The 142,957-nt window shown below is 46.7% G+C and overlaps 5 protein-coding genes and 1 non-coding gene across 6 annotated transcripts in view; 3 read left to right on the top strand and 3 right to left on the bottom strand.

Annotated features, from left to right (window-relative positions):
• The first annotated feature begins 27,117 nt into the window (after positions 1-27,117).
• On the top strand, positions 27,118-44,908 carry beta-PheRS (phenylalanine--tRNA ligase beta subunit). Its single transcript, XM_077653386.1, has 15 exons — positions 27,118-27,336; positions 27,608-27,663; positions 27,916-28,013; positions 28,084-28,140; positions 28,274-28,462; positions 29,223-29,373; positions 30,326-30,434; positions 32,602-32,734; positions 35,478-35,529; positions 35,894-35,955; positions 38,237-38,522; positions 40,881-40,973; positions 41,672-41,789; positions 42,300-42,455; positions 44,449-44,908. Exons 1-15 carry the CDS (start codon positions 27,279-27,281, stop codon positions 44,598-44,600), a joined length of 1,770 nt encoding a protein of 589 aa, XP_077509512.1. The 5' UTR covers positions 27,118-27,278; the 3' UTR covers positions 44,601-44,908.
• Positions 44,909-45,857: 949 nt separating this feature from the next.
• LOC144120721 (metabotropic glutamate receptor 2-like) lies at positions 45,858-79,228 on the bottom strand. The gene is made up of 12 exons (XM_077653377.1): positions 79,053-79,228; positions 73,239-73,336; positions 61,377-61,699; positions 59,270-59,431; positions 58,277-58,507; positions 56,454-56,822; positions 54,810-55,044; positions 52,545-52,691; positions 51,550-51,725; positions 50,177-50,592; positions 48,099-48,522; positions 45,858-46,300 (listed from the first exon to the last, which is right to left on the bottom strand). The coding sequence occupies exons 2-12, from the start codon at positions 73,306-73,308 to the stop codon at positions 46,091-46,093; spliced, it is 2,763 nt and encodes a 920-aa protein (XP_077509503.1). The 5' UTR covers positions 73,309-73,336; positions 79,053-79,228; the 3' UTR covers positions 45,858-46,090.
• LOC144119566 (solute carrier family 22 member 7-like) lies at positions 79,103-84,334 on the bottom strand. The gene is made up of 2 exons (XM_077652146.1): positions 82,675-84,334; positions 79,103-79,311 (listed from the first exon to the last, which is right to left on the bottom strand). The coding sequence occupies exons 1-2, from the start codon at positions 84,332-84,334 to the stop codon at positions 79,103-79,105; spliced, it is 1,869 nt and encodes a 622-aa protein (XP_077508272.1).
• A 2,720-nt stretch (positions 84,335-87,054) lies between these two features.
• LOC144120727 (Na(+)/citrate cotransporter-like) lies at positions 87,055-116,050 on the bottom strand. The gene is made up of 14 exons (XM_077653388.1): positions 115,952-116,050; positions 104,720-104,900; positions 102,110-102,259; positions 100,987-101,102; positions 97,127-97,293; positions 95,835-95,904; positions 94,737-94,922; positions 93,933-94,055; positions 93,369-93,446; positions 91,807-91,911; positions 91,129-91,309; positions 90,310-90,471; positions 88,776-88,913; positions 87,055-87,842 (listed from the first exon to the last, which is right to left on the bottom strand). The coding sequence occupies exons 2-14, from the start codon at positions 104,828-104,830 to the stop codon at positions 87,681-87,683; spliced, it is 1,749 nt and encodes a 582-aa protein (XP_077509514.1). The 5' UTR covers positions 104,831-104,900; positions 115,952-116,050; the 3' UTR covers positions 87,055-87,680.
• A 1,485-nt stretch (positions 116,051-117,535) lies between these two features.
• TRNAT-GGU (transfer RNA threonine (anticodon GGU)) lies at positions 117,536-117,611 on the top strand. The gene has a single exon. It is a non-coding gene; the product is annotated as a tRNA-Thr (tRNA).
• An 8,960-nt stretch (positions 117,612-126,571) lies between these two features.
• The window catches only part of pelo (pelota mRNA surveillance and ribosome rescue factor), a 16,618-nt gene continuing 232 nt past the window's right edge, over positions 126,572-142,957 (top strand). The window contains exons 1-10 of the mRNA XM_077653376.1: positions 126,572-126,734; positions 128,427-128,519; positions 128,621-128,771; positions 129,327-129,417; positions 130,218-130,381; positions 131,933-131,993; positions 132,057-132,097; positions 132,285-132,405; positions 136,021-136,213; positions 140,422-140,528. Of these exons, the coding sequence (XP_077509502.1) occupies positions 126,694-126,734; positions 128,427-128,519; positions 128,621-128,771; positions 129,327-129,417; positions 130,218-130,381; positions 131,933-131,993; positions 132,057-132,097; positions 132,285-132,405; positions 136,021-136,213; positions 140,422-140,528 (1,063 nt within the window). The 5' untranslated portion in view covers positions 126,572-126,693. The remainder of the gene's footprint in view (positions 126,735-128,426; positions 128,520-128,620; positions 128,772-129,326; positions 129,418-130,217; positions 130,382-131,932; positions 131,994-132,056; positions 132,098-132,284; positions 132,406-136,020; positions 136,214-140,421; positions 140,529-142,957) is intronic.

Genomic DNA, 142,957 nt, shown 5'->3' with positions numbered 1-142,957 from the left:
GGACATCTCGGTGCTTTTATTCTTTAGCCCACGCTAAAGCTCGGTCGTTTTGGTGTTTTTTTTTCTTTGCAATAAGCTTGTTTTTTGTTGTCTTGTTCTCTCTATTCAGTCTAAAAAAAATGTAGGTCCCACCCGGCCTCCGTCATATAGTCGCACGTGTAAGCGGCGTGGTAGGCGAAACTCTTGGCCGCTGACTATGTGGTGCAGCAGGTAAGGCATGAGAGGGGGCTGCTTTCTCAACGCGAGAGGAAGGGCGGCAGAGAAACATGCGAAAACGCATGTGTGACATGTTAGAAGGGAAATAATGGCGTTATGGCCCACCAGGGCGAAGCCCTTTGTCAGATTCTTTGAAAAAAACAAAGAGGTCTGCATTTGTCAATGTGTTCTATTTGTGTGGCATGGGCACATTTTGGGGGATTTTTTGTTAATGCGTTGCAGTGTTAGTCTATCAAATGACTTCCTTTTTGTATAAGCTTGACCGTTTCCGTCGCCATGGCATCGCTGTCAGCAGCAGCAGCACCCGAACTGCTTTGTGTCTGTCAACAAATATAGTCAGTGCTGTCTCTAGTCCTCTGCGGTGTTAAGGTCAGGCGGCGCGTAAGCTTCTGTGACAGTTCCTTGAACAAGGCTCTGCATAGGGCTGGTAATACTTCAATCTCTGTTCAGTCTTACCTAGATTTATGTTTATTGCTACTCGCCCTACACTATATAGCGAGAGACATTACCTTCTACCCCCTGCCACTCAGCTCCTCCTGATTGCCAGTCAAGCCTAACACGTGCTGGAAGGATGACAGTCTGGGAACGTAAGAAATTCATCTGGCATTCTTATAAGTGGTCGGTTCGTTGGCGTTTTGGGCACTCTTACCAGCATGGAGCGCACAACTGTTTCAAACGTGACCGCGTGATGTCGGTGTGCTCATGTGATAACATTACGCTTTTCTGCACCAAAATAGTTGGCCTAATTAGTAGAGGTAACCCCGCTGTCATAACCTTGTGAAACAACACGTCATAAGGTACCAGTGAAGACAAATCATTGAGCCTTCATGTCACTGCAGGAAGCCGATACCCATATCCTCGTCGCGTAGTCAGATGACGTAATTACGACGTCACATCCCGGGCTAATCAACATCGCACCTCCTAGTCACGTCGTCTGCTGACGTAATTGTGGCGGCAAACATCCTCGACCAGTCAGCGATTTTTATGACACACGAGGCCGCTTTTTTTTCTCTGACGGAGTTTCTAATGCTACGGCATTCGCAAAAAAAAAGCTGTATTTCTATGGCAATCAGTTCTACGCAGCGGCATATATAGGGGCACGTGCTGCAAATACTCCAACTTTAGACCAGCCCTCCATTAAATCAACGACGCAGAGCATAAACAAAGTGCACCACTTTACCACCAGCTCCGCCCTGTCGGATCAAGCGTGCCGTTTTCTCTCCTCTGCCAGAGAGGGGAAAAAACGTAGGCGTCGGGGAACATCGGGAAGCATACTGCAGCCGCCTAGGGACAGAGCAGAAGTGTCCACTGCCCGTGCCTGCGTGGACGGAGGGAGGAGCAGACGAACGTTGGCGCCTCTTCTTCGCGGGGCCGATATGCTAATGGCCGCTGCCGCTCTTGCTGACCACCGACCGCCGCAGGCACCCGTTTCTGCGCCAGACCGGAGGGCGGCGCTATCGCAGCGTTCGCCGCGCCGCTGATGGATGCTGAGCGGCGACTAACGACGCGCATGCATCATCGAAGGCCCTCCATCAGCGCACTCTCGGGAAAGAGCCGAATGGCCGCCGCCGGAGGAATGCTGCTCTTTTCTTTTCTTTTTTTTTCTTTCTTGCGTCGGAGCTGTCGCGTGCACCACTCGCGCCGAGCGCTTGTGCGCTCTGCGTCACGTATGTCCAGAGGAGGCTCGGGGCCGTCTGTGCGAACGGCAGTTGCAGCCGGAGCAGAGAATGTTTACCTCTGGTGACGGCAGCGTCGGTGAGAGTACAGTTGGTGACACCAACAGCCGGGAACCGTGCGGGGAACGGAGGGTAGGTTCCTTGATCACCGCGCCCGCGCGTGGTCTCACAATGATGCTGCACGCGAGAATGTTTGGGCATACGCGGAGTATGCGACCGCGCGCGTTTTATTGATGCCACGGGGTACCCTATGAAAGCGCGCAGTGTGGAAAGTATACAAGAAGGTAGACACTGATATTTCTGCAGGCGGCGGATAGTTGCCACTTCTGGTTCCTTGACTAGTGCTTGCCGTGAATCTTCGTTTTGGTGGCAACCACGTTCCCCAGAGGTTTATGCAGGACTGGCATATGAGACATGTGGTTGCTCCAATGCGTTCACAGAATTTGGCACCAGCCAGAGGGGGACATAAGGCTTCTAGAAGAAAATGCAAGGTTTAAACAATTGATTTAGGACGTGTCACATAGGTGGCTCAGAGAACCACCATTAATGGAGATAAAATCTTGTCTGTGCATAAAGTACTCCATGTCCTTATCTTTCGATTATAAACGCAATAACATTAAAATCCTCATCAAAGAAAAAACCCGGCGAAGTCTGGAGTCGTCTGTCAAATTTCTCCGACTGGTCTACAAGGTGTGTGATATCATGAGAGCACGTGACATGGCAGAGCGCTGACTGGTCGATGGGTTGTGTGGCGTAATGAGACCACATGACATGGTCGAGTTGGCAGGTGAGCCGGGAGTTGGCAGGTGCGATGGTCATGTGACATGACCGAGCGAATCGGCGGGCCCCCAAGCAGCAATGACGCAGGAGGAGAAGCAGGCCGAGCGCACTTCAAACTGTAATGCTATCAAATTCTCAACATGTTGTGTAATTAAATGTCCCCTAATTGTTTCATCACGCGGATTGTCGCTCAAAGCGATGGTGCCCAACCAACGCTGCCGTTTTCGAGACCAGATGCCACCTGCCTTCTTTCCAGCTTTATGCGCAGACACCGGGATCAAGCAGGCGTTGGACATGGCCGCCACCAAAGACTCGATCCCAGTATGACATTTAATGTTCCGCGTGATTTTCGCCGCAATCCCAGAGCCCTTCTGCGTATACACTCGATCCCACTTATAAAGAACCTGACGATCGCGTCCATTGTGTTCGTTGTATCCGAAGGTCTTAGCAAGCGGACTCACCATGTTACAGCCAAATACGAAGTCGGACAGTGTGAGTCCTTTGTGCGTTTCTGCTTATTCAAACTAGGCCCTGTGACGGCGCTTTTCACGCTCTCCATCGCTGTCACGTGCTCTTCGTTGTTACCGTTGCTGTCAACAAGCAAGTTTATGGACCGATATAACTAATCTCGGCGGAAGCACTCAGGGTAGCAGGCGGTAGGCCAGCTGCCTCGTCATCGTCCTCATCAGACAACTGGCAGTGCGAGAGAGGCTTTCCGATGTCTATATCATCATGCGCACCTACGATATCATCAAAGGCGATATCAGCTCACGCCAACGACGCATTGACGACGCGTTGCCGCAAATCCACACGTGTTCGATAACGTGCTATTCGACAGCGTACGTCCTTCGCCGTCCTGGGTCCCTACAGGCTGCCCTACGGAAGCAATTCTTGATGGACTCCACAGTCCATTTCATCCAGGGGACCTTATCAGTCCACGGCGGGAAGCAGAGAAATTCGAAATGAGACGTCGCGACACCTCGTCCATTGATTGTTATCAGTATGGGCTGGAGACATGCCGCAGACAGGACACCTTGAGCACGTGAATTATGCACACGTCAATGGCTGGTCTTGCTTGTCGCGTTCGGTGACAGAACAGCGCGGTCACCGCAGTGAGGATAGGCAGCATGGGGTGTGCCGAAGGGTTGTCGAGCACGAGAAGGACGGACCTATTTTACTTTATTTTTCGCCATTTCATGGTCTAACGCCACGAGCCATTCGGCGAACAGGTCGGTCGGTCGGTCGGTCGGTCGGTCGGTCGGTCGGTCGGTCGGTCGGTCGGTCGGTCGGTCGGTCGGTCGGTCGGTCGGTCGGTCGGTCGGTCGGTCGGTCGGTCGGTCGGTCGGTCGGTCGGTCGGTCGGTCGGTCGGTCGGTCGGTCGGTCGGTCGGTCGGTCGGTCGGTCGGTCGGTCGGTCGGTCGGTCGGTCGGTCGGTCGGTCGGTCGGTCGGTCGGTCGGTCGGTCGGTCGGTCGGTCGGTCGGTCGGTCGGTCGGTCGGTCGGTCGGTCGGTCGGTCAGTCAGTCAGTCAGTCAGTCAGTCAGTCAGTCAGTAAGCGAATCAATCAATATGTTTGTTTTAAAGCTACAACTGGAGATTTTCTGGCTAAAAGCTGTCTGTGCAGCTTTACTGAGTCCAGGAAACGTGCACATCAATCAATCAATCAATCAAGCAAGCAAGCAAGCAATTATTCAATCAATCAATCGCATGGACAATATACACATAGAATAAAAATATCCCACATAACTTCCGGGGAATTGGAAACTGAACAAAAATATGGTATCCCATGCCCCCCTCTAAACTTATGCTTCATTCCCTGGGGAACTCTAACCGACCGAAATTGTACTCCGTGCATGGGCAGCTCTTGTATGCTCTATCAGCATACAACTATCAGTTGCCGGCATGTACGACTTTACAGCGGCAGCACAGTGGCTTCCCACCGCACTCGTGCTTCAACCACCGGCATAAAAAGAAATAAGCCCCCGATTTACTTCGTTAATGTAAATGCGACGTATACGTGCGCTATCACAAAATGTATGTACCCTCCGCAGAGGAAACATGACGGTTTTACAGACAATGTAAGTGGCAGCTGACGCGACGGGGTTTCTGCCTTTCCACTCGGCTGCAGCTGCCGCAAAACCGGCTTGCCTCTTTCTCAAGGATGATGATGATGATGATGATCATGATGACGACCTCAGGCTTAATGGCGCATACCCACGGCAGGGGATTGGCCAGGGTGCACTGCTGATACAAACGTACTCGGGGGCAAGGAGTGGAGTAATTGGATCGACAACAGGCTTCGCCAGGGCACATACTGGCTTTTTCGCTGGTGACAAATTAGTGTTAGCTCATGAAAAGTAATGGTGGAATTTCCTCTCCCCATTCTGCCATCCAAGACAGATGTAGAATGGTACTGTAGCTTGCACAGAAGCCCACACGTTCAAAATATTGAGGCTAATGGCACGAAGCCAGCGCCCTCTTAGAAATGAGTGGACAACTAAATATTGACGTCTTAATTTTTAAAAAATTAAAGCATCACGTGGTTTCTGGAAAGAAAATCAATCGTCAAACATCTCAACACATGAGAGCGCGACACATGAGACAAGGACGAAGAAAGAAGACACAAGTGCAGACTGCCGATGCTACTTTTAGATAGTGGGGGCTCGTTGTGTCTTTTTCATTCGTCTTCACTTCGTGTGTCGCGCTGAATTTCAACGTGCTAGTGTACCAATGGGCCCAACCATTCGTCTTATTGCCCGAGAGGTCCAGTTATAGGTCAGTTAAAGCTCATTGTTTGGGAGCTGGTTTGAGCTGGTCCTGAGAGCCCGAAGTTACGAGCAATCTGTTGTGACAGGATTGTGTCGGTCGAGTTAGCTGGCATTAAAAGAAACAGAAGTGCACATCTTTGATAAAAGTCGCAATTTATTAGTAGAAAGCCACAACTCACAAGATTTTTAATAGCGTAAGAACAATAGCTTACTGAACTAACCCAGGATACAAGTTTGAAATTTGCACAAGCTAATTGCCTGCTGTGTATATAAGGCATAGAAGTGCTGGAAACAGCGCTACGCTTTCCAAGTGAAATTAGGGCTGCCTTTTAGAACACATGGAAGACCGACATTTTCTTCATTACAACGAAAAGCTACGCAGATCAATTTAAACATCAAATCAAGCACTCAACAAAATGATAAAGCAAGGGAACATGCGGGACAACGAACAAGTACTGTCTATGAGACTGTAGTCACAGGAAACGGTCAAACAAGCACTTGATCCATGAGATCACAACTGATCTCATTAAAGGCTTCTCTGCACCTAACGCACAACTGGTAACAGCATCTGAGCATGCGAGATTTTGCAAAAGGAGCAGACGATGACATGAGACGTACGGTACTCTCTTCTCCGATCTGTTATAAGAACGAAGGGCGAAAGATGCCGTTTCCGGAAGTGACGTCCCTTCCGATCTTGTGACGTCACTTACTTAGGCCAATAATAATAATAATAATAATAATAATAATAATAATAATAATAATAATAATAATAATTGGTTTGGGGAAAGGAAGTGGCACAGTATCTGTCTCATATATCGTTGGACACCTGAACCGCGCCGTAAGGGAAGGGATAAAGGAGGGAGTGAAAGAAGAAAGGAAGAAGAGGTGCCGTAGTGGAGGGCTCCGGAATAATTTCGACCACCTGGGGATCTTTAACGTGCATTGACATCGCACAGCACACGGGCGCCTTAGCATTTTTCCTCCATAAAAACGCTAAGGCACCCGTGTGCTGTGCGATGTCAGTGCACGTTAAAGATCCCGAGCTGGTGGCGTCAGCGAATTTAGCTTCCGACGACAAATTTTTCTTCTCGATGAGGCTTATGATACTACCGCGCTAAATGTGGCGCGGAAAGGGTCAAGTTTGATTTTTTCAAGTGTGTCACGTGACCCTTCAAGCAAGCTACCACGTATCAGCGGAAGCTATAGCTGGTATCTGTGCGAATAAGGCGCAATCCACAGGCACACAATGGCCGGCCTTCACCATAGATGTTTGTAGTGGGCTGAGCGGGCTACGCAGGAAGGCTCAACTAAGTTTTTCTCGTGGAAATGCGTAACATTGACTTAATGCCGGCTCTATATTTTTATAACAGGCACCGGTGAGCATCTACTGTATAGTCCCAGCATACCGGCTTCATGCTCACGAGGCTTCTCGTAAGTTATCGCGTCAGAGACCATTTATGGTTCGCCGTATTGCCGAACATTTCCTCTTGCTGACTACCGAGGCCCTATACTACGGTAGCGCCTGTCACTCGCATAGCAGCCTTACCCACGAACACGTAAGAGCGCCGCCTTGTCAACACGGCTTCTGCAGAGCTTTTTGCAAGTTACAAGTATGGCACAACGTATGACATCTATCACTTCGCGTAGAAACAATATTTTATGACCCGTATACCAACCAGTTCTCTCAGCGCAGGCGCTATGCTGTACTGTGTGTGCATTCTTTGTTTGTTCGATGTTTTCTTAGCGCTACGACCAAACAGCTATGGATTACCGACGCACCCGAACATGTATACCTCCGTAAACAGAGCAATGCTCGAGCGCGACATGTGTAAGCGGGCGCTAACCGCAGACATCTTTGTGATCGGATCACAGCGCGTCCACTTTATCCCCCGTGCGTTCCCATATCACCCGCCCCGCAAATTGCCATCGGGAGAACCTTTTTCCCCATCGAGCCGCAGAAACAATATCTGGCTTCTTGCAGTAGGACGTTCGTCGGAATGTCGTTAACGTCACGGAAGACTAAAGACAGCTTGAGAGATTGCTACTTGCAAGGAACCAAACGCGCAAAACAAAAAAGTACAAGATTTTGGTGCATAAAAAGCGACGAGCATAAGCAGCAGCGGCTGTATAGTGCAAACATCTTTTCTATAACCCGCGCGCCATTGTCGTAAGCTTGTGAGTGGTCGTAGAAGCCGCGTCTACTTTACGATGGTTTCCGGGCCTCTGCGGATTCAAAGCTTGGACGGCAAGCCGGCCTAAGTGCTCGTATCTGGCGCCCCCTGACAGCGCGCGTCAGGAAAATTACAAGCCGCAGTGACGGACTGGCTATGCGAATTGATTGCGACGCATTTTCTCGGCGTCTTTCTATACTTTCGTCCTCCTGCGCATTCGCATCCGGCCGTCGCTCTGAGGGAAGAAGCACTACCGTTGCACCATCTTTTGACGGTCTGTCATTTCGCCTACGTCGGTAATCAATCACGCCCCGTTCTCTCCAGGCTCCCGTACGCACCACGGCACCGACTGGAAGAGAAGCCTGCGTTTTCCCCCTTGCCCCCGAGTTCTTTCGTTGGAACTTTCCGAAGGTCTTTTTCCTCCGCCTTCAGCGAACGGGATGCTTACTCAATGCGTAACCACAACGGAAGCAGGCGCGTGGTTGTAGCATCTCTTGAGCCAATAGATCGCTTGCGGTGAGTGGTTCGCGTTGCGCACGACAGGTGGCGCCACTAGGACCACCGCCATCTCCGGCCTTCTGGGCAGCCGTTTGCAGTGCTAGTAGGCAGGTTGTGTTGAATGGCAAGTGGGCTTTTAACTGCTGTTTTTGCGTGGGTATCAACGGTATTTTTAAACCAATGCGTATTGAGGTAGATGGAAACGTTTTTGGTGTCGATTGGCGGCAAATTTGAAGGGGGAAGCTTGCAACAAAGTGTTTCGTGGCTCAGAATACCGCTTTTCTAAGAACTGCCTTGCATGTGCAGGATTATGGGAGGACAAGACGTCTATAAGTTTTAAAACCGAATAATAATGACGGAAATGACGTGAGCCCCTCGCGCCTGCCATGTACAGAGTCTTCAAAAGCTAAAGGTACGAGCTGGGGATAATCTTAGAGTGACATTACAGTGCTATTTGCGCAACAGCACTGTCTCACAGTTCTCAGAAAACCTTGTGGCCAATAATGTGAGCAAATTTATGATGAAGACTTCATGTGGAGAAGGCGGATAAAAGGGCGTGTATTTTACTTTACTCACTTTTGAGGAGATTGAGCCAGTGCATTAAATAATCGAGTCTTTCAGAACTAAGGTGGTCATGAGCGGGGGTGAAATCCCGTATAAAATTATTTCGCATATTTAACCGGATTTAAGCTCACTAAAATTACGGCGCCAGTCCAACTTTCGCTAGAGCCTAGCCGAAGGTTGCAGAACACTTAAACCCGAATTGAACTAATCCGTATAACTCTTCTTTGGAAGCCTGAACGTCGACAGCAGGTAAAACGCTGTCTGGGCAGTAAGTGGATGATCACAGGAACTAACACGTTCAGCTGTAAGCGGTTACCTCGCCAGGACTACCCGAACGCAAAACTAGAAAAAATACAAAACAGCAGCCTGGCTTCTCTCCAATAAGTGTTGCCGCCAATACAGTCTATCTGAAATGAAAAAAAAAAATCCCGCCTCTAAAGAATCGCCGCTCAGTTTCGCTTCTATGCTGGCTGCACAAGTACAGGTGCAGAATGGTGCACGCTATTGATTTCTAATTGCAATCACGCCTTCCCTATTGGACATAAAGAAACATTATTTGTCCATGAGAAAGGGCACTAGCGTCCACTACCAGCCTCCGCATATCTTTGCTGCCAGTTCCGACCAGGCAACGCGTGAAAAACGTTAGATGGAAGTAGCGGGCTCTGTTTACTTTTGTCGCCACTTGTATGTTCATTAGGTTGGCCTTCTTCCCTGCTAACAAGCTCTCCCCTTTCCACGTCTCGACGCTTGCATAACTACGTTAGATTTTCAAACATCTTCGGGCATACAAGGGATTTTAATTCTGCCGTCCTACCACAACGCCAAGGCGCCCGTGTGCTGTGCGATGTCAGTGCACGTTAAAGATCCCCAGGTGGTCGAAATTATTCCGGAGCCCTCCACTACGGCACCTCTCTCTTCCTTTCTTCTTTCACTCCCTCCTTTACCCTCCCCTTACGGCGCGGTTCAGGTGTCCAACGATATATGAGACAGATACTGCGTCATTTCCTTTCCCCCCAAAAACCAATTATTATTATTATTACCACACGCCATATCACTCTACACTACTCTCTAAACACGAATACTTCTATATGGGAGTAAAAAGGGTAAAAGAGTAAAAGTTGTTCTCTAGCACTATTCCTTTTATAAATGTAAGTGCCCTAGAGGACAGCTCACTGCTTATTTACTTTTTTCTTTTTAGAATGTGGAATGATTCTCCTGATTTAATTGCGTCTAAAGCTAGCCCTGTTTCATTCCGTGACCACGTGTTTAGCTTGTAATGCTAGGATAACCTGCCTGTATTTCTTTGTTACCACGATAGTCTTCCTTCTGTATGTGTTCCTGTACATCTTTGTTTCTATGTGTACGTTTTAATTTCCCATTGCGGCCATGTTTATCTGTATAAACTGTTAGGAATACTTTTGTAGTTATCTTGAAATTGTGCGCTGCCTAGTGTTTTGCCCTTTGTTTATTGTCATCTATTTTTATATTGTAACTCCCCTCACACAATGCACCTTAGGGCCTGTAATCCTCAATAAATCAATTGTGGGCACTGCTAAGCAATGAGAGATCCTAAGCGTGCACACATTGCTGCTTAATCATAATCAATGGTTCGACGAAAGTTCGTCTGGTCAGGCATTGTATTAAAGAAAAAGGAATGCGGTCACTGACCATGTCATGAAAATCAATTTCATTTCATGACATGGTCAGTGACCGCATTCCTTTTTCTTTAACACTGCTGCTTGCGGCCTAAATATCGAGCGCTGAAAAGGAATTCTGCGCTCATGATTTATGCATTTTGACATCGAATTCCTCGGTCCGCGGCGAGCCTTAGATGGTGAATTCAGGGGGGAAAAAAGGCATCGCCGCCGGCTGACCAGCTTGTCGAGACGTTCGGGTCGATTCGGGCAGTTAAAAGGAGACGAGTAATTGAAGTGTTAAACTCAAACTTATTCCAGCACACTGCGCATTCGCCCAGCGCTTTTGCGCCGTCTGCCGGCTCGTTGTCCACTGCGGGACCCGGCACAGCCTCCCGCACGGCGGACGTCAACGCGCGCACAGCGGTCAAAAATTTTGAGCATGTCCGCAACAGCATTGTGATAACATTACCAAAGATAGCAGTGCCAGTGCTCTCGCACTGATAAGCATCCATCCTACTACTACTACTACTACTACTACTACTACTACTACTACTACTACTACTGCTACTACTACTACTACTACTGCTACTACTACTACTACTACTACTACTACTACTACTACTACTACTACTACTACTACTACTACTACTACTACTACTACTACTAGGACTTGTAGTAGTAGTAGTAGTAAAGCTTCATAATTTGATTTTTATAACCAATGACAACGTCCTCTGAGCGAAAGTGGCGTGGTTAACAATTACTATACTACGCAGTACAGCAGCATTCACTATTCGGTGAGAGCAGTAAATTTCTAGCTTATGTGTGTACTGAGTATTTATGAAGACAATGGAGTGGCATGACAAACTTTGTCGAGCGGAGCCGAGTTTTTGGGCTCTAGGGTTTGTGACATGATATAAACACTATCACTTTGATCTATATACTTTTTAAAGCAAGTTGCCGGTGTGAGAAATTTAGCATGTACTTTCTAGCGTGTCGATCAGTATTACCCGTAATTCAGCAAGTACCACAAGTTAAAATCGAACAAGGAAAATAAACAAAAATGTCCATAGACTTCTTAACCCCAATTTAGCGAACGAAATTCTAATTGTCCTGAATCCCTTACAGCTTACGATAAAAGCAAAATTAATTAGGTTTCGATCCCCGGGTTCGATCCCGCGGGTTCGGCGCGGGTTCGATCCCGGCCGTGGCGGTTGAATTTCGACGGAGGCGAAATAGTAGATGCCGGTGTACTGTGCGATGTCAGTGCACGTTAAAGAACCCCAGGTGGTCGAAATTTCCGGAGCCCTTCACTACGGCGTCTCTCATACCCTGAGTCGTTTTGGGACGTTAAACTTCCACAAACTAAACCAACTAAAAGTAATTAGAAACTGGTGCATCGGGCTGCACGTCCGACGTTTTTGAGCTATGAATAGCGGAATGGGCGTAACTTTCGAAAAAAACAATTACAGTTTGACAGTTTCTGGGCAATACTCATTCTGCGCTTGGCGAAATAATCTGCCTTCAGGAAAAAAAAGACAATAAACAAAGAGCGACGTTGTGCCTGAAGGGACAGTTTATAACGCAGCTACGACAGGTGACACGTAAGTGGCACATTCTTCAGCCATTCTTTAATATTTCTGCCTTAACTTCTAGCATTCCTTCCAAAGATTAATGAAAATATAAAAAATAACGTAAAAACATGCGTCTAAGCTAAGTCATCTTCTTCGGTATTAAAGCCCGCTCGTTCCCACATGTCAAGCCAAGTATTAAGGCAGACGTCACAGCCAATACTGCTACGGGCGGCATTTTTTCAGCCTCCGGAGCACTTGCACGTCTTTCAAAATCGTTTTTAATTTGTACCTGCCATCAATAATTTGGATTTTGTACCCTGCTTCAGGCGCTTCTTGGCCAAAGCCAGTCAAAAATGGGCGCTTAATTGTTCTCCTATTTTCGCGCGTATTTAAGGCTTGTTTCGTTCAACCAGCTCTTGTCATCGCCCGAAGGCGCTGTGCAATCAGAGTAGAGCTCGACCCCGTCAAATTTCACTCGGCTGAAGCTTTGGAAACACATAATACAAAAACAGCAGCACTAAATTTAAGAAACGGTAATGCGCGACCATTCGCCTTTCAAGAAATTGACATGGTGTCTGTCTGTCTGTCTAGGCAGCACTCTGTCACCTTGACTCACGTGTGTTCACATAGGCCATGGTTCTGCTTTAATTGCACTTTCTCCTTTTATCCTATCCTGTTATACGTCTCAACTTTTATTGGCAAAGAAAGGCATCAAAGCGCTACTTCAATATTTGAAAGCCTCAGACTTTAGTCCATCGTGCATACAGTAGTGTGCTTGGGTCCATGATGGGCAGTAAAAAAAAAAAGCGGCCTTGCCACTTCGAGTTGTTGACGGATTCGGCCTCGCACTTCCATCTGCTGGTCTTCCTAGTATAGTTGGAAGAGTGACTGCCCCGGACAGGTAGGGGCCCCGGTTCGAACCCCATGAGATATTTTTCTTCAACAGCTAAATTTCTGTCAAAGCTGCATAGCTTTCTTTTGTAGCCATATGGCTGCAGATGGGTGGATGTCAAGGAGTAGTCACCCCCTTGTTCCAAAATTTACTCCACCATGGAAGATTCCCCTAAACAAATTGGACTAACAGTTCATCTCGAGGCAGCTGACAAAGTCTGTGGTTCTTCTGGTTTTAAGCAGCCGATCAAGCAGTTTATTAATTTCTTGGCCACGACTAACCTATGATCCCGGCCACATCCCATGGACACGACGGACTAAACCTTTCTCCATTATCCTTCCTTATTCACTCCCTCTTTTCTCTTTCTCTCCCACCGTTGTCTCGTGCAGGGTAACCCACTGTATATATTGAGATTTGTTAACTATAATTCCTTCCCTTTTTTCGTCTCTTGATCAAGAGGCATGTGAAAAATAAATCCATGGTCACCTTCACATGTGCGGTTGCCAAAGGTAGTAAGTGGCGTCAAGATCGTCGTAATTATTACTGAAACTGGTTCTTTTTCAAGTTCTTGCGCCATATATTACATATACGTCACGTGCCAAAATCTAAAGAAAAATGTATATGTAAAACTGGCGAACTTTTCCTCAGCTGCCGAGCTCTACTGCCATCTTTTCATCGCAATCCTTGAATGACACTTCCGGATCTACAACTCTTCCTTTGTCTGCGGCTGCGCTTCTGATCTGTACGCTTGCTAATCAGTGCAGCCAAAGATTCGAAAGCCGTAGCTAAGTCAGGAACCTTTCTTGCGCACGAATAGCTTCTGGAGTCTAGCTGTCGATTAATTAGTCACGACAGGTCTGTATCCTCCACAACGACATGCGTTCTTAGTGGCCCAAATTGTCCTGTCCTGCTTTTATAGTTCTTCTCATGTGCGGGTACACCGAGTATTTGTCCTGACTTGCTGAAGACTGTTCGCGTCCTCATTCTTCAATATCTCTCTATTTTGCCTATTTTTCCAAAGCTGTTTCGGCTGCAGTCCAAGTAATGCGGTCTGTTCAGCATAGCGAACGCCTCGCCGGCGCAAGCTCCGACATAGAGGCGCACTACCAAAGCGCTGTGCGCGCGCGCGCGCCCGTGTGTGTGTGTGTGTGTGTGTGTGTGTGTGTGTGTGTGTGTGTGTGTGTGTGTGTGTGTGTGTGTGTGTGTGTGTGTGTGTGTGTGTGTGTGTGTGTGTGTGTGTGTGTGTGTGTGTGTGTGTGTGTGTGTGTGTGTGTGTGTGTGTGTGTGTGTGTGTGTGTGTGTGTGTGTGTGTGTGTGCGTGCGTGTGTGTGTGTGTGTGTGTGTGTGAGAGAGAGAGAGAGAGAGAGAGAGAGAGAGGGAAGCCAACAGTCACCGAAACCAGGGTGCATAGGGAAATGTTTATTTTTTTAATTTATATATATATATATATATATATATATATATATATATATATATATATATATATATATATATATATATATATATAGAGAGAGAGAGAGAGAGAGACAGTAATGTTTAATTTTTTTTAATGTGTTGTGCTGATCAGTGGTATAATAAGATTAATCTATCGTTTAAAGAAAATTACTTATATAGCAGCAGAAAAAACAACCATGCCACCGGTGGGATCCGAACCCACGATCTCCGAATATCGCGTCCGGTGCTCTACCAACTGAGCTACGGCGACGGCTGCCCAACCTGCTGCTCTCGTGGGTATTTATGTTCGGAGGTCGTGGGTTCGGATCCCACCGGCGGCGTGGTTGTTTTTTCTGCTGCTTTATAAGTAATTTTCTTTAAGCGATAGATTAATCTTATTATCTCACTGATCAGCACAACACATTAAGAAAAAAATTTACCATTCCTATATATATATATATATATATATATATATATATATATATATATATATATATATATATATATATTATTGAAGGCAGATAATTGGGGTTAAATGCCCCAGCGGCCAGTTCCACCGAAGGAGAGAAAGCAGACGGAAGCCGAAGCTGAGAAAGTTCAGTTTGCCGCTCACAAACGCTTGACTACTGAGCTGCGGTGTGCTAACAAAGATTGCGGCCGTCTACATTTATTCCTCGATTTGCGTCTCTACAATATGTAAGTATGTAAGTGTGTATATATATATATATATATATATATATATATATATATATATATATATATATACAAAAAAAAGAAGCAGCATGCGTCTCTTCTGACATCACGGCGGCGGTAGCACCGAGCTTGAGCTGCACCACTACCCGCCTGCTCATTTCACGCTCCGGAGCCCACTATACGCCAGGAGAGTATTCAAACGGCCGCAGTAAAACGGGCCTCGGCCCATAAACGACCGCCAAACCTGAAGCCCCGCGCGCGCGCCGAGCCGCCGGTTGGCGTCTTCGCGCCTTTTCCGCCACGGCGGTTTCGCGCCTTTTCTTCCCGCTTTTTCGTCTTGGCTCCACTACGGTTATTTCGAGCGGGCCGTGGCGCGTTTATGGCGCTAGCTACGTATACGAACGCACGTATACCACCTGCCTTGCGTGGAGGGCACTCGGCCCTAACATGTACGTCGCGTCTTGCGCGGCAATCGGCTGATGCGGCCGCGCGCCCGACGATGTACATGCCGTCGACGTACAGAATCGGGGAAAGCCCGAGGAGCGGCGAAGGCTACGGGCGGCTTTTCGCGCGCCGTTTAGCACGGAGCTATAGAAACTTCGCGCGTTCAGTGTGAGCGAGAAAATGCGAGAAATTCGGTCTCCTTTGTGTTTTGTTTGCTTCGTGTACGTTTGATGATGTGTACGTCGCGATGGAGTGTTCTGTTCTGTTCCTGATATTTTGACGGCAGCGCGACTTCGTCGTTAACGCTGGGTCTTCGCTTTCACGCGGTCCTTTTGACCGAGACGCCGGAAGAGGCGTCTTTGAAAGGTGGTCTTTGGTACCGCGTTCTTGTATGCAGACGGACGGCATTTTCGAAATGGCGCGGGAACTCTTGAAGTCGCTTGCCTTTAGGACGGGTTGCACAGCACATGCGGTGGTGACTCTCAAGACGAGCTCGTGAAGTCTCCCGCTGTCCGAAATTTATTTATCGTCTTTCGCAACAGGAATGTGGAAAGAGCACTGCGCTAAATTTATAGAGCTCTGTATGCTTCTTACCCTCGACGTCAGCAACACGGAAACCAGCCAACGTGGAAACAGACAGACTTTCGCAATGACTGCGACACTTGCAGTGTCACAACCGCTTTGCAGGCACGCGACGCATTATTTTGCGTTTGCACGCTGTTTACAAAGTATGCACGCAATGAATTAATTAATTTGAATTGCCCTAGGCGGCAAGCTAGATGTAAGCGTATATCTAAGCGCATTATTTTGTGTTTGCACGCTGATTACAAAGTATGCACGCAATGAATTAATTAATTTGAATTGCCCTAGGCGGAAAGCTAGACGTAAGCGTATATCTAAGCGCATTATTTTGCGTTTGCACGCGGTTTACAAAGTATGCACGCAATTATTTAATTAATTAGAATTTTCCTAAGAGGAAAGCTAGATGCAAGCGTATATCTGTAGGCCCCTATATCGCGAGACGCACAAGATGCATTTATTTAGAGCGAAGAAAGTTCACAACAGATTGAAACAAGGGGATATACTGAGTACAAAACACAGAAACAAGTTCTATCTTTTCAATCTTTTTTCTGGTGTTGATCAATGGAGAAAATAGGAGAATTTTAGAGCAACAAAACAAAGCTTCCACACATTAGGTTAACCGCCGCCGCCATTGACATGATGCGATTTGATGTCTACGGGGCGTTGAATTGAAACGTCTCTATTATTTACGTTTCATCGGCATAAAATAAAGGCAAGCAGACCAGAACAGTGGGTCTGAAAATTAGCGTGCAGAAAACCAAAGTAAGGTTCAACAGTCTCGCAAGGGAACAGCAGTTTACAATTGCTAGAAAGGTGCTGGAAATGGAAAGGGAATATGTCTACTTAGGGCAGGTATTGACCGCTAGTCAGAATCATGAGAGGGAAATAACTAGAGGAACAAGAATGGGCTGGAGTGCATATGGCAGGTTCTCTCAGATCATAAATGGCAGTTCAGCAATATCTCTCAAGAGATAAGTAGAGAAAAGTAAGTGAAGGCTAGCTTAGCCGGGGACGGCGCAAGATTATGCGGGCGGACGAGATAAAGAAGTTTGCGGGGATACGGTGGCCGCAGCTGGCAAAGGACAGGGCTATTTGCAGAGACATGGGGGACGCCTTTGCTCTGCAGTGGGCATTGTCATGATGATGATGATGATGATGATGATGATGATGATGATGATGATGATGATGATGATGAAATATTTCGGCGACTCTGGAGCACAATAATTCGATTTTATGAAATATATGTTATTTCTGAAAACGTCAGTAAGGCATGTTGCTGGGCAAGTTGGTTAAGCATTTTTGAAACTTGGAAAGAATCCACCTTGGCGCAAGTAAAACCGCACACACAAAGGAAAGACAAGGAGACAACGGACACGTGTTTGTGCAAAGAGCAATACTGGTGGCCGAATCTTCGGGGTTGTCGGGCGCACCTCCTTGAGTAGCGCATCTGAGTTTCGCAACGTCAAGATCATAGCCTCCACCAAAGAAGAAAATCAGGGTGGATTGAAATTTAATCCAGCAGTAAATGAGCCCCTGTTGGCCTCCAGTATTCTACAAAGGTGATGAAAAATATGGGGGACCGAATCTAATTCGCGAAAGGAGCATGTCTGAAACCGACTTTAACTCCTTTTTTCTCTTGCGTGTAAGATATATAGCATATATATTTACTGTTCGCTTTTTATTAGGCGCTTTCCATTTTGCCCTGACAACTCAAATGCTTTCGAACATGGCCACGTTTCTGGAAGATATACTGCGTCTCGTTTTGTGAAGGAAATTTTTGAGCGAAAAGCTTCACTGCGCTAGGTAAAGCAGTCGTCGCGTAGGCCGGACAATGACCTTGAATGACCTTCAGCCCTACCACATTAAACGTATATGACCAGGTGTGGTACAATTATGGCGTCGAACCCTTGAGCCCTGACCTTGGCCCATGACCTTTAGTTGACCTTTAGATTAACTTTGACATTTGGTGACCTTTGTATTCACCTTTGACCTTAAGAACATCCGATGGGCTGAAGTGAAGCCACGTGATGACATACGATGGGGGTGTCGTAAGACCATGTGATACCACATCATAGCCAATTGGTCGTGTGGGTATATACAGAACGTCTGTCGCGAGCGTGTAGCGGCGCTGCCATGGACGACCCTCAGACGCTTAGCAAGCGTGCTTGCTTATCGCTGAATTCCAGGGTTAGCCAAGTTAAGCCGCTGCCAATTTTTTAGTGTGGAGGTTAATAATAATAATATTAATAATAATAATAATAATAATAATAATAATAATAATAATTGGTTTTTTTGGGAAAGGAAATGGCACAGTATCTGTCTCATATATCGTTGGACACCCGAACCGCGCCGTAAGGGAAGGGATAAAGGAGGGAGTGAAAGAAGAAAGGAAGAAAGAGGTGCCGTAGTGGAGGGCTCCGGAATAATTTCGACCACCTGGGGATCTTTAACGTGCACTGACATCGCACAGCACACGGGCGCCTTAGCGTTTTTCCTCCATAAAAACGCAGTGGAGGTTAGCTGGTTTGAGAATTTCGGAACGCTGCATTCATGACAGCTCGACTGCATTTTTTTTTACTGCACAGGATCATGAAACAGAGGATACTTCTGTAAGAGGGCACTCGTATGCGTGTCATGCACATTGAGCCATTCGGCTTACGTGCTCCGGTCAGTAGTCAGTACGACACACATCCTCTTAGCGCCAAGCACCGGCACACTCGACTCGACAGAAGTTAACGCATAATAATATGTGTGCATTCTGAGCAGTTATATTATCATGATTTGATATTATGCAGATCGCATTAACTGATTCGCGTAAATTATTAATTTGGCTTTGAATAAAGAGCTAGCATGTAAAGTTCAGCCATTTTTTTTTTTCCTAAAAAGGGTATTACGCAGTGCGAGCTAGAAACTTGGTGATGAAACAAACGTTAATATGAGTTGAAATATAGTTTTAGGCCTTTCGTACGGTCACATGGACACCGTTCCGAGATTTGCATTCATTGTGGGTGTCGACTGTGAATTGCGTCTTTGAGGGGCTTCAAAAAGGTTCCTGCACAATGCGTATACTCATCTAAGGTAAACCCCGTTAAGTTAAACGGGCAAGCACTGTTGTCGTATAGGAACTACAGTTATGCTTAGACATTTGAAGACGTTTGAATGTTTTTAGGACGTCCTGAGCATGTCTAGTGTCGTTTGTGTAAAGTACGGATGTTTTGGGGATGTTCTCAGGATGTCAAGCGCAGTCTCTCAGAAAGCAGACTCTCGCGGCCAGGAACCTGTTAAAAGTCTCTAAACGCGCTGAAATCCTTTTGCAACTTTGGAACAGCACTTCAGCTTAAGACAAACGTGTTCTTGCATACTGCTAAAGCGGTTGCACTTGTTCTCTATCTCTCTATCTCATCATCTACTATAGTCAGTTAAAAGTTACAACTCAAGAATGCAGCAGCGAATGTTGCTCAAAAAAAGGCTGTCCAGCCAATGGCGTCAACCCATTTACATGCGGCAAAGACTAGACAAGCTGTTCGTTGGTCGGGTTAAGGGTAAAGACGGGTTAAGGCAGGAAGTTGAATCGATGGCGCAGGATTTATAGGGCTGAGGACTAAGGCCCCTTTCCCTTTCCTGCCTAGCCTCTGCTGCAGAGCCAGAACTGAACGACGTCACTGGCTGGACGGCCCTCCTTTGAGGGGCATTCGCCGCTGCGTTCTTGAGTTGTAACTGTGCACAGATGGTACGTACATGGCCTGGCAAGCCCCCAGCGTGAGATTATCTCTCTTATTTCTTTTCTACGTTTCAACTTTTTTAAGTTCAAAAATTCACCGTGCAGGTTAGAAACACAATTCCCGCCCCTTCCTCTTTGCTCCGTCCTTTTTCAAAGTTGCCCATAAATCTGTTTCTAGGAGCTTCCATCTTCTTAAGTGGAAATAGCACTGCACCGAACAATTAGAACAATGCATCAGTGTCATGTGATTCGAACTGCTCAGACTGAGTTTCGGAACTCAAAAAACGAAACACTCGTCCAATAAAGTGCCAAGAAATGTCCCTAAACAAAACAAAACAAAAACCGTATGTGCCTTCACGAGATGGCCTGTCAGAAAGCAAGAGCTCCCTAAATGAACGATATCGACAATGGCGTACTCCGAAATGGCCTACGGAGAAAAGAACGCTGACTAGCGGCAATTACCGCTTTTCACGCATGGGCTCTCTCTGCAGCGTGTGTGCGCGTGTGCGTGCGTGCGTGTCCCTAAATTCCGCCGCAGCTTTTAAATGGAATTCTGGAACAGCCGGATCTATTCTAGATAAAAGAATACCGCTTCGTATTCAGTAATAAAAGGAAAACGAATTGGCCTGAGGTCAACGCGGAAATGGTTGTGAACCGAGATAAAGGGCCCTCTGCAGAAAGAAGCCCGAGCCCCAGAGCACGACATCTGGTCGGGTTCTTTCAGCAAGAGAAGCGTTCCTTCTTCTCTTGCACAAATTGATTTTCTACAACAAAAATGATTGTTGAGTGTTCTAGCGAGCTCTTCCTTGTTGCTGACGAGTAACTTTCGGTCATTTGACATCATTTAATGAACGTAATTTAGGGGCATATGTTTAAAATTACTTTAGAAAGGAAACAAGATTTTAGTATGCTTCTTAACTGTCTTTTTTTTTAGTTACGAAATGCAACCACTCATTATGCACTCATATGCAACCACTTTGATCATATTCAGTCGCAGAAGAAGATACGTGTTAGGACATTATATGTTATTTTTTTAATTAGCATAACGTCCTTATGCAATATGTAACGTTACTGCGACTTACACAACGATTATGTAAAATTATTTTAATGTTCGGTGCTTGAGTCACCCTTCATTACACAAACGCCTGCATATTTATTACAGCCTTGTCCAGAGCGCCCGCCCTTGCATCAGGGAGCCACGCCTAATTCTAGTTACTATCTCTACCGAGACTCAGTTTCCCATTCTCTGACCCTTTCCGCACCAAGTCGCGAAAGGTCTTCTCACAAGTGCTCATATGGCTCATATTGTCCTCGGTAAACTTTTTCTGCAAGCTATAGGCACGCCATCCGTGGACTCAGCCCTTCTACCTATAATATATCATCTTCGTGTTCAGTCGAAAAAGCCCACATGGTTTCAGAGGTGTTTTGGACAATTCCCTTATTTATTCCCAAAAGTTTAAGCAAGGATGTTTGCAGTGAGCTCGATTTTGAGGCATACGCTTATTGCAGGTTTCAGTGAGAAAATTTTGGGAGCGTCACAACAAATCTTCGTGGACATCATTGTTATTTCTTTTTTTTTTTTGTAGCGCGGAATGGTTCGTCAAAGCAAGCTCACAGCCAGGACACAGGATGCGAGTTAAGCTACGCTCAAATAAAGAAGGAAATGAAGGCCAATTAAGTTCTTGTAAGAAGCACAGCGCTTGAAACTTGCTCTGTTTCTTCATGAGAGTGTGAGTGCCGGCGAGGTGCAACTTGGTTTTTCAAACACACTCACGGTCGACCGCCGGGACTCTGCCCTGACCATGTTTGGACATTCTAAATAAGCAAACGCAGTGCGAAGATCGAGCGTCGATTATAAACTCTGCAAAATACTGGAGCCATGCGCACCCCGAAAAGCATTAAAAAATTCAAATCAAAGCCCCTTCGCGCTTCCATTAGAAAAAGCCAACCTCCCCATCCTCTATGCAATCATCTGAGCGTTCGCTATGGCGTCTCAGCGAATGGCATTCCATTGGTCCATCATTCTGATTGACGGGTGAAGTGGGACCGTATAGCCATCGCGTTGACGTAGCCCTGGAATGGCATGCTTTTTACGATGTCGCGTTGTCTGCTCGTTGCGAGCGCGCTTTTGCGTCGCGCCTTTCATTTTCGCGCGCTCCCAAATGCACACATATACAAGATTTTTAGTTTCACGTGCAGTCCATGTATACTTCAGCGTGTTTTGCGCCATTCGTATAGCCTTTTTTTTTTCATCTTACAGCGTTCTCAGGTGAACCATCTTTGCAGAAAGCTAACGTATAACTCAATTTCGAGACCAACTCCATTTCATTCACTGCAGCATTGATAATCGTGTTTATGGACCTCCTTCACCCCGCGACGTCACGAAGATGCGGTGGCGCTGATGTTAGCAGCGACTTTCGCATGGTAGGCAAAACAGGTTCCGCTTGCCCGTGCCTACCGCAGCTGCCGCAGTTACCGGCGGCTGCTTCAAGCCTGTGCACTGCAGAAGCAGCATATATTGACCAGCTGCGTCACTGCTGGATCCGCGTAGTAGCATAAAAAATATTAAATTAGCCTCGATAGGTTTCTCGCGCATGAATGCCGCATTCGGAAACTGGCTAACAGGCATTGGGCCACGGTAGTAAAGCGCGAAGTCTGGGAGTCGATGGACACTGCCACTCAATGCACTTAATAGCATGCAAGTTACTGCGTTCATTCACCTGAACTTCAGGATAGTAGGCTGATAATTGCTCAAGGAAAAAAAAGACATGTAGCTGCACACGTACTTATCACCTTGAGCCGGAGTGCACGGGGCGCCGCCTGGTTCACTCGCCCCCAAGGAATGCGTTTTTTTGTTAATAGCACACCATGTTTAAATGGCGCGTTTTGTGACATTTAATATTTACTTGAAACTGTTTCTTGATATGGCGACGTAATTATTTCATTCGAGTAGAAAGAAGTCTGGTAAGTTGTGTCAATCTTGCGCGGTCGCGTTGGTGTGCTTAGAATAGCGTACCTTAAGTGTGCTAAACACCATATGCTTTTTCATTGCATCATGCATATGTCATGTTTCATGAGGCAATACATGATCGCGAAGCTTGTTTGGAAAGAAGCAGCCGCAGGCGTGCTACTAACAGACACGTGGCGAGATTGAGAGGGGACGCGGCATGAAAAGTGTTTTCGTTATTCGTGCATGCGATATGTAACTAAACTTGGTGCAAATATGAAATTCCTACGCTAATTTCAGTCATTCCTTTTATATATAGCTATACCTGGTGCAGTTCTGGGTAATTATAATTAACACCGTCGTCAAGTCCCCCCAAGCTAGGTCTCAAATATTTGAGTAGATAGTGCGCAGTTTTTTTATGCCAGCATGTGCATAAAGCCCTGTTCTGTATGATGACGCGATTAGTTCTTTTTCTGTATGATCAGTACTTATGCATGCATAGTTATATGAAAACGTTTCTTACAAAAAATAACTAACACAATACTGCATGTGTAGGGAAAAAAATCGAGAGATTTATTATGCTCCTCAACGTCTCAGGAATAGTTTGCGACAAATGGAATCATTTGATTTTCATGCGAATTACGAAGGTGAGTGATCCAGTCGCAGAAAATGTGAGAGGTCAGAAAACGAACCTTAAAGTTTATTCCCTCGTTTATGGCATCTTCGCTTTCGCTTTGGTCAAAGAAATGCGGCACTGAAATCAAAGAAATTATCTCACAATTTCTGACGACCACACTTCTAAAAAGCGTAATTTATAAATTTGTTCTCAATATTTTGCTATAATTTTTCGTCACGAAACTAGACTTCAGGGCTAGGAAAGAAAATAATTCTAGAAATCAAAAATTTTCATCAAATCGACCAGCTTAACAAGAGGACAAGTCGGCCTGGCTGGTGCGGGGTCATGCGGCTAAAAACAGCGCTAAGCGAGACAGGAGATCGGGGACACGACGCTGTCCCCACTTTTCGCGCAGCGCGACACGTACGTATGTCAGCAGACGATGAGCGCATGTCTGCTCCGACGAAACAACGCCAGCACTTCCCCTCACTACTGTCCCGAAGTAAAATCATTCCGGCTAGTGCAGAGTGTCAAAACTTGTTTTATTCAATGCCTAGCGCATAAATAAACGGCAGGAACGCTTTCTACATGTTTACTACTAACCATATATACAATACACAGTGTCAAACTATTTCTCTTTATAGGCCGCACGTGGACAACGCGAGCTCGTGTACTTCGACAAATTACTAAGTTGGAAGCATCGACCATTGCTATGATTCGCAGAAACTGGAAACGCGCCTACAAGCCTTGAAAACCCGCGCACAACACCTATCCGCGACGCCACTCCCCGACCTTTTGCCTACCACGAGCTCGCTAGCGACTGCAGCGCCACCTCGTTTGTTTACAAACGTGCAGGAGGTCCATAGTCTGATACAACCAAAGCCTGCAGTGACCGCCGCACAAAATTCCCCCGTGACAACAAGCAGTCCGCTGTCAAAGGTTTTCTTGTTACCTAAACAAAAAGCTGACCACCAGACGAAATTATAAACTCAAGAATTGTCATGCCTTTGGCTTGTTTGATATAGTCAAACATCAAAAAGCTGGTTTCGTTTGCTGTTGTTGTTGGTCACCGAAGTAATACCATGGACCATGGCCTGCTGTTACCAACTGCTGTTTTTAATTTTTTTTTTAAGTAGGAAAGCGCTATACCTATGGGTGAACTCCGAGCAAAATCTTGCGATGTATGTGGGTTTGTGACAAGAGCATAGCAACGGTGACATAGCGTTTGTCTCGCGAATCTCAACCCGAGGCGGCCCGCAGTGGTGGCTCAGTGGTTAGGGCGCTCGGCTACTGATCCAGAGTACCCGGTTCGAACCCGGCCGCGTTTCGATGGAGGCGAAACGCAAAGGCGCCCGAGTACTGTGCGATCTGAGTGCACGATAAAGATCCCCAGATGGTCGAAATTATTCCGGAGCCCTCCGCTACGGCATCTCTTTCTTCCTTTCTTCTTTCACTCCCTCCTTTATCCCTTCCCTTACGGCGTGGTTCAGGTGTCCGCCGAGGTGTGAGACAGATACAGCGCCATTTTCTTTCCCCAAAATATAATAATTGGCTTTTGGGGAAAGGAAAATGGCGCAGTATCTGTCTCATATATCTTTGGACACCTGAACCGCGCCGTAAGGGAAGGGATATAGGAGGGAGTGAAAGAAGAAAGGAAGAATAGGTGCCGTAGTGGAGGGCTCCGGAATAATTTCGACCACCTGGGGATCTTTTACGTGCACTGACATCGCACAGCACACGGGCGCCTTAGCGTTTTTCCTCCATAAAAACGCAGCCGCCGCGGTCGGGTTCGAACCCGGGAACTCCGGATCAGTAGTCGAGCGCCCTAACCACTGAGCCACCGCGGCGGGGTTTCCCCAAAAAACCAATTTTCAATTTTTTCGAGGGTTGATCCTCCGTGCGCGCATCGGCTGCGTGTGGCCCGGGGACCGACGGGTGCGTCACGGACTCGCGACGAGTGAAGTGTGTGATGGATGCGGTGCAGTGGAGACACTGGAGCACCTGCTCCTTCTCTGTACCGCGTTCGCTGATGCTCGTTGCGATATGCTCGCGGCCTACAGAGAGCTGGGCCTACTCCCGGACTCGCTCAAGACACTACTGTGGCCGCAGGGCAGTGCGCGCACCCGGGAGCGAGCGATGGTGAGCCTCTGTGCATTTCTCGAACAGACGGGCTTGACGTCCCGTCTGTTCTGCGCCAGGTAGTGATGCGCTGTGACGGAACGCTCCCCGTGCACTAACTCGGACGCTTAACAGCTGGGCGCCCCACCCCAGCTGTTGTGTGCAAAGTGTTGTGCGCGTGTTTTTTTTTATTTTTTCCTCTTTGACTGTACGCGCGCACGACCTGGACAATTTTATTTTGACTCTGTAAATAGTGTAAATATGACTACTCCCTATGTCATTTCTTGCTATCCCCTCACCTCTTTCGTTTCTCTTCTTCATACTGCCTGCTATCCTTTATTTCCGCTGCCCCAGCTCAGGTGCCGCCGATACAGTGATGGCAGATGCCGGGGTGAGCAAAAATCTTTTAACTTCCTTTTTATTATATTTTTGATTTTTGATTAAACACTTACTACTACTACTTTTCGAGGGCGGGGAGTTTTCGATGCGCCACTGGTGTGGCTGGCAAAATCTATGGGAGCCTCTTGTAATCGACTAGTCCTAACTTTTCGGTCACGCTGACGGCAACGCCAACACCGGATTTTCTGCGACACGGGGCATTTACGCTTTCACGTAATAGTGTAGATTTAATAGAACAGCCAAATAGCCAACGTGTGAAGTATATGGGAAGGATTGGAGGCAGCCCTGTCCGGCTCGAACCTCGAGGATCAGCGAGCCCTCTTCGAAAGTGCACTGACAGCGGCCTTTGTCAACAGAATCCTGGAGCGAAGGCCCGACTACCTTCCCCTAATTTACCCCTCCCCTTTTTTTTCCTCATTAAACGTCAGTCCGTCAGAAAAACTTTATTTACAAAAAAGGATGTTAGTTGAGAAGAGGCGGGGGTGGTTGCCTAGGCCGGCAGACCACTAGCTGCACCTGCAGCTCGATCCCGGTGGACCAGGCCACGTTGGGCCGTAAGGTCAGCTCAGTTGAGCAGGGCAGCTTTCCACGCCTCCTTTGTCATGTTGGTGGGTGGGGTAGAGTTGGGGCTGGAGGGACAAAAAACGTTGGGGACAAGTCCATACCATGTGATAGGTATCACATGACTAATGCTAGCTGGCGCCCGCTTTTATTGGTGAGCGCAATGAATTTTCCCGCGCCTTTTGAAACATTTCTTGTGTGACCGGGACACGTTTCACGTTGCGCAGTGTATGTTCTGCGTTCCAAACAATAAAGTAAAAGCGCGCAGTCAGACGCTGTCTATGCTATACCATAAAACTTGAAGCGCCAATTAAGAGCAATACGGTCACGAAAGCAGCAGTGGCTTCTTTCATATATGTTGCATGTATATTACTCTATATTTGTATGCGTTGTAAACCGTTGTCTTCTAATGTCGACCACTGAGCTGAAACTTCCGCCACTTAAACGGTACTTCACGCAATGGCAGCTTGATTACTTTGTATATTACGTTGTTTGCGTTGCATAATCCCAAAGTCGAAGTGGCAGAAGATCATTCTTCATAGGATCATTTCTATAGGATGATCGCCGAGTCGCTAGTCGCGATTTCGGAACACACTCAGATTTCTCTCGGAAGTGTCACGTTGTCGTGGGCCCAGGCGAATCAGAACACTGGTAAAAATAGTTTATTCTCTGCTGCGCTGGCTTGTGAACCAAAATATAATCTGCAGCACATAGCGAAACCAGTCGACCGCACTTCTGATATTTTCCGGAACCCTGGAAGCCAGCAACAGGAGCGCACGCTGCTAGCGTCACCCATCGGACAGACCTGCAACCGCTGCAAAGACGTGAAAATAGCGTAGCTTGCTATTTAACCCATAAAAACAAGGGACCTCGTTGGGTGCCTTCGCTGGCACGTTGGCAGCAGTTTAGTGAAAGTTGCATCTGCTGTGCTCGTGGTGCTGGCGGGCCGCGGCGTTTTTTGACGTACATTTGCTAAATATCGCCGAGAGACAATGCCGACGGTAGGAGTGAAAGCAGCCCTGCTGTTCGAAGCCTTGGGACGAACATACAGTGAGTGCGATGTGCGCTCACTCTTGGTTACTCACGATGCCGGAAATTGAAACTTGCGATTTGGCATCTTGCGTCATCCATTCTCATACACGCGCTCTGTGATTTGATGTTCTATAACTTAATTTGCTGCGATGGAATCGCCTAGACACAGCTGCTCACACCCAGTGAGCAGTTGAGTTCATTAACCGTGTGCCACTCATTCATTCAGCTGCTGAGTTGCTTTCCGATATATCTGTCCCTGAGCCTTACTTTTCTAATATGTTGTGTGCAGCCGAGGAGGAGTTTGCGGACCTCTGTTTTGAGTATGGATTGGAGCTGGACGAAGTGGTACGTGGCAATACGATTCATTTTTTTTTATAGCAGCTACAATATCCCGTTTAGAATTGTACAGTGAACTTCGCATTCCTTCTCAGTGAGCGCGCTCTTTCGATCTGCAGTTGAAATTTTCACCTTGAAAGAAAGTTAGCTGAACAAGGTTTTGTTTAATATGCCTGCAGGTATGGTGTCATGGTGCACATCCGAAAGCTAACATTTAATAGCACGGAAATTCTGCCGGCTTTTTGTCTTTTTGTTTCACAGACCAGTGAGAAGCAGATGCTTTCCAAAGAACAGGGTAGTTCGAAGGCGGAAGGCGCATCGGAAGAAATTATTTTTCGTGTTGACATTCCTGCAAATAGGTGAGACATACTACATTGTTTCTGCTGCATTTCCTTGGGAAGTTTCACTAAATACCCATTTCCCTTGTAGGCATGACCTGTTGTGCCTTGAAGGACTTGTTAGGGCACTCCTCATCTTCAAAGGAAAGTAAGTGCAGATTTTTTTTTTTTTTTTTGGCTGCTGTCTAGAAAAAAAGAAAACGGCATTTATATGCTTCCTTGTGAGCATTAGCCGGTTGGCTGGGGCTTTCCGTTACACCGAAATTGGGCAATTTTTGCAGGATTGAACCTCCCCGCTATCAAGCCCTGCAACCGGCTGCAGACGCACTGCACAAGATGTACGTTAAACCCAGCACAGCGAAAGTACGGCCCTACGTTGTGGCTGCCATCTTGCGTGATGTCACTTTCAATCAGGACCGGTACAACAGCTTCATCGACCTCCAAGACAAGCTGCATCAAAACATTGGAAGGTATAGTCACGTATCATACAATGCTTCTAAGGCTTGTGGCCGAAGCTGTCGCCGGCCTTGTCATGATCCTTAACTTATCTGGCAGCTGGTGGTGGTTGCCATCTCAACAGATTAAAGCATGCCTATTGTATTTTCTGGTAAAAGTTTATTTTAATATTTGAGATTCAACTGAAAGTTGCACACTGAATAGCATTTGGCTATGGCTATGTTTCCCCTACATTAATTGTAATTTAATTGTATTTTATTGACAGAATGTGGGGCATTCTGGTTAAAGGCATAGCAGTCCCACCTGACTAGTTCCATTAGCAAAAACCGAAGCTACCACAATTTTATATGTGGAGAGGGCATAAGGAGACCAGTGAGAAGTGTTTTATGTAAATGATGTTATATGCAGAAGAAACCATTCTTGAAATGCAGCGGGGCAGTGCTACTCTTCTGCATTTATTTAACTGGAAGAGTTAAGACAGTTGAACGGAGTAATTTTTTTCTTTCTACTGGCGTTATACTGTCTCTCACATGAGCATAATAGCAGGCATTGACCTCCCACCAGTGTGCAGACTCGTCACTTCTGTCTTACAGAAACACTGTTAAGTTGTTGGGAAGACTTCTTTAAATTACAGACACACTGGGGTGTCAGACACATGCTAGCCTTTCGATATTGAGCTAAAGGGCAAATGATGGATGCTTTTTTTTACTGCTCGGCAAAAAGTTTTCATCAGTGGCCATTGCTATTTTTTGCGCCCTCCTTTCCTGCTTACAGGAGACGTACGATTGTATCTATAGGAACTCATGACCTGGACACAGTACAGGGTCCTTTTGTGTATGATGCACGAGACCCAAAAGAGATTCGCTTTGTGCCTCTGAATGACACCGTGGAGCGGTCAGCTGAAGAGTTGATGGATCTCTATGAAGTACGTTTTCTTAACACTTCTTTTTTTTTGGCTCTATATTTTTGTTTTTGTTGCCTAGCTGTTTCATAAAGGACACTCTGGTCATAAAATTCACCTCCATACACGGTGGCTCTGTGCATGTTATACGAGACCTGATGCTAGAAGCATTTAAAATGAGGTACTAGATTTACCTACAAGGAATATTCACCGAGTTTCACCTCTTTGTCTAACATTTATTACTTAAAGATGGAGTTAAAAATTAAAGGTTTGGGATGTCCATTTTAGCAGAAGCGCATTAGTTTTTGGTGTAGTTTCCACTACCAGTCATACGCTGGTGTTGCCTGCTCAGTAATCAGTGTGTGCTATTACAGAAAAATGAAGATAGCTGTAAATTATGCCAACTATGTACTTATAGCCACGGTGCCGTGTCATTAGTTTTCTAAAAGTTTCCGAATGTAAGAAAACATCAGACCTTTAGTCACTGATAGATCATTCATAAACTGTAGTTTGCCACTGGTGGTACATTCTCCCATGACAGCATGCAGACACTAGAGCTTCTGTGGGAGAAGTGCACCGCTGCTCGTGTGGGCCTCATACCGGAAAGTAATATGCAGTCAAATATGTATCCAAATCGGATGTTTTTTAATTCCACGAAAAAGTTGCTGCCTAGGAGGAAAAACTTATTGTAAGCCCTTCATATATGCATTGTAGAAAAGATGTTTTCCAACGTCGAGAACCACACTAAGGCATTGCCGCGAGACGTTCCAACTTTGCATAATTTCCAGTACCTGAGTGCATACTTTCATACTTTCTTCTGTGGTTTTTCAGTATTGTATGCAAAAAGTTTTTGTAGCATGTGCTGTGGTGTGTTTTCCTTACCTCTGTGAACATCTGTGTTGTGGTCTGGTTGTCAGTTTGATTGAAAATTAATTTGCTTCCGTCTCATGACTGATTGCATCTTTGCCCTGTGTAGAAGGACAACCACCTGCGACATTACCTGCACATCATAAAGGACAAGCCAGTGTATCCAGTCATCGAAGATGCCAATGGCACTGTGCTATCGCTTCCTCCCATCATCAATGGTGAGACTTGCACCTTGCTCTTGCAGGCCATAGGTCATGTCTCAGGGGGCGGCTGATTTGAAATTGGGGTTCTCAAGGGTCGTTAAAACTTTTAATTAATCTGTCAACAAGAACTTCATTCAAGTGTTAGCTCCTTGCCAAAGTTGGAATGAACATGATTTGACCCTGTAAGCCTGTTCAGCTAATGAGAAATTCATCTTAACAGAAGTTGTGAGAGTATTAGGTTGCGTATTGCCCCTGGCATACAGGAAATTTAGTGCCACTTGACAGCACCACTTGACAGTAGTGACATCGGTGCAGGTGCACTTGGTTAAATTAAACTGATCTCAGTGAGCTCACTCCACTTGCCTTGAGCACACTTATCACTTCCCATTCGACAAAACTTAGTTGCTATGCCAGCATGGGAATATAGTTAGAAGCCATGCCAGTGTTGTCTAGCCTGAGCAGATGTGTGCTTGCCATCTGTGGCGCACCCGCAGCACTGTGTCCTGTCAGTGCTGCACTTATCCGCTTAATCCCTTAAGGCCATTGTAGAGCCAGTTTGTGTCTTCTTATTCTGTGTCTTCTTTCTTGAGGCAGGTCAGCATCAGGGACAGATTCAAGAAGGGGTGGGGGGAGTGGTCACCTCCCGCCCACCTTCCAAAGCGAGAAATTTTAATAAGATTGCTTAGTTAGACTGGTTGGTGCATGCTGATGGAACCAACTGAACAGCACTAACAGATGGGACGGAAGAAAAGAACGTAGAGACTTGTGCCATATTTGTGTTCTTCTCTTCCATCCCGTCTGTTAGGGCTGTTCATTCATTTTCGTCCAGAAATTTTAAATAGGAAAACTATGCTTAACCCCATTTTTTAGACCGCAAATGTCCAAGAAATACATGGTTCAAATGGGACCGCTCCCTCCGAGGGAACTTACAAATCCACCTCTTGTCAGCATGGGGACTATGTACACATCTGTGTAGTTTTAGAAGATTGTTTGCACTGCAGGCAATTGTACTGTTCCGCAATTCATCATTTTGTTGCCCAAAGAAACTCCTGTCTTGGATGAACAGGTGTGATGACTTTGCTTTGCGAAAGCAGTGGTGACCATCTACCTATCTCTTCTATGAGTCACTCCTTTGTCACATAGGATGACATCCTTCTAATGCTTGCTAAAGACGGCTCACAATCCTCATCTTACTAAAAGAAGCCATTCCTGCACTTAAAGTGTCCTTTACTCTCTTTTAGCGTCTCTGGTAAATGGATAGTTTAGATTTGGGTGCATAAGCCATCTTGGTAAAAAGTTGAGAGCCATGAGCATCTTGGGCAAAACTTAAAACAAAACCCAGCCTGCCTTCCTTTCAGCATAAATCAGTTCCCATGCCCAAGTCTCACTTTTTTTTATTTCTGCTGGGGAAAAAGTGAGTGCACTTGCTGCGTAAGAAATGGCATTGCATTTCATCGATTTGTTATGATTGACGAGTCACACGCTTTCTGTGGCATCCAGTGCCCTACCTGCCTACATACACTTTTTAGCTGTGCACTTGTTTTTAGTGTTCAACTTTATAAAGTAGTCGACTTAGCTTAACTTGCTTTAAAGCTAGTTCACTGTATGATATCATGGTCTTTACGTCTTTTTGATTTCTCTTAATTGTATGGTTGAAATGGAGATTAACTCTGCTGAAATAAAAGCTATGCGATCAGTTCAATTTGCCTACAGTAGGGTACAACTTGAAAAAAAAAATGAGGCTGGTAACGACAGCCCATAGTGTGCTTGGTGCTGTATTACTGCAGTAACCAATCATAGCAGTAAAGAAGTAAGCATTTTAATATTTAATTTTATTGAACTACTGAAAGGCATCGAAATTCTTGTGCTTATAATTTCATCCTGTGATTAACTCTTTGTTTAGGTGAGAAGGACAGCTTTAACAGTGGACCATTTCTTCATAACAGAGGAGTAATGTGTAGTGGTAATGAATTTAGGGGGACTACTACTGCAGAGTTCAAATGTGTTCAATTTATAGCATGAATCTGATATAATCTAATTTGAGAAAAGAGTGAGACAGACACTAGGCTTCTTTAAGTGATTGATTGTTAGGGTTGTCGGCGTAATCATGATATGGATTTGGGATGCCCATGTAGTGAAAGGTAGCTGGCCAAACGTTTGGTGACACAGCCTTTACTTCCAGGGAACCACTCAAAAATTACACTGTCGACGCGGAACGTGCTCATTGAAGTGACAGCTACTGACCTGCACAAGTCCAAGGTTGTTTTGGACACCCTGGTCACCATGTTCAGCGAGTACTGCAAGGAGCCTTTCATGTGAGCAGAGCCTTCTGATTCACTGATTGTGCTGTTGTAGGTTTTCACTGAAATGGTTGCCTCAACACAGCAGTGGTATGCTGTCTTGAGAAAAATTTCACTTTAAGGCCTTCATCTTGTTAATGTAATTCCTGGCCTAGAATGGGACTGTGCAAAGGTGTGTTATTGGCTGCCAGATTTTATATGTTCCGCAACTTTCAAGACTAAGGAGCGGTGTTTCTCCGTTCATGAAGGCACAAACATTGGTAGCATAATACGACTTTTGTTGTTCCATATTCTTTTGATGCATTTTCTGCCATTAGACAAGAATAATATTAGTGATGAGGCAGGAGCATTTTGTTGGCAATCTTCTACTTCCTGAAAGGGCAATGCTCACATTTTTTATTTTTGTGTATGTGTTCGTGTGCATTCACAATTTTATGCACATTTCATATCTGATCACTTACATCAAATTTACAGTAAAACCTCATTAAAAAGTACCTGCTGGAAGAGTGTAGTTTCGTTTTAAGAGTTCTGAAATCCCGGACTCAGTAGCCATTGAACATAATGCATTTTGTGTCCGTATAAACCCACACAATCTCTCAAAATGAATTGCATGGTGTTTTTGACTTTTCCTCTCCATAGTCATTTGCAACTTTCATGCTCATATAAAAGCAGGTTTCTTTGCCTGCCTTTCACCTAAGGCATTCATTAGGCATTACTAATGTCAAGTAAGGCTGTGCAAATATTCAATAATTTCAAACATTCGGTCGAATAATAAAGTATTAGATATTCGATTTGAACCGGATGTTTGGTATTGGAAATGTTGAAGTATTTGTCATGAGCAAATAACGTTTCTGTAACTTTTGCTTCGTATGCCCGGATCGCAACGCAGCACGCGCTTAATGGCCGATTCACACGACGGACCATTCGCCCACGGCCCGCGCATCACGTGTTCGTGCGTCACCAAATCAAGAGGCGTGCTGTCGGCCCGTGGACTGGACAACCGAAGAAGTTCAAGTGCCTCTCCCCTCGCGGGAATTAGCGGCGGCCTGCGAAGATGCGCGCGCCAGCTCTGGCAACCACCGCTCTTGCCAGTATTTCGGCTGCCGCATTTCGCTGAGTGGCGTTGAGCTGGCACGCTGTTTTGACAAGCTGCACTGCGTTCGCTGCCATGATGAAGTGATCGACTCGGCTAGCAAGACGGCCCAGGCCATTGTGGAATTGGACAAAGGGCCGCACCTGCACCATTCAATCGCAGCCATGGGCGGGTGGAAAAACCAGCTTGACCAGCGTTGCCAAATGCTTTAAAATAATCTGGCAACAGTGGTACACCCAGCGCGTCGTCTGCGCTTTTGGTCCGTCGCATCCGCTTGACGTCATCGGATCGCAGGCCAGTTTTTAGTGGCGCATGAACACGTGATGCGCGGGCCGCATGCGAACGGACCGTCGTGTGAATCGGCCATAACCAATGCCCCGACTCCGCGACGCATGCCTGCGCTCCCGTGCGTATGCCGGAGCTGGTCTACGCATGCTCGGGCAACATACGCAAGCAGGCGGAAGCCTGTACTTGCAGATCTGTACTTGCCAGGTGTCTGGGGCCGCGCTACCCGCGGTGCGCACTCGCTGCTACCGTGCTCGGTGGCGTTCATCACTGGAGAGATTCAGTGTAGTGCAATCCGCTTCCGCATGCCGCTAGTGCGCATGCGCTTATTGGTCCCGACGGGGCATGGGTGCGAGCAGCTGGCTGGCGCCTTGTGACGTCCTCTGGGTAATCTGCGGATGCGCAGCTGCTCCCCGCGGAATCGGATCGTCATAGCGGCCGCGGGTCGCACTCTAATCGGAGGACACACAGTTCTCTTGATCTACGCGGAATGAGTTTGAGCAGACTGTAGGTGCCGCAGCCACTATTCCCAACGTGAAATTCGTGAATCAAGCGCGACAACGCTAACATGAGGCACATTTTAATGGGTGCCCCTTTCTGACGCCTGATGCAGGGCGTCACTGGGTGCACAGTGCGTACGCTGAGCAGGCATAGGCGTGAGCAGGGGGGGGGGGGGGGGGGCCTTCACCCCAGTCATCTAATGGAGGCACCAAGTTTTCCCCATGCATTTACTCTCTTGGACCTGCCCCATCATTTAAAGTACAGTGTTATGGCCATGCAGGTTTTCTGACGATACTACTAAAAACTACTGCTCAATACTATTTTGTACATTTTGCAATACCATCACATTGAAATAGGCGTTTTATAACCATACGTCATCTTTGCACTGCGTTTTGACCATAGGGGCCTGGGTGGCAGGAAAGGGGGAAGAGGGGGCGCTGCGGTGAAACTTGGCGACCCCTAATGCAGGACCCTGCACACTCGCTAGCAGGTGTTCCTACTCCCCAATTTCGATGGCCTGTTTTGCAGGACATCGCCACGCTTCAATGAGTGTAATGAAGTTCAATGGCATTCTTTTTTTTTTTTGTTCTCGTAATGGACTTGTATGCTCGAAAAACTCATTATTTTTAAAATGCCTATTGTACCATTCTACTTATTTTGTGTGCTAGAAGTATTCGAAATATTCGGTTCGATATTATTCGATGAAAATTACTATTCGATTCGAATTCGCTTCGAACCAAAAAACTGCTATTTGCACACGCCTATTGTCCTATTGTCAAGTGATTGCATACTCTGCTGAGTGATTGAAACTGCATGTGGTACTTGACACAACTTTTTTTTTAGCATCTTCTGACAGTCTCTACCTCATATGTTTTCCAGTGCAGAGAAAGTCCAAGTCATCATGCCTGATGGAACAGAAACATTATATCCTGTAAGTTCTGGCCAAGCGTACTGTTTCCTGTAAGGTTTGATCATGAGATGTTCAGCAACACATGCATGTCTTTTCTTCAACTTTGCTCGCTCAAAGTGTAACTACTTGATTAATCACTCCTGCAGTGGAATCAACAGTATCACCAGCGTTCTTTCACTGACTGTACTCTGAAGTTAGAGCAGATTCTTTTATAGGAGAAGTTCCTTTCTTACAGGCAATAAACCTTGGCGCTTATTATTCTGCATAGTAGCGCACCAGTTATTGCTAGTACAGCAGAACTTGTTCCCACTAGCTTAGAAACTGAAGACCTTTCATATCTTGGGATTTCCTACAATGGGAATGCTACCACATTGTCTTTGTGCAGGAGCTGAAGTATTGGAAATTGGACGTCCGTGCCAAGGACATAAATGAGCTTCTGGGACTAAGGTCAGTTCAGCGCTCAATAATTTTGCCACCTCCTTGTCTTTTCACAGCCCTGGATCATGGCTGTGTTTTCTAACACAGCTGGCTTTGCCTAAGTTGTTGGATGTTTTCGCTGCTTTATTTCTTCGGTTAGATGTGGCCTAATAGTAGCGGCACATGCTGCGCAACTGGCGATCACAGTGTCGGGAATGTGAGTGCAGCGTCTAATGCTTGTGGGTGCGGTTGTGGCTCCTGCATTTGTATCATCCATAGTTAGCTGGAGAGTGTTTGGAACACCTGAAATATTACATATGCTTACACTGCTCTTCTGCAGGAGAGTATTATGAATTTTATCAGCCGTTTTAGTGTCATTGAAATACCACCATATGTAGACGGTGAATGCATGCTTTCGCAAAAGTCCTGCCTGAGATTCAGCTAATTTTCAGCAAGGGTTAGTGGAAAGTACAGTTGAGCCCAGATATATCAAGCCTGGATGTTTGCAGTTATTGGCTGTCGAACACAGATTATCCCCTTGAAGATCCTGTGTAGAAGTATAGAAAAGTTGCGAAGTAATATCGAACTCCAGTTTAGCCGGTCATTTGATATGTCCACATCCTGTAAGCGGTGCTTTTCCTAACAGCGCTTTTCGGTCAGTTTTTACACACGGAGACGGGTTGGCTGCATGACTTTTGGCACCTGCTGGCAGTGCTAGTGCAGTGGAACTGTGTGACGAGGGCAACGTGGGGTGTGGCTGAGGGTGGCCTTCGATCTCTTGTACTTATTTTCCCCGCCATATTGCTGTTATGCCGGTTGTGCCATGGGTGGTGTGGGCAGGGCAGTTTTTATTTTTCTTGGCCACCCACCATCTAAAGATTGTTATGCGGTGAAGCCTTAACTGAAGCCTAGTGGCAGCCCTCCCCTGGCGTGCTTTGCTGCCGAATGCGTACCCCAGTACAGTACCAACTGTACCTCAGTTTGAATCACCGATTATTCTTAACAGGATTAGACATCTTTTGATAGGCAGTGGCGAGTTGCAAAGAGCCATCCGCTGCAGCTTCGGTGCGAATTAGGTTAGGCCTACCAATGCCTAACGTGCTGTGCGCTGCCAGCACCCCAGCGGGCGGCACGTCGCTTCAAGAAGCGCGTCACTAACATGGGTGCAATTGTTCTTTCTTTTCAGTCACGGATAAAGTTCTCTATTGCCATTTTTTTATAACAAAATCTAGATAGTTCAAACTTAAAGGGTCTAGAAAAAGGTTTGAATTTTCCGAAAGTTAAATTATTGAAAGACCCCCGAAAAATTCACAGTAACATCTTGTGTCACAGCAAATTTATTTGCTGAAAAACTTGACAAGGTCACCTGGTACTGAGATTATAACTGCGTGACAGTGTCTACTTCTCGCAGTTTCGTCAATTCTTTATTGCTTACATACTGTCAGGAGCATAGAATCAGATCTGCTACAAAATGGTAAGGGCCCCTGCGGCATCCTTCACGGTGCAACTCTGTAGCGTTAGAGCCAGCGTCTTCACAAACAGTAGCATCATGTCTGAGAAGAGTTCACCTTAGAAGCAGCGAACTGCATGTGACCAGCGTGCAGTTTTGGCACATTGGAAGAGCGGAAGAACCATGCGGGCAGCAGCGAGAGACGTACAGCGGCGGCGAAGCGGTGAGAAAAAAATAAGGGGGGAAGACCAGCAATGGGCCAACCAGTATCCAAAACGGCGTGCAGCTGTGCTCGGTTGGCTGTCTGATGTGCAGCCAGTAGCTTCCCTCTCCACGGGCTGGTGCGAAGCTCAAGAAAGTGAAACCGAAACTAAGTGGCCGGACTATTTCTCGGGGGTGGGGCCGTCCATGCATTGTCGCGCTTGCTATTGCACACACATCAGAGGTGCGCAGGTGATTGTACAGCACTTGGACATGGCCTCCGTTTGGGAGCCTGTTCAAATTAACTGATGCGAGACCCATACCATTCAAATTAGCGAGTATCCAACGACAGACTTACATAATTCTGGCCGGGACTGTGATGGCAGTTTGAATTATTCAGATTTTCATATTAACCGATGTCGAACTAACGAGCATTTTCTTATGCGATTCCCTTCGATTTCTATATATCCAGGCTCGACTGTCTATGAAATTTAAATAAGCATTTATATAAAGTAACAGTGCTGGGCCCAGTGACCAGGAAAAAAAATCTATGCTGTTTATTCATAGACAGTTAGTTCACTTAGGTCCATGTAAAATTAGTGAAATATCAATGTTTTCCTTCAGGGATGTGTTGAGTGTTATTCATTTGGTCTTGCGCAGCAAAAGTGAACAAGAGCTGTGTGACCTTTTGGGGCGAATGAGCCTGCAGTCCAAGGTCGCAGAAGGCGATCGGCTGCATGTGGAGGTGCCCCCGACACGCCATGACGTGCTTCATGCGGCTGATGTGTATGAGGACGTGGCTGTTTCGTACGGCTATGACAACCTGCCCCGAGAGATGCCGCCCACCAGCACCACTGGGCGGCAGCTGCCCATCAACAAGCTCACCGAACAGCTGCGCTTTGAGATGGCACACGCAGGGTTCACCGAAGCTCTGACATTTGCCCTGGTAAGAGAGCTGTTTGTTCTGCTCAGTGGAGGTTGCAGGTGGTGTGTATTAGAAATAACTGATGGGTTGTTAAAAGATGAGTTACAGCATTAGTTGCTACAGCCAGAGCATCCCTCTCCCCCTTTTTTGCTCATTCAGAGTAGCGTGTGCCCTGCAAAAAGCAGTGCTTTTGTGCAATGTTTCATGCTTAGCAATGTTAGACTGCCAGCAATTTTTTTTTGTCAGAATATTTTTTTTGCAGTTTGTTAATATGGACAGTTTTGCCCCAGAACCAAGGCGTCCATACTAACAAGACATGACTGTATAACACTGGTTGGAATGCTGCACTAGTTGCGCCAACCTACGCCATTGCAGTAACCCTTTTACGTGTCATTTTTTTGTTCCCATTTAAAAGAAGCCTTTTTCCGCCTTATTAGTAGTATGTCCAGGCCTTTGGAAAGAAAATTTGTTAGTTTTCGTGTGCAAAATGTTACCGGCTAATTTTTTGCAGGGATGTGCAAAATTCCGTACTAAGTGTCATAATTGATGAAAATAGCAACATCAAAATGGTGCGACTTTTCGTGTAAGCACACGAATGATCAGGGTAATAATGTCTATTTCAGAGGAGCACATTACGCTTGAAACTGCATAAAAAAAAATGATGTTACTACTGGTGGCAAAATATGTCTGCACAAAAATGGCGTGCGACATGTACACTGCTTACTGGTTTGCTATATGGCATAAAAAACCGTGCTATTTGCGACGTGAAAGATACAAAGTCCACCTGAAACAAAGAAATAACTGCTAGGTGCAGCCCACTCTCAGAAAAAGCTGTGAGTTTGCTTTGTACCTATTTGTGGGCATAGCGTGTGAAAGGGTTAAACCTGCTACATGCTGCTACAAATCTATTGTTTTTGATGAAAATGTGCCGAGGCTGCTCCAAAATACTATTCCAACAGCCAAAGGCAATTCTGAATATTAAGAAAGAGACTGAGAATTGGGACTAAAGAAAAGATGACCAGCGGAATCCAACCCCATCCAATTTTTCTTTGTAGACCTTGGTCGTCTGCTGTTAATACACAGTGTGCATGTTTTGCACTACTTCTTTGGCGGCGTGGCTAACACTTTGCCATACGTGCATGGCGAATGCACATGGGAAACAAAAATTGGTTTTAAAAGGCTCAATAGGGCCAAATTTGCACTCTAGTAGATTTATCGGGCTTTTGTGTTGCGCTGTCACGTGTCTCATAAGTTCGTTGTAAGACAAGATCGTGTGAGCGGTTTCGGACATACCTTATTCGTGCTTGCTGTAACAGCGCCATCAACATCCTAACTAATGGTTTGTTTATGTTCAGTAGAATCACGTGAATTCGAAGTTTCAGTGTAGAAAGTAGGTCCTTATAAATACTAGTTGTAACTAAATTGAGCCACTTCCAATTATAGGGTGGCGTTCTCCATGGGTAGGCATACAGTGACCGCATCATGCAGGCACTTGTACACGCGTAATCTCGAGCTTGTGTCATTGCTGGACGTCCTCCGCCACACAAGCTTGAGTTATGTTGCGATGCGAAGAAATCCAAGCTGAGAATTTTTGTTGCAAACACTTGAACGAAAAGCAGTGAAGTACGTCAGAAGTACTCGGCAATACCGAATTCATCCGCAGAGAAAACTGGCAGTGCCCCTTGAGACGAAGGTCATGAATGCGTGGCAGTACACTTCATCGTAAGAGGTGCTGCCATATTGGACTGCAAAAAACCTATGCTGTGCCATGAAATGGTGACAGCGTGGTCACGCTCCTGCTGCAGCATCATACTAATGACCTGTATCGAAGTAAAGTAGCTGCACTCATCGCAGAGTGATCCCTGTGACCAGTAGCCTGTTTATTCATCCTGGCTTCTCCTAACAGAGTTTCTTCAATTGGAGCACATTGGATCAGAGTCACGTGGCAGTTTTTAAACCTCACGGGCATTATTTAAGCTTTAGAAAAGAAACTGCGCTAAAGTCATATTGAATAAAACAACTGAAATGGGCGTTCCTCAACATTCACGTCAACTTTTACTCAGAAAAATTTGCGCTAAGGATAACAATACAAAATATCACACATTTTTCTTTCTTAAGCAACAAATAAAATTAGCCACATTGAAAAAGATATGCAGACCTGGCTAAGACGACTACCTGCAACCTGCACTACTTAAATCTCTGTGTAGCGCACTGTCATTTTTTAATCCGTGGCACAAGTTAGTTGAAAAAAAGTATCATGGCTGTGCACTGCCCTTGTACACAACATTGTGCATGTTAAACACCTTTAATTTAGCATCTTCCATTTAGCAGCCAATCTTAGCTTATTTGCTGCATAAAATGTGTAAAATTATTTTGCAGTGCTCGGAACAAGACATAGCTGAAAAGATCCGCAAGCCCGACGGCTGCAAAATTGCTGTGCACGTTTCCAATCCAAAGACACTTGAGTTTCAGGTTTGTACACGTTGACCCTGTTCTTGCTGCTTACCCTCTTTCTATGTGAGTCCGCAACACAACAGCGGTGCTAGAGAGACCACCTCCTTTCTGTCTGGTCTTATTCTACCCTCGCTCTCTGCCACTTTCTTTGTAAGGCTTATTTCAGTACTTCATCAGTCAAGCTTTTTTGCTCACTTTGGAGTGGTGGAAGGTAATTGATGTGGCGGGATGTAGTGGTTTATAGAGAATGTTATACTCTTCAGCCTTCACGTTTCTTTTGTGTGTAATATGCACTTCATGCGTGTGCATGTGTACATGCATTGTTTTGACACCTCTTGATTGTTGTGATGTAGTGCCAAGGTCATATTACAGAAGTCGGTTGTCAACCGCTGATACGGTATGTTGCACACAGGGCACCAGTGACAGGAAAGTTTCATTAAAGAAATCCTGCATGATTTCTTCACGTGCCATGTACAGTGGCGAACAGGTAAAATATCATAAAATATTCTGATATTAGTAGCAGAAATTCATAACCTGAATTGGCAAATTTCGGCGGAACAAATGACCAAAAGGATTCGGTGAGTTGAGCCGCAAGACGGCGGTGCTGTCGGAACTATCTGTGTTCAGTTCATTGAGGTTTGACTGTAAATGACAGCTTATTTTCAGCTACTATTCGCGTTGTATTTTCAATGTGGTGCTGCCTTTCTCCAATGCAGGTAGCCCGAACTACGTTGTTGCCAGGACTGTTGAAAACATTAAATGCCAACAAGAAGATGCCACTTCCACTCAAGTTGTTTGAAATATCGGATGTTGTGTTCAAGGATGACAATGATGGTATGATTCCGCTGCTTGTAATGACATAACCTGGGTGATGCTGTGTCTTTGTTGAGTGGTATTGTACTACCTGTGGTCTGAAGTACGCTGGAGGTGTTTGCAAATAATACTAAGATAGCAACAACAGCGGGCATGTCCAGTAGCGCTACATATTCACCGCTATTTAAACATTAGAAACCTTTTTTTTTGTGCTTGCGTTCTCAGCAATTCAAGTGACATGGAAAAAAAATATTAAAGCTGTTCAAAAGAACTGCAGGAGAAGGCCGTTAGTATTGCTGACCCAGTTAATATAATCATGCTGAGACATAAGCTTTATTTGAGCACTGTAAATGTTCGTGCAATGTTTGTTACGTGTTCATTGTTCGTAAGTATTCTATGTTTATGCTTAGTGGTACAGTGAGCTCCTAAGCGACGCTCTTTGTGATACGGGCATCCTTGAAGAGAAGTGGGACTGTAGTCTGACTGCAAGCTTCTCTTCACTATTTCTTTCTGTAATATTCCTTTTGTCAGATATTGGAGCCGTGAACCAACGTCATCTGTGTGCCCTGTACTGTGGCAAGACAACAGGCTTTGAGATTGTGCATGGCTTGCTTGACCGCACCATGCAGCTGCTCAGTGTCTCCTTCGGTGATGGACCTGAACAGTATCACCTACGACCCATTGAAGGTGAGGCCTATTACACCTTGCTGACCCATGCGAAAGCATGCCTGTAGCCCACACCGCTATTACTCCTGGGTATCCAGTGTCAAATGATAAAGAGCGGATGGTTGTTTAAAAACACCGCATTTCTGTACAAAGTAGCTTGTGATATTGTTGCTCTTCCTGCACACGTGCAGCTAATTAGTGGCCGGACTTTAGAAGAATGTAAGGAGAATGCAAAGTTTAAGGAGAAAATCTGTCGCCTTGCTGCTGGCCTTCACCGAAACACGATGCACAGTGCTAAAGGCTGATGCTTGACTTCTTCCTTGCACTAGTAATTTGCGGCGAATGGGTGTTGTGACAGTACAACTATCATGATTATATTGCTCACATTGGGGAACTTTGTCTTCAAGGACCGCTGACCAGGGTTTGGACACTTTAAATAAGCAAGTACAGTGCATAGATTGGGCGCCGATGATAGTCTCTGCAAAATACTAAAGCCGTGCAGGCCCCAGAAAGCACTGAAAATTCAAGCCAAAGCCCTTTAGTGTTTTTGTTCGACAAACCCAGTCTTCTCATCCTTTATACTGGCATCCGAGCGTTTGTCGCGACGTCTCAGTGAAGGGCATTCCGCTGGTTCGTCATTCTGACTGACTGGTGAACGGCAGGTGTAGCCAACACATTGACCTAGCACAGAATGACCTAAATAGAATGTCAGTTATACAAACATGCTTGACACAAATTTGTACCATCCTGATAGGAATTCGTAAAGTCCCCTGGCCAGAGTGCCTTGCGTACGATGTGCATAATTTTGGATGCTCTGAACAATCTCCGGCACCGCTACGGATGACACGAAACGTGCAAGCAGCGACTGCACCCTTGAGCAATAAGCGCTGTCTCTACATGGGCGATGCCACAGTCGCTTGTTGTGCGGTACGCACCACGAGCATTGACTGGCACCGCGCGGCCCGCTCATCGCGTACTCTGAGACCTTTGGTTGCATTCACTCAGAGAGAGCAGTGAAAGACGGCATGGAGCAAGCAAATCGCCCACGCCAAGATCGCTAATCGCGTTGCATGCACAGGGAGCAGTGAGTGGTGGCGCGCGGCCTGCACATCGCCGAGGTCTCGATCATCAGTCGTGCTGCGCGCACCGCGCACAGTGAGTTGTGGCCATAAATGAATTGCGTCAGCCGTAAACAGGTCTGCATGGATGTATTCCCCAACTCCGCTAATAATGAGTTTTTCAAAAAATTCCTATGGCCGCGTGTTCCGGGGACAGTGCCTCACTACCACGAGAGTGCAACACATTTTCTACCAGAAGGTAGTCAGGAGCCCTTTAAGGAGGGAAATCTGAAAATGAGTTAAATCAGTCTCTGTAAATATGTGTGCATCAACGAAATCATTGGCATTTGATTAAGTACTAGACTGAAGCTATTGTCTGTCATGTTGTCTTGATGTCAATGAAAGCGAGCCTGAAAATTTTAAGTCAACACATAGGTTTAGCGCTGTAAATTGATTTGATTTCACTTCTGATATTCTAAGAGACTGTAATTTATGTAGCTACAGCTTTTATTTTGAGCAGACTTAACATTTCTTGTGTGCTTTTTGTAATGTCTCTATGCAGTGTTAAGTTCTGCTCCCATTGCACCCAAACTGCAGCAAGCTATAAATTTTCCAGTCCAAAATTTTTATTACCCTAGATCTGAATTTCTTGAAATCTCAGTGCATTTGGCAAGTTTTGTTTATTTTATCTCTTTTAAGAGCTGCATTGAAAGCATTTCACATCAGTGGCTTTTTATGTTTCATCATTTTTCATGGAACAACGAAATGTTAATTGGAGTCGTAAAGCATTCAGGAACTGTGACTTTCATAGTTCACTGGCCTCTCAGAATGCCAATCTGACCGTAACAAGCAATAGCAGTTACCGGAGCAAGCTTGTACTTGCAGCTTCCTGAGTGTTTGGTCATTGGAGCAGTGATTTATTTTTGTGAAACGCTGATCGTGAGCATGTTTTTCAGATACCACCTTCTTCCCAGGCCGGTGCGCCGAAGTCGTGGTGCGGGGCAAGGCCTTGGGCACCATCGGTGTTCTGCACCCTGAAGTAATAGCAGCCTTCGATCTCGCTCTTCCATGTTCGGTTCTAGAAATCAACATTGAACCATTCGTCTAGCCGCTCTTCACAAGTGATCACAGACTCATTTGATGGACAGCAGTGTCACCCAGTGATACATATTCTCTTCGATGCGCACGTGAGGGAATATTTTTGGGCTGCACATATTGTGATTTGGTAAAGCATTCGACCACTTTTGAGCCATTCGTAGAAATGCACTACCTCTGCAAGAAAGATCACTTTTCTACTTATGACAATGTCATTAGTTCATTTCTGGCTTAACTGCTGCGCTTTGATGTGGTAACATTCAAGAAATACTTGTTTATTAAAGATTTATTGCGAATTAAAGGAACCTTTTTTGGCTGGAATGTCTTGAGACTGTTTACATTTATTGGCGAAAAGTGTGCCCTACACATGCACTGGTCCCCTTCACATTCCGTGTGCTGATTATGCACATCTGGGGCCAGTGTGGGCTTTCAATTTTCAGTCACTGTGTGCCCTTGTTCTGCTGCGTAATATATTATCCTGTTCAATCAGTGCCTGGTTTAATTGCAGACTTACAAGTTATCACCTGTGAAAATGCCTTATGTAGCAGTAACTTGCTACCAATGCTTTTGGAAATGCCCATGCTTTATGCCTATGTGTCGGATGTTCTGTGACAGTTTTCTGGAGTAGAGCTTTGCAAACTTCACAGATCTATGATAGCAAAATAGCACTGATAGACGCAGCAACCTTGAATAGTGAGTAATCCAGTTATTCTCACATTGTTGCACCATGCGGGTTTGTCATTTTACTTTCCTGGAATACCCGGAAAGTCCACAGGACTGTGTTGGTGTTTGTAGACCGACTCCAATTACCTCAGTGCTTACTGTAAAACTTTCCGCAGGTCAACGCATTTACTGTGGCAAGATTATTGAAAGTAAGACTAATTAAAGAGTCTAGCACATCAGTAGTGGTTCGGTTATATGAACAGTTTAGTTGTTTTCAAATCAAGGCAACTCGGAACCAGAGTGTCTGCTTCATAAGCACAGCCTTTGAGACCTGCCAAAATAAGCTGTTCACTGAGGTAAAAAGACTTAGTCTGAAGCTGTAGGCAGCGGTCCATTTGGGTCAGTTGGTGTTTGTTAGTGCTTTCTAAACAGTGCCTGTGCAGAACATGGTGTTATGTTCATGCCCAAAGTACTTGCACAACTGCTTGGTGCAGATGAGAGACGTCACCCTGGCTCTCGGCTTGCAGTGGTCGGGAATCGGCTTCTGACCCACACTAACGAGCAGTATGCAACTTGACATTGTAAAGTTGAAGTAATGTGACTGGAGGCAAACCAAGTGATGGCCATGTTTGAAAGCGATCACGAAAAATTGGGGTCGGTAACATTGATGGGGAGGGGCAGTAGGCGGTAAGCAGGCCCTGTGTCCACAGGCGCCGGACATTCGCAGTGGATTGTGCTGTACGTGAATGGAGCGAAGCCGTACAAGCGTGGCACTCAAGTTTTTGGTGCGTATACAGCTGCTTCAATGCACGGTGCGCTCGTTAGCAGGGGGATCGTGCATCAGAGGGTCTTGCTCTGTCCCCGGTGCGGCTTGGCAGCGGTGGCGGCAGCCTCGGCGGCCATATTGTCGAGGTTGTCGGCCTTGGCCAGGTTATTGAGCGCCAGCGGAGGGTGCATGGCGCATCCGACGGCAGCGCACCGTCCTCCATGGTGGTGGCTCATGACGCCCTCGCGCGTGTTCTTGGCAGGCTTGCACAGTGCGATGTAAACCTGCATATAAACATGCATAGCTTTTGCTGCTAACCCGTGCAATGTGGAATGAATTGACGCCTGTTTCGCGCGGTGTTGTCGCAAAGGCGGAATTGGTCAGTTAATCAAATGCAGGAAAGGTGCCTTGCGGCACCTGCTGGTCAGTCAATGGGCACTGCTATTTCTATTTCAACGTTATTATTCAAAGCACAATAGCGACACTTTCTTTGGAACAGCCAGGCGGTGACTGCAGCTACCAAATGGTAACTGCAGTCGTGGTTTGAGCGTTAGGACTGCAGATAGAGATTCAGGCTTGCAAGGTCTCTCTGCTTCGTCCTCAGTCTTTCTTCTCATTGGAGTAGACACACCAAATTTTTGAATACGTCTTTTTCTTTGAATTGATGCGTTGGACCATGGTATATATGATTCATGACGTGGAATTCACCTATGCCAGCTAAAAAATTTGATTGAATTTTCCCTCGTGTCATTCTGGTTTCGTTTTCAAAAGGTGAACGACAGCTATGATGGCGTGGACAATATGAGATCACAAGAGGCATGTGAAAGCTGTGATATAATCACTGCTTATTAATTTTTTGCCAGAATATTCCAATTCTTGGACAGGCTTGCGTAAATGCCGGTGTGAATTAAAGTGAAGAAAGCAGTGACCATACTGCAGTTTTTGTATGCCTCACATGACCTTAACACGCCTTTTTCATAACAGCCGTTGTTTGGCTGTTGAAACCGAAACAGCCTGAGGGAAAAAATTCAGTTATAAATTATTTTCCGCTTGGTGCAGTTCACATAGCTGTGTGTTTTCTAATGTGCTGCGCATCGTTATTAAAAGAGAGGAAACGCAATGAAACTTTGGTATCTCTACTCCGTGAAAGCTCTGAACAAGAACTTTCTTTTGTTCTGCACGCACTGCAAACAGCCATGGCATCACAGTGCAGTTTGGACGAAATCCATAAACAACGGTAGTTTTCTGGAGTAGAAATTATATCAATTGTCCTATAGTGCATATATATGTATATATTGTCACGGAGCCAGGAAGGACCAGAAGAGCAGAGAGGACGCAGGACCACAGAGCTTGGTGAGGCGAACGGCTGAACATCAGCTGTTCAGCTTCCTTGCCTCGAGGAGACGTGTGCTCGCGAACAACGCAAAGAATGCACCGTGTCAATATATATATCTTTGCCAACAGCGAAACATGTTCATACATTATCAAAAATGGTCACAATTGTGTTTGTCACTCATTGTTTGTGCGAACCTTATGTAAACTGGCCATTTCGAGGTTGCCGCTATAGGGGGGAGGGTTAAACTAAACAGGAGGAAATAAGGTTCCTAGAAGCTTTTAAAGAAAACGTACCCACTCGGGGCGGAGTTCAGTGGAACAAAGTCGGTGACGCTGATGGCGATGACCGGCAAGTGATATGTAGTATTGTGACTTTGAAATCATGCTATCCTGACACGCTGCGGTAACATCGTGCAGAAGAGATTCGTTGTGTGATCGCAGTGGAAGCCAACAACTTGTAGTTTTCGTGGCTGCGAAATTCTCGCAGAGTTGAAGGTTATTGCTGAGATTTAGCATAGCGGAGACATACTAGAGTAGTCTTGTACCAGACGCCAGTTGCACATACGCAGTGTCCCGCCTGGCCTCGCCCTTGCGCATGTGCAGGAGGCATCCAGTATACGTCTGTGAGAGTATGTCACCGTTATGCTAAATCTCTCTTGCTTTATCTGGCGATTCCGCTATCACGGAGCTCGGCTATATTCGAATTCGCGATACGTATCGCAGCAGCGGCGTCGGAAGTACGTATACCTTTGGCGCGAAGAGGCAAGCGGTCTGGACGGCGCCGGAGAGGCTGAGTAGGAAGCTGAGCGCCAGCGTGCGAATGGTGGGCGATCCGGAGAGCAGAAAGAGCGGCAGGAAGGCGAGCCAGATGACGCAGGTGGTGTAGTTTGCGAACGCCAGGTGGCGCGCTTCGTTGAAGCCCTCGGGGCACTTGCGCGTCTTGAAGGCGTACACGGTGCAGATGCCGATGAGCAGCGACGGGTACACGAGGCCTAGAAGGTAGGCGGGCCGGTCCGAGCCCTGGCAGACGAGCACGTTACGCGCCCTGTTGGGGTACACGTGCGCCACGGACGGCGGCTCTAGCAGCAGCCAGCCCGTGGCCAGGGCGACCTGAACGCTGACCAGCAGGCCCGCCAGCAGGAGCTGCGACCGGGGACTCGTGTAGCGAAGCCTGCGGTTTGAGAGGCGAGCCCATTCGCCGCCACACATCTCGGGGTCGTTGTACACTTGCGCGACAACTTCTTTATTGATGTTTAACTGTTGCGTTCGCGAAACGAAAAGCTGGGCCGACAGTTGTGTGCAGGACTCGGCTGTTCAGTCAGAGATTGGCTGACATTTTTTTTTCCCCCGAGCGTTTCATTGGAGAGAAAGCCGAGCAGCCGGCCGGGGTGTTGCTGTCACCCCGGTTATGTTCACTGCAGGATAGTGGTGTACTATCGGCTTCAAATAATACGCGAGAAAGACAGTAAACGGGAACAACAAAACGTGAATACCTTAGATAAGGAAGACTGAATGCTTGCAATTTTGGTATTCACCTCTGTATTTTGTTTTGCGTTCCAGCTAATATGATCACCTTTCATTTGACGCTGGCAAACAAACAGTGCCTCTCTCTCACTTATCTCCGTTAGCTTTGCCCGGCGCCGGCCATGGCCGCTAAATGCCAGCCAAATTCCTGATCTCATCTCTTCAATTGACTCAAATTTTCCTTCCTCCATTGCCGTAACAACCGCGTTACGTATGTTGCTGAAGTTCATTATGTTCCTCCTGACATCTGTTCTATAATTTACGCAGCGTGCTTTTTGGCCGCTGTTCACAGTTATACATCAAGGAAACCGGTGGTCTTGTCGTTTGTACCCAGTGCCTCCGCGGGTCTACTGCTGCTGCGATCTACGCCTTGATAATTGGGAGTTTTAGCACAGCTGTGGTGCCATAGCACAGCAGCGATGACGTACTAATGTAGAAATTCTAATGAAACGTTTACTGTAGGTTTTATTGCCTCCTCGTCCAGGTTATTTTCGCCCTGTTTGGCAGCCGTGTGGCATACATTCCTGCTCAGTTTTCCATTTACATGGCCTCGTTCCGGCGATTTCGGCTGGCAACACTGCATTTCGACGCCACAAACTTTATTCGCACGTTACTGCCCGCTCCCCGCGTGAAGAACAAATTTTGAGGCTTGCATTAGGTCGTCTCGGACATATTACGAAAGGAGTCGTCGTTATCCATCGCTGCTTCTGCCATTCAACGCGCATATGCGTCTCTTTTTATATATTGTTTTTGACGTCATCTTTGCGTCATCCGGAGAACCAGTTTCGGTTTGCTGTTTTTAACGTTTTAAAGTAATTCTATTTGGTATTTCGAGAACTGGTTACTTTTGCCGGAGACTGGGGAATCCGAAGAACGTGATGCGATAATTAACTTAAAATGCTGCCAAAACCTTTAGGGTTTCCCTTAGCTTTGAAGACTTGCCGAGGTCTAAACCCACAGTGTTAACTGGCTGCACGTCAGTCCTTACGTCTACCTTGCATGCTAAAGAAGATGCACAGATATGTTCGACAATCTGTGTATACTTTTGCCCAGGCAGCTATAACCCTTTCCTATGTCTATCTATTGCCGTAGTTTCAGGGAGATATATATTTCTATACAGAGCTGAGAAAGGTTCCAAAGGTATAGCTTTAGTGACTGATTTTTTAATAACTGGCACCTAATTAGCACCTCTTTGGGTGCGTATAGACGTTCATAAAAGGCCTTGGACGTAGCTTTTCCCACAGACGCCCATATAGGAGGTTTTTTTGTGGGTGTTGGATTCAGCACCCTTCATGACTGACCTGCGGCGCCCTCCTCCGAAGATTCGCGCCGTGCGAATGGTCTTGCAGAGCAGCGCCGCGTAGCACACGGAGTAGCAGAGGCCCAGGAAGAAGCGCGTCAGTGCGCAGCTCCACGCGGACGGCTTGGCCACGATGACGGGCGTCAGCGCGTACGACATGAGCAGTCCGAAGAGCAGCAGGCTGCTCAGCTCGCGTCCCGACGCCTTCACCACGGGGGTGTCGGCGTACGAGCGGAACACCAGCGCCACGAAGACGACGGCCGCCGCGCCCAGCGCTGCGACCGCCAGGGCGGCCACGGCCCACGGGTCGCCGTAGCTGAGGAACTCTTCGGGCAGAGGCAGGCAGCGCGCCTTGGACTCCGGGTCCGGCACAGTCCCCAGGGGGCAGTCGCGGCAGTGGAACTCGTCCGCAAGGTACTGCGCACGCACGGGTATACCGGGAGTTCGAAGTGAGGATCGAGTCGACCGGGTCTTGCGGCGATATCTGTATGAGGACCTTTTAGTCCGAAAGCACTGCTTAACGGAGTCAAACCCTACCAAGAATCTTGTGTGAAGCTTCGGAGAAACTCTGGTAAGCTCGGGTTAGTTCGGAGGAGCAACGCGCAAGCTGCAGCCAGTGGGGGGATTAAGCTCGGGTAAGTACGGAGAAGCTTCGCGCCAGCTTTAGTCAATACGTCGCGCCAGCTGCGCCGAGTGGAGAGAGGGTGTGAAGATGAGCGAGAAATGCGGTTGCGTGCACATGCAGATTCCAGAAAGAAGAGGCGAGGAAGGACCACATGCATGCTTTCACGCGTCTACTCGGTTTAACGACGTTAAAACCCTACCACTTCTTTTTAATATCTGGGACGTCAATCCTCGTGTTACCCCGCAACTGACGAGGAACTTATCACGATTGGGAAGGTGACCAAGCCCGAATTCTCGCTCACGCAGCCAGATCTTTCAGGGAGAAAACAGCGCAACCAGGTAGAATAAGTACTGTGCCCGCTTTGCGATAAACGCCTTGGAGCTAGAGCAGGGCACCACTTCGATTTTCTCCTGCTTGGTGCACTTGCAGACTTCTGCCTACGACGCCACGGTTCGTAAAAACTAGCGAAGGTAACTATACTGGCGGCCAAATAGTGCAGACTCTCTTCCTGCGTATAAATTCTCGGCCCTTCGAGTACTCTGTGCTGCATGCGACGCAATGCAGGCAGCGCACTCAAAAACGAGAGTCGAATACCATTCCAGTTTGTGATTAGCTTGAACGATACGCTGGACGTGAATGTGTATCCTGCCATGCCAGTGGTGCGACGCTATATAGGATAGGTAAGTTTTGTCACGTGGACTATGTTTACATCGTCGAGAGGTACCACAGTGACGTGTACGCGAGCATACCTGATACTGCGAGCAGTTGCTGCACAGCCAGCAGCAGGTGTCTCCTTCGAGCTGAAGCTTGGCCTGTCCGCGGCGGCACGGGGCGCTGCAGAAGGAGTGCGGGAACCGGGGTTCGTCCGCCTTGAAACGGAGGGCTTCCAGGTCCAGGTCCAGCTTGGCCTCGCCGTCTTCCCCAACTGCACAGACGTGTATCGAGGCTGGACTGTGGGTGACTGTTTTGAGAAATGCGTGGCGCTTTGTTTCGAGGGTGCGCTAGGCGCTTCCTAAACCTCACGAATGAAAATTGTCAGAAGAGCAAGCCTGCAGCTCGGAGTATACAGTTTAAGCTGAGCTCCTTGTCAACCCAGACTCCTGAGAACACTGCTTGAAGCCGTTTCTCTTGCGTACGAGACAAACTATGGCAGAGAGAGAAACGTGATAGGCGCCCAGCCGTGGTGGAGTGGTTATGGCGCTCGGCTGCTGACCCGAAAGACGCGGGTTCGATCCAGGCCGCGGTGGTCGCATTTCGATGGAGGCGAAATGCTAGAGACCCGTGTATACTGTGCGATGTCAGTGCACGTTAAATAACCCCGGGTGGTCGAAATTTCCGGAGCCCTTCACTACGGCGTACCGCATAGCCTGAGTCGCTGTGGGACGTTAAACCCCCATAAACCCCCGGTCCTCTTGGCCTTTGCCCTGTAGTGGGCATAGTCAGGCTGATGATGACGATTAGACAAACCCAGACACGTGATAAGCACCCACGCACGAGTTCAAGAGCAGCAAAGTTACCGACATCGGCTTCTTCTTGTGGTTCAGTGCTGCCGACAAAATGCCAGATCTTTCAACTCGTAACGCAGGGCTAGCTGTCAAGGCACCGCTGTTCCTATTCGATTACCGCTGTGCGGAGGCGCGAACTGCTGCAGCTTAAGCAGGCCGTGGTTCCCAGTTTTCGCTGAAGGTAGCCAAGATAACAAAGATCCGCTTTATTTCTTGGCATCGCTGAATCGACCACTCACGCGAGTAGCTGCCCACGTGTCGCCAAGCGTAGCGGGGCCGGCCTCCGTCGGTGCCGCTGTCGTTGTCCATGCGCTGGAAGTTGAGGATGCTGTAGCGCGGAGGTGCGTCTCCGCTCGGCAGGAACCGGAACGTCTTGCCTCCTTCATCTGCGAACACGTGGACTCAATGAAGAGTGCAGTGCAAAGAATGCACGTCACATGATGAGTGCGTCACGTAATTCACGGAGTGCTTGCAGCAAGGGACCCCGAAACAAGGGGGGGGGGGGGGGGCAAGGGAGGCGGACGCCCCCCAACATTTTTCCAGAAGGGGCAGCGCCCCCCCCCCCCCCAAGTTTCCAACTGCTTGCACTTGGGTCAGATTTCTGACAACTGAATTAAACACTTCAGTTCTAGGACCATTTTAATGCAAATCACAATGGGGCTGGCTTCGTAGCCAGTTCTAAAGTATTTAGTATATGAGTAACCTAAACCAGTCATGTCCCAACAGAAGTCGACTGTCTGACCCGTGTGCATGATCATGATTAGCAGAATTTAAACAGACTATGCACAAACTTTTAATGGATTTGATCACTCCTCCTGCGTAAAGCTTCCCATTTTAATTCGTTTTATATTGCCGTGAATCTTTGCACCGTTCGTTCGCTCGCACTCAAAACTGCCGGCACGTGGCTTTATCATTTTATTTTGTATTGCGAGATGCTACCTGAGTTATCTCCATTTATCGTGGCCACGTGCACATGCTTCCAAAGTTTTTCCAGATTCTAGTAGTTGCTTTTGGTTCTTCATCTCGGAGGTTCCTTGTCCGCTTTAATTTGAGCGCGGTCAAAAACTGCAGGCATTCAGTTCGATGACCGCAGAGCACGCTTGAGGCCATCGCCACCGCCGAGTCACTCACTTCTTAGTGGGCGCGAGTCAGCCTCTTAAAAAGTTTCTTTTGGAAGCCTTTTCGTCGTCTTCCTGACAGCTGGAGTGCCGTAACCACAACGTGACAGTTTGCATCAACCTTTAAACATTGACAAAATATATAAAAGTTATTATGCAAATGAGTATGAAATAAATAAATAACAAAATAAGCTCGAAGTCGTGCCCCCCGCCCCCGCACTCAAGAAAAGTTCCGGAGTCCCTGCTTGCAGCCGTATATTTATTTTAATTGCCCGTGCGCCGATGGCAATAAAATTTACTGGAAAACTTACGTTCGAGTAATACGAAAGAATTGCAATTGTATTCCAATGCCATTCTGTGTGCTCATCTGTGGGATGAATGGATGGAAGGTAGGAGCGTACCCTTTGAAACGGGGTGATGGCAGTTGCCACAATGCTCAGCTTTTTTCTTTATTTTTATTTAACGGTGTTGTAAGTTATTAAAATTCGCCATTTTCTTTAAATACGTCTTCCCACACTTCCAACCTCATGTCACCTCTGCTTTTGAGCCAGCAACCATCTTGTCGCCACTTGGCGTCCTCAAGGTAATCCGTGCATGCGCAGTGACAGCTCGCTGTCTACGGTAAGCGGTAGCGGCCATGGAGGAAAAAAAGAAAACCTAGGAGGGAGCGTGACGTCATAACCTTGAAGCCTAGTCATAAAAAATATAATGGAAAGCATCACGGGAAATAGGCCCCCACGTGACAGGGCAGCGGTAGCTTTTAGCCAGGTTTCGCTTTCGCCCTTTCGCAGTGTTGTGTCAGACTAAAAAGCACCACAATCCAAGCGCTGGTTGGCAGTCTGGCGACTGTGGAGGGCCTATTTTCCAAGAGTCAGTGCGCAAAAGGACCCGCCGCGGTGGCTCAGTTGTTAGGGCGCTCGACTACTGATCCGGAGTTCCCGGGTTCGAACCCGACCGCGGCGGCTGCGTTTTTATGGAGGAAAAACGCTAAGGCGCCCGTGTGCTGTGCGATGTCAGTGCACGTTAAAGATCCCCAGGTGGTCGAAATTATTCCGGAGCCCTCCACTACGTCACCTCATTCTTCCTTTCTTCTTTCACTCCCTCCTTTATCCCTTCCCTTACGGCGCGGTTCAGGTGTCCAACGATATATGAGACAGATACTGCGCCATTTCCTTTCCCCAAAAAACAATAATTAATAACAGTGCGCAAAAGGGCCCTCGGCAGCGGCGTCAGAGGAGGATGGCTTGCAGAGGCTGAGCGCGTGACGTCATGCTCCCTCCTAGTTTTTTTTTTTCCTCCATGGTGGAGGCACATACTGTGCTAAAGGTCTCTAATGACGCTGTTTGGTGTGGGCACAGTTGCAAGGAGGAGGGTGGTAGTGTGTACCTTTGAAAGAGACCTTCTCCAGGTAGCGCTTGAGCGCGTCGCCCTGCATCTCGCGCTTCATGGCGTCGCAAGGACCCTGGTGCTCTGGGCCGCACCGGTCGCGCTGCATGTCGTGCAGTGCGTGTGCAAAAGCGTAGGCCGCGTCGCGCACGAACTGGAGACCGCGGTAGCCCGGCTTGAGGCGGCGGCCGCTGCTGGGGCACCACAGTCGGAACTGGCCGTTGAACGGGGTCTCCTGCGCGGTATATGCCGGCACACACGATTGGTTGGGGGCTCCGTGTTGGCTGCGAGGTGATGCGATGTCGAGGCGATATGAAAGAGCGGTACACAGTGCAATACAGGCCTGCTCTTGGTGCTCTCTTTGGCGGCCAGTTCTGTCACTAAAATGGTTGGTTTATGGTGGTTTAACGTCAAAGCGACTCAGGCTATGAGGGACGCCGTAGTGAAGGACCCCAGAAATTTCGACCACCTGGGGTTCTTTAAAGTGAACTGACATCACAGAGTACACGGGCCTCTAGAATTTCGCTGCCATCGAAATTCGACCGCCGCGGCCCGGATCGAACTGAAATCGTGTGGCTCAGCAGACTGATGCAGAGATCTCTTGCGGATTGACGTCGAGCACAGTTTAGCCGTCGCATGCTGTAGGGCTGATTTCTGGCGCGGCTGCGACTGGGAGTATGTGAAGGCGCCGTAAAAGGTCAATCATTTCGCTATCCCTGCAAGTCTGTAAAAATTCTCACAATTTGAAGACACCCTCGTTCAAAAGTTGTGTGACGTTGCAGACAGGACACTTCAGAGAACGACTTCAGTCTCCGGCTTGAAGAGCCCACTCTTTCTAGCTCCATGCACCCATATGCCGGTAGGGCTAACTAGGTGGATGTGTCACTACAAAGTTCGCATCACGGCAGTGCCAACATTGTCCAGATACCGTTGACAAGAGCCGACGCAGCAAGACATCTGCGAATGCTTGGCCGAAGAGAGCTTTTAGCGTCATGGTCTTCTACTAGCAACTCCACATGCCGTCTGCACCGCCTAGGCCCCTTACTCCAACTCAGTCCTCCGTCCGGCCTCTCCCGCTGCGATGCTACGCTGTTGTGTCGTCTGTGGCTGGGAGTGGCGTTCACAAATGCCTACTCCCACTTAATCGCAATGGCAGACTCTCCTGCGTGTGAGATGTGTGGGTGCGACGAAACTATAGAACACCTTATTTGTAACTGCCCTCGGTTTCAGCGTGAGCGTGCCCTCCTCGCTGCAACACTCCGCCGTTTAGATCCTCGGCCCCTTACTGAAGCCAAGATTCTGGGTCCTTGCAGTAAGCCTTCATCGCAGAGGACAGCTTTGAAGACACTTTTCAAGTTCTTGAAGGACTAAGGACTGAGTGCAAGATTGTGAACTATCCGTGTTTGCCCTGTGTACCCTGCAAGTAACGACCAACGGACATGTGCAAAAGTGATCATCTCTCTTTGTTCTCTCCCCTTCCTATCTCTCCCTCCGTTCCCCTTCTCACGTGTAGGGTAGCATACTGGGCGCTGCCTAGTTAACCTCCCTGCCTTTCCGTCTTTCTCTCTCTCTCTCTCTCTCTCGCATCATTTTTGCCAAATTTCGCGAAACGGGCCGAACGCCGCCACTTGGCGTCTCGAATACCTGGAAGTCTGGCAGGCGGCACTGGAACTTCTCCTCCCAGTACTCGGGGAACCAGGGATTGAGTACGTTGTTGTCCGGCGTCAGCTCGCGGAAGTGGCTCTCGAAGCCTCGCAGCGGCTGCACCATGGGGGACACAGTGATGGCACCCTCGACCACCTCCTCATGGCCCTGGGCGACGCTCTCGAGGCCGCTCCAGGCGTCCGAGCCGATCCACACGAAGCGTGCCCGCCTCCGCCACGCGGCGCGCATGAGGCTTCGCGCGGCACCCTTGTCGGCGAACACCACCACGACCCGGGCGCTGCTGCGGTGCGTCAGGCTGCGGATCACCGCGTCGTAGTCCACGTCTGTGTAGTGGTCCGCGGCGATGCTCTGCGGACACCCGGTGGGGCACACACAGATCACACTGCGACCACTCCGGACAGGCCCATTTTTTCAAAAGGAAAGCGTTTATGAACGCGATTTTTCATATACCGTAAGATTTTTCTGTAACAATAAATGTATTCCCAGTTCTCCCTTCGACAGGCTTGAATTTTTTTTGCTATTAACGTTTTTGCTATCGTCAAAAACGTTCCCCTTGGTTTTAGATGGCAATGTTGACTATTCAATGCGAGCGATAGACAAATTTCAAAAGACAAATCTTGGTACTCATCGGAAGAATGGACTATTAACTTTATGTTTCCATAGCAGTACCTTGCAATATTGGACAGTTGCCTCACAATTGAAATTGATGGCTAAGAATCTTAGACTTGACTAATTAGGTCTCTGAATCGCCGCCTTTCTGGTTCCGAGGATGGGGTACCTGACCCCTTTTTATTTGGTTTGGGCATCCGCCGCGCATGCGGGAAGTGCGGGGTGTGCTTTTGCTTTTGCGCCAATGTTGCTGTCGGAGCAACAGCTCCTCTATAGATTTTGTACGTGAAGCTCGCCAAGTTCCTGAGCTTTCAGATCACGGGCTACGAAGCTATACTATATCTCACACCTAAGAGGGCAAGTTTGACTTCACGTCCTCACTCGGGTCAGGTAAGTTCTTTTTCTTGCACAGCCATCATTGCGTTCCACTGTGGACAGCACGCAAAACAAGTAAACAGAAGGATGATGTCCCATTACTATCATGATCGGTGCATCCGCATTCAGTGGAGCGAGCCAACGTGGTCGTCATAAGCCACGGGCTGACGGCCATCTAGCGCGACCAAGACCTCACCCTAAACCACCTTCTGCCGGTGAGTAAATGTTTTACAATCCAATCAACGAACGGTGTGGAGTTATATGGTCAGAAAATCCCGCGTTATCCAGGAACATGGCACCGAAGACACCTTAAAGAAGCATGCTATAGACCCGCTATAAGTTATGTAGCTATCAAATTGTTTTTCACTCTTGCATTGAAATCAGCGTAACCGTCGAAAGAACGAGTAAACATAATGATTAGATTTGTGGTTTATGGGGGTTTAACGTCCCAAAGCGAACCGGGCTTCGCAAAGGAACGCCGTAGTGAAGGGCTCCGAAAATTTCGACCACCTGGGGTTCTTTAACGTGCACTGACATCGCACAGTACACGGGCCTCTAGAATTTCGCCTCCATCGAAATTCGACCGCCGCTAACGGGATCGAGAACGCGTCTTTCGGGTCAACAGTCGAGTGCCATAACCGCTGAGCCACCGCGGCGGCTCAAATAAACATAATGCTAGCCACTAAAGAGCATGATATTTATGCATGGCAAGAATTATTAGGCACGAGGCCTTATCCTGCTTGAGTGCTGTTTCTTTTCTATAAAGAACTGGGCTAGTCAGACGTAGCGAGTTCATTAATGAGCATTTAAGTGTATACCTGTGGATTTGAGAGGCATATGCTGTACCGGGCGGCGAGCTCCTGCAGCTTGTCGTATCCCTTGTTGCCATAGTCGGTATCCGAATAGACGACTGACACGTACGTCCAGTGGAAGGCGCGCAGGAGCTCCAGGATGGCATGCGCCTGGTTCACGTCCGACGGCACCGTGCGGAAGAAGTAGCCGAACCGGTGCTTGTTGCTCAGCGTCGGGCTTGTCGACTGGTAGCTCACCTGCACACATGAGCGGCAGCCACAAATTGTCACTCCGAGAGGGTGGGGGCTAGACTTATTGGATGAGGGTTAAAATCGTTAATCAAAAAGCGGCAATGTCTAAAGATGAACGTTTGTACAATGCTACGCTCAGGTCGAAGAATTCACCGTCTATTCGCGTAAACATCTACAGTGTTCCTTCCGCTCACTTAAGATGTGAGAGGCTTGAGAGCGCTGGAAGAAAACAACATGTCCCGCTAAGTATACAATGACCACGCGATGCGAAGAGCGCTTGCGTGGGGTCATCTTCAGCCATTCTCTCTGTCTGTCTCCTAGTCTGTTCCAACGTTACGTTGGTCTGTCCTGTTCCTGTACATGGTCAACGTTAAGTTGATGTGTCCTATTCCATGTGCATGGTCAAGTTTACCCCCATCAGCAATGGCACCTGTGTGCCCCCTATATTGTTTTGTTATGGTCAAGTGACCCCGTCAGCAAAGCTACCTGTGTGTCTCCTATAGAGTCTGTTCTGTTCCGTGAAGATGGTCAAGATGACTCCAGTTAGGAGTGGTACCTGTGTCTCACTGTGCCAGTTTCGCGTACATGTTCAAGCTCATCAACAGCGGCAAATGCCCACTGCTTTGTGACGCACAAATCTCCTGTCGCGACTGCTTTGTTTTTCCTTGCACGGTTGAAAGTGCAAATGGACGGCAACCTCCGACGCCGCCTTCTTGAAAGCGGTGCAGAAACGTGGCTGGTATAGGAAGGGCCGTCGCCCATATATACCTGTGGCACGCGGAAGAGCCTGAGCAAGTTGGCCAGCTGGATAGAGACTGCGCTCGACTGTCCGCCGATGACGCCGACGACCCTGTCGAAGGCCCCGTGCCGGTACGCCGGAGACGAGCCGTCCGCACAGGCGAAGCCCGCGCTGCTTCGTGCGATGAATCCCTGCGTGCGCGCATGACGCCCGGTGTTGCATTATCAAGGCGCCATGGCTCGATTTTTCTCCATACGTGCATTTGGGTAGGACCGCACTACCGCCTTGTCAGACGGATTAAGCCACTCCGGATAATGTCCACCGAACGAACCTTGGCGTTCATAGGATATAGCGGCGCAAACTGGACAAGAAGATACAAATAGAGAAGACAGTCACCGCGCACGCAGATAGTGAAACAAGAACAGCGAAGAAAGTTGCGTGCAAGGCAACTCCGCTGTTTCTGTTACTGCTTGCATGCCCTCGTCCAGTTTGCTCAGCCATAACCTGTTGACGATAGCATATATGTGCGAAGTACCTTTCCACGACCCTCAAAGCAAGTATAATAATAATAATAATAATAATAATAATAATAATAATAATAATAATAATAATAATAATAATAATAATCGTTTTTTTTTGGAAAGGCAATGGCGCAGTATCTGTCTCATATATCGTTGGACACCTGAACGGCGCCGTAAGTTAAGGGATAAAGGAGGGAGTGAAAGAAGAAAGGAAGAAAGAGGTGCCGTAGTGGAAGGCTCCGGAATAATTTCGACCATCTTTAACGTGCACTGACATCGCACAGTGCACGGGCGCCTTAGCGTTTTGCCTCCATAAAAACGCCGTGCCCCAATATTACGGCGCCTTCAACCTCTAAAATTGTAACCTTAGCGTTATTAGGATACGTCCGTTCATAGTCTGTATCATATCTGTTGCAACAGTTCCCAAGCCAGGTCGCCCTGAAGTCCTTCCAGATCAGCTTTCCATCAAAGTACTTTAGGTCGCCCGTAACCGTAGTGAGCGTGCACGTGGCCTTGTGGCGACACAGTGATCGCTGCGACTCGTGGTTTGCTATTAACATCGAAGAGCTATCACGACTTCGCTTGTTCTGGTTAACGGAGCCGTTTGACCAACACACGCATGCGGTCATACTATGGCCTGGGAAGCTTTGCAGGAGGCGGTACATATAGTCCGTCACACGTATGAGGGACATTTGCCTGGAGTGGCTTGTGCAAGTCTCCCTTCCATGAATGACCTTTAATAAGGTTAGGAAGAATCAACCCGCCCTAAACTAGTTGGAACAGATTCATTGGCACCCCCCGTTAAAGTACATGATACAAAGGTGCAAGTGCAGCATGCAGGCCGCACACGACTAGATAACAGTTGCACTCAGAGCAAAAACGCATCTGTGCCGTTGACTGTATACAGCACTCGCTAAGCCGCGTGGTGTAGCACTGCTCCTGTGACACACTACACTGTCTAGAAGATTTCTAGGAGCACTTTGCGTACAACGAATCAGCATGCGCTGTTGGGCTTGCTGGTAGGCCATTTTGGACAAGAAAAAGTCAACATGAAGGTAACGGCGTACACGATGAATGAAAACGAAAAATATAGGACTTGTGTTATTATCTTTCTCTGCCCCCTCCCGCTTTTAATGCGATAACATTAGAAGCCCCATGGGGTCAAAATCGTTGGTCATAAAGTTTGCCCATTCGCTGGAGGGAACGACGTCATCAGACCGGAGCATTCCCATTGGCTGGAGAGAAGTGATGTCACCAGATGGGAGCCCTCCTATTGGCTGCAGTAAAGCGACGTCACTTCCGATAAAGGCATCAACAGCTGCTAAAGCTATCGGATAGCCAACACATAATAGAATTGGGTGTCCTCGTGATTTTTTCTTTATTGCGCTTAGGTGTGCTCAGGGATAAGGAGATTACCGCCCTATTCTGTGCATGTAAAGACTTTTCGAAATTTCCTGCCATTAATAAAGAAAGTAAGGTGCTCACGAGCAGACCGGTTCAACTTTCCCTGCGCGTTTGAAGCACGCCGGAACATACTTTGGTTAGACGGTTACACACACGTTCTGTGTGTCCGCAAAACAGTTTACTCCCTCAGACCCGGCGGAATGAGGTTTACCTTGACGAAGTCCAGGGACTGCTCGAGCGCGTACTCGGTGGAGTCGCACGAGTCGAGGGCGAGCACGCCCAGCGAGACTCCGGGCAGGAGCGTCGAGTCGTTGTTGATCTTGTGCAGCGTGAAGAGCAGCGCCTCGAGCTGCTCGACGCCTTCGTCCTGGATGCGGCCGCACTCATACGTGGCGTTGCGCTCGTGCACGGGGAACAGCGCGCCCAGCAGGATGTCGCCGCTGAAGTTTGTCATGCGCTGGATGGGCCAGGCCGCCGCCACGCCGCTGCTGCCGCCCCCCGAACACACGGGGCGCCACGCCAGCGCGGCGGTCGCTGCGAGCGCCCCCTGTCGCTGTAGCTCTGCACTGGCGTCTGACAAAGAGTCTCGACCACGGCCACACATTAGGCCACAGCTGGCAGCCTTCGCGAGCCCCTTGAACTCACCGCCTTTAACATTTCTCTCCCTCACGTCACAAAACTAATTCGCTCTGGCTGAGCCACCTGTGCTTGGCTGCGATAGGATTTAGTGCGAGTTGCCCACCTGCTATAGGCTGCTCGTACCATATACTCGCAAGAACCGCGGTGGGCACTAAAACTCGCCGCGCACCGTCGCATAGTGCCTAGTTCTCTCTTTCAAGATCTACGCAAAATGGCTTCAAAATTGCATGAAGGTGTTAGCTGAGGAAAGCACTGCAGAATAACCTGAAAGGTCTCAATTCACGAAGGTCGCTATATTCGTGCGTACGTGACCGCCGTCGAATTGTTTCGTTGCAATCGCAGTCAGCGTTTTCCTCCGCGCTTTCTCGTGATTCTATGCCATCCCCTCTGCTCACAATTCCAATGTGTGCCAAATGGCTAAAGGGTATGATGCGATGACGTCAATGGGTCCCTTCAGTGAACTGGGTTCCTCCTTGCGTATCACTTCGCTGAAAAGGACACTGTTCATCCTTTCACCACCACATAACGCTTAACCAACCCTTAGGAGTTCAATACCATGACATCAGAGTTCCCTTTGCGCAAGTACTCCTCTGTTGCTAAGTTCTGCCTACATGTCCATATATGTGGAATTGGTCATTCTCTGCTTTACATGCACATATCGCGGGGAGTCCTGATGCCACTCCTGGCGCACTGGTGCAGCGGTTAAGCGATGCGCCACTGCCCCGACAGGTAGCTGTTTCAAACACAGCCACCAGTGGCGCTTGTGAAACCCAGGTATTCCGCGCAACCTCTCGCGATCAATATTTAACCAATCACTTCCCACGCAACCTCTCACGACAAATCATTAATTTAACTGCCACGTGCCACGGTGGGGAGGCTGTGATGACGTCTCATGATCACTTGACCCAGGTGGCAGGTGGCACACCTCCTGCTGTTTCGCTCACAGCACCGCCGATATCGGCGACGCCGGATTTCCTGCAGAACTGGAGTCTTGACGCTGTGGCATTAAAATTCCTTACTTTTTATTCATTTCATGTGTTCGGGCACTGGATGTCTACGGCAGATCGAGATTTCTGTCCTTGCGTGGAGCCACTGCGCAGGCGCAGAATTTTTACGTGAGATCGTGCGCATGCCCAGTGACTTAAATTTCTACCGCAAGCCGCATTCCGTGACCCCATTCCCAGTCTGCTTGGAGCCTGTGCTTTGAATAGAGAGCATTGGTCCTGTTTGAAAATATAACCCATGTGGGTAGAGTGAATGCGCCGTTTTCGTTGGTGTGTCTTGTATTCACGTCTGTGAAGCTTGAGTGCCGACGCCTAGCGCCAAGCTAAACGTTCAGCTAATGAAAAGTGTCCAACTTTTGTAACCGAGTTCACATTGGAGTGTCGAACGCTAGCTTGTGAGGGATTATATGTGAGAGACATTGAGCAAACGTGCAGCACAGATGATGATACGCTTCGTCAAGGTGTACCCGCCGCGGTGGCTCAGTGGATAGGGCGCTCGACTACTGATCCGGAGTTCCCGGGTTCGAACCCGACCGCGGCGGATGCGTTTTTATGGAGGAAAAACGCCAAGGCGCCCGTGTGCTGTGCGATGTCAGTGCACGTTAAAGATCCCCAGATGGTCGAAATTATTCCGGAGCCATCCACTACGGCACCTCTTTCTTCCTTTCTACTTTCACTCGCTCCTTTATCCCTTCCCTTACGGCGCGGTTCAGGTGTCCAACGATATATGCGACAGATACTGCGTCATTTCCTTTCCACAAAAAGCAATTATTATTATTATTATTCGTCAAGATGTTGCACACTCGCACACAGCCACTTCGTCACCGTCTTCTGTGTGGCACTATACCTTCTACCCTGAAGCGTCGGCTCGATGCTTGGAGCTGACACAATGGTAATTAACAAAGTTAATTAACACAATGTTAATGAACAAAGCAGACACAATCGGGAAGCTGGCAGCACAACGGATTACTGCTTTTCGTAGTTGACTTTCATCCGGACCGCGGCGACGCTGTGCTGAGAATCTGTGTTATCGGGGTAATAGTTTACGTCCATACGTGAAAAATTTACTTTTGAAAAATAATTAAATTACATTGCTTTTATCTTTCCAGAAATCGCGCGAATGTAATTAAATCACATTTCCAATTATAGCTCTCAAAAACTAATCCTTAGATTACAATTACTTCCGAAAAGGAATACAAATATTTTCAATTACTTTTTGGTTTTCGTGCGTGCAAATAAGCACAGGAGTCACAATTCTTACAAGCGTGTCAGATTTCTTAATCTGTTGTGCTACAGGAGCAATTGAGTTTCATGTTTGCATCGAAGATTTTGCCCCGCTTTATACAAAGGATTTACGGCGTCATCGGAGGCCTCAGAACTGACCAACTCAGGACATGTACCCAACAAAGACACGCCACAAGGTTTAGCCATCTCACCCCTACTATTCAACACTGCCATGATCAGGCTTCCTTAACGGCTAAACTTTAAAAACATTAATCGTGGACTTTACGCAAGACGATATAACTATTTGGGTCACTAATGGCTCCCTAGGCGAAAATACCGAAAAACTCCAAGCAGCAATCGACCCTTTATCTAACAGGAATGAGACTGCTGACTGCGCTGCTCCTCCTACAAATCAGGAGTGATAAGTTCATGAGTCCATGAGTTCAAAAGTTCCGGTATAACGACTCTATCCAACTAGATCTCCTGCTAGGAGAGACACCCATAGCTGAGGTGAAAACACTAAGGCCCCTTGGGATGTGGCTTCAATCGTCCGAGCGAGCAAACAATACCATCGAAACACTGCTCAGCATCACAGACGGTCCAGATGATTTCCCGGGTAGCCAGCCGCAAAAAAGAAGACGAAGAGGAGGACACGCTCAAGCTAATACAAGCCTTAGTATAGTAAGCAGAGTCAGTTACAGCCTCCTCAACCAAAATTTGAACAGGAAAGAACAGGGCAGGTGGAAACCGTCCCACGGAATGCACTCAAAACGACACTCTGTCTGCCAATGAACACTTCCACCAGCATGTTGATGGACATGGGGATACACAACACTTTCGTAGAATACAAAGCACAGATCGTCGCACAGGAACAGCAACTCCTCCTAATCTCTACCGAAGGGCACTCTTCACCAAACTTGGTTACTTGGATGCTATTGGCAGAATCAGGGCCGGTAGCTCCCATCCCTCGCCGTATGCAGCCCAACCTACGTCAGGTCAGAACAGCAGCCCGAGCTAAAACGATACAAAAGCGAAGTATAGGCGACCCCGACTACACAGAACAGGACGTCGCTAGCTACTCCAACAGCACACCCATGGTGGCTACCGTGGTTCACGTGACGCTGATTACCGTGAGCTCGTTATCACCGCCTATAGGAACAGTCCCATACTTGCGGCCGAGGATATACCGATCGCTACAGCTTTCGCCGAGAGCAGCAGACGGAGAAAAGCCTTGAAAATGATCTCGGACTCACAACCGGCCTGGCGCAACTTCACAAAAGGCAGACTTCGCAGGAGAACGTTAAACATCCTAAGGCAGCATCAGTCTCCAGAGACTCATTATTAGATCATATGGAATACAGAGCACGCCGACCTCAAGGGCAACCAAGTAGCCGATGCCATCGGTCGATGTCACACAAACCGAGCGACAAATCACGATCGGGAACCCATACCGGTCCCTCAAACGTACTGCGCCATCCTGCAACATCTCCGAAGAGCCCGCATGCGACGTCAGCAGAGGCTCAATAGCGAACAGTCGCTTCCGCTGCTGCTTTTGCCGTGCGGCCGTATTGACCGTACTAGCCGTTTGGCTATGCCAAAACGCTATATCTCGAGTTCCTACCAGAATGCGATACCCAAAACACCACCCGAGGCTCAATAGGGAACTGTCGCATACCGTTGCTACCTTGTGCCGTGCTGGCGTGTTGTCCTTACTAGGCGTTTAGCTATGCTAAAAATCTGTGATATCTCGCGTTCCTATTTGGAGTATGCACTGACGTCACAGGGGCCACCATTTTGTGGTGCTTGAAGCACGAGGAAAGGCTGCACGCATATCTCATCAACTTTTCGCCACCTGCTCCGGCTTTCGCTGTTGAAACTGCGTACCACAAAACGGCGCTCGTGAGGTTACGTGAATACACGTGTCACTGGCGTGAAGCTGGGGCGATCATGACGGCGAGTTAGGAGGTACTCTATAGTGCTGATTCCACCAAGAGCAGACGAGAGAATTGTGTCGTTTCATGTATATTCCTCTAGTCCAAATGTCGCAAGCCGTTTTCTGCACTAAAGACGCAGAAGTGAAAACGTATGTCTGAAGTGGTGTGCGTGCGTGCGTGTGTGTGTGTGTGTGTGTGTGTGTGTGTGTGTGTGTGTGTGTGTGTGTGTGTGTGTGTGTGTGTGTGTGTGTGTGTGTGTGTGTGTGTGTGTGTGTGTGTGTGTGTGTACGTGTGTGTGCGCGCGTGTGTATGTGTGTTCGTTTGTGTGTGTGTGTGTGTGTGTGTGTGCGCGCGTGCGTGTGTGCGTGCGTGTGTGTGTGTGTGTGTGTGTGTGTGTGTGTGTGTGTGTGTGCGCGCGCGCGTGTGTATGTGTGTGTGTGTGTGGTGCGTGTGTGCGTGCGTGCGTGCGTGCGTGCGCGCATTGACGCTAACAAGAGACAGTTATCGAATTCCGGGAAGCCGAAACCAAAGATCTCCGCGGTGTGAATGCGTCAGATGCGTGACGTAATCCCGAGAGTTACGTCACGGCTGTTGCGGAAGAGCTACGTAGTAGCAGTGACCATCAGCACGCCACGTGATTCGTTGATTGTGGAACGAGGAAAGCAAATAAAGCATTCGATTTAGTTCCCTGCAGTGGCGTAGCCAAATCTCGAAGAATCACGTTCGACATCCTTGATCGCAGTTAGGCAGCTTTGTCGAATCTCCATGACGGCATCGCGGGCCAAGGTTTGTACGACCCAAGGGGAATTATCTGTTCGATTTGACCATAAGGGTTTGAAAAAAAAAAAGAAATTAGGAAAATCTTTGTAGGCCTAATGCAGCGGTCAAGTTAATGTTGACTGCAATTATTTCCTTTCTTTTAAAGTGACAATCTTCGCTTCAAAGTATGGTAGTGAATAGGATGTGAAACACAAATCACTTACGCCCAGCGTCATGTAAAGGTTGGGATATATGCGAGTTATACAGCTTCGAGTTCAGTATGCATGATTTCTGTTGAGTAAGAGGTATCAGGTGTGATACAGAGCATAAAACTGTCAATAATTTTTATTTCTGCTCTCATAACTGCATGAACTGAAAACATAATTGAGTAAACAGTTTTGTCCGACATATTTGTCAGAGCAAGGCCAAAGTGTCAGATGCCAGAGATACAAGAGGACTGCTAAAAGGTAAACTCATGCAAAAGCTAAGCCTAACGGCAGAACAGACATAATATACTGGTTGTTGTATTGGGAGGTAACGGAGGAGTTTTGAACTTTGCTCTTGATTGACCATATGCGCCTGTGTGTTTGCACCCACTTTTATCGTTCTTAGGCACGCAGAAATCACCAAATTCGTCTTTTTTTAATAAACTCCTTTTTTTTCATATTTCTGTAACGAGGTGCCATTAATGATGAAATCCTGAAAGCTCACTTTATTTATTTCAGAATACTGCAGGCCACTGCTTGCCCCAAGCAGGATTTATGAATTTTATTCGACGTTTTCAGTGCCTGGAAAAAACAGGGCTAGGAGAGAAATTTCCATACATTCCGCTCCGTTTCGGGGTGAAGGTGTTTTAGTGATAACCGTGTCCCCTCCTTCTCCTCCCCTCCCGCCTCATCCCATGATAGGTTATCAGGAAATCAAAAGCGCGGTAACTGTCTCGCACCTTTGTGAACACCTAAACCGCGCCGTACGGGAAGGGATAAATGAGGCAGTGAAAGAAGAAAGAAGTAAGAGGTGCCGTAGTGGAGGGCTCCGGAATGATTTCGACCACCTGGGGATCTTTAACGTGCACTGACATCGCACAGCGCACATACCCCTATCCGAGAGGCATGGGCTCGAGACTGCCCTCCTCAAATTCTCCGCTCTGAAGTTCCAAAGGGCTCTCTGGTAAAGCGGGCGCGGGACGGGGTCTGGTCATGCGGTGTCCCGGACTAATGGTGCCAACCATGTAGCGGTGTCATCTGACTCCCAAACTCCCTTTGTGAGCATGAAAAAAGTTTTTCACCACCTCCAGGTGCCTTTTGCGTTTCGCCTCCATCGAAACTGGGCCGCCACGATCGAGTTCCTGGAATAAAAATGCCACCTGGATCGAACCCGACCGCGGCGGCTGCGTTTTTGTGGAGGAAAAACGCTAAGTCGCCCGTGTGCTGTGCGATGTCAGTGCACGTTAAAGATCCCCAGGTGGTCGAAATTATGCCGGAGCCCTCCACTACGGCACCTATTTCTCTTTCTTCTTTCACTCCCTCCCTCATCCCTTCCCTTACGGCGCGGTTCAGGTGTCCAACGATATATGAGACAGATACTGCGCCATTTCCTTTCCCCAGAAAACCAATTATTATTATTATTATTGAAAAGAAGATATGAAAGGAAAGGCGCGGAAGTTAACTAGATAAAGGTTCTGGTCGTCTACCCTGCACTGAGAGAAAGGGAAATAATGCAGAAAGGACAAAGAAACGAGAGGGACGAGTTAAAAGTTCTCAAGCGACCTGGACAGCATTCTTATTTTGGCCGCCGGGTGTCTGCAGAATTTTTCGGTGGAGATATACTACGAGGCATTTGACCACCTAGTCCTAATGCCATTCACCACGGGAGGAGCCCCCTTAGCAGCCGCCGCCGTAATGTTCCGCGGTGCGGAGGGTTATTTATGCCCGATGCGTAACATACTGAGAGAAGTGCACGACTCTGGTGCCGCGTGCAGCCGAGTGCGCGAACCACGCGTGGAAGTGAGCGCAGTGCGCAGCTTGGGCTGGCCTGCAGCGAACTGCGCAAGTGGTGCCCATTGCGATCCATCGCGGCCGCGAATCAGATTTCCGCCCCAGCTAACACGCGACTGCCCCGAGTTGCGAGAGCGAAAGGGAGAGGACACGCGGAGAAGATCGCGGTCGACGCAACCACCGTGTGGGTTCCTTTTGCACAGAGCGACCCCGCGCACTAGAGCATTCAGAAGTTCCCATCAAAGCCCTGCCAGCAGTTGACTCGGTCGGTATTACGTTTTATATATTTCTTTATTCATTCATTTATCGTACCCCTCAGGACCAGAGGCATTGCAGAGGGGGAGTGGCAAAACACAAGAATAAAATTTGGAAAATAGAGCAGAGTGACAAATTTAAATAACACCTGACTATACAGTGCTAGCTATGCGTTCGCGGAACATCACATAATTATGAATGTCGGTAATATCTGTGGGGAGGTGATTCCACTCGCGTGAAGTACGCGGTAAAAATAGCTGAGAAAAATTATTTAGTGTTACAAGAATCGAAACCAACTTTATGAGGATGGTCAGTACGATGGGATACATACAATGGCTGTGGGATAAGGCGACCGCAAAGTACGGGGTGATGGTACAACTTGTGAAACAATGCGATGCAGTACGATTCGTTAACTTCGAAATTCATCCAAAGCAAAGAGTGCAGAGAGGTTGATGTTGTAGCTAACTACGAGCCAATTCACGCTTCGGAAGTTTTTTTTTTTTAAGCTGAATGAAATTGCGTTAGCTCACAAGGAATCAGGGAGAGCAGCACTCAAAAGTTGTCAAGGGTTATGGTGCCAGCATACACGTGGCAGCTGCTTTTCCCACCGCTACGGTCGGTAAAGTATAGCAGGGCGTTCGTGCTACAGCGATGCTCTGTTTGCACCACAGAACTGCGTTCAAACGGCGGGAATTATTGACATGAAGGGATGTTCATCTTGGCTTCTTCGACAACGACGCGAGATGCGCTGCTAAGGTATAGGTACGTCTTTCTTATGCGAAAGTTGGGCAAACGAAAGGTGTTCTTACACACTGTATTCGACTGTTGTAACCATTCTCTCTAATTTTTTACGTTTCCTGATATAAATTAACGCGCAAGACCGATAACAACCAAACAGGCGTGTACATATATGTGCATATATGTGAATTGTAACATATATATGTACAGTCTTGCTCAAAAGTTTAAGGTCACAGCGTTCAGCTGCAGCGAAATGAATGTTCTTAGAATGCTTCGTGCAGAGTACCATTTCAAGGTCATTCAAGCATTTCAAGGTCATTCGGTCTTTATTGGTGCCGTAATGCCTCTGTTAAAGGCTGGAGCGAGAAACCTTTGACCTTAAGACTTTTGACCAAGACTGTACACGCTCATGGGACGACGAAAGCGCGGACGGCACGCAGTGTCGCATAAACGTGGCACTCGGAACTTTGCAGGACGATACAGTTTTTGGACCTTTCTCCAGAACACGTGCAATTTCGTAATCACTCCCCGTAAGAGTGATACGCCAACGGGGCCCATTATTTAGCTCTTTGTCTTTGCCACAGAGCGAGCGAATAATGGGATTCGTGTTTTTGTACAGACAGTCGTCTGAAGTGGACATTCACCAACCTTTTACGCATCGCTGTCGCACCATGCACGCAGTCAACCAGTAACGTATAAAATTATTGAAAATTGAAAATTGGTTTTGGTTTGGTTTGGTTTATGGGGGTTTAAAGTCCCAAAGCGACTAAGGCTATGAGGGACGCCGTAGTGAAGGGCTCCGGAAATTTCGACCGCCTGGGGTTCCTTAACGTGCACTGACATCGCACAGTACACGGGCCTCTAGAATTTCGCCTCCATCGAAATTCGACCGCCGCGGCCAGGATTGAACACGCGTCTTTCGGGCCAGCAGCCGAGCGCCATAACCACTCAGCCACTGCGGCGGCTAAAAAATTGGTTTTGAGGAGATTAACTGCGCAGTAACAGTCTCACTTCTCAGTGGGCACTTAGACTACGCCAGGATGTTTGTGGTGTGTGGCGCGCAGGAGCAGGTGAAGGGGGGGGGGGTGAAATGTTGGGTAGAAATGATGCTTTTGTGACATTGCTCTTGATAAAAATGAAATGCAAACTAAATGCTGTGGACAGCTTGACACACCAGCGAGGGGCCCAAGTGCGGGCTCTACTATCTCAAAACATCCTCCTCGTCACGGTCTGAGCGAAGTGCTCGGCAGTTCGCCCTTGGCCTCGTCACTGCACCTCAACCGCGCCCTGAGGCAAGGGAGGAAGAAGTGAAAGTAGGAGTAGGAAGTGGAGGGTCCCGGATAAATTTCGACCGCCTGGGGTTGTTTAACATGCACAGACATCGCACAGCACTCGGGCGTACTGTTCATTTCTTACCTTATCCTCGTGTTTTCAGCCGCTCATGCGCATAAATTGAGTACCATGGCGCATAAAGTTGGATGGCAGTCAGCGCTCGTCCTGTGTTGTCGTTTCTTCAGTCTGTATTTGTGCGCTGTTCCAGTGGACACGGGCGTCATGCATAATGCTTCCATTTAAGAGTGCTCGCGTTTGTATTCTATGCGATAGTATATTACGTATATATTACCTTCCTCCCGAGATTTCTTCTGGCTTTCCAGAAAAATGAAGCAAGGCTTTAGAGGCCGTCTCTGCCAAGGGCGCACACAGACAAACAAAAAAAAAACACCGTTTCAGGAACCATGCGTGTTTTCGACTGGGTCACGGTTCCAGACTTTCCCGAAAGAGGGCGCGGGCGTCGCCTGTAGCCCGGTGCTTTACTTCGCTGTCTTCGCCCCGCGTCGCCTCCGTGGACACCGGCACCCAGCCGAGAGAATGTCCCTATTACTCTCTCGGCGGCGCGACAGCGGCAGCTGGCCAACGCGTAAACAAGCCCGCGCTCTCTTCCAAGTGGCGTTCAGCTCGCCAGCGCTGCGCGCTCGGCTTCGGGGCGCCACACGTGACTGCCGGTCGTTGCGGGACTGCCGAGTGCGGGGTTTCCCGGAAGCGGAAACCCCACGTGACCGGCGGCGCTCTCTGGCTTCTCCCGCCGCAGCGAGCTATTCCCGCGAGTCATGGGAGGGCGCGGGCTCACGAAGTGCTTCGGTTCCTTTCCGACTACGGCAGGAACAGAGGCCCCACGTGTATATGGCTAATTAAGGGGCCAACCACGGATCGGGAGGGAGGGAAGGCAGGGAGGCCAGTGGTGAGAAAGATGGAAAACGTCTTTGGTGTAGCACCAATCCCCAGCGTTAAGAAGCCAAGCTCTGGCGGGCTTGAGCAGAGCTTCCTTCTTGGTATGTGCCAAGAAGCCAGGGTGAGCCATTTCGCTCGAACAAGAAGGTTGACGTATATATTGTATGTAAGCCCTGTGGCAACACGAAGCCAGCAAAAGTCACGTACTCTGACTGGAAAGCTTGGCTAGTTTTGGGGCCTTCAACTTCGACGCCGAAATAACTAGCCCTCGGCGTTTGCTAGATTCATTAATACTGCCCTCAGCGACCTTTAAATACTGCCATCCTTCGTGGCATGCCATGCACTTGCGGTGCTGTCTAATAATAAACGTCGCGCAGATACCACTGACTTGCGTTTTGTATCGGAGGACACCTGTTTATAAGAACGTTGTGGAAAGAGCGAGCATTCCCGACGTGATTGGAACAACGTCGACAGCTAAGGATTCATTTAAGGCGGGCAGGAGGCGTCTTTTTGGTACTATAGTGCTGGTATGGCTAAACCGCAGTACATTCGGACGTCTAGAGCTGTAAAAGGCTGAAACGCTGTGTGTCCGGAAAAGTGCTTCGCCGCACTGTTTTCAAAGAACATGGCTAAATGACTTTCTATACTCTCATGGACATTAAATTAGACTGACTGGGGCTTAATGACTTCAGTGCACGCATGATGTTCCACTGACAAAAGCTGCGATATTGCGCCTGCTTCAACTTCTGAGTAAAACGGCGTCAGACTGGCGTCTGGTAGTACCAGCATAGCAACTAGGGCATCCCAAGGTTTCCCCACTTTGAAAGTATTAGCATCAGTTACCATAATGGACAGTGAGTTTACTGCCCATGACTGCCAGAAACATCGGATTACCGCTGACAACTTGTTTGTTGTTGTGAAGCGCGAGTTATGGACAGCCTTCATCAAAAGTCTTCAGGCTTCACGCTTACTCTTCTGACTTGTATTTTAGGGAACTTTCTGCAACCCTAAAGCTCGACAGACAGACAGAAAAACTTTATTGAGCAAGTGAGTTTTAGACCCAGCTGGGTCCCTGGGCCACTGCGCGGTCCCGCACTGCATCAAGTAGGTCATGCCGGGACATGACGTCGGCAGCCCGAAAAGTCTGCAGATGTCATGAACAAAGTTCTAAGAATCCTCCCCACTCCGGAACTTTGGAATATGTGGTGTGCTATAACTGCCCACGTGCGCGCCTAAGAAGCAACCGCTGTGGATTGAAGACCTCTGATCGAAGATGGGCGATGCCAATGCTTACCGGCAGCGAGTACCAGAGCTCGGCCTGCAGGGAGAAGACAGCCCGCAGCACTGCAAGAACGCCGTCGCATGTCCCCTGGGAGTCGCGATGTGCGGAGCCTGCAGTGGCCGAACGAGCACTTGTCAAAGCGGGAGGCGGCCCAACGGCACTAGGCTAAAGAGACTCAAAAGTGCCACAGGGACTAGTCCGTTGGGACCAACTGCGTTGTCACGGTCACAAATAAGGAAACGGGCAAGCGGCTGATATCTGATTTCACTCGCGACGCCGCTGCTGCTTCAAGTCCCTAAAAGGGAACAGTTACTTCCTTAGGGACCAAATGCAAAGGGTCATCGTCTTTTGTCTCCGCGTGGTGAAACCGCTTGTCGCGAAGGACTAAATTTATTTATTTATAAACACTGCCAACCCTATTTGGGATTGTGGCAGGAGGGCATAGTTAAGTCAACAAGAAAGTGGTCTGTAGTACTAATGAGAATATTCAACAGGTCAACATCTTAAGAAAAAACAAATGACACAACGCAAATAAAACAAAAGGTATGACGTAAACAGTTAAATAGCACATGAAATAAGGATATTATCGGTAGTATTTACAAAGAATAACGAAATGTAGAAAATGATGCAACTTTTTATATTATACAGATACTAAGTAAACAAGAAATATGAACAGTTATGGGCCTATTTTGCCCGACGTTGGCTCAAAGTGCGTTCTGCGCTTTTAGTTGTGTACCCTAGCGGATCGAAGCACAATTTAGGGGGATGACATCTGGAATCTCGCGCTCGATTGAAGAATTTAACAAATTTTGCTAGTGGGCTAGTACTTGACTGTCGGTTCCCTCAAAAGGGCAGATCAAGCACCTGGACTGAGATCAGTCATTCTAAAGTATTTTAACTGATGTGTGACGTCTTCTGGGAATTTGAGCGTGAGCTCGATGTTCGCTTGGCTAAGTGCTACTTCTTGAGAGTTCACTTAACAAACATACTTTTTTCATGAAAAAAAACAATGCTGTATTACCTAAGAACCATGCTCCCTGTCATAAATAAGCACAAATATCAAGCTTAATTCTAAAATACTTGTGGAATACGCCTTTATATATCGTCCACAGCATTCACGTTGACATTTTCCTTGAGAAGTTGAAGTTGCCAGTGAACGACTGGAGCGAATTGTTGCACAGTTGTAGACGAAAATGATTGCGAGATCCAGCTCCCAAACGCATCCCAGACTGTTAGAAAAAGCTTGGACGGTGCTTAACCTGCCCTTAAGAGTACAATGCGATAGCATTACAGATCCCTCCCGCGCAAGTATACTGCTGCTCTTTTATACATTCATAGATCCCCGGGAGTCCTCATACTGCTATTGGCGAAGTGGTGCAGCGGTTAAGCGACGCACCACTTGTGAGACACAAGTTGCTCTTCCCGAGATCCCGAAATGCTAATCTTCGCGCATACAGTTCGTCGCCAGGCTGTCTGTCCATCGACCAATGTGCTGATGCGCAAGGCCGCTGTGGTCAGGTAGCAACTGCAATGCATTTATTTGAGTTAATTTCATTGCCACCTGCCATGGTAGGCAGGTTGTACCACGTGGCAGGTGGCAACCACGTGGCAGGTGGGTCATTTGTTTTTTCGTGACACGAATGGAAGGATGCCGGATTTTCTCGTGAAGGCGACCTTTAATGGTCTCGCATTAATATGAATGCTGGTGTTATTTTTTTATGATGCAACATTGCATTTCGCAGGGGATATGCTACATCATGCATATTCTGATAAGAGAATTCTAGGGGAAGCAGCTTTGGATTTGTTTGGTTGGTTTTTGAGGAAAGGAAATGGTGCAGTAATTGTCTCACATATGTCGGTGGACACCTGAACCGCGCCGTAAGGGAAGGAATAAAAGAGGGAGTGAAAGAAGAAAGAGAGAAAGAGGTGCCGTAGTGGAGGTCTCCGGAATAATTTCGACCACCTGCTCTAGCGAATATAAAAAACAAGTATACTTTGTATTCACGAGAGTACAATATCCTTTTTTTTCTAATAAAAGTTGTTTCCATCCATTCATCCTAAGACACTTTTCAGTACCAGCAGACAGAGCGGAGCATGGAAACGCAAAACAACCTTATACCACACGAGGACTCATTTCTTGTCGCCATTTTTTTTTCCCAGTAGTTTTTAGCTCCAGAGGCGGACATTGCTCTTACGAGCCGCCTGATACGCAGAATTGTCGGTTTTCTTGCAAAACGCGAAGGCGCCCGTGTGCTGTGCGATGTCAGTGCATGTTAAAGATCCCCAGGTCAAAATTATTCCGGAACCCTCCACTACGGCACCTCTTCTTTCACTCCCTCCTTTATCCCTTCCCATGCGGCGCGGTTCAGGTGTCCGCCGATATATGAGACAGATACTGCGCCATTTCCTTTCCCCCAAACAAATTATTATTATTATTATTGCTTCGCTTTTGCGTGAAAGAGGGGATCGTTGTATGTGCGAGGGTAATGAGAATGAGGCCAACATGTGCATTAGTAGTTCACTGTAACAGTATAGTATATGGAGTTTAACGTCCCAAACCGACATATATGCCATGGGGGACGCCGTAGTGGAGGGCTTTGGATTAATTTAGCCCACCTGGGGTTATTTTAATGTGCACGACGTCGCACAGTTTACGGGCCTCTTGCCCGTACTTTCGAAAAATAAAGAATGTTTGGACTTTGACTTTCGCCTCCATCGAACCGCGGCCGGTATCGAACGTGTCCCTGTACTTAGCAGCCGAGTGCTCTAACCACTGAGCCGCCGCGGTTAGTTTAAAGTTCACCGATGCTCCTCTAAAAAACCGTGTGGCTGCACAGACAATGGCAGGGCACGGTGGAAGCCGCTTCGCGCCCCGTTTGCCGAACAGAAAAGAGCGGAATCCTCATCGGTTCTTTCGTTGCATGACCGCAATCCTCGAAGCTGATACACGCTATCACACTTCGGCAACGGCGTGTTTTCCACTGTGACGGGAGAACGCCGAACCCTTTCCACAGGGATTGCTTACCGCCATGCGGGGCACGTGAGTCCAGTCTACGCAAGTGTCTGAACGTTTTTGTTCGCTTAGTTATTTTCATCGCTCAACGCATAATTGGAATACAGGTTATAAAAATTGCACTGTTTCTAGGCTCTGCTTTAAGTACTGAGTGAGGGAAAGAGGCATGATTCAATTAAAGGCGCAAGTTGCGCAGGTTACTTCGAAGCACACAAAGGAATTAAAAAGCAACACATAGTTCTTGCACTCTTATTATTAATTAGGGCTACACTCACAGATTTGTGACAAATATGGTGGCTCTAGTTTCACTCACGTGTCCATAGAACGGAGCAAAGTTTTCTGACGACAAAGCTCTCAGACGTTTGTGCCTGCAACCTTCGTTACTTGCCTGCAGAACTTTTTCCTACAAACGGGCAAAGTTTCAAGACGCGCTTCATGGGCGAATGATAAGAAAAATGATTTTAGTGACACGCGCGATTTCTTTTGTGCCGCCATCTGGAACTGTTTACCGTATTTACCCGAATGAAGCGCGTCCACGGTTGTAACGCGAGAGTCGTTTTTTTTTTTTTTTGAGTGGGAAATAGGAAAAACAAGGCACGCCCTTTTGTCGAAATTTTAGAGCCCATGGGGATCCCTTCCGAGTCGTAGCGTATAGCTTGCAGTACATCTTTGGTGATCAAAGTCTCCGGACTGTAGGAAAATTTTGGTCCTGCCCCCTTCAATGGGTAGGGCTTCCACCAATTCTACAGGAACGCCACTATTTGGCTTAGAAGCGGGCTCTAAACTTTTGACAAAGACTGTACACGAATGTAACGCTAGGAGCGATCCATATTATACTGAACGTCGGGTAGAAGCTTAGCAACAAAATTCTTTGAAAAATTGGCTTCTTTGTGCCCCGCCTTCGTAGGGAGGAGGCCTGGGCCGGTTTAGAACCATAACAAAATATGGCCGTTACCGCGTATGAAGAATTACCGTGTGAAGGGTTCGAGTGCCCCTGCGTTATGATTGGTTTTGGTTTGGATTAAGGGGGTTTAACGTCCCAAAGCGACTCAGGCTAAGAGAGACGCCCTAGTGAAGGGCTCCGGAAATTTCGACCACCTGGGGTTCTTTAACGTGCACAGACATCGCACAGTACACAGGCCTCTAGAATTTCACCTCCATCGAAATTCCACCGCCGCGGCCGGGATCGAACCCGCGTCTTTCGGGCCAGCAGCAGAGCGTCATAACCATTCACCTGCGTTATGAATCGAGCCGCAAAAAATATTCGCAGGGAAGACCGATATACGAAGATGAGCACGGAGTCTCGCCGTGTCATCACCGCGTCAGTCGTGTGGCCTCATGGTTTTGAGTCCGTCAAACAACCGTGCGGCAAGTCATTCTCTCGAACGTCGGTGACCGATCTTGGCAGCATTTAAACGAGCCGTCGACAAATGTGCGGCAGCACACGAGTTAGACTGTCAGCCGAACTTCAGTAGAACGAAATTAATTCCTTTACATTTTCTGTGTTCTATCGAGCGTTCCTGAGGACGAAGTGTCTAATTTGCGCTCGATGCGTAAAAGCGCTGTCTCCGGTGGCGAGTTTCTCACTGCGCTACCGCTGCTCCCTAAGTGATGCACGGCGCCGGCCGCTTTAGTTGAACGTTTCGGCTCGGAGCTTACATTGGTTCATAAACACAGCACTCCAACTATTTTTCCCCATTTCCTTAAGTTGGAGGTTCACCTATACGACGCATCAACCAAAATTCGATTAAATACGGCATAGTCTTCCTCTGACTGTGAGGTTCAGTGATAACACGAGGGGTGAATTTTAACTTATAGTTTCGCTGAAAAAAAAGCTCGCGCTATATTCTAATCAATACGGTAGTATATCTAATAGCATCATTCGCATATAATTCGTAGACTCAGGCTAAATACGTAAAGCTGACGCGCCACCTTCTGCGCAAACGTGCGCAAACTATCACGTGCGCAAACTACTCACGTGCGCAAACTACTCAAGACTGCACGTAGTGCTAGTTAGGCGCGCGTGACTGAATAACTCCAACTGGTGTGACGAAATAGGGCTAAGCAACGTGGCCACATGAGTAGCTAATTAATGCTTTCGTATCGCTTACCTATAATTTTATCTTGTTTTCATGATGCCTTCGGCGCGCGTAAGCTTCCAATTCGAACCGGAGGAAAATGCAGTGTATCACTTTTCAGTAGGCTGATGTCTGAACTTCAATTTCGAGAACATTGATTGTTAGTAGGTTCGTGCATATTCATGATTTCGAGAGAAACAAACTATGCGCAGTCACAATAAACCTTTTAGTGATAATAATATTAATAATAATACAAATATCTGCTACGACAATAACCAGATCGCGATGACAGAATCGATGACCACGCACTGACCAATAACTGATCCATAACTGAACCATGGCCACTAAATTGCTCGGTGCATGGAAGCAACTCAGTAAAAAGTGATTCTCAACCCCGGCCGGCGCCTGTCGAAATAGGTTCCAAATGACAATGGCCCCACGCAGTGCTTGCGCGAACATACGCCGGTGAAAAGTTTAGTATCAGGATACTGATGTGCGCTCCTTTGTCATCATCATCATATATGGCTGAGACTACAGCGCCAACCACGAAAGACGACGCTAAAGGACTGCGCAACACAATCGACGCGTTAACGTCTTTTAACGGCTGGCGCTGTAGAATCACTCGCGCGTAAAGTTTGCCGTCGACCGAGTGTGTCGCTTGTCCACGAACCACTCGTCGCAGCTACACGCGCAGGGCGATGGGCCGAGGGGGGGGGGGGGGGGGGGGGCACTCGCCTTGCGTGGAAGGCAGCGGTGGCGTCGTGGGGTCCGGTTCACGCGCGGGACTACGACGCGCGTCCGAGCGGCTTCTCCTGTGGTCGCGGCGACTCTGGAGACCCGACACTCGAGGGGCGCTCGGGTCGCGTAATACATCTGTCGGCGGTGGGTGGCTCCGCCTCCTCCGGGGAGCTGCACTTGATCGAGGCGACCATGCGCGTCTCATTGACCGGAGCGCCGCGGACCGCGCTGCTGGACACGAGGGCCTCCGTCCGCTCTGGGCGAGGAGGTGAAGAAGCAGGGGGAGGAGAGTAGGCATGGCATCTGCAGGCGCAGTGCCCTTTCACCGCCTTCCTTGAGCTTTTGTATCTGTCGCAGTTGTTGGCCGCCGATCGCTGTCAGTGCGAGACTCGTGCTCGAAGAGTTGAGATGCGGTCAGCAGGCTTTCCTGTTTGATTTGCAATCAATCAATCAATCAATCAATCAATCAATCAATCAATCAATCAATCAATCAATCAATCAATCAATCAATCAATCAATCAATCAATCGCGGCCACGTTAAAAGAGCCAAGCCGCTCATCAGGTATTCTGTCGCTACTGCACTGGGCTTCCTACCCGCCGCAAGGGCGCAGTGGTTACGGCGTTCTGCTGCTGGGGCACGTGTAGCCAGCATATGTACCTTCCGTTCGTTAAACATCATGCATATACTAACGAGCTTGTGCCGATCAGATGTATCTACAAAATTCTTAGCAGTCCGGCCGTAACTGCTTGCTTAAAGTCGTGTGATGAAATAGCCTTTGTCTTGACACCGTAAACCGAAAACTAAATGGCCCTACCGTCACCCCGTCCGCTAACCTTCTTAATTTTGGCAGCGCGTTATCCCTGTCAAAAACACAACAAAAATTTTCTGCCGTCACACTGACTTTGCGTGGTATTTATACGAGAAATTTCTTGCAGAAAAAAACCGGTCTGTAGTAATCTTGTAGACAACAAAACTACAGAAACATTCTGGGGAAAAATACTATAATACTGCAGAAATTTGTCATTTTAACAATACAACTATATATTCTGCCGTATTTCGCGCAAGTACCTGTCGATTTTTTTTTTTCGACTGGGTTGATTCTAAGATAGCAATCATCAACCACGAAGACCGGCTACCGTAAATCCTCGTGCATTGTTCGACCACCTTTTTTTTCATAATCGCACACTTCAAACTTGAAAGTCGATGAATACGCGGATCGCAGTGAAGATTTGGCGCAAAGCTGGCTACGAAAGCAGAACAAGGTTGGAGAGAATGCGAAAACGACGCTAACGATTCTACTGCGGAAAGCCTTGCCTTCCAGCCGCCTTCGGTACTTCATCAATTGCAGCAGCAACCGAGCTGCGACTGGCGGAATTCAAAGGGACAGGGAGGAGACGGCGTGGGGAAATACAGAGCGGAACGACAGTGAGAACGGATAGGGTAGAGCCAGAGCTGGCCGATGGAAGTGCACCAAATGCGGCCTGTCGCGATGGAGACTTTTAACAGCGCACGTATCACTGCCGTGACCGCTCACCGCGTAGCGCGCGCCGCCATCGCACACGCGCTGATTGGTCCGGACTCGGCAGGAATGGTGGCTGGTCGGGCTAGTTGGTAATTCATTATCGGATACAGCGCGAACAGAGACAAGGACGAAGAAAAACAGGACACCACAGCGCTGTGGTGTCCTGCCTTTCTTCGTTCTTGTCTCTGTTCGCGCTGTATCCCATAATCGGCAGGAATGCGCGCAACTGGCCGCCGCCTGGCGCCATCTGGTGCCTTCGAGGTGACCTGCGCATGTGCACTGACGGCGCGTACTACGCGGTAAGCTGTAGCGGTAACGGTACTCGCTACGCTAAACGTCTCATTAGAGAGTTATAGCACAGTGCGATCCGCTATCGTGATCCGCTTCCACAGGGCGCCACTGCGCGTGCGCAGAACGCCAAGTGGGCGCCAGATGGCACCACGTGTCTGTCAGCTGCGGGCATCCCTGCCGCGTCGGGACCGTGGTCGCGACCAATCAGCGCGTATGTTGCGGTGCCCTGCGGAAGTGGATCACAGTAGCGGATCGTGGATCGCGCTATGCTATAACTCTGTATTTAGCGTAGCGCCGCCTTTTTTCGCGGGGTTGCCTCTGCTCCGGGACACTTCACGTGCACGGAACGAGAGCGTTAGTTTGCATCCTTTTTTTCAGGTGGCGACTCCCTTGTGTAAGCGTAGGGGATCACGAAGCTGAAGATCCTGCTTTCTTGTTCTGTTTCCAAACTGCCAGTGCATTCAAAAGAAAAACGCGAAGCAATCAGGAAATGGCCTCGCTTCGGCCACGTTGCTCAGAATCAGAATCAGTTTATTAGAAAAAAAATACAAGGTGGACAAATTTATACAGAAGGAGGTCCCGAAGTCAGTGGCTGTAATGGTGCCTCCTATATCATTAAGTAAAACAGTAGTAAGTAATGAAACACAGCAGATGTGTTTCAACGAACACTTATGCAATTCTCGCTATCGGCCGCGGTACAGTTAATAAAGAAGAGGTGTGTGCAAACATAGGATTATACAAGTAGTACATAGCTGAAGAAGTTATACAATACAAAACAAGAAACGACAGGAGTGCAAGAAACTGAGCTTTCACGATTGTGAAAGCTCAGATTCTGGAGTGTTTAACTTCTGGAGCTATGTGGGAGTCAATCTTAATTGTGATAGGTAACCATAGTTTCAGCCCTGTAATGCCCAAATTAAGAAGAAGTGAATTAAAAAAAAATTATCACCTCCACATTACGCCCGTTAATATACTCACATTCAAAAGCCAATATGAAATTTTTGTTAACGCCGCTAAAATCTGAGAACTCAGCGTGGCGCTACTTAGCAACAATCAGCGTATGGTATAATATGTGTTACTGTAATCTTAGTTCTTAGATAAACAAAATCGAAGGTTAAAACACTGTAAACAAGGTTTCATCGAACAAATGTCTGCCTATTTTCTCCACATATTTTGTCAGAAAATGAAAAACGAGAAAGTGTGTTATGCCAGCTGGAAGTCGCGCATCCGCGCCCTATTTTTTTTTTTACTTAACTCGATGGCAGTGAGGCCGCATATTTTTATCGGATAGCACTGGCTGCTGAAAACATGTTGACATCAAGCTTTGAATCTAAGCTCTATGAAATAATGTAAATGAGTTCACTCTGCCGAGTGTGCAGCAGTCATTTCAGGGAGCGAGGCCATATTCATGCAGTGGTCGCAAAACTACTTAGCAAGTATGGCGACCTCATTAAAGTTGCTAGGCGCGTTTTAGAAACCTAAACCATCCATTAGGGCCAACTATTCACAGCAGAAGATGTCCAGCTGCCCACGAGTCCTCGTAATATAGCAGCTGGAGATCGAATCATTCTGAACAGCACACCACAGTCAGCATCATTCGAAAAAAAAACGCGCATTTGCACATGTCCAGACACTGTCCAGTAGCACACACTGCAAGACCACAGATGCGGAAGAACAAAATTGTCAGACACGAGAAGGGCAGTTAAAGTTCATTCAGTGCGCATCTCGCTGGCTAGCTACGAGCTAGTGTTGCCGGATGCGAGAGCTCCCTGCCGACTTTTCCGAACCGGTAATGGATCTTTTGCCTCGGTAGCTAGGTTCCCGGCTGTCCCTGCCTTCCCGCTGTTCCAGCGTCTTCTTCATGTGCTCGACGTTTTGTTCCCTGAAGACGGATGCGCATTTGACGGCGATCTTGGCGCATTCGGCCGTGGTGTTGCGAGGCAGTGTCCGCAGAACAAGGACGGAGGCAAACATCAGAGACCCGGCGACGGCGAAACACACGTCTTCGCGGCCAACTTTTTGCAAAAGCGTGCTCGCAGACGCCACGGTGGCGCCCAGACCACCGAATCCAATAAAGCAGCCAGTAGAGGTACCGCGAACAGCCGTCGGGAAGAGCTCGAGGCTCAACGTGCCGAGAGCAGTGTATGCAACGAAGACCAGAGCCTTGGCGGACACGATAAGGCCCTGTTTCAGTGCTAGGTAATCGGAGGCGATGGTCAGGCTCGACATGCACTGGAGGACTCCGAGCACTGCGAAGCACGTACTGATGAACTGCAGCAAGGTGACTCTAGTGATGACGTAGAGCATCCCCGCAGAACTGAGCACGACCAGCGCGAATGAGACCCACTGCAACGTGAGAGACTGCTGAATTAGCGGAGATTGGACTACGATCCGCAAGACGAAATACGCGGAGAAATAGGTGAAGAACACGGCCACAGCCCTCTTGCGAAGCGAGACGCCTTGGAACATCTCCACGGCGGCGGTAGCCCGGTCTGGACGACAGTTGTCGGCGGCTCTACTCTTCACTTTATCCATCAGGCACGCCGCGTTGTAAAGCGGAAACAGGTTGGTCTCTGCAGCGGCGAGCATGACATCTTCCGCTTCCTGGAATCGGGCCTTGGCCACCAGCCAGCGGGGAGACTCTGCACTCACGCAGAAAGTCGCGGCCGACAGGAACGTGGGTGCCAAGAACACTGCCTGCTTTAATTTCCAGTGAGTTCTCACGAGTTTCATCATTTCGAACCAGAGTTCGGAACAGATGACTGCCACTACACCGGCGACCGCAATGTGTAGGGGCCTGTTCTCGTGGATCGTTACTTCGAAGAAGAGGGTGCCGCTGACGATAAGATGTGCAGCCGCGCTCCCTGACGCGATGAATTTGGCCACTGCGTGCACAGGAAAGGTTCTTCCGAGGCAGAGCACAATAGTCGACGCCAGCAAGCTTACTGTGATTGCCATTAGGACAGGTGTACGGCCTACAGTGTCAGCGACAGATCCAGCGCCGATGCCGACAACGGTGAAGCTAAACACGTTCAATAAAACAAGGGCACCGCGCAGGAACCGCCGGTCGCATACCAAGTCCCATTGGCTCACCATGGACGTGGCCGCTTGGTCTTCGTCGTATTCCCACGCTGTGCACGGCACCGTGCTGGTGTCATTGCTCTTGTAGGGGTTCGCGTACTGGTGGCACCTGCTGTACTGTCCGTCTGCTTCCAGGGGAATAGCCGCGTTCTTCCATTCCTGCGTGGACATGTTCCAGTGCTGTGGGCGCTTGCACCAGTGGTCGACCTCGCCCATTGTAAGCGTGGTGGCGTAGACATGGCCGTTCTTGAGAAAGATCGCCAGGGCTAAGAGAAGCAGCAAGCGCCTCTGGAAGGCTCCGTGCCCGAAGCCGTCGTAACAGTCGAATTCTTCGCTGGATAGGAGATCCTGATTTTCCACTCGATAAGGAAGGAAAAGATCCATGGCTCTTTTGCTGCGAAGAGCCCAAGGAACACTTGCATTCCTTACATGCGCATTCCTGGGAAAACAAGAGGGCCACGGTATGACAGGAAGCTACTTCTTTAACTGGTCTTCTTCTTTTACCTCTCAAATAAAGCTTTCTCTTCTTCATCCGCAAGGCCTCGTGCTCCAGGGGGTGGTACACATGCTACAATACTTGAAGATAGCTATCTGGAGTTTCCATTCATAATTTTTATGGTCTTGGATATGTATGCGTGTAATCATGACCAAAGCTATTGCACGTAAGTACGTCGACTTTTGCCGCCGTACAGTTGACCGTCTCGTGGAGCTGTTTTTGTCACCCGGCCTCTTTTGCTGCGATACAACTTCGTTGTGGGGCCGATGTTTGAGAATCGCAAGAATCGCAGTAAGAACTGCACCCACGTGCACGAGGCGCTACCTAATTTTCAGAACAATTCACACGACAAACCGCAAAACATCCCTGGTTTCTACCCTCCTGTCGGGAGCTAAGACAATATGCGCATCATACGCCGAGCGCAAGCTGGGGAAAGAAGACGTCCTTGCTGACCTGCGCAGAAACGACCACCCAAAAGGAATTGAAAGGACAGGAGAGCACCCAAATAAGCGCAGCAACTCGCATTACAATGGCTTATATCTATGGTACCGTGAGTTGCTTTTCTGATCTTATATCAATGGCCACGGTGGCCGCGTTTCGATGCAGACGAAGCGCTAAAGTCTCCCGTATGCTATGCTTTGTCAGTGCAAGCTAAAGATCCCCACGTGGTCTAAATTTTTCCGATGCCCTTCACTACAGAACCTCTCTCTCTCTCTTTCACTGCCACCTTCCTCCCTTCCCGTAAGGCGCGGTTGAGGTGTCCACTGAAATGTGAGGCAGTTACCGCGCCTTTTATTTCCGCATAACCAATCTGATCAATGACACGAGTGAAAATCTGTCATGCCTGTGTCTCAAATTAGCCCCCGTCAATCCTCGGGCGCTTCATTCCACGGCTGAACGGCCGCGCACTTAAGGGTCGAGCGCTCGGCGTTGTCTGTAAAATTTGATGCGGGGTCTCTCTTACCAGCTCTATCGGCGAATCTAGAAACTTTTCACGAAGGAACCCCTAGCACAGGTGGTGCGATGTCTTCAGCTTTGCGTGCTTAGTGCGATTGCGGATTATTTCGAGGGCTTTGATCACCGCATCGATTTTGAGAGCGCCAGGGTCATTGACATCGAGCCCAGCCCACTTCAGCGACAACTGCTGCCCACTAAACACGAATCTACCGAAATGGCGGATTTAAAGGGACGCATGCCGTTTCGATTCCCACGCTCAAGACATTTATTCCGTCAGTGGGAAATGAAATATGCGCATCTACTGATTGTATACACGGCGCCAATTCAGAGGACTTATGCCTAACATGATTCGAATTTATTCTCATCCTAAACCGGTATTCGTTTCGTCACGTTAGCAAGGACTACTTTTGGAGGTTAGGGTCCTCTGCGATTTGAGCCTATCCGAATCCGGTTCAGACAGGTGCATTTATTTTCTAACAGAATTTTCAGCGAAAGGCATTGTTGTGTAATAGTTCAGATATCACTTTGAATCGAGCGCTTCCGCTTCTCCACGATCAACAATCGAAACAAACTAAGCAGAAAATCTCGTTTTTCTTTTGTGTGTCTTTTTCATTCATTCATTCATTCATTCATTCATTCATTCATTCATTCATTGCATATCTTGCGAAACACAAACAAACATTGATGGACCCATAGCCAATGGCTATGGGCTATAAGCTATGGGTTATGGGCTGTGGGTGTGGTTTTCGCTGTTTTGTTTCGTGATGAATGACCAACCAGCTCGAGATGTGTTCATCAAGTTCATTTATTCCAGTGCTGCACATGCAGGAGCTGCTTCGCGCTCCAGTGCGGCCTCTGGTTCGAGGACATGAACATCCCTTTAAAGACAGTTGCTAATCGGAACTCTACGATCTGATTCCGTCACACTAAGTACCAGCCTGAATGTTTTCTTAATGTCTCCAGAGAAAAAACTTCCAGCCAAAAAATTAACAGTGGAATAATTTTCACCATTTTAACAGACAAAAAAAAACTAGGTGGCGTATTTTATGATCAGGAAAATGGTGCTGAGAAACGGCCTGCAATAATGTTTAAAAAGCCAACGGTGAGCTTTCTGTTAAGGCTGCCTTTCAGTTTTATATTCAAGCTTTCCGGGTCTTAAATAGTTCCGCAGGCATGAACGACGTCTTGGAGGAAGAAAGATTATTTACAAGATGCGCTGGGACTTGAAAAACTGCAACTGGAGCGTTACTCAACTGATCAGTAAGCGCAGCAGGGGTAGAACACACGCTCCGCGCCTTTCTCAGTGAGAAGCCTGAGAAACGAAGCATTATTCCTCCTCTTCTCAGGCTTTTGTCATTTGCACATCTCACTCGTAGAGAAGAATGCCTTGGCACGCATCGCGCGATCGTCTTTGCTACATGAAAGCGACTAGATGGCGTACCTGGCTAGCAGCGTTGTTCAGGGACTGTACTCGGAATTGTTTTGCATGTACTCAGTCTAATTTTGGTTTGACTGCTAAGCCCTATGACGCTTTTCACTTTTGTTTACATGAGCTTTTAATAGTCTCTTTCTTTTTCTTGGACCCCCCCCCCCCCCGCCCCAGTCGCATTACATTTCTTTCTTTTTTTTTCTTGGTGTAATAGGCAATCGCTCTCAAGATTAAAGCAAACTTGAAATTGAGCTGTTCTATTGGCCCCATACAAAATGCTTAGGCTCTAGAGAGTGGGAGGTACACAACATTTGCATTATAAGCTCTACCTGAAGGAGGAATAAAAGAGCGGTTGACGTGTAACCAGGCTAAGTGAAATTATACTCTGAACAGCACGACTCTCAATGGTTCGGAGGCGGAATTAAGTATTCCGAAGATCGGGAATAATGCGAAATGATAAGTAAGTGAAGTTCGAAGCACGGCTTTGGAAATATCTGCGCCACATTCCTGTTCTCTCTCGATGAGCAGTTTCTAATACCGGCTAACCTCTTTATTATTTTTCTAACGCATTCCACAAACGATGATTAAGTGTGTTTATTGTTAACCATGATTGAGATGATGTCAGTAAAGTATTCAGACGGTCATTTTCGTCGATTCCAAGGCAACTCCTCCAAAGAGCACGCTTGCTTTAGTCCGCACATGCAGCCTTGGTCTTGTACAGGCGTTCGGCGTCTTTACTCTGATCTAAGAGGGAGGGTGGGGGGTGACGGCTGGGAAGCACTTCCGTTCGTGTCGCTTCCCGTTGCAGTGACGACGTCGGAGGCGGGTCCTTTCTTTTTCCAAAACCCCTAAAGTTGGGCCGAAACTGCAGCGCTGCTGAAGTTCGCTTCTAACGCAGGTTTCACCCAGTCTGCTTCACTGAACATGCCGAAGATTGGATCACCAAGCACGTACGTCACACCCACGGTGGTGAACATTGTGATTGTCTTCACCAGGAGGCCAGGAACAAGCTGTGAGTACAGAAATAAGCAGGCTTTGTCTTTAAGAGTGGTCTTCAGACTGTGACTGCACAGTCGATATAGGCGTATTTGTTGACTACAGGACGCTCAACTAGAACGTTCACATGCCGATTAATATTTTTTTTCTTTAGCTTGGTTTATACTAGTTTATAGGGGTTTAACGTCCCAAAGCAACTCAGGCTATGAGGGATGGCGTAGTGAAGGGCTCCGGAAATTTCGACCACGTGGGGTCCTTCAACGTGCACTGGCATCGCACAGCACACGGGCCTCTAGAATTTCGCCTCCATCGAAATTCGACCGCCGCGGCCGGGATTGAACCCGCGTCTTTCGGGTCAGCAGCCGAGTGCCGTAACCACTGAGCCACCGGGGCGGGCCTTTAACTTGGGATGGGTTTACCTGGGTTTTGCTTGGGTCTACTTAGAGCAGGTATATAGTAACCGTTGATCCTGACCACGAGAGTGTAATAACTAGAAGAATAGGAATCGGGTGGAGCGCGTTTGGCAAGTACACTCAGGTCATGAATGGAGTTCACCATTATTCCCCAAGAACAAAGTATATAACAGGTGCGTGTTACCGGTAATCACCTGTGAGACAGAAATGTGGAGGCTAACAAGAAGGGCTCACCTTAAACTGAAAACGTAGCGAATGATAAAAAGGAAAAATATAGGTGTACGTTAAAAGATAGGAAAAAAGCAAAGTGGGCCAAGGAACAAACATCGAGCTAATGACATCCTAGTCGAAGTCGAGAGGAAGAAATGGGTTTGGGCAGGGCATGTAACGCTAAGACAAGATAACCGATGGGCGTTAAGGGTAAAAACGGTAGTTTTTACCACTGGAGTGTCGATATGCTCGTCACCTGTTGTGCAGGGTGCTTCGCTGACCGCGTCATGTTTTATCTCTTTCTGTTCCTTGCGGGTTGCTTACCATGTCTGAAACCTTGAGTCGGGCGTGCTCGTAAACTATGGCATTCGCCGGGGTCCCCACCGGCAGCAGAAATGCAAAGTTGCTGGTAAGCGTTGCCGGTATCATGAAGAGCAGTGGGTTTATGTGTAGGTCCTCGGCCTTCAAAGATAAAGAAAGCAGGATGCCAAGGCTCAGAATCATGCGCTAGGATCCCGAAATACGCAGCAAGCTTTCTTCGACTGGTTTACTAGAAAGAAGAGAAGGTTTTTGACAGTAGGTAATCGAACACACGCACTTTATATTTGTGAACGAAAGCGGGGCTGCCGTTACTCGCGCCCACTGAACTGTCACAAACTGCATGCATGGCGATCCAAAAGCAATAGAGGAAGTAGCAATTTAATAATTAGAGAAGTGAAGGCAGTACGTAGCACGATTCGGGGTGCATAGAAGTGCCGAGAAAAACTTTTTTAACAACGGCAAAATTTTATTGCCAAAACAGTCATACTTTCAACTGAAAGGTGGCGCTTCAGATGTGTCACTAGTTCCAGTAACATATTTAGTAACATATTTCACTATAATGGGGGCAATGTCCATCCAGACGTCGACACAGGCACAGTCGCTCTCCTGGTTGCCTTAGGGATTAAAGACAAAGGGTAATGTTAATGAATCGGCGGTAGACGTTGCCAAAAACCGATTGGAAAACTGGTGGTTCAAACAAAGAGCGGTTACTTATGCATACAGGTTCAGGATTAAAAACTGGTAACACGTAACAATCAATAAACGTATATGCAAAAAATGTAGAATTTGTAGGTAATGCCGTTAAGTGTGACAGACTGCTTAGAGAAATATAACGAGAAAGAAATACTGAGCATGGTGGCACCTGTCGCCACTCTGTTTCAAAGGGCACGCTCACAGCATCCATTCATCTATAGTTTGTACAGTAAGCTACAGAACCAACTGTTGGCCACAGAGATGGCAATAAAATTTTTCGTTTTAAGGAAAAAAATATATTTTTCTGTGCATAAGAACGTCATTGTTGTCCCGTCTATACTTCCTCAAATATGTAATTTTTTAATTTTTAATTATTCTGTGACTCTTGATCGAATCAATCTGATATGCTGCTTTATCCGGCATCCTATATAGTTCGGTTCTCCCATGAGAATTTTGTCAGGGTATCCCAGTTTTTTTTTTCTGTAATTCGCCTCTCGACGAGGCCGATTTCTTCCCAAATGTTCACGTTCCTATCTTCAATATGATCACGAAGAACAATATGTGCATCCAGTACACTGCAAGTAAAGTATAAATGGTGCGCTGCACAAGGAAAGAGCACGCACAACAAAGGGCCACAGCTCCTTGTTCTGTACGTAACATTTATGTCTATCCTTCGTCTTGGTCACTCGCACAGTGAAGCATTTTCTTCAGCCGTGTACTGACTACCATAAAATCAAACCCTGCGTGTACTGCAGCCTTCGCCGCAGTATGTAGTTTAGCGTCTCTTGTAAAGCGACTGACGATCCACGTGAGGCAATGACGGCGAACGCGCATGTCCACTCACTAGCGCCGCGAACACTGGGAGGAGGATCGTCACGGTGCCGGCGTTGCTGACCAGCTCCGACATGAATGAGCACATGATGCTGAGGCACATCATGAGCACGGCCGCGGGCAGGTGAGCAAGGTGGCCGAGCTGTTGGCCAAGGAGCAGGGACAGACCGGAAACCTGCAAGGTGCCCCGCTGACTCAGTGACTCTCTTCAGTGGCATCATTTTCATTAGCAGCAAGTAAATACAGGTATGATTCCTGTCGGATTATGCCAGCGAATGCATAGCAGTTGAGTTCCTGCAAGTAGCAGCTGTTGGTTTAAGGCACTGTTCGTATTAGGTGGCATACCTGCAGCACAGGTAATTATTGAACTACTGTTTGTATAGCTTTGTCACTTGCTCTATCGCGCTGAAGTTTCGGGCAATTAAGTCTGCAGAAAAGAACGACATTAATACGCTGCGCTGATAGTTAGCGTAGCGAATTTAGACGCCAACAAACTGAAATCAGAAACTAATTCAGTTTGAAGGTCATCTCTAGCTTTCACTTCGACCAAACGGAATCAGTGAATTTTCTGCGGTGTGATAGAATAAAAATGACGGTGCGGATTAGAGGAACGAAGCTGCTATCTAAGCACATGTATGTCGGCCAGCCTCGTTGGAGGACTAAACTTCGTTAGAGCCGTTCAGTCGGAGTAGCTATGCCTAAAACTGTCACCTGCAGATCGCATCAGACTGTACACTACTGGAGAAGCAGCCCGTCGAGACATGTTGTGCATAAAATGCACGGAGTATGCGATTGCCGATTCATTTGACATGCGTACTCCGGCTCTGCCTACCCGCATGGCTTCGGCGATGGCAAAGCCGCTGCCGATGAGCAGGATGACGCACCACTGCAGCTTGGCCTGTACCACTGGCCACGTGACAAGGCCGGGACTCCTGGCTCCGTCGAATGGCCGAGCGGGAATCATGAACAGCAGAACCACGGGTATCATGACTGCCGTGGCGTCCTTGGGCTTGCTGCGATTGGCGTAACATGGTGAAGGCGGCAGTCAGGTTGAAATTGGAGGCTGTTACATCCGTACAGAAGTAAATGAAACACAACAGCAAAAGCGACCCCTGCTACACGTAGCTATCCACTAATTATTTTGTATGGTTTTTTCAAGCATGCACAAAAAAAATTATTTTTATTTTATATCACAATTGCCTACTGTCAGTTGACTGTATGAAATGCGTCTGCCAGAATAGCTTTCAATGCAGGTCTAAAGGTACGTTTTAAAAGAGATGCCTACCTTCATTTGCGTTCGCATTTTTGCTAGCTCCCCCCCCCCCCCCTCTCATCAAAAAAATAAGAAAATTTTCCACCCCTTCAGTGTGCCAAAAGGTGACAACGGTATCTCTATCATCTCAGTGCAAAGCGGGCGAAGTGAATGCTCACCGAGAACTCTTGTTGTTCTTTGTTGAAAATGGTCTTACTCGCCTCTGTATGCTACGCCCCTAGTAGCGAATGAACTCACACGGAATCAAACAGGGTCGCCCACCCCCTGGCGAACATTGGGTCCCGGAACAGCCAGAGGAACACGAGCAGCGTGAACAGGAGCAGGACGGCCAACTCGTGGAACCTGCGGAACACGTGTTCAGAGCACTGGTGAGCTGCTGCCTAAAGCAACTGAAAATATCAGTAACTTCCTGCCCCTGCCAATCTTCTACCATTATCAAGAATTTTCTTCATTCCCCGTTCAACTGGGCTGAGATAGTTGCAAAGCCACAAAATTATGAGATTTTTAAAATTATCTACAGAACAGCGACTTTGATAGGTGCCGTTTACAGTGATTTTATTATTGAGTATACTAATATGGTATACTAATATGGTTTAGGTACAGTCTTGCCGGTTTCAATGGCCCCGTATGAATGGTCCCCAGCGACAGACTCGCACGCTGTGCCCCTGCTTCGTGTAAAGTACACTGAACGCTAGCTCTGTGAGACGACCACGTAAGGTTGAAGCCCAATCAGATCTTTAGGCTTGCAATCGACCTCAGGGTACGAAAGCAGACTCAGCCTATACGAAAGGCGCGCTCGATGGCTGCAGGTTTGGAACAGGATAGTTTTCGTGAAAACGGGACGAACTAAACTCGTCGAAACGGCGGTTCGTTATTCGAAACACATGAGCGGCGTTTTCCTTTCCTCGTTTCCATTACGAAGTAGCTGTTTTAGATCACTGCAGATGGACGAGGCCTATACCGAAACGCAAGGTGTATATTAGTGGAAAAAATTCAGCAGAAGGACGAGGCTTAGACCGAAATGCACTGTGTATTACTTAGTGGAAAAAATTCACCTGACGTTCAACCCTTGTGGTAATGCGAATTTCAGCGACGCCTGGGTTGTTGCCAAAAGCAGGCGCCGGCTGGAGTGTTTAGTAACTCTAATGAAGGGTTGTGGAATGTCTATTGGGGTTATGACGTTACACTCGCATAATTGCCGCGGTTAAGGTCTACAGTGAATGTATTTTGCTAAGAGAGTTGAGAGTTGAGAGTTGCTAAGAGATGTCAGTGTCGCGTGTGTCCTCTTGTTTGCTGTCGGGTATGCGACAATTTTTAACATTGAGCGAGGCTCCACATTTCCCCTGATCTAGACTAACTATTATTCTGGAGGAACAATAAAAAAATTCTAAAAAATAAATGTGTTCCGACCCATGTCACTAAGCATAAAGTGCTTAATCCAATTAGAAGGGGGAAATAACAGATTAAAATTTGCATAGCAAGAAAGGTGTGATGTGGTCTATAAGAGAGTGCCCATTTTAGAGAGAAAGAGAAGCCCTTTAATGAAAAAAAATCTGAGAATTTAGCCGGTGTTTAAAAATCGCTGTCAGGCTACTCTGCGTGGGGAAAGGAATTTTGGAGATAAAGGCTTCCGGAAGGAGAGTGGTGCGGAAAAGGTAAATTAAAACGAATAAAAAAAGGAAGAAGATAAAATGCGGCCATTAAATGCATACTATGGTGCATCGGCGAGTATAATGACCCACTGTCTTATGCGCACAACAGTCGGGGCGTGTTGTCGTGCGTTGCCATCGCCGGCATACCTCATGGGTCCTAGAGCGTCGTAGTTGCGGCGAACGGCTTCCATGGCAGAGCAGCTGCTTGCTTTCCCCAGGTCCGGTCTGCAATGTTCAAAGCATTTCTTTATGTTTTTCAAAATGTTGGTGACAGTGTGGTCGAATATTTGCGCAACTGACGTAAAAAAAATTGGCAGAGGTTTAGCAGTTAAACATAGCATTCAGCGAAAGCTTCACAGCAATGGTGACGCGTCGTCATCCACGCGACTAATCTCATAACCCCCTCCTCCTTTCTCTAACACAAGACTGAGAGGTCACCCAAAGGGCATCGTAAGGTCAAAGGTCAAGTTAAAAGGACAAAGGCCATGACCAAGTTATGCGACACCAAGATGGTCCACAAGGTTAGGCTGAAGGGCTTAGCTGTGACGCGACTTATAGCCATGCATGACCTCTAACTAGGTGAAGGTCAAATTTAGTGCCACGCGAAGCCTTACCGGCTGAACGGTCTGCGATAGTGTTACACCTGTCCCGTTTACATTTCACTCGTTATCGATGGTACATATGTCTCAGCGATGCCGTGGCAGACCATACCTCTTGCATCGGAAAAACACTGGCAGCACAACGACAAAGACGATGGCCGTGCTGATTACGGTGGACGGCAGGGCAAAGAACAGCCATGATGCGTAGTCCACAGGGGCCCGTTCGGCGTAGAGGCTGTAAAGGCGCACAATGTTACGGATGCATATCTTGTAATGTGCAAAAATGTAGCTTAATAACCTTAAAAATCGTAAATTCTGCAATGTTGCTACTTTAGGCGTTAGCAGAGTGCGCTCGAATCGCGTGAATGTTGGGTATGCTTCCTATTGCACATCTGGGAATCTGCACTCCGCATCAGCGGAAACTGCGCAGCAGATTTTTCTTAATGGCCAGCCTACACCAGAAAAATAACTTGTTACGTGCTTAAAGTGGAAGAACATACGGAAATTACACCCGCAATAAAATGTATATCAGGACCCGTGCCGTGCCCTTCGTAACAGTTCTACACTTAAGTTTTTCTTTGCTTATCTGCCAGACACTGGCCTTCTTGACCCTATTTATTTTCCCTTGCAAACACTCCAGCCTAGTTTGATTGCCCTTTTCTTACATTTTTTCATCCTTTTATCTCGCTATCATGCGTATTCTTCCGGCGCCTAACTTCCTCAGATACCGTCCCGTATTCAAGGTAGCAGTTCGCTGATTGTAGACACGCTGCCGGAAATCTCATTTTCATTTATGACTTTTTATTTCCCGCTTTTCCTCCATCCCTTCGCGTCAGGCGTGTTCATCTTGCATATTGTGCGCTTGCTATACGCGAACTGGGTTACGCGTCCTTAGTCTTTGATAGTTTGCACTCACTCCTCGATGACGAACTTGAAGACGACATTGGAGGCGGCGCTCGTGATTGTGGTGATCGCGCCGGTGTTGGCTCCGTAGATGACGCTCAGGTAGAGAAGCACTCGGATGCGCTGTCTCAGCCACTTATCGGAACGGATGCTTCGGCTGCGCAGGCCGATCGGCACGGCGACCACGCATACCTTGTCGCTGCAGAGTGAAAGGATCAAAGCAACATGTCGAAACCTATGTTCTCTTTTACAGCTGGCAGCACATTTTTGTAGCGACAGCTACATTACGGTAGCATTTCGAGTCTTCAGCGTGGCCACATGGTTGGTCACGTGACCAGCCAGGTGGCCAGCCACGTGGTGCGTGACCAGCCACGTGGTCCGCCACGTGCTCTGCACCACGTGACCAGCCACGTGGTGCGGAGCAGCTGCTGCTGCCGGCGGCGCGGCGCGCCGGTGAAACCGAGCTGCAACAGCTGTGCGCATGCGCTGTGTCAAGTGGGACGAAGATGAAGGAGGAACGCCCAGCGAAACGGAGCGGCGAAAGACTGACTTTGCAATTCAACTGAGCGAGTTCCACTCGGCCAGCTGTAGCTATCGCGTCACTCCAGGTTTAACCAGAGCTAAACCACACGCCAATTTTTTAATTAAGAAAACTCCTACCGGGAGGGTGTGAGCAGTCTCTAAGCTATCATTAATTCGACAGACAATTTTGCTTTTGCGCAGGCGTTTTATTTTGTGTAAAATTCTGATATGAAAAGCGGCACAGAACATGTTTTTACACATGGTCCATAAATAGGGCGATTTCCTCTGTGGTTGTAAAGTGCCATGTAATAAATAATCAGTCAGAGGCCATTACTGTTTAGCCCCAACATCTACTTCTTTCAAAATTTTTATCCTGTTTTTATTCTTTATTTTTATCTTTGCTTCTTGTGTCTGTCCTTAACCCGTAAAAGATATAACATACATAATTTCCCCTTTTATACACATAAATGTTCAGGATTCGCTGGTCAGGAAAGATCAGATACCATTTATTATTTTGCTGTGTAAAAAACGCAAATCTAGTCACATCCCGGCGCTGTAAAGAAAATAAGCAAAAACAAGTGATACGCACCGGTCCTGGCGTGGCAGCAGCATGGCGCTTCCATTAATGACAGGTGCTTTTTCACTGTGTTCATTCATACCTTCGTTCAAAAGCAGAAGAAAAAAATATCGGTATAGTGACGGATAATAAACTGCGGTAAATTAATGCTACGTGGTAAATACACGGCACTATACGCAGCAAAATAAGCTTGGGCAGGGCATGCAATGGTAAAGAACGATAAAGGCAAGTGTATCAGGGGGCTACAGAAAGGTGCACAAATGAGATTAAGAGTCTGCGGGACAGGGTGGCCGACAGCAGGTGCAGGGCAGGGTTAATTGGAGAGATATGGGAGAGTCCTTTGCCCTGCAGTGTGCTTAGTTAGGCTAATTATGATGATGATGCGCACTCTGTCTCAGGAATCGATCTAGTCGCACTCCCCATTCTACTGTTTCCACGAAAAAGAATCTCTGCCTCAAAGAAGCCCTAGAGTTCCAGAACAGTCGGGAATGGCGGTGCCTGAAGACCGGATACCGTAAAACAATGTGATCTTAGTCAAGAACCATCGTTTGAGCCACCGAGGTGGCTCAGTTGTTATGGTGCTCGGCTGTTGGCCCTAAAGACACGGGTTCGATCCCGGCCATGACTGTCGAATTTTGATCGAGGGAGAAATGCTAGAGGCCCGTGTACTGTGCGATACCTGTGCACGTCAAAAAACGCGAGGCGGTCGAAATTATCCGGAGGCCTCCACTACGGCCTCCCTCATAACCGGAGTCACTATCGGACATTAAGCCCTTTAAAACAGTACCAAAACTAAACCATCGCCTGAGTAATTAAGCATTCATTACTCCCTTGAATGGTCACTATGCTCATGAAATCAACAGCATGTGAGAAGTCTACACCTGCGGACGTTTGACCGCTCATTTAGTATGTGCTTCCCTAACGACGTATCGATCGCTGTCATGACGTTGGTTCTGGTAAACGCAATTACTTCCTGAATTCTAAATAACATACGCCTCTAAGGAAACGTTGTTGATGTGTCCGGGTGTAAATGCATGAGACGCGGAAAGAAAGAAAGAAGGAAGGAAAGAAGGAAAGAAGGAAAGGAAGGAAGGAATAAGGAAGGAAGGAAGGAAGAAGGAAGGAAGGAAGGAAGGAAGGAAGGAAGGGAAGGAAGGAAGGAAGGAAGGAAGGAAGGAAGGAAGGAAGGAAGGAAGGAAGGAAGGAAGGAAGGAAGGAAGGAAGGAAGGAAGGAAGGAAGGAAGGAAGGAAGGAAGGAAGGAAGGAAGGAAGGAAGGAGAAGGAAGGAAGGAAGGAGGAGGTACCCAGTGTTTCTTCGAAGTCTGCTTCTTCTTTCGAGAAGGCCTCTCGCCTCTCCTGCAGCAACTCTTGCAGCAGCGAATCCACCACTGGCATCATCATGGCGGTGATGGCCACGTTGTTGATCCAGATGGACAGGAACATGGAGATGAACATCAGGCCGAACACCAGCCTGCGGGATGGACGGTCGTGTAAGAGGTGCAAGTTCTGATGTGGGAGGGAGTTGCAGTACAGACGAGCTGTTTTGTACTATGCCTTCTAATAACGTAATGAATGACGTATAGACGGGATAACATCACAACGTGACAACGTAGCGAGCCCGCTCCATTTTCAGCTCTAAGCTATGGTTTCCTGATATTGCAAAGCTTGTTCAGAGAATGCATGTGTGCAGTCCCCCCTCCTTTATTTTTTCAATGACGAGAAGTTCATGCGGATCATTATTTCAGGCTTTTGTGCATTTGGTTTGTTTTACTTAGGGTTACGTTAGGGGGACGTTAGGGTTATAACCATATGTCGGAAAATTTTGCCCGTCCGTCTGAAGCTTCGGTCGATAGGCGTAAAAGTGGAGGGAGGAAAATCCTGCTGGCCACTTTTAAAGGAAAGAGGGAGAGGGAAATGGGAGAAGGAAGACGAAGAGAGGATGGGAGGCAACGGGTAGCGGAGAGTGGTGAGAGGGCACGGCGCGTCAGACTGTAATCGCTAGATTGGATCGATAGAGTATAGCGGTAGTATGGCGTGTCACACGGTGATTGACGGACTTGACCACTACATCCGCTCGCACGGTCTGAACCTGTCAGCGGCAGCAGCTGCTCCGTCCGGAGGGAAGGCTAATATTCTGACGCTTATCCGGTCGCATCAATTGCATTGATCGTCTGTAATGTTTTAGAGCGCGAGCACTAGATCTCCCACTAGTGTATATGGCGGATGTTTAGGTGGGTGGGTGGGTGGCACCCACCTGGGTGGCAGGCGGGCCAATGAGGTCGCATGTCCTTGTGACGCCGTCGCAACCTGCCTACCGGATTGTGAGCACACTGCCCACCGTGGCAGGTGGCATTTCAATTAACGATCAGTCGCGAGAGGTTGCTCGGGAGGAGCAACTTGAGTCGCACAATCGCAGGGCAGTGGCGCATCGCTTAGCCGCTGCACACTGTGTTCTACTCCGATTATTCACGAACACAATGCTGTGCCCGGCAGTACTAAAACACTTCGATCCCGCGTTCACTGGCAGGTGCAAACACTGTGGGGAGGTGGCTGACACCTACCACATGGTTTGGGCTTGCCAGCGCAACTCAGCTCTCTCTCCCCCCAACCCTACCAGAGAGGAATGGGAGGCGGCCCTGCTTGGCTGTTCGGACCTTCAGTCCCAAAAGGCTTTGGTCAAGAGGGCTAAGCTGGCGGCTTCGACCAATGGGGTCCCGGAATAAGGACTCCACCCATTGCGGGGCTCTTTAAAGAGCCTCACCTCTTTCATTAAATAAAGGCTTTTCACCACCACCATCACTGCGCCAGGGGTGGTGTGGGGACTCCCAGTGATCTATTAAAGTAAAAATCCGGTTAAAATAAATAATCGAGTTAAACTAAGCACATCTAGTGTTAGCGCACCTATGTCGCATTTGGCCTAGCCAAGCTAAATTGTGTCATTTTTTTATACTCACTCAGTCACGCTAACATAACCCAGCTGGGCGAGCTTTGAACCTTCGTACAACCTTAGAAGCTGAGGATGTTAGAAGGTCCAACTACACGCTGAATCCACCAAACAGACTGTTGCGTCGGAATTTTTGCTATCCCAGTACGCAACGCTAATACTACGCAACCTTCCACTTGTCTTGATCGGAGACTCTTAGAGCACTGGATAACACTTCAATCAAGAACACATTTGTACCGTCGACGCTTCTAGACTTCATAGCCTTTCTCTTCAACACACAATTTACTTTTCTGTACTGAAAAGGACTTTCGGAGCGAGCGTGAATGGCCGTGCCGTTTGTGGTAACAAAGAAAAAGCAAAGAACCGAGAGATTTTGCACAGAATATGGCAGGATGTTGCTCTAGACCAAACAGACTCGCTTCTATTGTTCGTTTTATGCATTGAAATTGCGATTCGGTCTATATTTTCATTTTCATTTTTCCACATGTGATTCGTGAGTGGAATATGTTGCCTCCCGAAATTGTGAACCAGACGTGTCCTGAACCATTTGTATCGAAGCTAACAAACCGCTTTGAAAATTGTTAACAACACTGTCACCATGTGCGATTTACATGTACCTTTGTGCAAAAATTAAAAAAGTTTCTTCTCTGCTGTTTATTTTTTAAATTTTATTTTCCACTTTTCATATGTATGTGAACCCGATCCTGTTACGGCCTCAAAGTGAGGCCAACAGTATTTAAGAAATAATTAAATATTCGCTCACGACAGTCGCTCACTAAGTTTCACAATTTTTTCTCTTGAAATAATTGCTGAAAAAAGTTCCCTAAATCATCTGCATGTACAACCTTTGTCCGTAAAGTTTCGAGACTGATTAATTTTCTTCTCTAGAAATGATTGTCCAAAACAAATGTTGGTGCATATATGTAGGGCCATATTTTTTGGGGTAACCTGAGTTTGTTATGTTAATTGCTTTGGCAGCCGCTAGATGGCCCTAAATGCAGAAACATACGTTGTCACTAGTCGTCTGCGCATTCTACTGTGAGTGAATGTGGAGAGATGGACGCCGACCTCGAATAGCGTGTAAACTTAAAATTCTGTGTGAAGCTTGGCAAGACAGCCACACAGACGTATGAGCTTCTTCGTGATGCTTACGGCAATGAGACATTATCGCGGACACGAGATTTCGAGTGGCGCAAGAAATTCGTTTCGGGGAAAACGTCGGTGGAAGACGACACAAGGCAGGGGCGTCCTTAAACCTCACGGAATGAAAACAACATGTCTCGGATCAGGAAAATCGTACAGCAAGACCGCACCATTACAGTCCGCATGCTATTAGATGCTCTCGACCTTAGTAAGACAACATGTCACCAAATTTTGCTTGAGAACTTGGAGAAACGAAATCTGAATGCCATATTTGTGCCGCACTCCCTCACACAGGACCAGAAGGACGCGCGGACATCAGTGAGCGCTGATTTGCTCTCCGAGGCAGAGAGGGATGCTGCATTCGTCGACAGCATCATTGCTGAAGACGAAACATGGTGTTTTCAATACGATCCTCAAAGAGGCAGAGCGCCGAATGGCGGTCCACAAGCTTTACGGCATCGAAAAAAAAATCGGCGACAGAAGACCGTAACAAAGACAATGCTGGTAGTTTTTTTCGATGCCACGGGTGTCTTACACCACGAGTTCGTCCCACAATGGCAGACAGTGAATCAGGAGTTTTATATCCGCGTGCTCCAACACACGCGTGATGCACTGCGACGCCGTCGCCCTGACTTAGGGGCATCTGGACAATGGAGCCTTCTCCACGATAACGCAAGTCCGCCCACTGCTCTCAGCATGACAGAATTTCTCGCCAAGCACAGCATTTCTGTATTTAACCATCTGCCGTACTCGCCCGACCTCTCCCCATGCGATTTTTTCCCAATTCCTCATGTGAAGAGAGCCCTAAAAGGTCGCTGGATGGGGAACGTGGAGACCATTCAAGGCGCCACGACAAAGGAGCTGACCGCCCTGCCAAAATAAGTGTTTTCCAACTGTTTTCAAGAGCTCAAGAAGCGTTGGAAGCTCTGTATAGACTGCAAGGGAGACTATTTCGAAGGGGTGCTGCACAAATGATTTCAATGTTAAACGCATCTTTTTAAATAAACTCAGTCTCGGAACTTTACGAACAAAGGTTGTATATAAAAGAGCATAAGGAAAAATCACAGTCGGACTTACGTCTTTATGCCAGTGCCCAACAAACACAGTGTCTTGAGTGCAATTCTTTGGTGCAGTTGAGAATGCTCAATGGCGATGGCCATTATTAGGGTACCCACAAACATTATGCTTGTTTCCTGAAAGCGCAGGTAAAAGAAAAAGAAAGGATTAATTCGTCCCGTTCTCCTTTTTCTCCATTCCTTAGCACCTTTAAGAAAAACAAAACGAAAACTATGACTTTATCGACAAACAATAAATACTAATGATAATTATGCAATTGGCTAACCTTATATACGGAATTAAATTTTCATGCATCAAGTTTTAAGCGCGGAAAAGAATCCTCCAAATTAAACTTTTTAAGCAAGAAAGCATGGATATTTTTTTATTCATTGGAAAGTCACGTAATGTAAAACTAGTTGGTTTATTGACACAAATTGCGCAGAAATATGCTTGTTAGTGGCGTAGGCTACTGCTTGCAGGAGGAAATAAAACATGCAAAATTTGTTATGGTACCTCTTTATGGTACCTATTTAATTGGCTCGCCTTACATGCTTAGCGTCATGTCTACTTGTGAATGTCAATATATCCGGTAACCTTGGTATGTGTACATATGTAAATAAAATTTTTTCGAATCAAAATTCGTTATTTTATCTAGTAACGCATACGAAAAAACACAGCATGAGCATTGGTAGCTACAGCGCACATCACTCTACAGTACAAAATGCGCAAATAAAGATCGTCTTTAATAATCACAGTGAGTTTCAACCCCAAGCAGCAAAGCGAAAACCAGCAGGCAGCAAATATAAATATAAATTAATCGGTGCATGTGTTGTTTAATGTCTCGAAATGACCTAAGGGTTCTAGGACACCATATTAGAGGGTTGCGGATTAGTCTAGACTACCTGGGGTTCTTTAACGTGCGCTAACTTCGCAGAGCACACGGGAGTTTTTTTCTTTTATTCCGTCTCCGTGGAAATGCGGACGCCGCGGCCGGGATCGAACACACGACCTCGGAATCAGCAGCCGAACGCGAAAGCCACTTATGCACCGCGGCAGGCTAAAATAGTCGGTATGCAGTTGCTAAAATGTCCTCAATGGAGAAAACACAAGGTAAACTTTCATCATTGCCTGCCAGTGTGCGTACATTCATGTAAAGCTGGCAGGTTCTTTCTGTGGTGAGAACTCCGAGCATCGGGAACAGCACGATGGGGATGAGTGACGTAGCGCCCAACGGGATGGGCTCCACGATCCAGTAAAGCGCCACAACACCGACGACGTAGGCGCACCGGGATTTCTGCGAAAAATGGAAGAACGAGGCGTTTATTGTTTCTTTTGTGCACTCTTTGTTGCCTTTTGAAGCGAAAAGCTTCACTACGCTAGCTAAAGCAGTCGTCGTGTGGGCCGGAGAATGACCTTGAACGACCTTCAGCCCAACCACGTTAGCCGTGTATGGCCATATGTGGTACAGTTATGGTGCCGAAACCTTTACCCCTGACCCTGACCCATGACCTTGAGGTAACCTTTGACCTTTGACATTGTGTGACTTTGGGCTGACCTCTGACCTTAAGAACATCCGATTGGGTGATGTGAAGCCACGTGATGACATCCATGGGGGGTGTCGTAAGATCATGTGATACCACGTCATAGCCACGTAATCGTATGGGTAGCCACGCCTTTCGCGAGCGTGTAGCGAAGCTGCCATGGAAGAGCCTCAGGCGCTTAGCAAGCGTGCTTGCTTTTCGCTTAATTCCGGGGTTGGCCAGGTTAAGCCACTGCCAATTTTTTTTTAAAGAAGTGCTATTCGGGCACCTCCGTAGCAGCTTTTGATAAAAGAGGCACACTCTTGCAGATAACCCGGCATTTATCGAAGGACACTGACTGCAGTAAAGGGCACTGAGTGTTGTTCTACTGCACTGCCTCATGCACGGTAGCGCGGAGGTGGTGGTGGATTTGTCACAAAAAAAGCTTTGATTCTGCGGTGACTCTGGCCTGATTATACAAATGCGTTTACAGTCACAAGATGTTATAGCGTGCCCAACCGCGATGGCCTTCAACGATCCGTACATCCGCACTATGCGTTAGCTTAGTATGGGGACAGTATTCTAGAACGAAAATGAAAAACCCGAACTGCCTCATTTTAAAGGCGGAATCAGTTTAAAGTGATTCACTTGAAATTGCTTGATACTTTTGAGCTATAATTTGCAGGCGTTATGGAAGAAAATGACGATGTTCTCGGTTTAGCAACAGATATCTCAAGTTGCAAACGAATATTCCAATAATCTCCAAATAACTTGAAATAAATAAGCTCAGGGGAACACGTTCCAGACTTCTACAATATGAAAGTCCTAAAACGCAATAAACTATGCATAGTTTAGCAACGGTGGCAGTACAGGCTTGCCAATCTTTGCGATACAAAGTGCACAACACCTACATGGTGGCAGCAACTGCGCACTCAATTTTGAAAAATAAACACACCTAAACCTACCATGACATAAAAACTCCATAAACGTTTACATGATGTCGTTATTTATTCTATAAGCTGCACTAGGTCAGTGACCGCATTAACGAGTGATGTGTTTATGCTGTGGTTCTGACTAGATTCCCGTACCTCTTTCTCACACCTCTGCAATCACAACGAAAACAACTTTACTGCCACTCCACGTGTCATGGTAGCGTTATCACTGCAGCCACTTTTCTTAGCGACTTCCTTATCGCAGCACTTATTTGCAGCCGCTGTCCTCCTTCTTAGTGAATTCTTCATCGGAGCAGCTACACTTTCAAGCAAATTGCTACACTTTACACTCTAATTTTTAGGGGCATTTTTCTGCTCTCTAAAAATCTGCGCTTCGAACTGTGCATTTTGCTGGAGAGACGAAATAGAGCGAGTCCGACATTCTTTTCATCGTAGACATGACATGCTGGTTTCCTGATGGAAACTTCGCGGATCCTGTGTTATATTATTGATACTGTAATGTGAAGCTTCTTCTTGCTGGCTGTCAGATAACTTTAATTGTACGTGAACGAATAACTTAGAGAACGTGGACAGGAGAGACAGGGATCGCACAGGATCTGTCAACTCTGGTTTTTCCTTTATAATCGTAGGTCGGGGATTTTACAAAGCAGAAACAAAAACTCCGCAGCCCAAAATAGCAGTTCGACATACTGACAGGACCACAAGAACAGTTCGCTAAATAAAAGTCAGGACTGTTCTAAAAGCTAGAGCAGCGATTCTTCTGCGTTCCTGCATCTTGTCAGTATTCTTGTTGGCTTGTCTATTAAACACCAAAGTGCGAAAAACGAAACTTCTGACTTTTCTATAAAGCACAGAACTAATCTGGACTTAAAGAAAGTTTCTCGTATAGGTCCTACTTTGTGTGAGCGCGTGCGTGCGTACTTTTAACATCTAGTTCACTAGTCTGGTGCAGCCGCCTAAGCCTACAGCATGGCTAATTTTTTGGCAATTAAAGAACCATGCTTTTTTCCCATTTCGTCCACAATACCACATTGGGTGCGGCCTGAGCGTAGAATTCACACTTAGCATAAGCAGCGGTGTGCAGACCACAGAACTCATAAGACTTTTATTGCGATTGCGGAGCATGACCAGACACCTGTGCATACATCGTAGCCGTCTGTGTGAAAATTGCACCTAAATGCATTCGTCAATTTTTAATTGGACGTTTGAGGCGCAAAAAAAGGCAGGATGTCCACTGCTCCAGCCAGCAATCGGGCAAAGAAATGCAACATGTTGACTCACCACGTAGTCTTCCATCGATAGCAAGGGAAGCAGTAGCAATGGGATGGCGATCATGAGGGCTCTCCTCCAGAGTCCCAACACTAGGAGCAGACTCTTCTTGAGGGTCGCCATCGTCCCGCCTCAATGAGTCCGGTAGGCCCTCGGCAAGTGCCGTGAACGACTGGCCTCAACTCCTGGTGCACTGCGTGCCGCATACAAGAGTTCGTAGTCACGGAGCTGCTGACCAAGCCTCTCTATGGTTATAGCGCTCGAAGACGCTGATATCAGGACATTGCTCCGACGGGATGACGTTTACGGTCACAAAAAATCGTAAAGGAAGGTGCTTTGACCGAACGACGGGTTCAAAGGCGCTGATACGTCTCCGTATGAAAGGCGCACGTGTTCTGGCATACTTACTTTCGGGATCTTTGCTCGTTTAACCTTACAAATATTAGCTTGAGGCAACCTAAAAAGATTGAAAAATAATAAGCACCTGCCTGCACCACTAACGTACAACAGGCTTAATCAAGTCTGAAGATAAATGAAAAGGCACGAAGGCACTGATATAATTTTACCACCCGTAGGTGGGGAAAATGGGAAAAAAGTGTGGGAGTGGGGGGGGGGGGGTGTAAAAAGCTACGTAGCGACCCACAGCCGCAGGAGCGGACCCGGTGAGACTCCTCTGATCTCCCCTGGGACGTAGCGGGAAAGCTACAGAAGTTAGAGTGCGCTTTAAAAAATAATTAAAAATATTAATACCCAGCCCGCACCAGTAGTGCGCCACAACGTCTCAAAGCGGAAAAGCTACATATTTTAGTGTGGGCAGAGAAAAAGAAAGAAAAATAATGTTGCCCAGCCCGCGCCGCCTAAGGCACGAAGGGCTAAAGTGGAAACACATGCAAATGAATGGATGGCTGAGTTGGTGCGAACCGCTTGGCAAGAGACGAACGGTAAAGTTGGTCGTTTTCATCGCGGCATTCGCACCTTTGAAATATGGGAGGAGCTTTTCTGCTGTCACCCTGATGGGCACACGGGTGTCGCCAACTGCTCGCGCTTACACTCACTGCCGAAATTCCATACGCGAAAAACTTCGCTACCTATAAAACAGTTGCGTTTGAAAATATGGATTACATGGTGGGACGGTACACGTAAAAACAAAAGCGTATTATTTTGTAGCTCAAAACTAGTGACATAACGTTCCTGTTTAAATAGAGAACAAAATACGAACAAAAAGGGAGATATTACCTCCCTCCAGCAAAATGCCAAAGGCAAAACAGATATCAAGAACGTAAACTATTTCTTAAAGAGAAGCTACTCACTAATACAAAATAAAGGTTAAAAACCTTTGAATGGACCGTTGTGGATATGCTTCAGCCCTGGAGAGCTTATCGAAGCGAACAACCTTCTCGAGTCCTAAAAATGTTTGCGATACACCAAAACATCCTGTTACTCCCTTAACGAAGCTGAATGCTCCCTGCCGGCCTAGTCCTAGCTAAAATGCAAGTGTCATTCTGGCGATAAGTCAGGTCTATAGCGCCCAGCTGCTGCCTATGCACTAGCGGAAGAGCTATAGCAAACGACCACCTCCCTATACGACGGCCTTTCCCCGAGATAAATTCTTCCTCCCGTTGCTCTAACCTACCACCTGTATGCTTTTGAAGCGGCAGCAGGACATGCGCACCACGTGTCTAACGCAGCCGCAGCCTCTGTGGTGATGTGCGAGTATCTGCACAGGTGATACCTGCTCCTTCTCTCCCATACCTAGGTATTCATGCCAGCCCCATAGTACAGATCGCTCGCTCGCTCGCTCACTCACTCACTCACTCACTCACTCACTCACTCACTCACTCACTCACTCACTCACTCACTCACTCACTCACTCACTCACTCAATCAATCAATCAATCAATCAATCAATCAATCAATCAATCAGTCAATCAATCAATCAATCAATCAATCAATCAACGCTGTCTGTGTACTTATATTTGCGCTCACTTGCGCATGGGCGTTGGCTACCTTATACAGTCCTGGTCACCGACGAGGTCAACAGTCCGGCAAGCGGAGGAGGAGGAGGAGGAGGAGGAGGAGGAGATCTTTTATTGAATATAGTATTCTCAGTGGAGCCATCAGACCAGGTGGTGGAAGAGATCCAGTACACCATTAAAAACATCGGACAAAGAGTATCTACAGCATTTCGAATTTCGAGAAATAAAACTGAGAAGGAAATGATTTGGTGCCCTTTGATTGAAATGGTCTGACACACGGAAGCATGGAGCTGAAAGCGATAATTGCCACCTGGAGTGAGAAAGTAACCGCGCCCTTCCTTTCCTCGTAGCCTCCTCCTTCTGTTCGCCGCCACCTCAGCCGTCGCTGCAGTAGCCGCTGCGGTGGCTCAGTGGTTAGGGCGCTTCGCTACTCGGGATCGAACGCAACCGCAGCGGCCGCTTTTCGATGAAAGCGAAACGCAAAAGGCACCCGCGCGCTATGCGATGTAAGTGCACGTTAACGATCCCCAGCTGGTCGAAATCATCCGGAACCCTGCACTACGGCATCCCTCACAGCCTGAGTCTCTTTAGGATTTTAAACCCTACAAAGAAACAACTAGCTGTAACCGGTATAAAAAAAGTAGAGGGGACACCTAAGCTCCGCCTTAAGGGTGTGACGCGATGGCGTTACTTGGTTAATGTCCATATATGCTAAATATATGCAGCAATTAAGTGATTTTTAAAGCTAATTTTCGACAACCGTGCTCAACTACGGCAAACACGAGGAATAAATTCTTTTTTTTTTCATCCTTATATGCATGTCTCGAAGCAATGAGATGCTCATCTGGTGCACCAAAGCATATCTTGAAATATCCTTTGTGCTGCTGTAATCTTGCTCGCTTCTTGTTCCTCATACCGCAATAAATTAGTCCATGGCGATCAGTCTGTACAGTCATGGACAAAAGTCTGCGGGGTGCAGATCTTCGAAGAAAAAAAATACTTCTGCGTTACGTGCCTTGCAAGCCAGGCAGAAGGTATTTTAGCAGATGAAGGACGCATTTCTCCTTATGCTTCCATGCGTTTCAGTGATTTGCTGTGCTTGACCGCGCCGCAATATTTGTTTTTTTTTCATCGGATCTGCATTCCGCAAACTTTTGACTGTACATCATGACTGTACATCATGACAGTACATCATGCAGAGAGGCAGCTGTCGCATGTCGCAACACCTGCCAGCCTTGCGTAGTGAATACCTTTGCGATAACAAGCAGCTGTCGAGTTCCGTGAACGATGTGCACGTGTATTCATCATGGCGAAACAGGAAATATGCGGGAAGCGTTCTCAGTTCTTTTCTTTATTTTTATGCAGGGCATCACATTGCGTGTAAATACACGCAATGTGATGCAGCGCAAGCTCCGCTGACGTCACGACAGCTGCGCAGAAAGGGTAAAAACAATTTTTGAAACCAGCTTCGCAGGAAAACGAACAAGTATTAAAGACAAGAAAAAATTCCCTGCTGAAGCGGGCAACAGCTTAGTTAAAGCATTCAGAGATTCGCAGCCTCATTCAGCTGGGTGCAGGTTTACTGTTCCCACAGCTCTTCCCGCTTTGCTTCGCAACGCTGACGTCAAGTCACATCTTGGCTTTATGAGCAGATTTCATCACAACTTTTTCCTCTCTCCATCGTTGGAGACAGCTTCTAACTACTGTATAATTTCTTTATTTACTTATATTGTTTTAATGAATTTCTTATCGTTTTATCTCACTTGCCCTCTTCCGGGGTATTTCATAAGGATGCCAATCCCTTCGTTTTTCTTTATGTTTTTCAACTTCAAATATTCCCCGCCATTTCTGTACAGAGAACTAGTCCTGTTGCGGACCGGAAGAGTCAGAAGGTCATTCCTCATATCGCTTGTGAGTGTTTCCTCAATATCCCAAATTTCTCTTTACCAGCACCTGTCCCTCCATTTTTACAGTAGAAGTCAGCAGGTTATTGGCTTCTTTCACAAAATATATCTCAACGAGTAACTCACCTGTCTTCTTCCTGTCCCGATGATGTTACCCCCTGCAACACTTCAAGTGTTAGGAGATGACGGAAACTAGTTGAAGGGAATATGTCTCAAAGTCACATAGCTATAGTGCAGAGCCATCGAGCGGGAATGAATCCCAAACGGCGGAATGCGTGAATTTTCGCGCAATAAGCTTCATCTATAGACGCGATCTCATCAATGCTATTCACCGGCTATTTACAGGAACGTATTCCGAGGCCTGTATTGGGAACAGTTGGGGATAAGAGTTAATCGAGAATATCTTAGAAATCTGCGATTCGCTTAGGGCATTGCTTTGATAAGCCACTCAGAGGATGAATTGCAAAGCATGATCAATGAGTTAGACAAGCAGAGTAGAACGAAGGGTCTAAAAATTAGTATGCGGAAAATCAAAGTAATGTTCAGCAGTCCCGGAAAGGAACAGCAATTTACGACTGGTAGAGAGCAGATGAAGTGGTAAAAGAATACGTCTCCATACCAGTCTTGTAGGCATTACCGAAAAAAAGTAACTAAATACGTTACTCGTTACGCTAAGAAAAAAGGAACGCGTTACCGCCCTACGTTACCTATAAAAAGGTGACGCGTTACCATTACCGTTACCGAAAACAAGTGCCGCACGTTACTTTGCCATTACTTCATGGCCATAAATTATAATTAGTGCGTCTTCGCCTTAAGAACTCACGATAACAATTTCATAAAGCTCATATTTCACATAAAACTTCTAGCCCAAACAACCATTTACGCGATATCCTGATTTAACCAGAATACTTTGCACAAATATGCAGGAGCTTAGCAATTTTAAGTGCCTAAAGTTGCCTGTAGAGTTACATGTGTTGGATTGTAACTCTGTGGCACATGGTGAAGCCATCTTCTGAATGTGGCATTAAGCACAAAATGGCACTTCATCATCAATTTTAACTTCATAAAGAAAACATCGCTGAGCTCTCAACAAATTTACAGTAATTGTGAAAAATGTGATGTTCCAAAATGCTCGGCATGCTCCCACTCTGTAGAGAGTTGTGTGTGTGAGTGGTTCGGGAAGGGGAGCTAGGCGAAGGCAAGTGTGGGAATGGGTGTTCGTGCACGTGTTTCGTGCTTTATGGCTATTGTGTCTGTTTTTTTAGTTGGGTGCGTCATGAAGGGCAGGTGTTTTCTGGCATACACGAGAGCCGCAACAAAGGTCGTCGACAGCACCTGTTTGTTTATTTGCAACATCACAATAGGTGCTCTGCGCTTTTTTTTTCTAGAAAAAGGGAGCGGAGTGGGCGGCAACTAGAACAAAAAGTAACTAGTAACGTGACACCTCACGTTACCGAAAAATGTTAACGTAAGTACGTTACCCGTTACAGGTCCCAAATGGTATCGAGTCCGTTACTAAGTTAGCGAAAAAAGTAACGCGTTACCGGTAATGCCGTTACTTGTAACGCGTTACCGCCAACACTGCTCCGTACTTAGTGCAGGTAGTGGTAGCTGATCCGGATCTTGAGAGGAAAATAACCAGAAGGATAAGAATGGGGTGGAGCGCATATGGCAGGTTCTCTCAGATCATGAATGACAGTTTACCAATTTCCCTGAAGAGAAAAGCGTACAACAGCTGTATCTTACCGGTACTCACCTACAAAGCAGAAACTTGGAGGCTACCGAAAAGAGTTCGGCTTAAGTTAAGGACAGCACAGCGAGCCATGGAAAGAAAAATGATAGGTGTAACGTTAAGAGACCGGAAGCGGGCAGAGGGGTGAGGGAACAAACGCAGGTTAATGACATGCTAATCGAAATCAAGATGAAGAAATGGGCTTGGGCAGGGCATGTGATGCGGAGGCAAGACAACCGCTGGTCCTTAAGGGTAACGGAGTGGATTCCAAGAGAAGGCAAGCGTAGCAGGGGGCGGCAGAAAATTAGAGGGGCGTATGAGATTAAGAGGTTTGCAGGCAAAGGGTCGATGCAGCTGGAAAATGACAGCGTTAATTGGAGAGACATGAGAAGTCTTTGTCCTTTAGTGGGCGTAGTCAGTCTTATGATGATGACGATGATAGTGAACAGTAATGTGCACGAATCTTCGCGTCCAACTGGGACGTCGTGTTTAGTGCCGCCGCGGCGCCCCTATCTCGGCTCGCTATCTCGGCGCTCATCGCTGCCAAAGCACGGAGGAAGAAAAACCCGGGACGGAACGTCACGAGACAACTTTGAAGCCTACTGACAAAAGTAGAAAGTAAAAAGTCGGCTCCCACGTGGCAACATGTCACGTCTAATCGGCCGAGGCTGAATCTCGTCCGGCACGTGGGGCCGACTTTGGCATGCCTGAAAAGAGAAAAGGGAAAGGAAAGGCTTGACGACAGCTTTGCTCGTGACGCCGCATGCCCTAACGCTGCCTCCGGAGCCTTTATATATTTTTTTATCTATGCTTCCACCATGCTTCTAAGCATGGTGGTAGTTTTTTTTTTCCCGCCATCCGTGCACTCATGCCACAGACGACCGCTGCGATGTTTGCCCTGCCATATAATAGTTTTTTTCGAAAAAACCACTGGGGCCGTTCAGCGTTGCTTAAAGATTTCTCGCTCACGCCCTGCAAACATCTTGCGATAAATGCAACGCTTCCACCACATATTCGCTTTAGGGCATGAGGTGAAAATCGGCTGTGCAGCCTGATGCTGGCAGAGGTGCTTTTGCAAAACCTTAGTTAGTTAGTTTGATAGTTTGATTTTATCAAACTAGCCAGTTTGTTTTGTAAGTTTGATATTTAGCGGCCGAGGAGTATCAGCTGCTTTGTTCGTTTAGAGGCACTACACGCAGTTAAAACTTCGCTGAAAAGAAATAATATATATATATATATATATATTGTCACGCGTGAATGCGGTGATCACTGAACACAGGAACGCAGGATCCGACGAACGTCTGCACCACAGCTCAAGATCGCTGACACCTCCGCTTCCTCTTCGAGACGGCGCGTGCTTCAGGTCAGCGCTAAGCGAAAATGCGGAATGCACTGTGTCAATATATATATATATATATATATATATATATATATATATATATATATATATATATATATAGCAAAAGTGATTTCTGGCAGCTGATTTGGTCAATATAATATAAAATCACCAAAAATTGAAGAAACAAAACAGGATTTAATTCACGACGTTTCGGCTGAAGGACCAGCCTTTTTCGACCAGCCTACACTCGAAAAAGGCTGGTCCTCCAGCCGAAACGTCGTGAATTAAATCCTGTTAGGTTCCTTCAATTTTTGGTGATTATATATATATATATATATATATACATACATGTAGGCAGCGATGACTTTATAGTTTACTCATGTTTGCATATTTTTTTCTTTTTATGCCTCAGGTTTACGCCATTAAGTGTTCGGCAAGGCTGCTAGCTCACCGCCAAGCACACTGCTAGGTTTGGACGGTTGCTACGGATTGCCTGCCTCTATGCTTTGTGTCGCCGTTCTGACCTTGCTCCTTTGTGCTACGCCGCGGCATGTTGCGCTATGGCCTTGTTTCCGAGCGCTTTTTTTTAAGCACTCCCTCTTCTTTTCTCTCTCTTTCCAACACGAGGATGTGCTTAGGACTTCACTGATTCATCGTTGGAATTCAGCGCGAACAGAGGAGGATGAAAGAGAGGGAACACACGCGCGAAAGCTGGAAATGAAAATTGGTTTTGGGGGAAGGAAATGGAGCAGTATCTGTCTCACATATCGGCGGACACCTGAACCGCGCTGCAAGGGAAGGGATAAAGGAGGGAGTAAAAGAACAAACGAAGAATGGGGTGCCGTAGTGGAGGGCTCGGGAATAATTTCTACCACCTGGGGATCTTTAACGTGCACTGACATCGCACGGCACACTTAGCGCCTTAGCCTTAGCGTTTCGCCGCCATCGAAACGCTGCCGCAGCGGTCGGGTTCGAATCCGGGAACTTCGGATCAGTAGCCGAAAGTTGCATTTCTTCTCTTTCGTCCTCTCCTGTTCGCGCTGCAACATGACCACGAAGCTACTCCAACTCGCCCATTTCAGCGTCTTATTGCAGTTGATTTCATGGATTCGGGCCTTAATACGACGTATGTACTAAGTTTTCCTAAAACTGCTCTACACTACGGTGCAACTTGCAATGTCAGTGTCTAGCGAAGCACCACGTTTCAAACGACCGTGAAATTTGCATGGGATATCTTTGGTGGCAGAGGCCTATTTGCGCCTTCATAATTGGTCACTTTGCTTTGTTTTTCTCCACATCTACAGCCAGCATTTTATAAAGGGGAAGTAAGTGAGTCACCTCAAAGTGCCAGTCTAGTTACTGACTCTGTTTCCAGAGGAGTACATGTGTTGCCAAATAACCAGCATAGCAAATTGGTGTAAAATGTGGAAAATGGAGCTTAACACTAACAAATGCAAGTTAATGCGTGTATCACGTCGCTCCACTCATCTTCCAAAGTACCACCTGAGTAACACTGAACTGGAAGCCGTATCATCGTATCAGTAGTTAGGTCTGCTCATAACCTCAACATTATCGTGGCAACCGCACATTGATTCAATAATTTGCAACGCTAACCGCATGCTCTGGTATCTACGTCTAAATTTCAACAAGGCCTCAGTTTCATTAAAAATACTCCTTTATAAGACACTTGTACGATCCAAACTAGAATACACCGCTTCTATATGGGACCCTAACCAAGCTAACTTGTGTCAGCCCATTGAGCTTGCACAGAACAATGTGCCTTCTCTCATTTTATCCAACTATCATCGCACCTCAAGCGTAACAAGTAAGAAGAACAGTCTTTCATTACTCTGTCTCTGCGCAGAAATTTCTTTCGTTGATGCCTCTTTTTCAAAGTATACCATCATTCAACTTTAAGAAAGCACCTCATTCTAAAACCCGCTTATCGCTCGTCACGAGTCGACCACGAACACAAGGTCGGATATATTCTTTGTAACACATATACATTCTCTTAGTCATCTTTACCACGCACATGCCGCGACTGGAACCATCTCATGGCTGATATTGCATGCGTCAATGATTATGCCCCTTTCAGAAAAACTTTATCCGCTTTTATGTTTGTTGATGACGTGGCCTAAGTGTTGTAACAACTTTTCATTTATACTGCTCAAACGAAGTCATGACGTTTCGAACTTGCTTGCAATCCTATTACGTCATAAAAATGATATCCTTAAGTAGTTGGCTTTGTATTTTTTCCTCTTTTTCTATGCCTGTGTTCTCTTATGTTTTCGTATTCGTGAAAAAAACCAATTTGAGCTGTACGTCTTGTTACCTGCATTTTTTCATTCTTAGGTGTTTGTTGCTAATATTATGTCGGGCTTTTAATGGTTTGTTACTGTTTACTCTAGTGTTTTTGCAGTCTGGTTTTTAATACTGTTTTTTCCTAAAGTCTTCTACATACAACTTGCTACTCTTCAACCAAGATTCCTCACAAATGTTCACTGCAAATGTTCACCCCACTCTCCTCTGCAATGCTTCGGCTATTGAGGGTATAGTAAGTACGTAAGTAAGTAAGCAAGCAAGCAAGCAAGCAAGCAAGCAAGCAAGCAAGCAAGCAAGCAAGCAAGCAAGCAAGCAAATAAATAAATAAATAAATAAATAATCTCCCCCATATCCTTGCATCTCCTTTTGCGCGATATTTCGTCTTCTGGGAGTGTGGCCCTCAAATAAAAGGAAACTATTGCTGCTTCGGGAAATGGAATACAGTCATTGCATTGAGTACGCCAGTAAGAGCAGCGATTCTTAACACAAGTGTTTCTAATGTCTTCGGGGATTCAGTGCAGTGGATTGCCGAAGAAACCCGCCGGGATGGATCAGTGATTCGGGCGCTCGGCTATCGAGCCAAATAACCCGGGTACAATCCCGGTCGCGACGGTCGCGTTTCGATGGAGGCAAAACGCAAAAGGCTGTGCGATGTCAGCGCTCGCCAGGTGGCCGAAATTATTTCCGGAGCCCTCCACCACGGCCTCCCTCATCACCCACGAGTCACTGACAGTGATTCCCCAAAATGAAAAAAAAAACAGAACACAAGAACAAAGCCCCTAAAGATTACTCCAAAATCATTGTTTATGCTTTGCTCTCAGTTACTTCCCTTCGAGTCTTTTATCGAGAAACTCATGCAAACAGGTGACCCACCAATCTTAGGCAAGAAACGTTTTTGAGGCTACGTACTCGCAGAAGGTATAAAAATATAAAAAATATAAAAATAAACCTTGGAGATAATTCTGCTAAATTTTGTTTTTTTTTTTACAGTTTGCAAACAATATTGCAGGAATCGTAAAAATATCTCGGTGATGTGTAGATTATTTACTATGGAAGTATGTGTAGAACATAGCATGAAAATTAGGGATTTTCGAGGCATTTTTTTATTTAAAGACGTCCACGGGTAGCAAAAAAACGTTCTTTGCATCAATTTTCACAAATATCAGAGAAGTAATAGTTTTCAGATATAACATAAGGGTTGGTACCAACTGTGCGCACTCTGAGTCGTTCTTAGAGGTTTGCTCAAAAATTTTGCCTTGTTTAATTCCTTGCGATATACTAATTTATTCATACCCAAAGCTTTCATGAACAGCAGTACGCGTAAGCATAGGATGTCCACCCCTTCTCAATGAAACATTGTTTGTGGGTATCTAGATTTATTTTCTGGAAAAAGTTTTGAGGACGATTGCGATTATTCCTAGTGCTAAATTTCACCGCAGCACTGTGGGTGTAAGCTCCGTAGGCTCATTGTTTTGCTTTTGCTGGGTCGTCGGCACGTCTAGCGACGATATTAGTTCAATAATAGTAGTAGTTGATGAAGACGACGATATGCAATGCACAGCGCGAGAGTGTTGCAGTTTAACACGAGGCTTGATCGGCTGCGTCGATAGCATAGTGCTCTTCGTCTCTGTAGACTCATTATTTTTCTTTTGCGGGGTTCTCGGCACGCGTGGCGACAATATTAGTTCGATAACAGTATTGTTTGATGAAGACGACAATGTGCAATGCGCAGCTCGAAAGTGTGCTCCAGTTTAACACGAGGCGTGATCGGCTGCGTCGATAGCATAGTGCTCTCGTGCAGTGGCTAGTGACCGCGGGTTCGATTCTCGGACGCGTGAATTTTTATTTATTTATGATTTGGTTCGGTTACACCGACGGCGGCGACGCGGCTCAACCCACGAACGGGCGCTTAAGAACAGCGCTCTGAAATAGCTAGTGGCTCTTTCTGCCTGTTAGATTTCGGCGAACTGACCTGGCCGGCATGCTGTTCAATGTCACCTCAGGTGCTGGCCTCAGGTGCTTTCAATGCTTGACCGGAGGAAAGACTGATGCGGACTCCTTTAGCTTTCCGCATACGTTGGAAATCGTCTATGAAGGGACCACTGCCTGATTGTAATGCGAAGAGATCCGTCGTAAACAGTCAGCTGGTGGGCCTGACAACGGGAAGAAACTTGACATGACAGAAATAGCAGCAGCACTACGTCGTGTCCTGCCGGAGTGACATGTTGTGGCCACGGATTGACGCCGCGATGTCTGCCCAACTCGAGTCGCACCACTTTATACGTCCAGCTGTTTCTCCCCGTCAGACAAAGGCGCGAATTTGGGCGACGCCGATCAATTGTTCTCGTTTTTGATGGTGTTTTTTGTATTTTTTTCCTGTTCCGAAACAGATTGACAGGCTCCATCCACATTTGTGCTTCCTGACGCCTTCCTCCCGGATGGAGTGTGAGCATCGACCGCGGTCGAATCATTGACATTGTGACGGCGTTTTTGTCACAATTGATTCTTTAAAAAAAAGTGAAAGGATAATTTTCTTCCTAGCTCGCGATAACAGACAAGAAAGTTCGCGTTTGAAAGCTATAGCTGGAAGTCACATTCCATTTAGATACGTAAGGGCTTTGAAGGCTGTTTCGTACTTGATGATGACGTGTTTTATGGCGCGAGAGCAACTATTTGACCCAAGAGTGCCATGGCACAAAGTATTTTTCGACTACACAGCGTATGGTCATAGACCCATCTTCCAAGGATTTCACCCAATATAAGCCAAGCACCAGGGCAGCGGAAAGCTTTTTGTGCCCATTTAATCACCGGTTAATACCTTAATGCACTGGGGGTCGATCCCCTCGCCTCCCGCATACGAGACGGATGCTCAAACGACTACGCCACCGCTGCGGTAGGGTCTGTGCTACTCAATTTTGTGTGGCCCATATGAGGACGTTATGCATAATTCGTAGAAGAGCAACTTCCGTGCGAGAGCACTACTTCACGAGGTGAAACAGGCTCACCAGTTTGTGTGATGCTTCACCTTCAGCAAACAATGCTTGACCTTGGGCAAAGCACAAATAAATAAGTAAATGATAAGGGAGCAATTATTCACTGACATCCACCCGAGCACAGCGGTACAGCTACAAAGGAAAGCTATATAGCTTTCTCAAAAACTTCGTAGTTAAAGATGATCATCTCCCTTTGTTCTCTCCCCCTTTCCATCTCTCCCTCCGTTCCCCTTCCCACGTGCAGGGTAGCATACCGGGCGCTGCCTAGTTAACCTCCCTGCCTTTCCGTCTTTCTCTCTCTCTCTCTCTCTCGTAGTTAAAGAAAAATTCGTCCTGGTCAGGGGCTCGAACACGGGACTACCCAAGTTTAACTACGAAGTGTCTGAGAAAGCTGCATAGATTTCTTTGCAGCCGTGTGGCTGCGCTTGAGTGGATGACAATGAGTAATTGCTCCCTTATTACAAATTTACTCCACCTTGGGGGATTCCCTTAAACATTTGACCAACACTGTTCCCACTTCGAGTTCTTGATTAATTCGCTCTCGCCCAACCATAAGCTTGCCGCCCCGGTTAGCTCAGTTGGTAGAGCGACTGCTCCGGTGAAGCGGTGGTCCCGGGTTCGAACCCCGGACCAGGACCAATTTCTCTTTAACTGCGAAGTTTGTGAGAAAGCTGTATAGCTTTCCCAAGTAGCCGTATGGCTGCGTTCTGGTGGATGCCAATGAGTAATTACTCCCTTATCGCAAATCTACGCCACCTTGAGGAATTCCCATAAACATTTGATCAAATAAGTAAATAAAACAAATATTGTAGCGACTGGGATTCGAACACGCAGCGGTTTGAACAGATAAGCTTCGCTGGCCACTGCGCAAGAGCACTAGGCTATGCTAGGCTAGTTTAGCACTAGGCTTGTGCTAAACTGCAACACACTCTCGCCCTATGCATTGCACATTGCATTCTCCATCACCTAATACAACTATTAAACCAATATTCGCGCTTTGAGCTATGTGGCGGTAGTGACAGAGGGATGTGCTCGGCATGCCTTGGCGTGGACAACGTTGGGGCAGAAACATGGGACTAGAGCAAAACGCGTTGGCGCTGACAAAACTGATGTATAAACGCGACACCGGAGCATTGGCCGCCGGCGTACATTGGGTAAATTAGCATTGACGGTGAAAAAGCTGAAGACGCGCATAACTGGCTCCCTGGGTCAGTGGACACCTTAATCGTGCTTTCGGGTACGTGGCGGCGGTGTCCATGTGCAAAATACTGTGCTTTCGCGCTATATTTAGTGTTTAGCAACGCTAATCAGCCATATTTTCGTTTGTTTTGGAGTGCGCTAAACCTTGGCCTGTATAGCTCTTGTCGGACTTCCTTCTGGCAATTTTCTACGCCGTACTGTGGAAACCTTTTTATACCCGCGCGCGGAAGCCAGAACATTCTGGCGTTTTGTTTTCGTAAGGCTATGAAAGCGACGGTTAATGCCGCGAGGAATGCTGAACGTTACACAATAGACAGGAAAGAAGAGTAGGATAGTTCTTGTGGGTACCTTTAGCAAAGAAATAAAGAGATTTTGTTGCACAATGAAATAATAAATATCAGCGCGCGCCGACGGTGACTGTCCTGCAAAGAAGCCTGTAGCCACAGTAACACAGGAGTTTACCTTTACGCAAAAATTTAATGAATCGGGCATAAGACTAGACAGCAAAGTAGAACTGTGCTATCGGGGTTTCTTTCTGGGTGGTTCCGGTAGAAAAACATGCGTCCTCTACTGTTGAAGAGTAAGGGTATTTAAATGTCGGTCACTTGGCCATCACAAACTTATGCAAACTTTTTCAGCAATCGTTAAAGTTAAAGACAAATTTGTGAGTGGCTAAAGGGCAATTTAGATAAAAATGCGTAATCATAATAGACGCTGCACGTGGGTCATGAGAAACGACGAAGGGCCAAGCTCCGGATTAATTTTGGAAACCTGGATTTCTTTAGCATGCTCTGACACAGTACAGCACACGAACGCTTTCGCATTTCATCCCCATCAAAATGCAGCCGCCAGAGCGACCACCTGCGACTTTGGGAAAAAATTATTTATTAGTACCTCAAAGGCCCACTAGGGGCATCACATGAGGGTTGGTCTAACATATCATTTAATTAGGTCAGTGATGAATGATTTGAAGGATTCCAAGCCAGAACGGATGAAAGCTTCAGCGGGCAGGTTGTTCTAATCTCTATCGGTCGGGGCTGATTTCAGATGCGCAGATGTGGATGCTCGAAGTGTACGAACAGCTTTCGGATGACTGATGCGAAGTGATAGGCTGTGTGCAGGGGTGATAACGGAATGACTCAACAGAGAATGATAAAACATGTGGAAAAGGCAGAGTCTAGTCTGGTTATTTTCCGACGTGAAGAACACGGTTAGCTTCGTTGGTTATGTTCATTATGTGGGAGGTACAAGAGAAATCCTGTGTTAGGCTGATTCCTAAATACTTATATGAAGATGCGTGGGATATCGTGGAACCGCGAAGGGTTAGGAGCATGATACGATTGACGGCGATGAAATGATATTGGAGCTGTTTTATTAACGTTTAAGGCCATTAGCCAGTTCTCGCACCACTCTTGCACAAGTTTTATGTCGCATTGCAGATGGTAAGTGTCTCTGTTATTAGTGATGCTGCGGTAAATGACGCAGTCGTCGGCGAACAAATGAACGGTGGAATACAGATTACTTGGGAGGTCGTTAATATAAATTAAGAATAATAGAGGCCCTAAAACCGTGCCTTGTGGCACGCCTGAGGTAACAGGGGAGATGGAAGATGCATGATAGTTATCCCATACGAAGTGTTGGTGGTCAGTCAAAAACTTTCGGAGCCAATCATATACTAGTGGGTTCATGTTTAGGCTTGAATGAATGATTGAATGGTGGGAACAGCTATGTAATACAAATATCTGTTTCTCAATTTTTCTGAATATACGAATGTACGATAAACATTTATATCATTAGCGAAGCCACATTGTGTTAAGCAGCCGCCGCCATCACACAGAACCACATGCCGTTAGAAAGAAAAGATTCAAACCAGATATCATTATTGCACGTGGGTAGCGATTTTTTACGGACGACCTTTTTTAGACGTTGCGCTTAAACCCTTCAGTGTGATTTAATTTTGAAGACTGAGAAGAACTTAAGTCTCAGATGTGTTCAGCTGGGTGGCATATGGTGCTTTAATTAATAAACCACGTTACGGGCCTAGTTGGTGATGCATAGCTTATAGAATTGTAATTCAGCGCTTCTTATCTCAGACGAGTATACGTGACAGACGAGTTAGAGACGTAATGACAGTCACGCAATGACAGGACCGACTTTATTCCGTGACAGGAGCGACGCCCTGAAATAAGTCTGAAATAAGTAGAGCCGAATTACTTTTTTAGAAATAGCGCTTTAGTTCTCGCCAAAGTACCGATGATTTCAGTTGTTTGGTTTGATTTGGTTTATGGGGGTTTAACGTCACAAAGTGACTAAGTCTATGAGAGACGCCGTAGTGAAGGGCTCCGGAAATTTCGACCACCTGGGGTTATTTAACGTGCACTGACATCGCAAAGTACACGGACCTCTAGAATTTCGCCTCCATCGAAATTAGACCGCCGCGGCCGGGATCGAACCCGCGTCTTTCGGGCCAGCAGCCCAGCGCCGTAACCACTTCGCCACCGCGGTGGCGACTTCAGTTGTGGAGCAACAGAAGCGCCACTATAGCGTAGAGTTCCTTCTCCTAGTGGTACACTGCAGAAATAAAGAACGTGATGTCTTCCGGGATACTCCGGATACCGAGGTGTAGTGGCTGTTTGCATTCTTTTCGAAATGGCTGAGGTGGCACCATCATCCTGGCCTGTCACGGGAGCAGTATATGCATGGTTGTGCCGTGGACCGGCACAAGAGTCGGCCTAATGCCCAAAATCTGCCTGCACGAATCAGTAGAAGTTATCACAGATTACTATACGCCCGCATGATGATGACGTTGTACAGCTTGATCCCAAAACTTGTTCGCTTTTCATGCTGCTTGATGTCCAAAACGCCCGCCCTTCGCTCTTAGCAGGTCGCTGGAGAACTGAGCGCTCATATGTCGGCTTTGACAGCTAAGCGGTGCTGCCTCGTTGTGCTTATCAAGCCGACGGTATCTACAGCAGGAGATGAATGCTATGCTTTCGTAACATGCGTTTGGACTCTCGGGAAACATATAACGGTGTTAAAGCACGTGATATCCCACTATGGTCCTTTGATCACGTGCACGACCGGATTTCATCTGATCGTTGCGCCCCGAGCAGCTTTCCTAAATATTCGGTGAAATTCTATTTTTATCCAGAAAAGCGCCTTTAAGAAAACGTAGTTTACCATTGCACAAATCTTAAGGAAGCGCACTTATAGCGGCGGGCGTCTTATACTTATTTAAGAGCAATTTTGTAGTTTGTTGATGGCTGTACTCCTACTTTAATGCTTGTTATCCGTGGCCTCGATTGTAATGGTATGATAAGTTCGAAAAGTATATTTTAGAAGCCAGAGGCCGGAGCATAGGTACTGAACTGATGTCTCATTGGCATCACTGCACCGTAATAAATGAAGCCGGAATCCGAGGCTGCTATGTGTTCAAGTAGGTGCTTTGACGTTGAGTGAATGTTTCCGGATTGTACAATCTAGCTGAGCAGCCATATCTATAGCTGAAACTCGAAACTGGTGCACATTACGATTGTGATGTTACACACTGTGTAGAACTGTGATAAATGAGAAATAAAACCGTTTAATTATGTAAAGAGCTTCTTGGTGCAATCTTCGTTTTGTTTACGAAAATAATTTTAAAATTAGGAAAGTGTCTGTCGAGCACGAGAAGGAGCGCTAATATTCACATTTTTTTCCCTAGTAAAACATCCCCAAAAGAAGACAGAATTACGATCTTTTTATTGAATTATTCGATGTCTAATTGAATTTGAGCTAAAAGATTATTGGCAGATAATTGATCCCAAAGTTACGCAACAAATAAAACCCGAAATCGAAGCACACTAAATATATGACATACTGAAGTAAGTAAACATCGCAAAGCTGTTCAGGAAACATTTATGCATAACAGAAATTTAGCTCTCGGAGATCGCCACTATATGGAGCTACTGCTATTGCACGCTACTACATGCACTGTATGTGATGCGAAAATTATGCCTATTTAAATCACGATCGATCGTATTCGGTCCACTGCAGAACAAAGGCAATGGCCTCCACTCTCCCATTCGACGCATTTTTCAATTGGAGGTTAATTGGACGTCCAGTGGGGGTCCTACGACTTCAGATTTACAGCGTCTTGAAAACTTCGTGCCTATTTATACCATGCTGATTAACTGAAGTCCTCTCTCCATCAGGCTGTCTTCCGCCTACTTTGTTTTTGTTTGTTCTTTCCTTTCTCTTCGCATCCACTCTGTTACCCCAACAAATCACCGTATATAGGGCTACTAGTTATGTTGATTATATTAGTTTTCCATGATCATGGGGAAATAACAATAACAGTTATCGCTGTAAACAAGGAAAGAGAGGCGAGGCGGGACAAAAATTAGTTTACATTCTTTCTACTGAAACATATCAGAAATGGTACCGTCTTTAAGTATGCTTTCTTCTAAACCATTTACTGGGAGACATCCACTTCCTTCGGTATAATTTTTCTACCTCAATTGTGGTCGAGTTCTGCGCCTCAATGGGCCAAATAATCGTACTTATCTCAGTGCAGGTGATTTATACTACACTATATTGATTTTTTTTAACCTTTTCCCGACCACCGTGCTCAATTAATCCGGTCGGGGTGGATTCGACGAGCATCAACAATAAATTCTTTCTCCTCCTTCAACGCATTTTAACGTTAGCCGTTAGTTCGTTTGCATGGCTCGAAACCTGGAGATGCTCATCTGGAGCGCCATAGCGCACCTTGGCATGACATTTAGGCCGATGGAATCTGCCTCTCTTCATGTTCCTCATACCGTCCGTAAATTTATCTACCAAACAACACGACATGTAGGGGAATGAAGGGTCAGTTTGCAATTCATCCAGAGGCAGCTGTTGGAGCCAGCTCTGCATGATGAATATCTGTGAGATAACAAACATCTGTGCAATTCCACGGACGATGTACACGTGCCGCAACGTGGTAAATCAGAAAATACGCATAAACATTCTCACTTCTTTTTTTATATTCATTTGCAGGACAGCGTAATTCCTATAATTCCATGCAACCGCAAGATGCCCAGAAATCACGACCGCTGGGGCGAGTCAATAAAAAGCTGTTTTCGAGATCAGCATTCGAGGAAATCTAAAAATTATTGAAGGCACGAAAAACTACCGGCTGATTGGGCTACGGCTTTGTTAAAACATTCGACGAGAGCTGTTTATATGGCTGTTTAATCGCACGGTGATATAATAAGACTTAGACCGAGAAAAAAATTAAGCAGTTACATACACTTAGAAATACATAAGGGAGTAATTACTCATTGGCATCCACCCAAGCGCAGTCATACGGCTACAAAGGAAAGCTATACTGCTTTCTCAGAAACTTCGCAGTTAAAGAAAAATTCGTCCTTCCTTTGTAACTTTCCTTTGCAGCCGTATGGCTGCGCTCGGGTGGATGCCAATGAGTAATTACTCCCTTATTACAAATCTACTCCACCTTGGGGGATTCCCCTAAAACATTTGACCAACACCGTTCCCACCTCGAGTTATTGATCAATTCGCTCTCGCCCTACCATAAGCTTGCCGTCCCGGCTAGCTCACTTGGTAGAGCGACTGCTCCGGTGAAGCGGGGGTCCCGGGTTCGAACCCCGGACCAGGATAAATTTTTCTTTAACTGCGAAGTTTGTGAGAACGGAGTAAGGACCTGTGCGTCCTTGAGTATTTTGACAGTACAACGAATTGCGGCTTGTATTATCAGATAAGGAAGGGAACTATGTGGTGATTCCTGAGGTCATGTCCAATGAAAAGGCTTGAACAGCCATCGGCAAGTAAGCGCCTTCTGGCTCTCCTACCGTCGCCGACACTGCCACGAGAATTGCCCGACATCAACTGGAGGTCCTGGCGTCTGTGACACGCCCATCGACTGCTCCAGATCCCACACTACCCGTCGTGTCGTTCCTTGCGTATTCCTCGACTTGGACCACGTAACAATTTCTTTTTAAAGCTAAAGAAATGCTCGCATTAGAAGATCGGCAAATCTGAAAGTCTTTTTTTTTTACAAAACAAAATTAGTTGAGAAAAACACAAATAGCATCTAAAACTCCAACCCTTTCCGCTCGACGTGATCACAAAAAACGATCATTATAGTATTTTAAGTAGTGAACATCCAAGTGTAATGTATTTTCTGAAAGCTAAATAAATGCTCTATAAGAGGGGAGAAATTTTGAAAATCAATTTTTGGACAAAAGAGTCTCGCCCTCCTCCCCCCAGCCTTAAAAACAATGCAGTGATGTTCGAAGCTCGAGGAGAAAAAGGGCGAATTTTTTTTTACAATACCGTCCATTACCGGTAATAATACCGGTAAATTATAAAATGACCAGTTCGTTATATATGTGGGCTTAAACCTATTAAGCCATCACGTCATACCCTTAAGGCACAGCTTAAGTGTCCCCTGCAATTTTCGTTAACGACGTCCTGTTATTGTAGCATGACTCGTTCGAGAAAATCTTTGCAGGAATAAAGCGTCAAGAGTAACAGCATGTCTTGCAGGAATACAGGGTGAGTCCTATTGAGAATATTTAGCGCTGTTTTCTCGGCGCTGAAGCCAATATGGGCCGCTGTAGAAGAGTGCGCGCGGCGGCGATTACGTCATGAATGCCCGTTTCTGTTGGCTTCACCGCACAGACTGCAAGTGAGCAAGAACACTTCTTTGCATGACAGAAATGTCTTGCGGAGAAGGCGAACGCCAAACAGCAGGCTTTGATGACGGCCGCAGCCCTCCTTCGGGGCAAAGGATATTGGATTGCACTTTCATTTTCCGTCGCTTCGCCCTGTGAAACCAGTTGGACCCGGGCACTGTCAAGCACACCAAGCGCACTGCCAGAAAACGGTTTTAACAGTGCGACCTTGCTGCGAAAACGAATTAAACTGCGCATGAAACCAAAGAAAGAGAGCACAAGCGCAGTCAGCTGTGCGCAGCGAGAATGTGCGAAAGTTTTAGGCGCTGTTACAAACTGATGGGATCGAGGTTCACCTGAGGTTAGAGATATATCGTTGTAAAAAAAAATACTTCCTAAAAACGAAATATCAAATGCATGAAATTAAGGGAACTTCCGAGGGAAATGGCTATTCCGTTGTTACAGCCATCACTTCATTACGAACAATTTCGTTGGAGCGAGGTTCGACTGTACATATTTTTATCACCAATGAAAGCCGCATTAAGTTAAGTAGCGGTCGCCAATGCGCCGTACCACACGGCGTTAGAGGGAGAATGTTCAATCCATTGTTGTATTTTTATTACTGCACCTGCGTAGAGATATTTTACACAGAAACGTTTTGGGTGTTACGCTTAAACGCTGTCAGCTTGAATTTTGAACACTGTGAAGAACATAGGTCTGAAGTGCTCCCAGCTAGGTGATACATCACGCTTTAGTTCCGGCCATAGTACCGGTTTCTTCAGTTGCCGCACCACAGAAGCGTTACTACAGCGCCACTTCTCTCTCCTAACGGTCAGACGCGGAAGGAAAGGACATGACGCTATCCGGGGTACTCCGACATAGGGCTCTATAACTCCAGATAGGTGTAGGGGTGTAGTCACTGCTGACGTTGTCTGAACTGGCCGCACCAGCGCGCGATCTGTCACGGCCGGCTTGGTTGTACCATCATTGTGCATGAATCATTAGATGTTAGCCTAGATTGCTATACTGCCCGCATAGCGACGAGGTTGTACTGCTCGGTCTCAAAACGTGTATGTTCTTCAGGTTGTTTGATGTCCAAAACGCTCGCTCCTCGCTCTTAACGGTCACCAGAGAACTGAACTCACATATTGGTGCGCAGCTTTGTCATGTTTGTTTGATGGTCAAAAGACGCGGCTTCAAAGCTTTTTGGTGCGAGGTCCAACCAGATTTTTGCAGCCATGCTTAACTGCTTCTATGCTATTTGAGATTAGAGCAAGTGATTGCCGCACCTTTTCTGCAATTACTGTAATTACATTACAGTAACCAACGGCCAGTCGCGCTCTAAACACTGTAATCACTGTGCCACTAGTGGTGCCGGGGGCTTTTCCACTGACATGTTTGTTCTGAAACCCAGTGCAATACATACTGAAATGATTCTTTGGGTATACTGAGAGCCGCATCCGCGTCTATCTTTGACTCATGTCTATACGGATTTAGGCTTGAGATCCCGTACCCTGTACTGCTTGACTTGCTTAATATTCAAATTTGCCGCCTTTTATTGCCTTTTTTTTTTTTGAACCCTCAAACGAAAACCGTATATATATTTTTATCAAATTTATAAATGTGTACAGTATACTAATGTTATTGTTCTATTCTCACCGTTAGTCGGTAGTAGGTGGTCGATAAAAAACATTAACTTGAACATTATACCGTTTGCCACGAGGCGGCTACGTGGAGCATAATCATGGATGTCGGTGAGCTGCGGAAACTCGTCAAGTTCGGCTCTGATTTTATCTATTTCCCATTCATCAGATTTAACCATTTATTTATAGAGTGACGAAGGCCTGAGAGCTGCGAGGATGAAGCTCGTCCACAAGTACATTGAGAAGGACGGCAGTGGGTAAGCAATTCCAAAAAAGGCCATCGGATTGGCAGCTTCTCCGAAATCGTGGCACTGGGAGTTTGAGTTACGACGGGGTACACTGCTAAGCAGTAAATTCTAGCCAGACGCCCTCTGCTTCATTCAATCTGGTAGTACTCGTAGCCAGCATGCGAGAAAAGTCGAATGTATAGTGAAAGAGATTGTGTAGGGGTGTTCCATTCGAGCCGAATCAAAAATTGATCTGAATATGGCCTTAGGATCACGCGCGCAGTCGGCAGGGTTTTCACATATTTTTCTATGAGTGGTTAGTATGAGCGTAAAAAGACTGGTTCATGCGCGTCTGTGCCAAATTTTGCTTTTAATGCGGTTGAGAAGGCAGCTGAAGTTTGGCAAGCAGTTGAAATTTTGTTCTGGCGTGGCTAGTAGCCGTTAGCATACCGTGACTTGCCTCAGGACTACTGAAGCGGTGCTGTAAGATGTATTATTTAAGGGGCTTCGATTTTGGTGAGAACGGTCATGGCAGACAATGTGCTGCTTCTTAACGTGTGCAGGTAACTATGGCTTGCCGTCATGTCAAAAGGAAGCGTGTCCGGACGTTAGCTTTGTACTACGCCAAAGCAGAGAGTGCCTTGGGTGGCTTTGCACACAGCATTGACATTAGTTTACTTTTGAATCAGTCATGCTGTGGCTCGCTGAAAACTAGTATGTTCACTAATGTTCAGTTCCCTGCCATCTTTATTTATGCCTTGTTTCTAATTAGTGTCTGTCTTTCCTTTGCCTTTGGCGTCTCCCACATAACGTGGAAAATATTCTTGGGGTGTTAGGTGCAAGGAATTCTTGCACTGTACACCACCTTCCACAAAGTTGACGCTGACCTACAAATTTGTATAGGTATAGCCTAGCTGGGTTTAGGAGTAGTTAGAACAAGAAAAGCGGTAAACTTGGCCAGGCTACAGTTCTTAGTAGTGAGTTTACAAAGAACTTGAGGCAAGCATTTTGCTGTTGCCAAGTGTTGAGTGTGCGGTATTGTGACTTAAATTTGGGAAAGATGTGCATTTTCTGTAGAAAATTTTTGCATTTCTTTTATCACATTGCTGAAAGTAGTGGTTTATGATGAGAGCAATGATTCATGATGTGTGCGTGGCTCAGTGGTTAGAGCATTAGGCTACTGAGCCAAGCTGGTTGAGTCCCGGCTATGGCAGCCGTGTTCTGATGGAGGTGAAACACAGATTTTGCCCGTGAGTTGTGCGATGTCAGCACGTGTTAAAGAACCCCAAGTGCTTAAATATAATCTTGAGCCCTTCATTATGGTTCCCCTTATAGCTCATATGTCGCATTGGGACGTTAAGCCCCACAGTTTACAATTTATTTTTTCATGATGTTTGTAATGACAAAGAAGCACTTTATAGTAAAGTGCTGGGGCTAAATCTGAAAGTGAAGACTTTCAACATGGTGCACGAGCAATACTAATACTAGTGCTCCCTGAGAGAGCAAGTTCTGAACACATCTTGCAGACAGCTTTATATGCTGGCTAAATTTCTTCCACTTGTATTTGTTCATTTGCTTCCACGCATTATATGTGAAATGTGCATTAGAAACCATTCAGCCGTGTTCATTATATTACGGAGTATTTTAAACTTCAGTGAGTGACTAAAGCTTAATAAAAGTCTGGTTTCTTTACTTTTGTGCAAATAATGATTGTTGTTTTAGGAATGTCACGCTAATTCCGGAAGAGGCCGAGGACATGTGGCACGCTTACAACTTGATGTCCCAGGGTGACAGCCTGAAGGCATCCACAATCAGGTCTGTAACTGCTGCAGCTGCATTTTGGGCAGTTAAACTCACAGAACATGTCTCTATGCTGAATAAATGTATTATTAATTTTCTCTCTTTCACCATTACAGAAAGGTCACCACTGAATCAGCAACTGGAAGTACTGGAAGCAACCGTGTTCGAACTACGCTTGTCATCTGCATAGAAAGCATTGATTTTGACACTCAAGCATGTATGCTTCGTGTTAAGGGTCGTAACATTGCTGAGAACCAGTACGTCAAGGTATGTTCTTTTTTATGCGGTTGAACTTCTGTTTTTTCACGAGCAGCTTAACAAATGTTCACTTGGCTCTTGTAATGAAAGCACTTGCAATCTAGTTTGTCACAGCTGGAACATACCTGTGAAGCCAGAACTTGTCCTGAGCATGACCTGAAATTTGAGCACGTGTGATATTTGCTCCAGCTGACTTCGAAATTGTGTACTTTGTACTTCATTGTTTTGAAACAGCTCAAATATTGTCCTTTGCTGTTTTGATTTCTAAAATCTAGATAGGCTCTATGGCACCTGTTCTGTTCAGGTTGGCTGACTATGCCGTTGTCTTGTCATTAAATGTTCCATCAGAACAGGAGAGCAGAGATTACTTCTTTGTTCTGGTTTTAGTTCTACCTTGGAATAGTGTATGCTATTCAGCTTGGACATGAGTGCATTATGCCAGTAATGTATAGCAGTCACCCCGAATTTATTGTGGATGATCGCCTGGTAACATCCTAGGATCCACCTGCTGAAAAACATGTTCCCACAACCCGAATTTATGACCACTACTCACTGTTTTCTCAGATGGGTGCTTACCATACGTTGGACTTGGAGATGAACAGAAAGTTCACTCTGGCGAAGCAGCACTGGGACAGCGTGCATCTGGAGAGGCTTGGTGAGTTGGTGCTTAGTGCAGACTACACAGATGCCTGTGGATGTAGAACAGAGTTTCTCAGCTAATACACATGAGAGCATTAGTGGGTCAAACTGCTGTTCACTTATAGTCACCTACTACATTGTTAGCCCTTCCTCGGGCCTCTTCGACTGCCTCAGCATATCGCATATCTGCTGCGTGAGATTATTTATTGTGTCGCTTTACAGCTGCGGAGGTGCAAGAGTTCATACTGTATTTTGCATGAGCAGACCACTGTCTACTTGGAACAAATTAACACTTTTAGAGAGATCTGTGGGGTAAACACGGAATGTGTGTAGCATGTTGGCTCATATTACATTATAAGGATTGTTTGCCTATTTGAAAGCCACCTTACTATATAGGGATGACTGTCGCAGTCTTCTGCTATCTTGAAAGAAAATCATTTTGGTGTTGTGCTTATAAATAATTTCATGAACTCTTGCAGCATTAAGCCACTGGAAAATGCAGATGTTTCCTGCTGACACATTTTTTATCATTCGCTCTGGCCCTCACTCCTACCTTGATCCTAATTTCTGAGATGGAGGGCTCCGATTCCTAACCCGAGGACATTGGGTTCTGCTGTAAAGGCACATTTTCTACCTAAGGAGCTGGAACATGTTTAACATGCCTGCTTGATAAACTGCTGGCTTCTATTTCTGCACAGTTTGAGTGCTGAGCACAAGTTCGTGAAGTACTTTTTTGCACATTTTTTGAGTGCTGACAGGTTCGGGGCCTAGGAAATTTTATCTTCTTTTGCTGATATTGATGTCGTCTCTCCTCAGACATGGCGTGCGACGTAACCCAGCATGCTGACCTGGCAGCAGTGGTTATGCAAGAGGGACTTGCTCACGTCTGCCTCGTCACTTCTTCCATGACTTTGGTACGGGCCAAAATTGATGTCTGCATTCCTCGTAAGCGCAAGGGCAGCTGTTCACAGCATGACAAGGTAAGGACAGGACTGTTCATAGTGCTGTTGCTTTGACTGGGTCTATATTTGCCGTTGTGGTGGATGAAAAAGGTCCTTCAGAATAGAAGGTCGTGCAGAATTTTTAAACTGATAACATGCAATGACGGTTGCTAAACGTGGCATGCTTTAAAGTCCTGCTGCTTGCACTCTGACAAGCATATATGGCAAACAGTCCTAGCATGTAACCCTAACCTTGCAAGAGCGTTGGTTTTAGCAGCAGAGTTCAAGCATTCATGTGACTGCTGTTGAGAACGCAATTGGTGGTATGATGCAAGAACTGGAATCAGTGTTCATTTCGTGCTTGTGCATTTCACTGAGGATTTTCAACCCCCTCCACTCAGTTCCTCTGCATACCACTCTAAACTGTTAAGTTCTAAGCAGTTAATCTTTATTACGCATGGAAATCAGTGACAGCTGTATTGTGTATTTTTTGGTGCCTTGCGACCATGTCGGTCACGCGTTGCCGCTCAAGCTCTGTGGCGCGTCGCTCTAGATCTTTGTGCGCTCAGCATTTTCAGAACTGATTGCACGTGCTATGCAGAGCTGCAGTGTCGTGGTTTTCCTCCTCCCATGGCTACGAACTGAAAATGTTCCAAACCTGCATTTAAATTCTTGTATATGTTCCCCTTGTGCGATGTTGCATGTTCATTGCCAACTGTTTAAAGGTCAGTTAACAATACATAAAAGCTAGATATCTGCAGCATGCTGTGTGAGGAAAGGAAGCAGAAAAGGGAACAGCAATCAATACTTGCCAGCCTTTTGGTAGAAAGAAAAGGAAGTTTGCTTCAGGCCAGCTATGTGTACTTTTCTTTTTGGGTAGCCTCCAGCTCTGCCATTTTCTCAGTGCTTGTGAGTGACCCACTTGCCAACCGTTTCAAGGCTTAACATTGCCAACATTGAAAGCGGTGCCTCCAAGCAATGAGCAGCAGTGCACCACTGCACACCTTATACTGATTAGCATTCAAACTGCCAACTACCAGCACTGAGAGCTAAACCAGTTTGATTGTTCCCTTTTGCACAGTCCATTCAGTAGATGTGGCTTTTGGAGTCGGGGCCCAAGGCTACAGAATAGAATCCTGACCACAGCGGCAGCATCTTGATACAGGCAAAATATAAAAATGCCTGAGTGGTGTACAGTATCAGCTCACATTATAAAAAAAACCCTGGGTCGGTGAAATTAATCAAGAGCCATCCGCTACAGTGTCCCTCACAGGCTGTGTACTGCTTTGAGAATTTAAACCTCGTATTCACCACCAGCACTTTTCACTTTAAAATAGAAATGTTTTTTCAAATAGTTCTTTGTTTCTACTTCCTTGTTTCTAACTGTGTCCTTCTTTTAAGCTGCTTTCTAAGGTGTACCATTTATTTATTCTGAGAACTTTTGTATATAGTACCTCTTTTGAATCAGTGTAATGTGTAAGTTCTTAGGATTTGTGGTTTTCATAACCAAAATGCTTTGCACCCTTCAAAGTAAGAAAATGTCATGGCTGGCCAAAATATGCTCTAATTGTTTTCTTTGTCTCATTTTAGGGCCTGCAGAGGTTTTATGAGGCAGTGATGCAGGCAATTTTACGGCATGTCAACTTTGATGGTGAGAAGTCGGAAACTTATCTTCCTCTATGTACTCTTTTTCACACTGCATTTCTCTTTTCAGTGGTGAAGTGTGTGTTGGTTGCTAGCCCTGGCTTTGTCAAAGTAAGTGACGGTTCCATTTATTGGCATATGTTATCCTAGCCAAAGTTTGTTTTGCTGTGCTAAAGTAAATTAGAACAGCCTCTACAGTTCATGCTTTTCATGTTCTGTCTTTTCTCGTGGCTGGCATGTGCCTCATACATACTTCTTGCCATTTGGTGAGGCTATATTTTTTTTCTTGCTTGTTCAGGACCAGTTCTACGAGTACATGTTCCAGGCTGCCACAAAGCTTGACCTGAAAGTGCTGCTGGAGAACAAGGGAAAGTTTGTGCTTACCCATGCTTCCTCAGGCTTCAAGCACTCACTGAAAGGTATATACTACAAGCATTTAGTTGTCCTGATTTACCTCTTGCTATTTCTCTGGTAAGCTCACAGGTTCAAAGCTTTGTACATAGTGTATAAGCAGGCAACAATAGCCCACTGGCGGCCCTTCATACCTAGCACCAAATTCGATATTTGGCCCAGCTCGATAGTTTGATTAGCATTACAAGATAACCCCTCATTCCAGGAAGAATTCTTCTCAGATCCACTTAGTGAAACTACATCTTAGCACTGCACTGCAGACATAGTCACAAAACACCTGAATGCATATTTGTTAAGCGCTGCGCTTGCTCCTTGCTGCAGATTGCACAGTAAAGAGGAAGTCCTCTGAAAGTGACGTCACCGAGCAGATTATGACACAAAATACATTTAGTGTGCACAAACTAGTCATTTGAGCTGAAGTTTGTTCTTTTTGGAACCAACGAAGAGACGAGGGCAACTCTACGTTCTTTTGTACGACACTGTCAATGTTTGATGCACTACTTGTTTTTGGCATTCACTTAGGGGCACTCCAAGGAGCTTGAGAACAGACCTCCTCCTTGTTTGGAAATTATGGAAGTTAATCTTGGAGGGTTTTCTTGTTGCGACATGCCAATTGCTCTCTTTTTCATGAAGCTGTCACCTGCTTCACTTCTCTGCATCTCTGCTTGTAGTTGACTGCTGTAGCTAGGGTTGCTCTGGCACTCAGTCTCACTGATGTTCATGTTTCCTGTGGCCATTTTTACATGTTATGTGAGGCTTTCGAAAGTTGCAAAAACTGATGCCTGTGGTCCTTACTTTTTTTATATATATAATCACAGTGTTGTAGCAGTCCAAAAAAATGCTTATGTAACAAAATCATGTTGTTGGCACGCACTGTTAAGCTGCCACCATTGGTTTTGTACTGTCAGTAATCTACTGTGCACACCTGCACAATTCGCCTGGTATTCATGTTTGCGTAATTCAATAACGTTCAGTGGTTCATTGTGGTGTCTGTTGATTGACTGCCTGATGGCAAAAGGACCTTGTTTGTCAGGTAATACATTGCATCGTGGAACAAGTAGATGACACCAGTTTTCAATTCTCCAAACAAGTGTACTCTGCAATCCAAGATCACTTTGATGCACATGCTTGTTAGTTGGTTGTGGAACAGCATCTGGAAAGAAACTTTATCTGGAGCTAATAAGGGAATGTTACTCATTGGCATCCACCCAAGCGCAGCCGTACGGCTACAAAGGAAAGCTGTTCAGCTTTCTCAGAAACTTCGTAGTTAAAAAAAAATTTGTCCTTGTCCGGGGTTCGAACACGCGACCACCGCTTCACCGGAGCAGTCGCTCAACCAACCGAGCTAACCAAGACGTCAAGCTGAGCTAACCGAGGCCCAAGTGCAGCCGTACGGCTGCGCTTGATTGAATGCCAGTGAGTAATATTCTCTTATTACAAATCTACTCCACCATGGGGGATTCCCCTAAACATTTGACCAACACTGTTCCCACTTCGAGTTATTGATCAATTCGCTCTCGCCCCACCATAAGCTTGTTGTCCCGGTTAGCTCAGTTCGTTGAGCGACTGCTCCGGTGAACCGATGGTCCCGTGTTCGAACCCTGGACCAGGACGAATTTTTATTTAGCTATGAAGTTTCTGAGAAAGCTGTACAGCTTTCCTTTGTAGCCGTATGGCTGCGCTTGGGTGGATGCCAATGAGTAATTACTCCCTTATTTCAAATCTACTTCACCTTGGGGGATTCCCCTAACCATTTGACCAACAATTTATCTGTAGCTGTTTATTCTCACTCACTAATGGCTAATTCTGGCACGATTTGTTATCTGGGAGTACTTAAGCTTGACTATTTGCTTTTATAACGAGAGTGTGGTGAATGCATTTTTGTATCCAACTAAAGTATTCATACAACAGCACTGTTCAGGGAGCAGAACAGGTTTTTAGTCTTAGTAGTGGTGGTGTACACTGAATGTGCACAAGGAGGTGTAGTTATAAAGCATGATGTTACGGAAAAATACGTTTTCAAAGGGGGAATGAATGAAGATGAGGAAGGCCGCCGCAGTGGCTCAGTGGTTATGGCGCCCGGCTGCTGACCCGAAAGACGCGGGTTCAATCCTGGCCGTGGCAATCGAATTTCGAGGTGAAATTCTAGAGGCCCGTGTACTGTGCGATGTCAGTGCACGTTAAAGAACCCCAGGTGGTCAAAATTTCCGGAGCCCTTCACAACGGCGTCCCTCATAGCCTCAGTCGCTTTGGGACGTTAAACCCCCATAACCCAAGATGAGGAAGACAGCAAAGTGTCTAACAGTAAGGGGCGAGCGGTGCCTAGCACTAGCACATCACTTTGCCCACCCTATGTCGACGACAGTATCATCACACAAGTATGATTGCATTGGTTTGGAGCAGTTTCATTACTTTGTCAATTTTTTCTTTTCGCATTGTTGAACAGTCAGACACAGAATGGAACATTTTCTGAATTCATCCTCATCATTATCGTTGTTGACCATAGAAGCAGTTCCGCATTCGATAAGCTGAGAGCATGTGTTGCACAGCTTCAAGGATCAATATTTTGATGAATCCAACTCTTTTCTATACAGCTGTAAATTCCTGTCATTGGGGATGGTAGAGGTTAGACAATTGAACAGCACATTGCATATTCTCTGAAGCATTAAGCCGTCGACATATACATTAACGCATCGCCTTGACTATTCCTGCCATACATGTACAGCGGCGATAGTGTGTTCGAGTGCCTAAAGAAAATATGCTCGTACGGGGACGTTCATTCAGGAAATTGGTACAAAACTTCTCCATTCCGGTGTCCCTCATGGCCCATGTGTCACTTTGGGACGTTAAACCCCACATACAACCTTTATAGGACACAGTAATTATCTGAAAATCAGATGCTTTGCTTTTTGTGGCTTTGTTGATATTTGGCATTAGGATGCGTTTATTGCTGAGAAAATTGGATTTATATCTGGAACATTGTTTTTTGTACCACTCAATTCAAACTTGGGACGTCAAGACTGAAATGAACTCTCTTATTACCATTTGAAAGTAGAGGCTATTGTAGGCTGGCTTCTGAGATCTGCACACGAAAAGTCTTGACATCATTGCATCTTGCATGTGAATAGGGTTGGGGGCGGCAAAACATGTTATTTTATCCTTTGGCCTTTTTTAGCATATACCAATAAAAATTCCATTTTTCAGGGAAAGTAGCCCCTGTGTCATTAGAATGCAGTAATCACTTGATCTAGGCCGACCACCGCAGTGGCTCAGTGGTTATGGCGCTCAGCTGCCGACCTGAAAAACGCAGGTTCGATCACAACCACGGTGGTCGAATTTCGATGGAGACGAAATTCTAGAGACCCGTGAACTGTGCGATGTCATTGCACATTAAAGAGCCCCAAGTGGTTGAAATTATCCGGGGCCCTTCGCTATGGCATCCCTCATAGCCTGAGTCGTTTTAAGACATTAAACCCCCAGTAAACCAAACTAAACCAAACTTGATATAGGCCAGTTTCACGTTGTTCTCAGCGTCCCTTCAGGTCTACTCAGTGCCCACTGAATGATGTGTGTTAGCTGTTTCAAAACATAGTGGCGTGCTGATTGTAGACTCCTCTGTGCAGAGATCCTGCAGGACCCCTCGGTGCAGTCCAAGCTGAGTGACACCAAGGCAGCTGGGGAAGTGAAGGCTTTGGAGCAGTTCTACCAGATTCTGCAGACAGAGCCTAGTCGAGCTTTCTACGGCACCAAACACGTGGAGAGTGCCAATGAGGGCCAGGCCATTGAGACTTTGTTGATTTCGGACAACCTGTTTCGGTGAGTGCTCGGTGATGGCTCATTTGCATAGCGGACACGGTTTCTCAGGTTGCTAGTTTCTTGCGAAAGTGTCTTGTACTAATCTTCTTTTTGTCGCCCAGTTGGTCACTGCAGCCACTTTATTTAGTTTCATCATTCTCACATGTCAGTCAATGCATCTATTGTGTTATAATCACATGGGCTCAGAATATGAGCAACCTGATTGAGCATAGTATACATAAAGTGCAAAATTAAGGTTTGTTACAGGGCTTGCAGGGAAGTTTTAAATATAAAGTTTGCTAAGCACTGTTATTGTACCTTGTCGCTTATGCTGTATTTGGTGAGAGGTGTCAGAATTGGTGTTCTGCTAATATAAACAAGCAAGTTTGGTACTGATATCTCGCACTTGCCACATGTGAACTGTTGCTGAACCATTCCACGATGTAAGGTGATGTTGCCATCATTCGACATGCCATCATTCGACACCTCTCCTTCTTAGCAGCAGTGGTTAACACTTTCCTTACTGCACCCATTGAACATTGTTAGCATCCTAACAACGATTTCGCTCTTCGATTTGAGAGCCTTCTGTGTTGTTTACAACCACACTGCGCATCTACCTTGTAGTCAAAGAACCAAAGTTTCGTGTCTGATGTAGTTTCCTTTTTTCTCGAGAGGTGGCATTTTTGCGCTACAAAGACACGGTACCATGTTTATTGCCCGCTAATGTTAACTTCGCCGCTCGACCTCGGAGCCTTCTGTGCTGCTTACAAACGTGCTGCGTCATCTGGCTTGTAATTAGACAAATGAAATTTTATTTTCGATGTAGTTCTTTTTTTTCCTTAAGGCGGCATTTTTGAACACGCTCCGAAGACATGGTAAGAGTCGGAATCGCTTAGCAGCCTTCAGATGCGCGGCGCGCTGTCTAAAACGCCGCAAATTTTGGGACTCTGCTTTATCTGCGATTGATTTTATCGATGACCCAAGTAGCAGCGAGTCTAAAGGTACTGCCTTTTCGTCGGGATTCAGTTCTGACATTGGCGATGACGGAAACCAGCCTGGAACACAGGTGGCCTTGCTCCGGTGCCCAACTATATTGTTTCCTGTTATTATTTTGTAGCAAGAATACTATTCAAGATAAAAGTTTAATTTTTTTCACAGGTAGGTCAATAGAACACCAAACATTTTTTATTTTGCAGAACATTCTTCCCATTTTCGTCGTTTAGATACAAGTGTGTGTTTACAAGTTTTCTTCCATTTTTACCTAAAACCTTGTTTTTGGCATTTGAAATTTCCTATTGTAACGCACAATTTGTTATTCAATTTATTTCGTTTAGCGACAGAAGGTTCCGGATTTCGCATTCCGTTCCGTGCTGCTTGGTCCCGACGAGGCAGGTGTGCGCGCAGTTGGCAGTCTCCACGGAAGCAGATCTCAAATGCAAAATCTAGATAATAAAGAGAATGGTATACTATCGGCACAAACTTTATTGCACAAAAGCAGTAAGCAGTGAACTTTTTTTTTTTTTCAAAGCACTACTGAAATTTAAAAAAAATGTCAATAGTCCACTTATTCCGTGGAAATCAGTGGGAACTGCAATTTATTGGCTTGTGAAAAAGGACTCTATGCTTGTTTTAGCTCTCGCAACTGTTTTCTTTGGATGGGGCCACCAATACCAGACAAGGCTGCTCACTTCTGCAGAATTTTGGGGAGCCGTCTTGCTCGCCAGTCCCCACATGCTGTCGTGTCTGCAGCGGCAGCCTCCCCTGAAACGGCACGACACACTATGCCATTCCGATCTTTAAATATCGTCAACCACCCTTCGCTGCACGAGAAACCTTCGATGCCGAGCTGCAGAACAAATTCTTCTGCTTGCACGTGAATGAGTGGCCCGCTGATCGAAATGTTTTCACTGCGGGCTCTCCGCAGCCAAATTACCAGGCACTTCTCCAGATTAGCGGTTGGCCACCCGCAGTCGTTTTCTTTGAGGGCCAAAGCGTGACTTCCCGAAAGCCTGCCGCAGCTCATCCTTGTCCTGAAGTATCCTCGTGAGGCTGCTCTTGGGCACAGCGTAGTTCGTCACAGGCGCTGTTTTTGTGAAGCGACCACTCTCGAAGTCGTTGATTATCCCCACCTTCCTTTCTAACATAAGGGCATTGTGAGGTCGCTTCTGCGCTGCCATCGGATGCTGACTTCGCGGCGAAATGTCGCAGGCGACGCTCAACAGCAGATGTAAGGCTTAAGCCTAGCTGAACACAACTGCAAGCACACCGTGACAGAAAGCAAGCGATGCGGTTGCACTGTGCGAGGAAACCGGATACGTTCAAAGACGTAAATCGGAAAGAGGGGGAGGGGGGCAGTGATGCGTACTGCGATGGGGCTGCGCATTCACGTCAAGTTGCGGTTTCGAGCCTATTTTCGGTTCCCTTTATACGGTGGTCGGAAAATTTTTGTTCTGATTAATGAGATTTTTTTTACATTGCCTTAATACAAAATGAACCAACTGTGAGGCATTTGTTCCATTTAAGCGTTGGTTCCGTTTAACCGACCTCCGTTTAGCGAGATTCTATTGTATGCTACAAAATTTGTGGCTTCCACATTTGGAAATTTAGCCGCCGTGGTGGCTCAGTGGTTATGGTGCTTGGCTGCTGACCCAAAATACGCGAGTTCGATCCCAGCCGTGGCAGTTGAATTTCGATAGAAGAGAAATTCTAGAGGCCCGTGTACTGTGAGATGTCAGTGCACGTTAAAGAACCCCAGGTGGTCGAAATTTCCGGAGCCCTTCGCTGTAGCGTTCCTCATAGCCTAAGTCGCTTTGAGACGTTCAGCCCCCATAAACCATAAACGAAACCATTTGGAATTGCATTCAACCATTCACTCACTTATACAGGCATGTACTACATTGGCCAATCTGGCCGCTCCTTTGGCTGCTGGGTGCCTGGTACATGAGGAATGCAGAGCAGGGCTTTGCAACACATGTTAAATGGCTCCTAAACAGGAAAGAACATGTTGAATAAATGAACTGCAGTGCATATAGTGGATATTTGCCTGATCATCATTTGAAATGATTTTGCTGTAGCCCACAGATTCAAACGAAAAACTGCGCACCCTCCAGCTGCACTACTACTAGTTTCGTCGGCCCTGCTCGTCACGTCTAAAGTGGTGCAATGGCAGTGATGCTCGAGCATGCCGCTTTGGCTGCAAGATAATTTGCAAAAGCATTTCTGATGAATTTTTTTATTACGAATTTTGGCTATAACGAACTATTTTACGATTTTTTGCTTGTTCGCTATAACAATGTTTCACTGTGTAGGGTAGCAACAGATTTTCATATCCTGATGCACACGGTTGTTGACAAGTAATTAGAATCTGTATGTAAGGATGATGGCATATAGTCACAGTGTATGGCTTGACATGTCACTGTTCTTGCCTATTTCTTTCTTTTAAACATTCCTGTGCTTAAATTGAGGTGTATGTGTGTGTCTGTTGGGAGTCTGGCAGAGAGCCTCCTTCCCTGCACTGATAATTTCCTAGTCGCCCTCCCCACCTTCCCACACCGACTAGGTGGCATTCTCCCAACGCCTCTTAACTTCCTCTTTACTCTGCAAAAGTGCCAAGGAGGGAACGCAAGGTCAGGATCAGTAACCCTCATGTCACCTTGAGGTCGTCATGTCACTTGGGATCAGTAACATCTGAGAAAGATGACATTACGGCAGTGTTGTCTACTTTTATAATTTAATTCCTGAGGTGTTGGCGGGATATTTACCTAAGCTGTGCACCTCTGGGAGCTCACCTTTTTTTCTTTCACGTGGTTGTTTTAGCCGACTGTGGTTGTTAGCTGGCTCAAGGTGCATCACTGTCCACAGTTTAAGACATGTACTAGTTGTACATAAAGCTATCTCTTCATCAAAATCGAATGTCCAGCATCTTTGTTGAAGCAGCATGAGACGTTACCATAAACCCATAGTACCCACAGCTTCACTTCGTGCCTATTGCTGTTTGTTGCTGTTTTACTGTTTACCTTACCAGCCAGTGTATGTGATACTGTGCTCAGCAAACTGCTTGATTCACACTGGCACAGATGGTATTGGATCCAAGACAAAATCGTTCTGGTTGCACATGTCCTGTCTGAATTCTTTCTTGGCTTTCATACTTGCATTGAGCTTTGTTCATGGCTGTGGTATGCATTCCATAGTGGTGTAGTTGAGAATGAATTGTTTTTATTCCTTTCTAGATGTCAGGACGTGAGTAAAAGGAAACGTTACGTTGCACTTGTTGACTCTGTGCGAGAAAACGGAGGTGACGTGAAGATTTTCTCCAGCCTACATATCTCTGGGGAACGTAAGTGACCTCACCTGCTTTTGCCTGGTTTCAAGGCTGCGCTGCTTTCATTTTTAAATGGTCACAGAAAAGGTTTAGCGGCACATATACCCTGGCATATCTTATTCACATCTTTGTTGTTTGCGTGAAAAGAGCCGTATTTTGAAAAAGGCGTGCTGCAGGTGTTTAATGTAGCTGATCACATCATTAAAACACTGCTGATTATGCTGCCACCTGTGCTGGTCTTTGTTGTTGCTGTTAGTGTTAGCTGGTCGTCATTTGTACAGGTTATAATCGAGCTTATTGTTTAGCAGTCTCTAGGGACAAACTCTGCACACTCAAAGCGTATTGCACTCTTGAACAAGGGATCGGACGTTGAGGGCAGCAGACATGGATACTTGTTTTATTGTAGCTCTATTTAAACTCATCCTTTGGGATAGCAATTGAAGCCACACTGGAGTGAGTTGTGTGATGTCTGGGATTTGCATTGTATGCATATGTCAGGATATGCAAGACATGTCATGTATACAAACCTAGAGCTCATGTAAAAGACAGGTGCATGAATTCAGAATGGAACCATGCTAGCACTGTCATGCAGAGAAAGCAAGAGTATTGTTTATTTCGTGCTACATAAATATTTCAGAGTATTCATATTAAGTTACTGTAGGGGTACTTAAAAGTTAAAAAAAAAAAGTTTAAACAGGAAGTTTGTAGTCTGAAAAAAAAAAAAAGTGCAGTGCCATAACTCTTAGAAACAATGCTCATTCTGTACATCTTATTTCTCTTAGAGTGTCCAAAACACTAGAAAAGTGGTAGATTGTGCCTACACTCAGGTGGAAGGCAGCGGTTGTTGTGCAAACTTGAGCACAGAAAACAGGGAAGTGCTCACTCGTCTATCGTGTCCCAGGCACACTTCTGCCACAGATAATATAATTTTTTCTGTGCTTTATTGGTACTGCAGAGAACATTTTCAGAGTAAATATGTAGCGAAGAATGAGGAAACTTTATTATGCAGGCAAGGTATTATGAGCTACCGAATGTTAAGGATCTTTCTTTGTAGAAAAGGTCTTGGTGCAGTTCCAATAGTTGTTTCTTATGTCTAAAATTTAGCTGGTGCGCTAAAGTTGTGGCTATCTCGGTCGCACAGGTCCTGGTCGTGGAGAGATCTCAACTGGACCGTGTTCCTGATTTTGGCAGTTATCTTTTATGTTCCGGGGCATTCCCATAAAATAGATAAGAACAAGCGTAGGCCATTGTGAAACTTAAGTGTTGGTGGTTGATTCTGCATGGCATCTGAGCAGTTCGTGTAAGGGTCTCATTCGTGCTTGTCAGAATAGTGGCTGTTGTTCCTTGATGGGCGAGAGACCATAATGAAAAAGTTATTTGTTGCTTTCGAAGCTTTGCAACTTCTTCAATTCAGTTTTCATGTAGCCCCTAGAAATTAATAGTTTGATTATTAATGTGGTAGCGTTTAGCTTGTGGTCATGCAGTTTCTGGTTTCTCTGTAACGAAATTCCATGATTGGTCAGTTGGGGTGACCCTGATGACATCACCAAAGTCACATGACCCCAACTGATTAGTCGGAGAGCACTGCCAAATTTGAAATGCCCTGTCCACCGGATCGCAAGAAAACTACCCACCACGGCAGGTGGCAGTTAAATTAATGATTGGCCGAGAGAAGTCACGTGGCCTTGCAGCGTCACACAGCCTGTTCACCATGGCATGTGGCAACCTGCCCACCGAGTTGAGATGCTTGCCCACAGAGGCTTGACAAGAGCAACCTGGGTCACACAAGCCCCACAGATGGCTGCACCATTGCTCCAGTGGCGGTATGAGGGCTCCCCTTGATCTATGAATGCGATTGAGAGGGTCGTGACGTTCAGCACCACATAACCACCAGTGGGCCAATCATAGGGCACCGCTAGATTTGAAAATCTGAGTGCCCCCAAAATTTGGAAGTTGGCCCACCCCAGAAAATAGATTAAGGTAGATTAGTGGGTCAGATTAATATCATCCCTTATGATAATCCAATGGAAAATAAGCAGCTTCTAGAAGGTGGTGACTCATGTGTACCATATAAGGGCAATGGAACCGGTTCCAACCAGAGTTTTGGCAGGAAAATTGCAAGAACAACATTAGGCACTCATTGTAGACACCATAGCAGGCAACCTAAATGCTATCGCATTTTATTCAAGAATATGGTTAAGAAGGCTCCCAAACTTATTGAATTTAGCTAAATAATTAATTGCGCATGGCATAAAAGATGCCTGGTATGCCATAGACAACTACGAGGATTATAGCTACAGTTTTGTACCCACCTCAAGTATCAGGTTGTTTTTCATATGAAACCTTTTTATGTTAGACTTGTTACTTCTCGAAAAAGTGCTGGCAATGAGCGTGCCTTATGTTCATACTGATACTAGTATATTGACTGATGTGACGATGTTTGT

The sequence above is a fragment of the Amblyomma americanum genome, chromosome 2 (assembly GCF_052857255.1).
Source record: "Amblyomma americanum isolate KBUSLIRL-KWMA chromosome 2, ASM5285725v1, whole genome shotgun sequence".
NCBI lineage: Eukaryota > Metazoa > Arthropoda > Arachnida > Ixodida > Ixodidae > Amblyomma > Amblyomma americanum.
Note: the sequence above shows the minus strand (reverse complement) of the source record. Positions and strands in the feature narration are given on the sequence as shown.

What these genes read in the sequence shown, in the direction of transcription:
- beta-PheRS (XM_077653386.1), top strand. Translation starts at nt 27,279, where the DNA reads ATGCCGACGGTAGGAGTGAAAGCAGCCCTGCTGTTCGAAGCCTTGGGA. An exon ending in AGCCTTGGGACGAACATACA is followed by an intron (nt 27,337 to 27,607) that starts GTGAGTGCGATG and finishes TGTTGTGTGCAG; the next exon opens with CCGAGGAGGAGTTTGCGGAC. An exon ending in TACTGCAAGGAGCCTTTCAT is followed by an intron (nt 32,735 to 35,477) that starts GTGAGCAGAGCC and finishes TATGTTTTCCAG; the next exon opens with TGCAGAGAAAGTCCAAGTCA.
- LOC144120721 (XM_077653377.1), bottom strand. Translation starts at nt 73,308, where the DNA reads ATGCGACGGCGTTCTTGCAGTGCTGCGGGCTGTCTTCTCCCTGCAGGC. An exon ending in GCCGCCTGCCAGACTTCCAG is followed by an intron (nt 55,045 to 56,453) that starts GTATTCGAGACG and finishes TATACCGCGCAG; the next exon opens with GAGACCCCGTTCAACGGCCA. An exon ending in CTTGCCTCTTCGCGCCAAAG is followed by an intron (nt 46,301 to 48,098) that starts GTATACGTACTT and finishes GTTTATATGCAG; the next exon opens with GTTTACATCGCACTGTGCAA.
- LOC144119566 (XM_077652146.1), bottom strand. Translation starts at nt 84,334, where the DNA reads ATGGATCTTTTCCTTCCTTATCGAGTGGAAAATCAGGATCTCCTATCC. An exon ending in CCGGGAACCTAGCTACCGAG is followed by an intron (nt 79,312 to 82,674) that starts GCAAAAGATCCA and finishes CTCCTCGCCCAG; the next exon opens with AGCGGACGGAGGCCCTCGTG.
- LOC144120727 (XM_077653388.1), bottom strand. Translation starts at nt 104,830, where the DNA reads ATGGCGACCCTCAAGAAGAGTCTGCTCCTAGTGTTGGGACTCTGGAGG. An exon ending in TTCAAGTTCGTCATCGAGGA is followed by an intron (nt 94,056 to 94,736) that starts GTGAGTGCAAAC and finishes GCGCCTTTACAG; the next exon opens with CCTCTACGCCGAACGGGCCC. An exon ending in GACGCTCTAGGACCCATGAG is followed by an intron (nt 91,912 to 93,368) that starts GTATGCCGGCGA and finishes CGTGTTCCGCAG; the next exon opens with GTTCCACGAGTTGGCCGTCC.